The sequence below is a fragment of the Pollachius pollachius genome (genome assembly GCF_949987615.1).
Source record: "Pollachius pollachius genome assembly, chromosome: 19".
Taxonomy (NCBI): Eukaryota; Metazoa; Chordata; class Actinopteri; order Gadiformes; family Gadidae; genus Pollachius; species Pollachius pollachius.
This window is the reverse complement of record NC_136952.1, coordinates 20,621,730-20,765,908: the sequence shown is the minus strand read 5'-3', so window position 1 is coordinate 20,765,908 and position 144,179 is coordinate 20,621,730. Positions and strand designations below refer to the sequence as shown.

Here is a 144,179-nt window from a genome sequence, read left to right as displayed (position 1 = left end):
CTATTGTAAAATGACACATTTTTACACGGAAAAGTGACTTTCGTGCCTGGATAAGTGAAAGGTAAATGTACTTATCCCAGGAACAAGGCCTTATTTTATCTCATTTTATGATTTAACCTAAACAGCCTATGACCCAATTTTTGTTTATTTATTATTAACAGTATCTGTTTTCAATTTCAAAGTTTCAGTTTATCCTAATTATAGTATACTTTACAGTATACTATAATTATATACCGCCCCCCCCGGCCCCTCCCTTTCTCTTGAATTATTCTTGGCCTGTCAGATTTGAATCAAATGACTGTACGGTAATTGAAATGTGCCTGCGCATATACTGTGGCATATACGTTAAGACAGCAGTGATAGGAATGCCACCAGATACACTGGATGTATGTACCGCAAGGAGTTCGAAGTAAAAGCCTTTCCACGATAAACGCCTCAGGAGCAATTCTTGACATGGTGTCAGAAGCGCAAGACTAGGAGAGTCATGGCTAAATTTAATCCCCCGACAAACTTTTCATTCGACAAGCCTGCCGAGTGGCCTGATTGGAAGCAGCGTTTTAAGCAGCGTTCACGTTTGCCGAGGAAGGAGACGAGGAGGATAACTTTGGTGTCGTGCTAGCGAAGTTTGATGAGTACTTTGTACCGCGAAGGAACGTGATTCATGAGCGGGCATGTTTCCACCAACGTCTGCAAAGACCGGGAGAAAAAGCAGAGACTTTTATCAGGGCTTTGTATGAACTCTCAGACCATTGTGATTTCGGTGCGAGTAGGGAGGAGAATATTCGCGACCGAATCGTTGTTGGAATACTTGACAAAGTATTCCTCGCGAAAACTTCAGCTAATGAAGGACCTGACACTGGCCGTAACCGTACAAACCGTCAGGCAGTCTGAGGAGGTCGCTTCTCAAATTAGCATGCAAGGAGAGGCAACAGGAGCAGTGCACAAAGTTAGTCACAAGTTCAAGAAGTTCAACAAGAACGTGAAATATGGCGGTAAGCAAAGAGGGGGAAATAATGGAAATGGCGAATGTGGAAAATGCGGGAAAGTGCGTCATAGCAGAGATGAAAATTGCCCTGCGCGTGAAACCACATGCGTGTGCAGGAGTGTGCAGGAATAATAAGAAGGCAGTGAGTGAGGTTACTGAGCAGCAACAGTCGTATTTCCTAGGGGCAGTGAGCAAAGCCGCTGATGGGTCATCAGAGCAATGGGCCGTCAATCTGCTAGTAGGCTCTACTCCGGTTGAAAATCAAAATCGACACAGGGGCCGATGTGAATATCATCAGAGAGGAAATCTATCACTCACTCAGACCTAAAACACCACTGGGGCCTGCAGACATCCTATTGGATAGCCCAGGTGGGGAGCTACAGTGCATAGGGCAGTTCCAGAGCACTGTAGCCTACAAAGGAAAGAGACACCCGCTCACAGCTTATGTTATTCGTGGACACACAGTAACCAATCTTCTCAGCAGGCCACTGTCTGTGAAGATGAACCTAGTGAGGAGAGTGGAGGAAACGGTGTGCAGCACAGAGCACCTACAGGCATACGGTGAGCATGGAACACTAAAGACTGAACCTGTAAGAATAAAACTGAAAGACAATGCTCAGCCGTACGCTGTCCACACAGCTAGGCGTGTGCCACTTCCCATGTTAGAAAAAGTCAGAGAGGAACTCCAGAGAATGGAGAGAAATGGCATCATTGAGAAGGTGACACAGCCCACTGATTGGTGTGCACCCATGTTGCCAGTCTTGAAGAAGAGTACAGGTAAAGCTCGCATCTGTGTAGATCTCAAAAGACTGAATGTGGCTGTTAAGAGAGAACAGTACACCCTGCCTGTCACAGATGAGATTATAGAAAAACTAAGTGGTGCCACTGTCTTCTTGTCACTCGATGCAGCTAGTGGTTTTTTCCAGATTCCACTGCATCCAGACAGTTGCAAGCTCACTACCTTTATCACGCCGTTTGGCAGATTTCACTTCAAGAGGCTCCCTTTCAGAATAACGAGCGCTCCGGAAATTTTCCAGAGAAAGATGATGGAGACAATGCAGGGGCTAGAAGGAGTAGAGATATTTATGGACGACGTGCTCGTCTATGGCGCCACAGTGAACGAACATGACCAGCGGTTAGAGAAAGCCATGCAGCGCATTGAGACGGCTGGATTGAAGCTCAACCAAGAAAAGTGCTCAATTAGGCAGAGCCAGCTGCGGTTCCTAGGGCACATCATCGACAAGGATGGAATACGGCCCGATCCGGACAAAGTCGAAGCTATACAGCAGCTACCACCACCAGCAAACGTACAGGAGCTGAAAAGGATTTTGGGAATGGTGAATTATCTGGGAAGATACATCCCCAACCTGTCCACGGTGGGACAGCCGCTGTATGAGCTCCTGAAAAACAAGAACATGTGGACTTGGGGTCACGCACAACAAGCTGCTTTCGACCAAACCAAAGAGCTACTGACGACGGCGCCAGCTCTTGCTTACTATGACGTGGGCAAGCCTACGTCTGTGTCTGCTGACGCCAGCAGCTATGGACTGGGGGGGGTGCTCCTTCAGCTCCATGGGCAGCAATGGAAACCCATCGCATATTGCTCCAGACGCCTCACAGAAGCGGAAACACGCTACGCCCAGATCGAAAAGGAATGTCTGGCTGGCGTGTGGGCGTGTGAGAAGTTCTACAGGTATCTCACCGGGCTGGAGCAGTTTAAACTAGTAACGGACCACAAGCCACTAGTGCTGCTCATCAACAGCCGTAGCCTGGACAACGTACCATTGCGGTGTCAGCGTCTTCTCATGAGGCTAATGAGATTCAACCCCGTGGCAGAGTACGCTCCTGGGAAAACTCTGGTAGCCGCCGACACCCTGTCGTGTAGTCCGCTGTCCAGCACGTGTGCTGAGATGGACACGAGCGATGTGGCATGCTATGTTGCTGGTGTAGTGGGGGGAATCCCGGCTAGCCAAAGCAAAATGGATATGATCAAAATGGCAACTGCATCGGATGCCAATCTGCAGTCAGTCATCAAGTTCATACACGCTGGATGGCCAGAACACATCAGCAAAGTGCCTGTGAGTATAAGAGAATACGTTCAGGTCAAAGCAGAGCTGTCAGAGCACAATGGCCTTGTCCTCAGAGGATGCAGGATCGTCGTGCCACAGACGATGAGAAAAGAGATTCTCCAGAAAATCCACAAAGGCCACCAAGGCCTGGCTAAATGTAGGGAGAGGGCGTGCTCATCAGTGTGGTGGCCCGGGCTCTCTACAGAGATAAGCAGCCTTGTTACATCATGCCAGGTGTGCCATGAACTGAAGAGAACACAACAAAAAGAACCTCTCATCGCTACACCACTTCCAGATCGTCCTTGGAAGAGAATTGCGATGGATCTATGTGAGTACAATCACCAAAACTACCTGATTATCTCGGACTATAACTCCAGATTTATAGAAATACTGCACATGCCCTCCACAACCAGCACACAGGTCATACTGAAGTTGAAGGCCATCTTCGCCAGGTTTGGTGTTCCAGACGAGGTGGTGTCTGATAATGGGCCGCAGTTTTCTAGCTCTAAGTTTCAGGAGTTTGCGAAACAGCTTGACTTCAGACACTGCACGTCCAGCCCCCATCATCCGCAGGGAAATGGGCATGCAGAAAGAGCCGTCCAAACGGCCAAGAAGATCCTCAAACAAGCAGATCCAGTGATGGCCCTGATGATTTACAGGTCCACCCCGTGCTCCTCCACTGCCTACAGCCCTGCAGAGCTGTTAATGGGAAGGAAGATTAGAACAACACTCCCTACATTGGAGAAGAATCTTCAACCTATGTGGCCCAGCAGAGCAGCGGTGAAGGAGAGGGATGAGCAAGAGAAGGCTAGACAGGCCTATTACTACAATCGCTGCCACGGAGCCCGACTCTTACCTGTCCTGCAGCCAGGTGATGCGGTTAGGTCCAAGTTGGACCATGAGAAATCATGGTCACCGCCAGCGGTGATCTCAAGTGAAAGCATTACTCCAAGATCTTACATCATCAAGACGCAGCAGGGAGCTGAGCTTTGGCGAAACCGTCGCCACCTTCAACCTGAACCGGTTCCCCAGTCTTCATCATCAGCAACCAGCGAGAACACAGGGACAGACACCCACTCTGACAGGTTAGAGACTGTCCCCAGCAGTCAGAGTGTGGCTACACCTGCAAGCCCTATGCCCGGTCAGACTGTGACCAGATCTGGACGGGTGTGCAAACTGACCAACAGGCTTGACCTGTAGATTGAACATATGGCCTTTGGGGGGGGTACACACACACAAAAAAAAAAGGGGGAAAAGTGGGATGTAAAAAAAAAAAAAAAAAAGACAAAGTTGTACTGAAATGGCATTAATGTTGGCGATGCTGATTTATGTTCATAACAAGAAAGTTTATTTGTTTGTCTGATTTACATAAAACGTAAAGAGATTTGTGTTCATAAATAACCCACTTTAAAGGGGGAGATGTGTCATGTGCGGTAATTTAAATGTGCCTGCGCATATACTGTGGCATATACGTTAAGACAGCAGTGATAGGAATGCCACCAGATACACTGGATGTATGTACCGCAAGGAGTTCGAAGTAAAAGCCTTTCCACGATAAACGCCTCAGGAGCAATTCTTGACAATGACCAACTCTTACAATAATCAATTTAGGGTATTAGGGACTAACCCCACTGGACCACATAGACCTCCTCCATTAAGGGTTATCCCTGTTGGAACAAACACAATAATTAATACAGACCTCCAATTAATAAAATCCTATTTTAAACTACTACAGGCCATCCACCATGCAGAGATGTTGGAGGAAGCCCTCTTCAAAAGGGCCCCTCCACTAGGGACGGCAAAGAAGGTCGCCTACTGAACAGCTTTCATAAAGCCAGCAGCTCCTAATGACACTGTACTGTCTCAGATCAAGGAAAAAACCATCAGCTGGATGAACAACAACCTCCACCTTCCAGAGGAACACTGAGATCCAAAGGGACCTCAGCATTGGCTTAGGGCCTTTTAACAGTGAGGCTTCAGACAGAGCCCTCAGGGGGGCCCACCAGTGGTACGGCAGACGCCTCACTGCGTCTTCTATCCCCCCACTACGCTCTCTATTGAGCACCTCGCCACCGCCTGCTCCCCCGCTACTCATCGGCTAGCATGGCTTTCCCACCGCTCCCTATACGACCGCAGGTCACCCTGGCTCCTTTTAAGAACCGTAACACACTAACGTTACCGTCCAGGCCTTCCACCATCCCCTCTCTGTGCCCTCCCATCCCTTTCCCTTAATTCGACCCGTTACTTCCCTCCTCCCTCCACAGTCCCACCTGACCTTCAACCACCTCGACCTGACCGCCCTCCCCTACCACAACGCCTCCCAGTAACTAGGCCACGCCCGCCTCCTGTCATCCCAGTACGGCCCACCACCATAGCGGACCCATGTCCTCCCCAGCCCACCTGTGCCTCGGTGGTGGTACTCTTAAGCTACCCGCTAGCAGCCCAGGCACCCCATCGCCCAGCGGTGGTGCTAGGGCCCAGGCACCCCGTGGCCCAGCGGTGGTGCTAGGGCCCAGGCACCCCGTGGCCCAGCGGTGGTGCTAGGGCCCAGGCACCCCGTCGGCCAGCGGTGGTGCTAGGGCCCAGGCACCCCGTGGCCCAGCGGTGGTGCTAGGGCCCAGGCACCCCGTCGCCCAGCGGTGGTGCTAGGGCCCAGGCCCCCCGTCGGCCAGCGGTGGTGCTAGGGCCCAGGCCCCCCGTCGCCCAGCGGTGGTGCTAGGGCCCAGGCCCCCCGTCGCCCAGCGGTGGTGCTAGGGCCCAGGCACCCCGTCGCCCAGCGGTGGTGCTAGGGCCCAGGCACCCCGTGGCCCAGCAGTGGTGCTAGGGCCCAGGCACCCCGTGGCCCAGCAGTGGTGCTAGCGGCCTCGACTACTCCGCCACTGCTCTGGTGGTGGAGACCGATCTGAAAAACAGCAAGCAGAGTAACATTAGTAATGATGAATATAAGCAATCAAAACTATTTACCTTTAGTGCCCAAATTCCCCCTTGCCCTCACTCACCTCCTCTGATCTCTCTCTTAGACGTTCCCACCAAAGACCCTATCCCACCGGGATTGGCACTAGGCTCACCTGACCTATCCACCTTAACATGGGCGTCAGTTTGGTTTGAAATGTGCTGGGGACAGAGACGCATTCGGAAGTGCATTTTCAGAAGTGCTGGGTACAATGAGGTTGCACTGTTTTTTCTCTCTTTAGTGCCGGTAATGAAATGCTCTGAAAGATGGCATACCCATGTAGCTAATTACTAAGGAATAAAATGTATACAAAATCTGTCTGGCACGTTTTATGAAGAAAACGTTTCCAAAAAGCATCGGACATATGACCCAATATATTCTGCTCCATATATCCAATGTTGACAACATGACATGACATGGCTAAGCTACCAACATAAACAATAGGAGCTAGGAAAGCAAATTAACTGCGTGTTTAAGTTCAGAAGGGCCAAACGTGTGGCTACACACAGCACTACAAAAGTCAAGATTGAAAAAGAAAAATATATTTGTTGCACAGCTGAACGCTGTATCACATCATGAGCTGGCTGTTCTCAATTCACAACACGCATTCCATCCAATCTAGCCTACATCAGGCATTCTGACCAAAACTCATGCACTCCTCCCACAATTATTCCAGAATTCAAGCAAAGCAAGAATGACCAAAAGTCACTTTGTGTCACCTTATGTCAAGTTATGTCAAGTTAAAACAGCCGACCACTTGAGTGCAAAAAACAAGAAAAGACCTTGCCACAGCACCAGCAAATCTTAAGCAATAAATATCACGCCTTACCTTTATTTATGTGGCAGTGGTCTGCAGATACATCCCATGGTGTAGCCTACCACATCCATTTAGCTTTTTACCTAGGTATTCAGGCTAAAATGACTTGATTGTCTGATGCCTCATCATCCCAGCCAAAGAGTATTGGTATTATTAGTAATGGCATTGCTAATATTAGTAAGTATTATTAGTGTTTGGCATTGCAATTGGTTGTACTAACTTTAACCCTAGTTTCTGCAGTGTTGGTTTTTGCTGTGTTGTTGTTGATAGTAAGGTTGTTGAGTCTAGTTTCGGTCACAAGGTGTGAACAATAGGCTTGATTGACTGGGCGGAGCTAAGGCTGCCTGAGCTACCATGTGCATTTAAAGGCTAAGTGTTAGTAGCGTCAGGACCCAGTAAACGAAGACCCGGGAAACAAAGACTAAGGGAGTCTCTCTGTGGGAGTCAAGACCCGGGAAACAAAGACTAAGGGAGTCTCTCTGTGGGAGTCAAGACCCGGGAAACAAAGACTAAGGGAGTCTCTCTGTGGGAGTCAAGACCCGGGAAACAAAGACTAAGGGAGTCTCTCTGTGGGAGTCCCTTGAGGAAGACCTTAGAGGCCACGGTATTGTAGCTATGTGTCGTACTTCAATTATCGTTAGAATCTCTACTCATAGACGACGCCACAATAGATCCTCTGCTCGGCGTCGTAACCCATCCAATCTACGTCATTTACCCACCCTCGCCACCACTGACCTTGAAGTGATGGGAGGACTCTGGAATTGCCAGTCAGCGGTCAAAAAGGCAGACTCCATTTCGGCCTACGCGTCCCTCAATACCCTCCATTTCCTGGCCCTGACAGAGACCTGGATCACTCCAGAGAACTCTGCCACTCCTGCTGCCCTCTCCATTGTTTACTCATTCTCACACACCCCTAGACCTTCGGGGCGAGTAGGAGGGACCGGACTCCTCATCTCTCCGATGTGGTCCTATCAGGTCCTTCCACTAGAACACTTGGCCAGATCTGCATTTGAACTCCACACTGTCACTGTTACCCTTCCTATCAAACACTTCATTGTGGTAATCTACCGTCCCCCTGGTCCCCTTCTTGACTTCTATGACAAAATGGATGCCCTTCTCAGCTGCTTTCCTGAAAATGGCACACCACTCGTTATACTTGGCGACTTTAACATCCTGCCAGAGAAGTTGCACTCACCTGAATTAACCAACTTTTTTGCCACCTTTGACTTAACACTATCCCCTTCTCCTCCCACACACAGGGCAGGGAACCAGCTTGACCTGATATTCACAAGGTCCTGTGGCACCTCTGCTCTCTCTGTTACCCCACTCCCCGTGTCTGACCATCACTCTGTTGCTTTTTCTCTCCCCTTAAAGTCCCCTCCCCCCCTCCTTTCTAGTCCCCACATTGTCACCACCCGCCGCAACCTCAAAACTCTCGCTCCCTCTACGTTTGCCTCAACTGTTCTGTCTTCACTACCTTCTATTGAACAATTCTCTCAACTATCCACAGAGGAATCCTCTGACACTCTGCTATCCTCCCTCTCCTCCTCTTTGGACTCCCTCTGTCCCTTCCACTCCAGACCGGCACGATCTTCACCCCCCCCTCCTTGGCTGTCTGAATCTCTGCAGACCCATAGAGCAGAGTTGCGGGCAGCTGAGAGGAAATGGAAGGGATCAGACTGTCTTAATGGTCTATCTCACTATCTCTTTCTTCTCTCTGATTTCACCTAAACTGTGTCAACAGCCAAATCTGCCTTCTACTGGACCAAAATTAACTCCTCCGACTCAAACCCCAGGAAACTGTTTTCCTTGTTCTCTTCCCTCCTCAACCCTCCCTCCCCTCCTCCTCCTTCCTTCACTGCTGATGACTTTGTTACCTACTTTACCCAGAAAGGAAAGGACATTAGCTCATCTTTTATCACTGCCACCATCCTCCCTCCCCCGACCCCCACCTCTGCCTTTACGCAATTCATCCCTCTCACCTCAGACGAGGTAAACAGAATTATAACATCTAACCATGCCACCACCTGCCCCCTTGACACTATCCCTTCCTCCCTCCTCCAGGCTGTGTCAAACGACATCCTGCCATTTCTCACCGCACTTATTAACTCCTCCCTCACTTCTGGCATTGTTCCAACGTCTTTCAAGACTGCCAGAATAAAGCCTCTCCTCAAAAAACCAACCCTTGATACCAATGACATCCAGAATTACAGACCGGTATCTCTTCTGTCATTCCTCTCTAAAACATTGGAACGTGCCGTCGCTAACCAACTGTCCTCCTATCTCTCATCTAACAACCTACTTGACCCTCACCAGTCAGGCTTCAAAAAAGCACACTCCACTGAGACGGCTCTCCTCGCGGTGACTGAGTCGCTCCGTGCAGCCAGAGCCTCGTCCCTCTCATCGGTTCTCATTCTCCTTGACCTGTCTGCAGCATGACACTGTGAACCACCAGATCCTCCTCGCCACTCTAGCCGAACTTGGCATAGCTGAATCTGCCCTTTCCTGGTTCACATCCTACCTGATGAATCGCACTTATTTAGTAACATGGAATGGCTCCTTGTCCAAACCTTGCATGCTTGATAAAGGTGTCCCTCAAGGCTCTGTACTGGGGCCTCTTCTGTTCTCCCTCTACACCAGATCTCTGGGCTCTGTAATTACATCCCACTGCTTTTCCTATCACTGCTATGCTGACGACACTCAGCTATTTCTCTCTTTTCCCACATCCGACAAAGCCCTGATTGCAACACGCATATCTGAATGTCTGGCAGAAGTCAGCACCTGGACAGCTGCCCATCACCTGAGGCTTAACCTCAACAAGACAGAGCTCCTCCTAATACCAGGGAAAGATTGCCCACACATGGACTTACTGGTCACTGTTGAGAACATCACTGTATCTCCTTCTCCAACTGCCAAAAACCTTGTTGTAGGGTTGGACAATCAGTTATGCTGCACCGCAAACATCACTGCGGTGGCCCGATCCTGCAGATTTGCACTTTACAACATCCGCAGGATCCGGCCCTTCCTCACAAGGGAAGCAGCTCAGCTTCTAGTCCAATCACTGGTCATCTCCCGCCTCGACTACTGCAACTCGCTCCTGGCTGGACTCCCTGCCTCTGCGATTAAACCCTTGCAGCGCATCCAGAATGCGGCAGCGCGCCTCGTGTTCAACCTACCAAAGTTCTCACATGTAACCCCCCTCTTCCGAGATCTCCACTGGCTCCCTGTAATAGCTCGCATCAGATTCAAGATGATGGTACTGGCATATAAGGCAGTCGATGGAACTGCCCCTGCCTACCTCCAAGCATTAGTAAAGCCACACACCCCAGCTCGATCCCTCCGCTCAACTACCTCAGCTGGACGTCTGGTACCGCCATCGCTAAGAGCAAGCAAAGGTCGATCAGCGAAGTCACAACTTTTCTCTGTTTTGGGACCTCAGTGGTGGAACGAGCTCCCTACCGATGTCAGGATCGCAGAGTCGCTCACCAGCTTCCGCAAAAGACTCAAAACTCACCTGTTCAGAGTTCACCTCGACTCTGCATAGAAACCAATGCACAGCCACCATTGAATGTTGTACGTCCTGGCACTTGCACATTGCACTTATTCAAGGTACTTAATTGTGTAGCATCTACAGTAGCTGCTATCGTTGCTTTACACAGGGAATTGTTTAGCCTAGCGATTGTAATACTTGCACTTGGTTCTATGAACATCTTTACTGTACCGACAGCGATAAATTGTTTCACTTCTTGTGACAAATGTACTTATTGTAACAAATGCACTTATTGTAAGTCGCTTTGGATAAAAGCGTCTGCTAAATGCCCTAAATGTAAATGTAAATGAATGGCGACACAAAAATTATATGTTGCTATATTGGATATCAGACTGTGCACAATAATTTATAATACAAATGTTCTGTGAGATGTAAATATACTACATATTATGCATAGTTTGTTTTTGTATATAGTACTGTACAGTAGTACAGTACTATATACAAGTGAGTGCTTTGTCCAAAGCTAGTTAGCTAGTAGTGTCAAACATCTAGATTTCTTTCACCTGAATGCACAATATTTCCCATTTGCAGATTTGGTTCTGACCTTTTTGGGTTTGCTGTAGAGGAAAAGTTAGCGAGAAGAGAAGACAGCAGAAGATTGGAAAGGACAATAAAGAAGAGTGAAGTGGAGAGGAGGGCGGAGGATTGAACAGAAAAGAAGAATAGTGGAGAAAATTGTGAATCGTCCAAGAAGGATGGAGCCTGAGTTCTCAACCAAGCAGCTGGAGAGAAAGCTGCTCAGTACCAACTATACTTCTCGCATAATATGTCAGAAAACAGTGACGCTGGTCCTCTTCAGAAACGGACAAATCTAGGCTACCCCTCCCTCCTATATGCTGTAACCAACAGAAAGGATGATGTCTCATACAGACTTGACAATGAGCTGCAACCTCAATGTGACTTTCTGGGGAGGATTCCTTTGTGGCACACAAAATGTTGTGCGAAGTACACAAATCGTAAAACTGTTGACCAGAAGAGGAAAAAAGTTGAAAAGCCAGAAGGCACTTCATTTGAGCTTAATCCTGAGCCAGACAGCAGCAGGCCTACTAGAAAAACACGGATGTCAATGTCACAGTCCATCAAACACAAGGAAGAGTGCTTAATTTGTGGAAGAGCATGCACGACCAGGGGGAATAGATCCCTCAATTTGATTGCAACTCATGACAGACAGAATGCATTATGGGAAAAAGCAAACAAACGTGAAGATGAAGAGATGCTACACAAGATTCGTGGTCCTGATGGAAACAAGTGTACTGGTATGATCAGTGGTTAAATTGGGATTTTATATGTGGGGGGGCTCTGATCCAGAGGGGCCGCCGCTCCCCATACGCAGAGTACGCAGAGCCAAAATTAAGGTTGCAAAAAAAAAATCCATGATAGTCGTTATATTAGTACATTAAAGAAATTAGCATTTTTTATATGTTGCTTAATATGTACACTGTAGATTTTGAGTGTGTTTGATGAGGTCACATTAAGAGCTGATTTTATTTTCACAAAAACAAACAACAAAAACAATATGTCTTTAAGGTACATTGACATGGATGAAAACAAACATTTGAACAAATAATGGGCAATGGTAATCCCTTTGTTACTACATTTTCTATTTACACTGCATCATGTGCATCTAATTCATCACCTCCCATATGGTCTGATATGGAGATACCACATCATTACTTTCCCTTTTCCTACAGGCCAAGTGATCAGCTGACCTTCTGGTTGCCACCCACTTTCTGACAAACCTGGTAGGCTTCCAAGATTTGAGAGGAGGGCCAACCAGCTTAATGAACATCAAAGCCGACACATTCTCCACATTCAATCTGGATCTCAATGGAGTCACAACATTATTCATCTCTGAAAACCCCCTCTCACACTCTGCACTGCTGACAGAAATGGTATTAACGGAATGTCTAAGTGTGAGAAGGGCCTTTTGCATTGTGTCTGGTTTGTTTTTGTACTCACGGTAAGCTTGTTTCACTCCAGTGAAACCAACTTTTACCTGGTCACAGAGTTCCCTAAACTCACTTTCCCCATACATCACAGGTAGAGGGCTCGGCCATGTTTCGGGATTCAAGATGTTAATCTTGGTGAAGAGAGACTCCTCTTCACTCCTCACCATTCTTTCCTTCATGCTCTGGCATAAGGCCTCATAAAACTTGGTTGGGTTGATGACCTTCTGCCCTCTATCACCATGAAGTGCTATGCCATTGAAAGACCCTTGCTGCACTGCCTCACATGCCTTTCTATAGAAGGGGCCATTTTCTGGATCCTCACTCATGGCGGTAAACACATCAGTCTGTCTTTTAATGAGGTTCACTGCTTGAGACAGTCTAATGTCTCTGGCCTGCAGGGCCTCAGACAGGTCTTTGAGTTCCTCCAGTGCATCCATCATTAGTCCCAGGTTCCTCAGAAATGCATCCAAACTCAATTTAACAGCTAGGCCCGAATACATAGATCTCTCACTTGATGTTCTGTTAACATCTTGACCTGCAGCTGTGAGATGACTGTGGAGTGCAGCATACATCATCCAAATGGCTTTCACTGTTCGGAAAGATGAAGCCACCCACCTTACCCCTAAGACTCTACCGATTCTCCTAAGACACACACCAACCTCAGAAGCTGCAGCATCAAGTTCTCTAAGGTTCTTGGGTGACTGATGGTATAGGCAGTACAACTTGTCAAGGAAAGCTGTAGAGTGGTTGGTCTCAGTGCATGTCTTCACAGCATCTGACACGGACAACTCCAACCTGTGGTTCAGACAGTGCCAACCAATGAGACCTGGGAACTTAGTTTTAAGTTGTGTGTACACTCCATTCTTTTTCCCCACCATTACGGCAGCTCCATCAGAGCAGAAACCCACCAGACATTCTTTTAGAAAATCCTCATGAAGACCATGTTTTAAGAGGCATTTGAGTAATTCACCAGTGATTCCATCTGCTGTTGTACTTTCTAATTCAAGCAAATCTAAGAAGAACGTAAGAGGCTCAGAATCATGGACAGATGTTCTGAGGTACACAATGAGACACGATTTCTTACTGAATGAGGTGCTTTCATCCACAATAACTGTGAGCTTTGGCTGAGTCTGTTTAATACTATTCAGTAATTCCTGTCTCATCTCTACAGATATGAAATGCACTATGTCTGCACATGTGACATTGGAATGGAGTACACGGCCAACATTTGCACCATTCATCCTCTGTAGCTCTACTAGGTTAGGATGATCAGAGTAAGGCCTGTTGCCCTTTGCCAGGTAGTACGCTGTTCTAAAGACATTGTGAGTTGATGCTAAAATTTCACCTTGTGTTTTCAAAAAACTTGACTCAAGAGCTTGCTCACCTTGTTTTTTCAGTATATCTTCTGCAATTTTGTGACTTTGGGAGGCACTATGTTCATTTATTTTTTTTCTTAAAGATTTAATTTGCTTCTCTGTACTACTGCCATATGGACCTACTCTGCAGTTTTGCCATTCACTGGAAAATGTGTATCTGAGTTTACCTGTTCTCTCTGCCCCAAGTGATGATGCCGCACTGCATGTTTCACATCCCAATTTTTTATTTTTTGCCACAAGAAATGGGTAGGTTTTTTTAAAATAATCATATTGCTGTCTCTTCCAGCAGTCAGGGAAGTTGTCAGTTGCACCTACATGCTCATCTGTACCTGTCCCTCCCGGTCCATCCACAGCTCCTCTGCCCTGTCCATCCTCAGCTCCTCTGCCCGGTCCATCCTCAGCTCCTCTGCCCTGTCCCGCCTCACCTCCTCTGCCCTCAGTGTCCTCATTTCTGCCCTGTCCATCCTCAGCTCCTCTGCCCTGTCCATCCTCAGCTCCTCTGCCCGGTCCATCCTCAGCTCCTCTGCCCTGTCCAGCCTCATCTCCTCTGCCCTCAGCTCCATCCTCATCCCTGTTCTGTTCAACTCTGCATTTTTAGTTTAGTGGAGGAAGAGACAGCACTTAAGACATGACAGACACACTATCAGGATGAAAAGATCTAGCAACAAATCACAGCTTGGTTACAGTGACTTCTGCACACAGGCCTAGCTTAATTATTTCAAAATTATGTCTTGGATAGCAGCTGCCCACCTTTTGAAGAAATTTGTAAGCTTCCTCCTTTTTGTTCCACTCATGTTTACCTTTTATCTCTGAAATGTTCACTTGTTGACTTTCACCCTAAGTTAAGAAGTAGATAGAATGTCTTTTAAAATGGTTCATATTATATAATGATGTAATCAAACGTTCTTTAAATAAAACACTTTTGAATGAATGAAGCTATCTTTTTCTTAAAGGCTAGCCGATAGGCTACGTCACCATCATGTTTGGTGGCTTTTAAATCTAACCTGCTGTGTAGCCTATATGCAAACATTAAATCACAGGACCTACTGTACTCACAAATAAATAGCCTAGGCAATGCACTGCAATTCATAGATACAAATAAGTTTGAAATTCATCCAGCTAGGAATGAGAAATGTGATTCGGAGATCGCATAGACTACTTGCTAAATCATTTAGAATTAGCAGCATTGTTCTTTTTAACTAGCGCTTGCCATTTGACATACCAGTAGCAGGCTATCCCTGCATGTCAGCCTGCCACACACATAAAGATTTTATAAATCTCAACCGATTTTTTATCTGTGAGAGACCCCACACATGAAGATAAAAAATCTGTGATTTAACAGTTTTGATCGTATTGTGTGTGGTGTCCTGCGATATTCCAAACACAGCACACCACACACATTAGGATTTGTCCCGATTGTCGGCTTCCCCCCCACACAAGACGATTTGACACCACAACGTTCTCCGCCGACAATCGTAAATATTGAACATGTTTAATACTTACGATTATCGGCGCCGACTGATTTCGGAGCCGATTGTCGGCCGAATTTCACTCTTAACACATCACACACTACAAGAGAATCTTATAAAATAATCTTAAGAGTTTAAGATAATCGGGCGATGTCTGTCCGTGGTCGGAAGGGGGAAAATCGGGGCAAAATCAGCCCGATTATCTTTATGTGTGTGGCAGGCATAAGGTTAATTTTTCCTGCTTAATGAAAATGCAAGCCCATATCTAATGATATTAGCCTATTGGTTTAATTTCGTTTCTCTTACCTCGCCATTCACCTGTCTACTACGATAATTATGTCTGATGATGACCGTTAGAATGATTTGACGTTGTGTTGTCTGATCTGGGGGGAGGAGGAGCTGCTGCGCAAGTTTCGTGCGCGATATGCCTACTTCTCAAACTTGCTCCAGATGTCTAGGCCAGCCTATCCCTACTCCATTATTTAGAATTGTGTTTTAAAACAACATAGATTTGCAATGGAAAAGTTGTAAATGAGTAGGACAACATTGCTCGTGATGGACTAGGCAGACTGCCAAAATCGGCTGGAGCTGATCTGCTGCGCAGAACTCCAGACCCGGCCGCTTATGTGCCGGGGCTCCGCCCCGGACAGCCCCGGCCCAATTTAACCTCTGGGTATGATTGCTGAGGACTTCCGGTACCACAAGGAATGCATGATCAACTACCTGACAAAGCGTCTTCGTTCACAGGATAAGACTAGTACTGTCACCACTCCATATGATGCTGCAATGAACCAACTCATATCTTGGATAGATGAGCCCTTTTTAAAAGAGAATGTCATATTCTTTATGACAGCTTTGAGGGATGAATTCCGTAAATACTTGGAAAGCCATGGAGTTCACAATGTTACCTCATACAAATCACTTGATTGGCTCAGATTGATTGGGTAGGATGTCTGCCAAGCAGTTGCCAAGATCCCAACACCGAAACACATTGGGACAGCTTTGCAAATCCTTAAGGAAACCAGAACCAAGTGAACTGTGTCACTCCTAAATAGATTTGGGAACAGCATTAGCTACAAAGAAGCAGAGAGGTTGGACGATTCACACAGTTTACATTTGATAACCTTGACTTCCAAGAGTACACAAAGGATGGACGAACACTGCATGGCACAACATACGTCATATTCCAGTACAAGAACCCAGATGAAGACCCCACACGAATGGTTACTTTACCTCTACTGAAAACCCGCCAAACAGCACTGGAATCTTCTCAGCCTTTTCACACCAAGGAAAGCCACCTAAGTCTAAAAGATCGTCAAATGAGTCACTCCCTGGTTGGAGTTGAAACAGAGCCTATGCTTCCTGTGTGTCTAGCAGAACCTCTTGACCACCTGAGCATCCTCTGGCATTTGGTGCATAGCTGCCCTACTGTACTATTGGAGGACCTGAAACCAAGTTGCACTGCTCCAACATGGAGTTCATTCCAAGCATTTCCCAACCCAGATACCACCCCTGCAACTGTGATCAGCTACTGTCCTTTCTTCCCCAAGTCACCAACAAACCCATATGTGGTTGAACAGTCTGTTTAGTACTGCATGTATGTGTCGAGAAAACATGGTCAAGAGTATGCCATCATCACATGTGACCAAGCAATCTATGAGGTGGTTCTGTGTCTGCCAAAAAAGAACAAAGAGAAGTAGACCAAACTTATCTTGTGCATGGGTGGCTTCCATATTGCTCAGAATTTCCTTGGAGCCATTGGGCATTTGACGCAGTGCACTGGAATCGAAGACATCATGGTTGAAGCTGCTGTCTGTCTCCGTGGAACAGCAAACAAAATCATCAGTGGGAAAGACTACGATGCAATGCTGCACGCCCACACTATGGTGTATGCAGCCATGTTTTCCCTACACTGGGAAGCATTTGCCAGATGGTTGGTCGATGAAGAGAAGGACCTGGAGTACATGCGTGAGCTTAGCAACAATGTCCAGCTACTCCTAGATGCCCTGTCAGAAGAGGATGTAGAGAAGGCAACTTCTGCATGTGCTGATGAAACTGAACATCTGAAAAAGCTTTCATGTTTGATGGCTGAGTTTGATGAAGCACGTTCCTCACCTACCACAAAGCTATGGCTAATGTACATGGACATGGTGATGATTCTTAGACGGTTCATCCATGCTGAGCGTGCAGGTCTGTGGGAGGAACACCTGGCTGAAGTGGAAAAGATGTTACCATACCTTGTAGCTGCTGGCCACTACAAGTATGTATCCTGCCTGCCCCACTACGTAGAAGCTATGAGAAGCTTAACTACACTGGCTCCAAATATCTATAGGGAATTCAAGGATGGGAAGGTCACTGTACGGCAAACAGAATAACGGTTCAATGGTGTCTGGACAGACATGGCACTTGAAAAAACCTACTACCGTGATGCCCAGATAAAACTCTTCACTGGCATCAGTCAGCAGCCAGCGGCCTTGGAGAAATACTTGAAAGCTCTTCCACTTCTGACAGCTGTGACAGAGCAGACAAAGGCTATGGCACACCTGGATGCGGATGACATCAAACACCATGAGGACAAGGACAGCCAAGGTGCAAAGGAGGCAGAAGGTGCAAAGAAAATAACAGATGTCATCAGCAAACAGATGATCAATCCTTTCACATGTGAAGAACAGGAGCTGATCAACATTTCAACAGGCCACAAAGCCACATCTGCTGACTTGATCTGCGCTCGTGAAAAAGGACTGGAGGCACTAGCTGCAGCAAGAAGAACAGACAGTGAGAAAGTAGCCCAAATTAAACTTTCAACATTCGCAGCAAAGCCAAAGTTAATGTCCATGGCATTCAAAGCCAAAGAGGTCTATGAGGAGGAGAGTGCAGTTGTGCGGAACCTGTGCTTTGTACAGAACTTAGAGGAAGAAAGGAAGGTGGAAGTGTTTCTTGTGGAAGTTGCCCAGCCTCCCTGTGTGAACCAGATCCGTCCCTTGACCAAAGTTGTGCAATGCGTAAAGGAAACAAGGCAGACTACCTGTCTGCAATCAAGACATCCCTTGGCAGCTCAGCCGTACCAGAGCTTTCATGCCGCGCCATTCATCAAGTCACGCCGCAGGATTTTCTAGCAACAATTCGCCTTATTCACCTTGAACGTTCGAAGGGGCCTGAGGGGTACACCTACCACTTCCGGGAGTTTTTGCTACGCGATGCAATGGCGCCTCACTGCTGTGTTCCCCAATGCACATCATCACACAGGACAAAATCAAACAGCGGAGAAACTTTCCACCGTTTACCCAAAGATCTGGGACTACGTCGAGAATGGATTATTAACATCAAAAGAGATCCTGGTCGTCATTTTAAGGTACGTTTTATGATATGTCTGGTACTGTGAGCCTACATAACTAGCTTGTATCACTAGCAGCTAGCCAGGCTAGCCCGTTTTAAGTAGATAGATTAAGGCAGAGAGCATAGTTGTTGAAATGTACATGTATAAAATTATGCATGTAATAATGTTTATATAAGTACATTTTATTTGCTGATGCAGATAAACACATACACAAAAGTGTGCTCGGAGCATTTCCTCCCAGACTGCCGTTAACTGTGTAGTGACAGTATTTCTCTGTTGATGATTTCCATCAATGTTTCCACGGATCTCGTTGATCGACATGGTGTGAATGTGTTGAGGTATGTAAAAGGTGTTATTGGTTAAATGCATTGAGCATGAGCATCCTTGTAAAAGACCTAATGTTTCCATCAATATGTTTATTTTATACTTCCAGTGAAGAGACGCCCCCTCCACACCCAGACCACAGATATGCTGCACTGCCTCCCTCACTTCAAGATCAACTTGAGGAAGCCCGCAAGACCATCGCTGATCAAGAAATTTTAATTGCAGAGCTTCAACAAAAACTGTTTGGGGTTACAAATTTTCAAGGTGATGATAAACAGATATCATTTTATACAGGGTTCCCGGATTATGCTACATTTAAAGCTGTGTTTATGGCCCTGCAACCTACTGCAGAAAATATGGTGGGATGGAGTCAGGCTCAGCGACTTAAACATACGTGTGGGGAGGTAATTCGTCAAGGCCTCTAAATAGCGCCTCTAAATTGTCCACTATGGACCAGTTTTTTCTTTTCCTTTGTAGGTTGAGGCAGGGATTTCCTGTGCAGGACCTTGCAACCCGTTTCCATATATCACAGTCAACAGTTAGCAGGATCTGTGTGACCTGGGTCAACTTTGTGTATTTTATGTTGGGATCACTTCAAATGTGGCCTTCAAGGAAAACTGTGGATGAACTTATGCCAGCTTGTTTTAAATGTACGTTCCCGGCTACTAGAGTTATATTGGATTGCACAGAAATTCATGTACGGAAACCAACTCCAAGGACCTTAACTCAGCGATTTACTCACACTACAAAGGTAACACCACATTTAAGGGCCTAATAGGCATTTCCCCCTCAGGTGAAGTGACTTTTGTCAGTGACTTATATACATGTTAAATATCTGACAAAGAAATTACCAAAAAATGAGGTATCCTTTCTTTGCTTGAAGAAGGAGATATGGTAACGGCCGATAAAGGCGTTCTCATCAAGGACCTTCTCTCTGAAAGACAGGTCTCGCTTGTAATCCCTCCTTTTTTAGGCCCAAGTGGACACTTCACTGGAGAGGAAGTTCAAAAGACTCAAGCGATAGCAAGACTGCAAATTCATGTAGAATGTGCTATTAGGCGGATTACAGAGTACCATATTTTTGATAAAGTAATACCCATGACACTGGTGGGCTCCGTTAACCAACTGTGGGCCGGCTCTTTTAACTAATTTCCAAGGTCCTCCCTCTTAGAATTGTAATGTTAATGTAAATATCTACCAATGTTATGTAAATCTTGTGGCAACCCGGTGCCCCAAGTGTCAATGCCCGGTAGGAACCACACAGGAGTCGAGGTTTACAGCCGCAGTCGGCGTTTATTTTGAGGACGTGCGACACTCTAAGAGCAAATATGGCTGAGCTAGGGTCTCCGCGAGCCTCGTAGTCTCTGGCGTACTCGTGTCGTCCTTGTCTCCGTTCTTCCCGTGTCGGTCCCCCGCTCCCCTTTTTGGGGTCTCTGTCCACGTGTCCTCCCTCTGGCCAGGTGTCCCTCATCCGGCTGATTGGGTGGGGGGTTGTGCTGCTCTCTGTCGCCGGCTGGTGGATGGCGGTGGTATACGCCCTCCACCACGAACCCCCGGACCCTCCCGGTGGGGGTCGGGATGCCACACTCCTTCACCGCTTGATGAAGCCCCCGGTTGGCTGGGTCCCAACCCAGGCAGGCATCCCGGCATGACAGGGCGTCGGCGTTGGTGTGCTCCTTGCCCGGTCGGTGGTCCACCTTGAAGTGGAAGTCCTGGAGGGCCAAGAACCACCTCGTCACCCGGGCATTGGTGTCCTTGGCGCTGGCCATCCATTTCAGGGGGGCGTGGTCGGTGACCAGGGTAAACTCCTGACCTATCAGGTAGTACCGGAGCTTACCCACGGTCCACTTGATGGCCAGGGCCTCTTTCTCCACCGTGGAGTAGTTCCTCTCGTTGGGCAGGAGTTTCCGGCTGATGTAGGTGATTGGGTGCTCCTCTCCGGCCCGGACCTGGGACAGCACTCCCCCCAGCCCTACTTCCGAAGCGTCTGTGTGCACAATGAGGGGGAGAGAAAAGTCAGGGGTTATGAGCACCGGCTCCGAGCATAGGGCTTCGCGGAGGGTCCCGAAGGCCTTCTCGGCCGCCTCGGACCACCGGACTCGGTCGGGCAAGGCCTTCCGGGTCAGGTCATTGAGGGGGCTGGCCAGCGTGGCGAAGCCGGGTATGAATCGCTGGTAATACCCTACCAGCCCCAGGAACGACTTCACCTGTTTTTTCGAGGTGGGGCGGGGCCAGTCCCGGATGGCGGCCACCTTGCTCTCCTGCGGCCGTACGTTTCCCCGCCCTACCCGGTACCCCAGGTAGGCCGTCTCCTCCAGCCCGAGGCGGCACTTGGCCGGGTTGGCGGTTAGACCGGCCCTCCGTAGCTCCCCCAACACGGCCCGCAGCTGCCGGAGGTGGATATCCCAGCTGTCGCTGTGGATAATTATATCATCAATGTAGGCGGCGGCGTAGGCCCGGTGAGGCCGTAGGAGCTGGTCCATCATCCTCTGGAACGTGGCCGGGGCCCCGTGGACGCCGAAGGGGAGGACGGTGTACTGGTATAGGCCACCCGGGGTCGCGAACGCCGTCTTCTCCCGGGCGGTCCGGGTCAGCGGCACCTGCCAGTACCCCTTGGTTAGGTCCAGGGTCGTGAGGTATCTGGCGGGCCCGAGGCGCTCGATTAGCTCGTCCACCCTGGGCATGGGATAGGCGTCGAACTCTGAGGCCTCGTTCAGCCTCCGGAAGTCGTTGCAGAACCTGACCGTCCCGTCAGGTTTGGGCACGAGGATGACTGTGCTGGACCAGGCGCTGCGTGACTCCTCGATGACTCGGAGCTGGAGCATTCGTCCCACCTCCTCCTGGATGGCCTCCCGCCGGGCTTCTGGGATCCTGTAGGGGGGAACTCTCACCGTTACCCCTGGTGCCGTCCGGATATCGTGGTGGGTGACCGTTGTTCTCCCTGGGACCTCCGAGAACACGTCCTGGTGCTGCAACACTATCTCCTCGAGGTCCTGCTTCTGGGCCGGGCTGAGGTCCTCTCCTACCGGAACCACCGGGAATTGGCCTCGGGCCGCCAGCGCCGGGGGTGCCGGGTCTGGCGGATCCACTCCCCCCCTCCACTGCTTCAGGATGTTGATGTGGTACAGCTGGGTGGGCTTGCGTCTCCCGGGCTGTCGTACCCGGTAGTTCACCTCCCCCACTCGTTCGACCACCTCGTATGGCCCCTGCCATTTGGCCAGGAATTTGCATTCCGCCGTGGGGACCAGGACCAGCACCAGGTCTCCGGGGCAGAAGGTCCGCAGCTGGGCCCCCCTGTTGTAGACCCTCGCCTGGGCCTGCTGTGCTCGCTGTAGGTGGTCCCGCACGATGGGCCACACTCTGGCCATGCGGTCCCTCACCTGCTCTACGTGGTCCAGCGTGGTGCGGTGGGGGGACGGCTGGCTCTCCCAGGCCTCCTTGGCCAGGTCCAGGATTCCCCAGGTCTCCTCCCGTACAGCAGCTCGAACGGGGAGAAACCGGTGGAGGCCTGGGGTACCTCCCGTACGGCGAACAGGACATGGGGCAGCAGCTGGTCCCAGTTCTTCCCGTCGGCATCCATGGCCTTTCTCAGCATCTGTTTCAGCGTTTTGTTGAACCGCTCCACGAGGCCGTCCGTCTGTGGGTGGTACACTGAGGTCCGGAGCTGCTTGACCTGGAGTAGGCTAAGCAGTTCCTTAAACACCCGGGACAATCCCGGGTGTTTAAGGGGGACACCCCCTTAAACACCCGGGATAAGTAGATCGATAAGTAGATTGGGGAACACAGAGTTTGCGTGTTGCTGACGGGTGTCACAATCTCTGTGTTCGTCAATCTACCTATCGAGTCTTAAAAACAAAATGGCGTCGACGGGTGATCTACTGATGGTATTGTGTGTATGAAATGTCCTTTTTAATAAACAATCAGTACACTTACAAAGTTCTCAATGCCTCGTTTTATATCTTAAGACCCTTATTATACTACCAAAGAAGTGTTGGGCTACTTTAAGCCTTTTAAGTGGTTTAAAATAGCGATTTAGTTTTACCATAACCAGTGCCCCCATCGTCCCAATTTTATAGCGTTTTGATAGAATCGGCTAAAAACCGCCAACTGAAGAATGCGTCTATATGCGTTTTTTGTGCTCCAATACGAACGTTTCAACTCGTTATCATACAAAACATATCCCAAATCCATTTTACACCGGAATTACCCTTTAAGTAACACAGCCCGAGGGATGTTGCAGTCGGTACTGGCCCATTGCTCCACATTTTGAAAGGTTAATTCAGGCAGACAAGAAAGATTGATGGTCCACACTGGAGTTTCCATTGCTGGTGCTGCTGAATCTTCCATAGATCGTATGCGTCGGAGTCTGACTTCCGGGTTTGTGTACCCCTCAAGGGCATTCAAAATGGCCGCCAGGGGAATAAGGGGACTTTGTATTGGAGTCATGTCCCACCGTCGCCTTTGGTGTGAATGTAGCTTGAAGAACAATAGTTGAACGCTGCATGCAGCACTCACCTAACAATAATAAACTGTAGCAATTTATATCCCAGCCTTCCAAAAAAAAATCTTGTTTTATGGTAAATTATAACGTTGGTTAAATTATTTGGGAAATAACAGCTGATATAGTGGTTAGAAGTTGTACTCTCAAAACAATGCATCTGCAAAGACCATACAGCAAACACATTTTATCTTGACACAGACATCGTGTACAAGCCCATAACTTTTAGGATTGATGAGTATTTGATTGTGCGAAAACATAGTTTTCTGCGAGTGAGTTTAAAAGTTGAATGAATGCGGGTGAAAATGTTTGGTGTGCAGTTCAACAATATGTGCACCCATCTGTTTAAACACATACAAACTAAACACGTAACGCATAATACAATCCATGGCAATGTATATTAACGGGGGACTGCGGCATCACAGGTCGTGAAAAATGCTCTCTTCCTCTGATAGTGGTGAAATCTTCTTCGATAATGTATACAATAGTGGTAACAAACAATGTTTGTTATTGTATTGCCGCACATCATTAAATAGACCCACAGTTGCGACCACAGGACCGCATATCATGTGTTAAGTTCTCTTTGCTGAAATTCACATGACGACTCAGTGTTTCTGAAGTTGTAGAAGCAAACGCTGTTCCATGCGTGAATTAGGCCACATTATTTGGCCATAAACTGAGCCTTTTGAAGTTTGAAATTCATGTGTTCATGCATCTGTCTCAGCGGAGACTGAACGCGCTGTTAAAAAATGAACTTGTCAATATCAAATGCGCTCATGGCAATTAAAGGAGATGGGACTCTTCAACTCTCATTGGTTTATTGCATGTGTAGCGTGGTGCAGACTGAAGCGACCCTCCACTACACATTTAATTTGAAAGTTGTTTATTTTGTTCTGCAAAGAGCAAAAATAGGTATTTTATCACCACAGTTCGCCACACACACCTATTAACTTCAGACTCAAGTGTGTGTTCTCATTCACTGAACAGATTCACTGTTTTAACACAGAAAAATCATGAACATCTGTACCAACATTCAAAACAATAAATCATGTGACTGGTGTATCACTATTCTTAACCAGTTTCATCATGTATCTATTTTAACCTATTTATGTATTTATTTATGAACTACACGAGCAGTCCGGGCTGACCGGCTCATAGTTTTCCTGTTGCTCGCAGTAACTACGCTACCAGTGCTAACTACAGGCTAGCCGTTTTCCGTACGGTACATTGGCTGAGTAACGTCTATAACAACAATACATAACGTCCGAACGGGATCATAAACCAGCACATAACACATTCACCCACTCGTTACACAGTTCTAACTCTCCCTTCTTACCTGCAAAGAGCAAAAATAGGTATTTTATCAACACAGTTCGCCACACACACCTATTAACTTCAGACTCAAGTGTGTGTTCTCATTCACTGAACAGATTCACGCGTGACTTCCTTATTCCTGAACACACCGTGTAGCTAACGCGCCCTCTGCTGGTCGGAGTTAGGTACTGCATACTGCTAGGAAACTACATTTTTCAGACAATAAACCACTCTTTTCTCACCATAAACACACAGACAATTATTACCACACTCTGCACATGAGCTGTGCAAAATGGAAATCATATTAAACATGTAAATAATAATAATAATGTAGGTATATTAACCCACTGATGGCTCTGTATGCCACACATCACACATACGGGATTAAGCTACTTCAGACCAACCAATTTTAGATTTGCGTCTTGTGAAAGAGTCATTCATCCTCCAGTATAATAGCAACAGCGCCAGAGATCCGCCCTCAAAGCTACTTGTGTTTTGTGTTTCACACTTGCGTTTCAGACCGCTAAAATAGGGCCCTCTGAGTGACTGCAGGGTCCACAGTGATTCAGACGTGTGTCATAGCACCGCATCAGGCTTTTTGCTCAAGGGCATCTTAAGAGGTTAGGTTGAGGACCTCAGGGATCAGGTCCCGGACCGTGGGAATCAGCCACTACACTATCCAGCCACTTAAACATACAAATATGAACAAGCTGCTAGTATGGGCTGGGAAATTGGGACATGACAGCATCGACAATGCTGTCATGTCCCAATCCAGACATTGATTGTCTGGATTTTTTTTTTTATGTGTGTATTTGTAGTCTTTAAGGAGGTAGATGTCCAGGTGGATATTTAAGTGTATTTGTATTCTTTAAGGAGGGAGATGTCCAGGCAGATATTTAAGTGTCTTTCATAACTATCTCCTCCTTTCTCCCTCTTGTCTTTCAGAGAACCCTAATCACTGCAGTTTGGTTTCATGCAGATGGCAGCCAGATGGACCTCAGACTATAAATGTCACATTCACACCCTTCTTTTAAATAGCTGTAGAGTACCCTCTTACACCACCTTATGCTTTCAGAGAAGCTATTCTACTTTAAGGATAGTGTGGTACGCGGTGCAACGGGCTGGTGGTTGTCTCAGTGAACTATTAGCATTCAGCTTAATAACGTTAGGCGCGCTACGGATCAGTGATGTAATGCAAAGTCCTAAAACACATACTGACCTCTAGGGGTCGCTGACCACAAACACACACACAAAATCACACACACACACACACACACACACACACACACACACACACACACACACACACACATTCATTTATCGTCTGCAGTTGTTCAGAAAGGTCTTATATCATCGATACAATTACAGCATGCTCTCCCAGAGGTCCTCTCAAGTCGATCTCCATAGCAATGGGGCTAGCAACGAATAACACACAAAAACAGTTTGTTAGAGACTTTGAGCAGATGAGGAGAGAGAGAGATAGAGCGACACAGAGAGAGTTAATCAAATCTAATGATCATTCTGTTCTCTTTTCTTTCTCCCCCTCCTCCCCTCCTCCTCCCCCTCCTTCTCCTCCTCCCCCTCCTCCCCTCCTCCTCCTCCTCCTCCCCCTCCTCTCCTCCTCCCCCTTCTCCCCTCCTTCTCCTCCTCCTCCTCCCCCTCCCCTCCTCCTCCTCCCCCTCCTCTCCTCCTCCCCCTCCTCTACTCCTCCTCCTCCTCCTCCCCTCCCCCTCCCCCTCCTCCTCCCCCCCACTACTCCTCCTCCCCCTCCCCTCCTCCTCCCCCTCCTCTACTCCTCCTCCTCCCCCTCCTCCTCCTCCTCCTCCTCCCCCTCCTCTCCTCCTCCTCCTCCTCCCCTCCTCCCCCTCCTCTCCTCCTCCCCCTCCTCCCCTCCTCCCCCTCCTCTACTCCTCCTCCTCCTCCTCCTCCTCCTCCCCCTCCTCTCCTCCTCCTCCTCCTCCTCCTCCTCCTCCTCCCCCTCCCCTCCTCCTCCTCCCCCTCCTCTACTCCTCATCCTCCTCCTCCTCCTCCTCCTCCTCTCAATGGAGACTTAGGCCTGGGTGGACTTCCTTTGTCTCCAGAGCCAAACGGCCCGGCCCAGGTGTGACCCGTGGCCTTGGGTCTGACCCGTGGCCTTGGGTCTGACCCGTGGCCTTGGGTCTGACCCGTGGCCTTGGGTCTGACCCGTGGCCTTGGTTTGACCCGTGGCCTAGGTTTGACCCGTGGCCTTGGGTGTGACCCGTGGCCTAGGTTTGACCCGTGGCCTAGGTTGGACTCGTGGCCTTGGGTCTGACCCGTGGCCTTGGGTGTGACCCGTGGCCTTGGGTCTGACCCGTGGCCTTGGTTTGACCCGTGGCCTAGGTTTGACCCGTGGCCTTGGGTGTGACCCGTGGCCTAGGTTTGACCCGTGGCCTAGGTTTGACCCGTGGCCTTGGGTGTGACCCGTGGCCTAGGTTTGACCCGTGGCCTAGGTTTGACTCGTGGCCTTGGGTCTGACCCGTGGCCTTGGGTGTGACCCGTGGCCTTGGGTGTGACCCGTGGCCTTGGGTGTGACCCGTGGCCTTGGGTGTGACCCGTGGCCTTGGGTCTGACCCATGGCCTAGGTTTGACCCTTGGTTCTCAGACCCCTGACCCGGCCTTTGGCCAGGGGCAACAGTTTACTCCATGCTGTTGAATATTAAAAACAGAAGACAGGCCAAGCTGAGAAATGGAGATGTTAGGTATAAGTGGATGTAATGACTTCCTCTGAAGGGTTCCCTAAAAGTCAAAGTCACAGTCAGTTTTAATGTCAATTTCTTCACATGTAGACATACAAATCAATCGAGAAGACGTTTCTCACTATCCCAAGGTGAACAGATAAAGTGCACATGCACAACAGATGAGACAACACTAAAAGTAAACGTTGAAGTGCACTAGAGATGAGAATATTACTAATATTAAAAAGATAGACAATAAAATAATGAAATCTAAGAGTAGCAGCATACGTTTCTTTATAAGTTAATTTGTGTGGTGGTGCAAAAAAAGCAGTCAATAATGGCAGCAAAAGTTCTGTAAGATATATTTGTAATGGTAATGGTAATAGTGCAAATGGTAATAGTATTAGTGCTAAAAGAAAAAAAAGAACAGTTGGTAAAATAGCAGCAATTTCAGTCTGTTTTGGGCAGGGGGAATTCAGCTTTCTGACAGCTGGTGGATGTTGCTGAGGGGAGAGAGGGGAAACTAAACTAGATAGAGCAGTAACGTCTCGCAAAATGCTTCCACTCTCGAATGCTTTTTCTGCCAATTAAATGGAAATGGGATCCATGAAAGAAAATAGTGACTGATCCTCTTGTTTTTAGTTTGCTAAATAATTAGCGGTAAATCTCAATTGACAGTTCCGGCAGATGCAGGCTCCAACTCAGAGTCCAACTCAAACCAGAGTGGTCGACCATCGCTAACTAATGTTTCCACTTGGTTGACATAAGGATAGGCTGAGTCCAACTCAAACCAGAGTGGTCACCCATCATTAGCTAATGTTGCCACTTGGTTAACATAAGGATAGGCTAAAAACTATCTGGGCACGGCTATCATCATGATTTCGTGCTTTTGAGCTTGTTTGTCATTTAACAGTTTGTTTGAGGTCAAAGTAAAGCCCTACAGCACTCTCTTCATATGGTGGTTGTGTAACTCTATACAAGCACTATGAATCTTTCAGTGTGGACCAAACCTCAATGTCTCCATCGAAGCCATTTAGGGGGCTGCTCTACTCATTTAGAGGGGTTTCCCTCCTCATTAGAGGGGCTCCCTCCCTCATCTAGAGGGGCTCTCTTCCTCATTAGAGGGGTTCCCCTCCTCATTAGAGGGGTTCCCCCCCTCATCTAGAGGGGCTCCCTTCCTCATTAGAGGGGCTCCCTTCCTCATCTAGAGGGGCTCCCCTCCTCATTAGAGGGGCTCCCCTCCTCATTAGAGGGGCTCCCCTCCTCATCTTGAGGGGTTCCCCCCTCATCTAGAGGGGCTCCCCTCCTCATTAGAGGGGCTCCCTTCCTTATTAGAGGGGCTCCCCTCCTCATTTAGAGGGGCTCCCCTCCTCATTAGAGGGGCTCCCTTCCTTATTAGAGGGGCTCCCCTCCTCATTTAGAGGGGCTCCCTTCCTCATTAGAGGGGCTCCCCTCCTCATTAGAGGGGCTCCCCTCCTCATCTAGAGGGGCTCCCCTCCTCATCTAGAGGGGTTCCCCTCCTCATTAGAGGGGTTCCCCTCCTCACCTAGAGTGGCTCCCCTCCTCATCTAGAGGGGTTCCCCTCCTCATCTAGAGGGATTCCCCTCCTCATTAGAGGGGTTCCCCTCCTCACCTAGAGTGGCTCCCCTCCTCATCTAGAGGGGTTCCCCACCTCATCTAGAGGGGTTCCCCTCCTCACCTAGAGTGGCTCCCCTCCTCATCCAGAGGGGCTCCCTTCCTCATAAGAGGGGTTCCCCTCCTCATTAGAGTGGCTCCCCTCCTCATCTAGAGGGGCTCCCTTCCTCATAAGAGGGGTTCCCCTCCTCATTAGAGGGGCTCCCCTCCTCATCCAGAGGGGCTCCCTTCCTCATAAGAGGGGTTCCCCTCCTCATCCAGAGGGGCTCCCCTCCTCATCCAGAGGGGCTCCCTTCCTCATAAGAGGGGTTCCCCTCCTCATTAGAGGGGCTCCCCTCCTCATCTAGAGGGGCTCTCCCCAAAGTGATGCGTTTGGTCACCCCCACCTTTTTAAAATTGCTCTTGGCTTAATTAATCAGAAATGTGAATATCAAATAACTGACTTACTATACAGAGGAATGTATAACTTGCATGATATTTTAAGCATGACATGTTTAAACCTGACATCTACAAATATGGGTCAAATACGATAGATGTTTAACCAGAGATTATATAATCGCGCGCAATAGAATTCATGTTTTGGAGATTGAGGTTGTTTTTCTTATCTTCTGCGTTTGTGGCATAAATTATAAAGTTGGTATCCATCTATCTTATCTATAGACATGTGGCAATACAACATTAACCCCAGGATGTGATCTCCTGTTCACAGCTCTTGTTTCAGAAGAACCCCATCGGATGGCTTCATTAAGCAGTGAGCTTCTCCAAAACTATACGCATATATATCATGGGATTGATGCGTGATAGCTCAACAGTTGTGTGTGTTGTCTGTGTGTGTATGTGTATATGTGTGTTTGTGTGTGTGTAGAAGACTGATGTCCGGTAAGTGAGGGAGAAGTTACATTGGAGAAGTGATTTATTACAATTAGAAGACGGGTCACCTTCATCAGGAACCGTGGGGATATCACCGCGGGGGCCACGTGTCCGTGGTGACAGATTGATTGACAGGCCGAGGACCAGACGCAAATGATGCTGGGATATTGATCGCAGTTCACAGGAATAGTGTGACAAGATTCAATATGTGGAATTGACACCGGCCCCTCTTCTACAAACAGTGTTGTGCCTGAACGCGTTCACTGAACGAAAGTTCATGAACTCGTTCATATTTTGGGCGAACGTGAACTGAACGTACTGTATTACTGCCTGATGAACGTTACTGTGAACTCGTTCATTCTGGTGTCAGTGAACGGCACGCTCACTCGGTTTAACTTCGTTCAATGGGGGGGTTATTTCTCTATCAACACGGCGGATGCGCGCGCAGATCGCCGTGTTGTTTGACCGGTTGCCATGGTAATCTCCGTGCGGTTCATTTGCAGTTGCGGTGTTGCCAGCTTACTGTTACATTAAACTGTAATCAGAGAAGGTGGTTATATGCTACAGACCCTATAGTATCTGTCATATAAAGGCTGGGACGAATTTCATATTATAAATATGTTCACTTTATTTTGAAAGTATAGACCAGCGCGATTCCCATTGAAACGAATGGCGCGGTGATTATTCTTCAAAACGAGAGCTGTTAAATTGTGGAAAATGAATTAAACTGTAATCAGACAAAGCGGTTATATGCTATAGACCCTATAGTATCTGTGGTATAAAGGCTGAGACGAAGTTCGAATTATAAATATGTACAATCCATAACGTTAGCTCTCTGGCTCATAGCTCAGCGGACTAGAATACCTCATAGAATCGTTGCTTGTTGGCCGGAAACGGAAAAGGGGGCTGTTCACGTTTGGTTGTAGTCTTTTCGCTCGGTTCTCCGTCTCATCAGTAGGGCTAGAACCGAGCAAAAAGACTACAATCAAACGTGAACACCCCCCCTTTCCGTTTCCGCCAACGAGCAATGAGTCTTCCAACAGAAATCAATGGGATTTACAAAATGCGCTAAATGTGGAATAAAACACGATAGAAACTGTATTTCGCTACGATACTTGATTCAACCACTCTATTTCGTCCTAGACAAACCACAAAGGGTGCTCAATGTTCAAAATACCAGAAAAAACGAATAGCTCACAGCAACATTTGAAAAAAAGAACTATGAACTAGTTCATTTTTTGGAACTGTGAACTTAGTTCAAATTTTTGAATTATGAACGTTTAACTGAACTAGTTGATTTTAAAATTTGTGAACTGAACTTTGAACTAGTTCACGAAGAAAGTGAACTTTCCCAACACTGTCTACACACACGCACGCACATACACACAGGTTCAATATCTGACAGAGAAACTACCAAAAAATCAGGTATCCTTTCTTTGCTTGAAGAAGGAGATATGGTAATGGCCGATAAAGGCTTTCTCATCAAGGACCTTCTCTCTGAAAGACAGGTCTCGCTTGTAATCCCTCCTTTTTTAGGCCCAAGTGGACACTTCACTGCAGAGGAAGTTCAAAAGACTCAAGCAACACACACACACACACACACACACACACACACACACACACGGTGTGTGTGTGTGTGTGTGTGTGTGTGTGTGTGTGTGTGTGTGTGTGTGTGTGTGTGTGTGTGCGTGCGTGTGTCTCCCTCTCCACCCCTCTCTCTCTCGCTCTCCCTCGTCATTCCTCCTCTACCAATCGCTGTCCCTGTTTACCCTGCCGCCGACGCGTCGTTGGTTTATAAACGGAGATCTGCTGAATCAGATCAGAGGACTTTACTGCTGCTGCCTGCAGACCATCCGTGACCTGACGGACCACGTGACCTCCTCACTCCTGCTTAATAAATATATAGATTCAATAGATTTACAAGAGGGGAACTTTTAAAACCCTTTTATTCAACTTTCCATCTGTCTAGAGCCATGTTTCTTTACTTGCTCCTCGTCGCTCCTGCGCTGCTCGTCGAGGCGCGGATCAGCAGACGTGACGTCATTGGCTGTCCGGAGACCTGCGACCTCCAGAAGTGTCCCGCGACCCCTGCGGACTGTCCCGCCGGAGAGGTGCTGGACCAGTGCGATTGCTGCCCGGTCTGCGCGGCCAGCGACGGCGAGGCGTGCGGCGGCGCGGGGCACCTCGGCGGCGCGCGGTGCGCGGACGGGATGGAGTGCGTGGTGAGCGGCAGCACTGAGGCGTCTGCCACCGTGCGGCGACGCGGCACAAGCGGCGTCTGCGCCTGCACGACCGCCAGCCCGGTGTGCGGCAGCGACGGCGTCTCCTACCGCAACGTGTGCGAGCTGAAGCGCGTGAGCCTTCTGGCCAGGAGGCTGCGGCAGCGAAGTGTCGTCCTCACCCAGAGGGGAGCGTGCGGTAAAGGTGAGCGATGGACTCCTCACATACCTTAGGTTACCTTGACTTAACCATACCGTTATCCAGTGACCAAGAAATTGCCTGCTTATGATAAGTAATATATTAATAATAGAACATAATAGTAATATGTTTTTATATCTGCAGGCCTATAAACATGTCTGGGGTTTAAAAGGACTTTATTGGTTTGGGAAGGCCAAGTAAACGCATCATGTATCGTTACCAGAAGTGTGTGTGTGTGTGTGTGTGTGTGTGTGTGTGTGTGTGTGTGTGTGTGTGTGTGTGTGTGTGTGTGTGTGTGTGATAGGTAGGTAGGTAGGTAGGTAGGTAGGTAGAGAAACACCTAATCTCTGTACCTCTAGGTAGGTAGGTAGGTAAGTAGGTAGGTAGGTAGGTAGGTAGGTAGGTAGGTAGGTAGGTAGGTAGGTAGGTAGGTAGGTAGGTAGGTAGATAGTAACTTTATTAATCCCTCTGGAAGGTTCCCTCAGGAAATGATCAACACCCTGTTACAAATAGAAACACATAATGCTGCTCCCGCCCCCACACAGACTGGTAGAACATCCACAGGAGTTTCCTGCAGATGTTGAATGATGGCAGCCTCCTCAGGAAGTACAGTCTGCTAAGGGCTTTCCGGTACAGATCAGCTGTGTTCAGGTCTGTGTTCAGCTTGTTGTCCAGCCACAGCCCGAGGTACTTATAGGAGAGAACGCTCTCACCCACAGCCCCCTCAATCTGAAGGGGTCTAGGTCTGGACTTCTCATAGTCTATCACCAGCTCTTTGGTTTTCAAGGTGTTCAGGTGCAAGTGGTTTGTGTGGCACCAGATGACAAAGTCCCTCACAAGGCTCCTGTACTCCTCCTCACTACACCCCTTATGCATCCAACGATGGCCGTGTTATCAGCAAGCTTTTGAATGTGATACAGCTTAGAGTTGAAGCAGGAGTCAGAGGCGTAAGGGTGAAGAGTAGAGGGGCCAGCACAGTCCCTTGAGTTGTGCTACTGACCAAAGATTCAGACGTGATGTCCTTCAGCCTGACATACTGTCTGCCAGTTCGTCCTGAAGCAGAACGGGTTGAATGGCGTTAAAGTACTTGAAAAGTACAGAAACATATTCCTGACTGTACCAGCCCCTTACCCAGATGGAGTGGGCCCAGTGCGGGGTAGAGCATCTTCCACACCCACCTTTGTTCAGTAGGCAAACTGGAATGGGTCAGGGCATGTCGCGCTTGAGGCCTGAGCTGGTTGAGGAAGAGCCTCTCCAGTGATCTAGTGTGTGTGTGTGTGTGTATGTGTCTCTGTACCTCTTCAGACCGTCTCTGCTTCTCCTTGTATGAACTGCAGCAGTCCATCTAAAATGCAGCCGATACACACCCACACACTGAATTCTGACTAATTACAGTAGAAAACTGCTCATTACAATCATGAAAATTATATTTCATTCACAGCAGCACATACAGATGCACTCACAAACTCATTCGCAAACAGTCAAACAAGCAAGCATACACACACACACATACACACACACACACACACACACACACACACACAAGCAAACACACACAATCCCTCACACACTATAAGAATAATGTCCATCCCTTATTCCAGTAACGGTCCAACTGTTCTGTGAGGAATTAGTTGGTGAGTCAGAGAGCTCCTTTCAAACATTCTTACAGCATGACTCTCTTTGCACAGAGAGGATTTACCCATAATGCTCTCTGGTGTATTTATAAAGAGATACTAAAGACCTCCTGGTTCATGTTATTGTCCGAGGACAGTTTATTATTATTAAGAGTCACTTTAGTATTATGTGATGTTGTAGTTGCTAATGTTTTCCACTTTAAATCCCCAATGTCCCCAGCCTAAAGACTTCCCTTAGCAATATGTGATGACCTAATGACTTAATGACCTGCATCTGAGTCCACAGGTCAACTTGGATAGAAGTGTCTGCTGTACTTTAACGCATCAATATTATGTTGCTGTTAGGTTAACCTATTTACTTAAATACAATTTTTTACTGAAATTGCTTAACGTAGTACGTTAAGCCTTTTGAAAACCTTCTTTATAGCTTCAGGTCGGTGCAGCCTCCTGGCACAGATTCCTCTTTTGCCCGCTCTGTGTTTTGACTGACAGCTGGAGGCGGCTGAATCTGCAGACAGACACGGGCTCTATTCAGCACCTTTGTGTTTTCTTGAGGACTTTAAAATAATAGCGTCCGGCAAAACTAATCCTGGGCCCAAACCCTTCAGCTCGGTCAACACTAACGTAGAGCGCCACAGGTCAGCGTTTGGGGCAGGGTGCGTTAGTGCATATGGGGAAGGCCACACAATGCACTTGCATTCACCCACGTACACACAATACACTCCAACACACTCTTACATGCACCTCTCTCTAACCACACAACCACACCTCTACACAAACTCACACACACACAAACCAGAAAGAGCATTTTCACCGAATGTAATCGGCCTTACCGTGAACCCATGGAGCATAATCACTAGCATCAGAAGAGCAGCTCGTCATCACAGGTGGAGACATGGCCTGATAAACGATGAGTAAAGCTCTGGGATCGCAAAAATGGCGTCTGTGGCGTCTGATGCTAGCTGGAACACGCAGGCTACAATGATAAGATCCTGCCAGCGAGTGCCTCCTTCATGACGTCACTGTAGAATTATGCAGGATGCTCACCTGACTTGGTGTTGCTGAGGGATGAGACCTTGTCGTTATCGTAATTCATTTTTCAACGTGAAAGTTATTGCTGGAGCACTTGGATGGCTGCCATTTGGTCCCCTAGTGAATCCATTCATTTTTATTTCGAAGTTTGCGTTGGTTCAGACCTCTGGCTTACTGCTGTGGTATACCCATTGATTCTAACATTTAAAATGATCAGCAAATATGTAGTAAATTATTGAAGCATACCACTATATAAGCATAGATACATACAGTAGAGACATAATACATAGAAATATAGATACATGGATACAAAGCGGACCAGTGGGGGTGGGGTTTCCACGCCACCAAGTTGAACAGAAAAACACACAATACACAGAGCAGTACAAAGTCAGGGGGGTTTATTTACCCAGTAAATAACAATCACCAGGGTGGGAAAAGGGTCATTCACCTCCTTTAGGATGCTGTCTGTAATCCTTAATCAGTCCGATACTTTCCACCTGTCTCTCTCTCATCGGTCGTACAGCATTTCCAGGAGCTCACACTGATCCTGTCTGTACTTCCCTAGACCTCCAAGATCACACAGGCCCCGTCTGCATTTTGCTAGCCCTTTTAGGCCCAAGCACCCCTGCTTAATAAAGTGATGAACTCCATTTAATGCCTGGGGTAGGAGCCAGCAGGTTGCCAGATATACCACTCCTCTCACTCCTCCCTGCCGTCTGCCACAATAGATGGAAATAACGCCTTTATCATTAAGGAAGTTCAGACTTTGGACCGCTGCCTCTGCAGGAAGTGGAACTAGCTCCGACTGGTTGTTGCTCAGGCATGGGCCTATTGTGTAATCCACCAACTCCTGGTTGGTTCTTGGGAGTTCTTCAGCTGGAGATGGCTCCTCTTGCGCCAACTGACAGAATTCTTAACCAGGTTCCTGTTCTCTTCCTCCCGTCCAGCCCACAATGGGGGTGTCGTCTGCATAAGGGGAACCAGTCTCTTATGGGGCCCTATGTACTGTTGTCCCCCTTGTGAGCTTGTCTGTAATCCAGGTGACTAGGTGTGCATCCACCAAGTCACCAACCCCGTCCGCAGGAGGGGGCAGGTGGGCTTCAGGCCCCCTGTAGAAGGATGGCCTCCTCCTTTCTCACCTGCTGCTGATAGGCCAACAACAGGGGACAGAGGGCATGGCTGAACCCGGGGGGAGAAGACAAGCTGCTGCTCGCTGCTCTGAGGTCATACAGCCACCTCCCACCGTTCTTGGGCACTGGAACTCTAGACGCCTTACAGACTTCTGGAAGGTTCCTGACGTGATGGATGGGGCTTCCCCAATTGAGCTCAGCGGCCTGTGAACCTCCACGTTCACACTAAAGTGCACAATAACATAGAGAAGGAACTAGAAAAAGATCCAATGGAGGCTCTTCTCAACAAAACCAAAGCAGACAAGCTCCTGAGAAGGCCGCCCTCATGTTGGCAGCGTGCCTTGGTGGAGCACCAGATCAATCACTCCCTGTTACACTCCAGACACCAGGGTCCTTGTTCCACGTTTTGTGTGAGATGAAACAGAGTTCCTGAAGATTGATCAGAAGAAGTGCTACATGCGTCCGTCTACGGGTCTCATTGACTTTGCATGGGGCGTCTCTCGAAATGCATTGTGGGTCCGTCCGTTCTGTCTGTTGAGTCAAAAAGTTTAGAAATGTTCAACTTTTCAGGCAGCGACGGATCCATCAGACAATCAGACTGTGGTATGCAAATATACGCAAGGACACTGTCCAATAAAATCGCCTTTGTAATACAACCCGGAAAAACACATGGATACGTCAAAAAGCCCCCATCCGTCGACGGACGCATGTAGTGTGAACAAGGCATCATATCTGACTGGTTTGATAGAAAAGTTCAACCTCTCCATGAGTCTCTTGCATAATTTATCTGATCTACATCTGTATATATTTATATATTCTATGATATATGTTATATTTAAAGTACAGAGACAGATGGGGGCAACGGATGTATCTGGTTGTCACTAAAACATGGGAGGAATTTGACAGCCAAAGTTGACTATTTAGTTACTTTGCAGATGCTTATATCCAAAGCAACTTTGAAGGATTATAAACATGTCATTGAGAAGCAGGTAAGGATTTAGGTATGGAAGTAAATCTGTCTCATCAGAAATTAAAAAATCAAATGCCATTGAATTTTAAGCACAGAATATTTATACATCAAAGTAACGTATCTGAATTTTTTTCTTCTGAATTTAACAAAATATTAAACGATAAAAAAATCAATATGCTTCATAATTCAGATGCAAAATTCAATGTATAAATTTCAACTTAAATATTTTCAACAACCAAATTCAACATGCCAAATTCAGCTGCAAAATTCAATGTATGAAATTCAGCGTTAACATCGGGGGACCCAATGAAGAGCCTAGATGCTAGATCGCGGTCAAGCTAAGAGAGCGAGCGGGTGTTACTGCAACAACTGGCGTTGTTGCACATTTTCTGCAACATGCAAGAGTTTGAAGCGTAGACAGGCATGAAGTCGTTCACGTGCGGGAACATGGACAAGCTTAAAACGTAACGTTTGTATCGTCATAGATCTCTCGGATTGGGGGTATTCATTTTGTGACACCGGGCACACGTTAAGTGGTTGGAGAAAAACGGTTGTGTTATGCCTCGTTATGCCTCTATGGTGGCATAACAAGAGCGCAACGAGCGCGCAGAGCCAACACTATTCCGCACCGAGTTACATGATACAGATATGAGGATGACAAATGAAAAGCAGGTTGCTGTCGGGCGCTTCTTCCCGAGGCACGCCGTGCTTCCACTGGAACTACAAGCTGCTGCCGCTTCAGTTACCCAATACTGTCGGCTCTGCTCTCGTTCCACAGTGGGCAGCGGGCTTCAGATCGCCCCAGCACCACACCAAACGTAGGCAAAGGGACCTCAGATCGCCCCAAATTGGTGCCCTAATAAATTGGGCTCCTTAACCCACTACAATTACCCTTAGGCTGCATGCAAATCCAGCCAAGTCACTGCAATCACACACTTAACATACAGGCATTAGTTTGTTTATTTCATACTGCAGTAAAAAAACAAAAACGGTGTGCATTATAACAAAAACACCTTGTTATTAAATTCATTTTATTTTATTAGCATTTTACAGACCCATTCAATGGATAGGGCGTTTAGTACGGTCCACCCATTGCCTCTTTCCCCATAAATAGCTACAGTCAGTGTTTAATTACTTTGATTTATCTTTGATAATTTCCTATTATAGGCTACTGTGTAAAATGCTGTTTAGAATTAACGTTTGTATCAAGAAAGAAAGAACCGTCATCACAGCCATTGCCGTTGGACATGGCTAAATCCTTCTTTGCGCATGCCTTCCTGCATCAGAGTCGGGTAACTAACGAGTGACACTCTTATTCCCGCTCGCTCTTCTTGCTTGAACGCAATCTAGAATCTAGGATCAAGTGCTCTACCCTGGGTCCCCGAATGTTAACACAGAATTTCATTCATTGAATTTTGCAGCTGAATTTGGCATGTTGAATTTCGGAAGGTTGAAAATATTTAAGTAGAATTTTTTTCATTGAAAATAACGGTGAAAATGATTTGTTGAAAGTTGAAAACGTTAAATTCAGAGGCAAAAAATCCAGGTACGTTATTTCAATGCATAAATATTCAGTGCTTAAATTCAATGGCTTTTTATTTTCAAAATCCGATGAGACAGATTTACTTCCATATTTTCCCTCCCACTTCCTCAATTACACACACACAAACACACACACCAACACACACTAGCACCCACGCACACACACAAACAGATTGTCTATTAAACTCCCTAACATAACTCATCTGTTTCATCCATCTACTTGAACGCACTCCTAAACACTCGTACAGATGTTAGTGAACTACTGGGCGTCGAGTCACGGACCCCCCCCACTGCAGTCCACATTGGGCCGGGGGCCCCACCGTTCCTCAGAGTCATTGTCTATTAAAAGGGAAGCTAGCTTGTGCCATTAGCAATAAGTTCAGTCAACTTTACAAACTCTCTTCAACACATTTATATATATCTTAAAGACATAGAGCGATAGTGTGTACACATAAACTGTACAAAATGTGGACATCATACCTGCGGCTCTAGGCTCAGCAGGCCTGTGGGTGTGGGGTTTCCACGCCACCATGTTGAACAGATTAAATGACACAACACACCAAGCAGTTCCAAGAGTGATTTAATTACCGAGTAAGAGCAATCACCAGGGTGGGAAAAAGGTCCTCCACCTCAGTCAGAGCCATGCCTAAACAACCACATGGTATTTCCACCTGTCTCCCTCTGTCTGTGGCAGTACTCCCCGAGGATCAACCTCTCCAACCACCCCATGTCTGTCGTTAGCCTTTCTAAGCCCCAGCACTCCAGCTCAACGATCCCCAGGCTTGCGTCGTTAATGTGAGGAAGTCCATGTATGGCCTGGGGGTGGAGCCAGCAGGTTGCCAGACCCACCACTCCCCTCACTCCTCCCTGGCGTCTGCCACACATATGTATACGTGTGTGTGTGTGAGTGTGTACATACGACCCCCCAACAGTGTGTTGTGTGTTCAGCAGTCCAGCAGAGTCCAGACAGCCTGCGCTTCAAGTTCAACTTCATCGCGGACGTGGTGGAGATGATCGCCCCAGCCGTGGTCCACATCGAGCTGTACCGCAAGTGAGCTGCACACACCGACTGAGAGGTGTTAGTTGGTGTTAGTACTGTTGATTTTAGGAGGGTTGTTTTATTATTCAAATGTTATTGAGATGGACAGTTGTAACTAACTGACCAATCATAACAGACTGAAGAATGCTGTAACTGACCAATCAGAATCAAGTATTCAACAAAACTTTGTAAAATAAAACTCGTAACATCTGTTCCAACCTTAAATAAAATGACCAAAACAACAAAATCAATGAATCCATATCATATCTTCCACCCGTCTACTCAATGATGCCTGCTGTCCCGTCTCCGTCAGGATGGTGTTCTCCAAGCGTGAGGTGGCGGTGGCCAGCGGGTCGGGCTTCATTGTGTCAGAGGATGGCCTGATAGTGACCAACGCCCACGTGGTGGCCAACAAGCACAGGGTTAAGGTAGGGAACCAAACCCTCGTTTCTGCAGCCAAACAAGGAATATACGTTGTGCATCCTACCTTCTCAGGCGCCTGGAAGGAGGAGCTCAGCTGGGGCTGAGCCGGGCTGTGGAGGGAGCTGACCACCTCCGTCTCATTGATTACGAGAGCCAAGAGAGGGCCAGGGGCTTAGTGATGTCCGCTTCTGTTGCATTTCCCGGATTTTCCTTTGTAAAAAATTTCTCATCAAAAAAATATTATTCCTCATGTCGTTGTCTTATTGTTATTGCTCCTGAGATTGTTGAGTGAAACAAACATATCAGAAGAAGTAAGAGAAAGGAAATGGTGTTTCAGAGCTAAGCGGTTATCTTGACCACAAAGTTACCAGTAGCTTCAGAGGTCATTTGTGGTACTCTGACTACAAGGATGGCTTTTCTCTACGGAACATTAAGACATCGGTGTTGCATTGGAATATAAATAAGAGCGAAGCAAAGGGTAGTTCAAAATCTCTTTCTATGGTGTTCTAGTTCTTGTAGGTGCGTTACCAAAACCATCCTCCCTCCACCAGGTAGAGCTGAAGAGCGGCGCCACCTACGACGCCACAATCAAAGATGTGGATGAGAAGGCGGACATCGCTCTGATCCAGATTGACACGCCGGTGAGCGCACGTTCATGATTGGTGATTAAGGGCAGCTGCACCAATGTTGACACATGTGACATGAAAAATATCCCGATATATTTCAAAAAGATCATATCGGATGAAAGTATAATATTTCTGTAGTGTCACCAAGGTTAAGTGGAAGCATGGAGGGTCACTACGAGATCTTGGACACTGAGAGGGGAAGACTGGTCCACCACGTCTCTAGATCACCACTGGGACCTGAACTCAGAACCGAAACGTCTAAATGTCCTCTTCTTCGTCTGTCTCGCTGCCTCCCGGTTCACCCCTCCCTCAGAACGTTATCGCCTTTCTTATTTTCTCTGTCGCCTTTCCTGTGATCTTTCACCACACAGACATCTACTTTTTGTTTTGACACAGATTCTATTGCTTTTGGTAAGAAAGACGGTTTGGACATTTTGAAGCCTGTCTCTCGCCTCAGTTGGACGAGCCCCTAAGGCAGGGGTGCTCACACTTTTTCAGCATGCAAGCTACTTATAAAATGACCAAGTCAAAATGATCTACCTACTACAAAAATGCTAAACATATTTATTCATGAATATATTGAGAATTCTCTATATGTACAATGTATGTTGATGTCCCTTGCATAACAGCATGAGCCCATATTGCACAACACAACACAATTAACCATGTACATTTTTTGTCATTACCTTATTCTGATGACTTGCACTGAATGGAATCAGCCAGGGATGCATAGTCCGGACAGTAGCTGCTGACAGCCAGCCTCAAGCACACTTCCAAATGATCATCAGTTATGGTGGAACGGTACTTTGACTTAATGATCTTCATGTGGGAAAAGGCTGACTCACATAAATAAGTGGAGCCAAATAAAGCAGTCAATGAGGTAGCACATTTCCTCATATTGGGGTACTTTTCCTCTGTGAGTAAGTTCCAGAACTCTCCATGAGCTCTGGACTTCAGCTGAATGTCTGCTTGTAATGTCAAAATCTCATCTTCCACTCCAGAAGAGTTCAGGTGAAACAGTGTTGACATTTTTGATGCGAGTGAATCAACCTCAGCATATGAGGATAGCACATGAATGTAGCGACTGGCTCGAGCAAAGAAAAGTCTTGAAAGCGTTTGTCAAACTCTGACAGACATTTGTCAATCTGCTCTGTGTAGCGTGCACTGTCAAGTTGCACACAGGCTTTCCCTTGCATCTCCAGCTCTGACGCCAGGTTCTGGACGTTTGCAAAATCATGGCGCCACAGCTTTGAGGAGAGATTTTGCATCTTTCGTTTGAATGCATTAACTGAGCTGATCATATTAATCACTGTTTTGTCTTTTCCCTGCAGATCTAGATTAAGGTCATTCCATAGCTTTGTCAGATCAGTTAAAAATGCCAAGTCTAACAGCCACTGACCGTCATTTAGTTGCTTGTATTCTGCATGTCCAGCTACACGGAAAAACTCCTTAATCTCCGGACAGAGCTCTCGAAATCTTTGCAGGAATTTCCCTCGACTAAGCCATCTCACGTCAGTGTGTAGCAACAACTCAGAGTGGTCGCAGTCAGCCTGCTCCAGATGTGCACGGAATAGCCGTCTTTGAAGACAGCTGGCGCGAATAGAACAGGCGATCTTCATTGCCACATCCATGATCTCTTTCATGTTGAGCATTTTAGCGCATAACGCTTGTTGGTGTATTATGCAGTGGTAATTCAGGAAGTCCGGGAAAGCATCGTCCTCCCTGCACTTGGCAATAACTCCATTCACGCGGCCAACCATTGCGGGTGCTCCATCCGTGGTGATGGACACCAATTTGTGCACTGGGAGCTGGGTTTTCATGATAAAGTTATTGAAAGACTGAAATATATCCTCTCCTCGCGTGTGTTCTTTCATGGGCAGTAGTGTCAACAGCTCTTCTTTTGCAGTCATGTAAGTAAACACAATCCGAATAAAAATGCACAACTGGGCTGTGTCACTCACGTCAGTAGATTCGTCCAACTGCAGTGAGAAGCATTCGCAATCTGCGATGTCCTTCCAAAGTTGCTGCGTCAAATCCTCGGCCATGGCTTCACTGCGCCGTGTAACTGTACTTCTTGACAGCTGGAGAGCTTTGATCGAAGATAATATTTCTGCCTTGTTTTTAAAGTCTCGGAACAATGAGTCAGCTGCTTCAACGAATGCCTCTTTTACCATCTCTCCGTCTTGGAAGGACTTCTTGTTCTTAACGATTAAGTGGCTCACCCGGAACGATGCTTCGGTGGCGGCTTTGGCTTTTGAAGTTAGCTGTGAGAAAAGTGACTGCTGTCCGGACAACTGGCATTTTAGTTCCTTCCCCTTTCTCTTTCTCAGCTCGCTTTTCGGCGGGAAGTTGGTGTCATAGTTTTTATGAGCAGTCCGAAAATGCCGCTCCACATTTCCCTTCTTCGGTATTGCAATGGTAGACTGGCAGATGAGGCAAACGCACTTCGAAAATGACATAGTGAAAAAAAACTACGTTTTTGGCTTCTTACTCGGTCCAGCTCCCCCACTCATTTTTATACCCTTTCTTAAGATTAAGAGAAAAAACGAGGGCTAAAAATTGGAGGCTAACTAGGCAACTCGCAAGCTTTTTTTTAATTTTCCCGCACTTAGTGCCGTTGTTTGCGCATGCGCAAATTTCATGACGATAGGCTGACGTCTATTTCTTTAATGATGATTCATGTTTTCCTTCAATGCCATGCGATCTACCCACGCTACCTTTGCGATCGACCGGTCGATCGCGATCGACGTATTGGGCACCCCTGCCCTAAGGTGACTTGGAGGGTTCCTGTTTTTTTTCGCTCTCACTAATTCGTTTTAGATAATTGTTCAGGGCTCGGAATGATGGTGTCACTTCCAGCCAAGCAGGGATTGCACACCAACACAACAAGACCTTAATTTCTCCATCCTCTGCACTGTGAGGAATTCAAATTAATACCCTTATAATTACCTTACAATGATTTATTTAATATTTATTACCTGCCAAAAGCAGGTGTGTCATCATCATAACGAGTCCTCAAAAGCTTTATAAAAAGATCCAAAACTAATAAGTATGCAATGTTTGATGGCTGGGCTTGAAGTGAGCGGTAAGACGATTAACTAACAGCGATTATCGAGGACCAGCTTGCGGAATCCATGTTGACTCAGTGACACATTTAAAGCAGAACCAGGAATCTGAACGTGTCACATCATTCTGAAAAGGAAAACCTAAACAGACACACATTTCAAGATGATGACAGGGATGTCATTGTGTCATTAGTAATGACAGAATGGAGCCTGAAGGGGATTTTGTGGCACAGACAGAAGGGATAAAGACCTCTGCATCATCTTCAACCAAGACTTATGGTGATGAGGAATGATAGTGAACTGCTGCTGTTGGGACTCCAGGGATTAGAATTCAAATACATTTTTGGTATAACATTTTCTTTTTTTTCAGTTAGATGCCGATTGCTCTGCTAAGACAGTAAGAGAGAAAGAAAGAGACAGAGACAGGGAGACAAAGAGGCAGATAGAGAGAGAGACAGACCAAGAGAGAGAGAGAAGTGATATGGGATGAATCAGGGGTGAGATAAGGAACAGATCAACAAAACATACCATCCCTAGGAACCATGGAAGAAATGAGACAAGAAAGAGAGATTGTCCAGAGAGACAGAGAGCTCAGCAAAGAGAGAGAGAGATAGTCAAGAGAGAGGGAGCGAGAGGGAGAAGATAGAGAGAGAGAGAGAGAGAGAGAGAGAGCATCCTTGGAGCTGAAAAGATGAAGGCCTTGTGTAAGCAGTCTCGTGGTATTGTTGTTGCTTTCGTTGGGATTTTGCTGCCTTTCTTCTTTTTCACAGTTCAATAACACAGCTTCCTCAAGACACTTTACGATCAGGACCCCTATCAATATAACCCCAGGGTCATATGATAGGAGTTCCCTGTAATACCCCTGTAACACCCAAGTAATACCACCTCCTCTCCACTGATTACCCCTCTGTCTCACCTCCTGTACTACTCTATCTTCTCCAATTGTCTTATTGTTTGGGTGTAGTTAGTTCTTCTTTCAAGAACGACGAACAGTACCCATGTTCAGTAACCATGCATCAGGTGCCTTTGGTTTCCGTTTCTATGCTGAGGGCGGATCAGATTCTATTGCAGAAGGAAGGTCGTTTTAGAACTGTCTTCCATTTCACTGGTGTGGTGCCACATGGTGCAGCCAGGTCAGGGCAGAGCAGACACATCTCTCTGTTGAGAAGCTGCTAGAGAATACAGAGGGCTGTGTCTGTGCTGTGTCTGTGCTGTGTCTGGCCTGTGTCTGTGCTGTGTCTGGCCTGTGTCTGTGCTGTGTCTGTGCTGTGTCTGGCCTGTGTCTGTGCTGTGTCTGTGCTGTGTCTGGCCTGTGTCTGTGCTGTGTCTGTGCTGTGTCTGGCCTGTGTCTGTGCTGTGTCTGTGCTGTGTCTGGCCTGTGTCTGTGCTGTGTCTGTGCTGTGTCTGGCCTGTGTCTGTGCTGTGTCTGTGCTGTGTCTGGCCTGTGTCTGTGCTGTGTCTGTGCTGTGTCTGGCCTGTGTCTGTGCTGTGTCTGGCCTGTGTCTGTGCTGTGTCTGGCCTGTGTCTGTGCTGTGTCTGTGCTGTGCCTGGCCTGTGTCTGGCCTGTGTCTGTGCTGTGCTGTCTGGCCTGTGTCTGTGCTGTGTCTGGTCTGTGTCTGGCCTGTGTCTGGCCTGTGTCTGGCCTGTGTCTGTGCTGTGTCTGGCCTGTGTCTGTGCTGTGTCTGGCCTGTGTCTGGCCTGTGTCTGTGCTGTGTCTGTGCTGTGTCTGGCCTGTGTCTGTGCTGTGCTGTCTGGCCTGTGTCTGTGCTGTGTCTGGTCTGTGTCTGGCCTGTGTCTGGCCTGTGTCTGTGCTGTGTCTGGCCTGTGTCTGTGCTGTGTCTGGCCTGTGTCTGGCCTGTGTCTGTGCTGTGTCTGTGCTGTGTCTGGCCTGTGTCTGTGCTGTGTCTGGCCTGTGTCTGTGCTGTGTCTGGCCTGTGTCTGTGCTGTGTCTGTGCTGTGCCTGGCCTGTGTCTGGCCTGTGTCTGTGCTGTGCTGTCTGGCCTGTGTCTGTGCTGTGTCTGGTCTGTGTCTGGCCTGTGTCTGGCCTGTGTCTGGCCTGTGTCTGGCCTGCGTCTGTTCTGTGTCTGGCCTGTGTCTGTGCTGTGTTTGGCCTGTGTCTGGCCTGTGTCTGGCCTGCGTCTGTGCTGTGTCTGGCCTGTGTCTGTGCTGTGTTTGGCCTGTGTCTGTGCTGTGTTTGGCCTGTGTCTGGCCTGTGTCTGTGCTGTGCTGTCTGGCCTGTGTCTGTGCTGTGTCTGGTCTGTGTCTGGCCTGTGTCTGGCCTGTGTCTGGCCTGTGTCTGGTCTGTGTCTGTGCTGTGTCTGGTCTGTGTCTGGCCTGTGTCTGGCCTGTGTCTGGCCTGTGTCTGGCCTGCGTCTGTGCTGTGTCTGGCCTGTGTCTGTGCTGTGTTTGGCCTGTGTCTGGCCTGTGTCTGGGTGTTGCTCCGGTAGAGGGGTGTTGGATTTGGTTTCCTTCTGGGTTATATACAGTATATGATGAAGATTTAAATATTATAGCGGGTCAAATTAAATTGAATAAATGAATAGTACAAAAAAAAAAGTGAGATACAAATAAGATGGCATAACATAAAATCCTACTCAAATGATATTCCTTGCACAATCTCACTCCCAAACACACATGGCAAGGATCAACCCTCTCTTCCTCTCGCTCGCTCTCTCTCTCTCTCTCTTGCTCTCGCTTTCTCTCTCTCTCTCTCTCTTTCTCTCTCTCTCTCTCTCACTCTTTTTTTCGTAACAGAAAATGAGAGAACACATCTGTATGTCATCACAAGAATACACTGACACAAACACACACACACAGTAGGTTCTGATATATACAGAAAGCATGACTAGCTCCAAGCTATGACATATTTTACTAGCTCGCAGATTAAACTGTGGGCTAAGACAAGGGTTAATTATGAGAAATAATATTTGCCTAGACAAGTCATTTTTCCAAATAAGCCAATAATACTGATTGTGATGTGTCGTGTGTGTGTGTCGTGTGTTCTGTGTTTGTGTGTTGTTGTGTGTGTGTTTGTATGTGTCTGTGTGTGTGTTGTGTGTGTCCCAGTGTGTGTGTGTGTGTGTTTGTGTATGTGTCTATGTGTATGTGTGTGTGTGTGTGCTGTGTGTGTGTGTCTGTGTTTTAAGTAAATGTTTACACAACATTATGTGTAAACTACACACAAACAGAAAGCCAACTCATCCAGAAACAACACGGTGCCTGAAAGCCCTTAATCCGGTATTGTGTGTGGCGCTGTGGGTGAAACCCTTCTGGAGGTCCCCACTCATACTCTGAAGGTTTCACACGCTCCCTTTGCAGAGAAGGCTAACAGCGTGTGACAAGCTGTCAGCGCTTCAGACGTCCAATGAGAACTCATTTAGGAGTCATGTTCGGAGAATGTACCGACACTGGAATTCAGATCAGATCCACGTCCTGTGAGGCAGCTGACTGAGCAGGAAGTTCTGATTTAAAACGATAAGGATTAGATGCATCTTTGCATATGTGTCCATTGCCAAGCTTCTCAAGATATATTTTACAGGCATCTAATTGGTGTGTGTCCCTGTGTGTCTCCCTGTGTGTGTGTGTGTGACCCTCTGTTTGTCTCCCTGTGTGTGTGTGTGTGTCTTCCTGTGTGTGTGTGTGACCCTCTGTTTGTCTCCCTGTGTGTGTGTGTGTGTGTCTTCCTGTGTGTGTGTGTGTGTTTCCCTCCGTGTGTGTCCCTGTGTGTGTGTGTGTCCCTGTGTGTGTCTCCCTGTGTCCCTGTGTGTGTGTGTCCCTGTGTGTGTCTCCCTGTGTGTGTGTCCCTGTGTGTGTGTGTGTCCCTGTGTGTGTCCCTGTTTGTGTGTCCCTGTGTGTGTCTCCCTGTGTGTGTGTTCCTGTGTGTGTGTGTCCCTGTGTGTGTCTCCCTGTGTGTGTGTGTCCCTGTGTGTGTCTCCCTGTGTGTGTGTCTCCCTGTGTGTGTGTGTCCCTGTGTGCGTGTGTCCCTGTGTGTGTGTGTCTCCCTGTGTGTGTCCCTGTGTGTGTCTCCCTGTGTGTGTGTGTGTGTGTGTCCCTGTGTGTGTGTGTGTGTGTATGTGTGTGTGTGTGTGTCCCTGTGTGTGTGTCCCTGTGTTCCTCTCCAGATCAAGCTTCCTGTGCTGCTTCTGGGCCGCTCTGTAGATCTGCGTCCCGGGGAGTTTGTGGTGGCCATCGGCAGTCCCTTCTCCCTGCAGAACACCGTTACCACCGGCATCGTCAGCACCACCCAGCGGGGGGGCAAGGAGCTGGGCCTGCGCGACTCAGACATGGACTACATCCAGACGGATGCCATCATCAACGTGAGGGCACACACTGGCAATGCAGCTTAACGCCCCAACCACCCTCTCTGACCGTCCGTCGTCTGAACGGTCACCAGAGGGTCGCTAGGGGTCCCCTTTAGGGTTAGGGTTAGGGTTAGGTTAGCTAACCCTAACACTAACCCTAACCCAACCATCCTCTCTGACCATCCGTCGTCTGACCGGTCGCTAGGGGTCCCCTTTAAGCCCGCAAGGATGTGCTTTCCTGCGTAACATTTAAACGTTTGCTGACCGTATGAACTCTGACCCCTACTGTTGTTTTCTCTCCTCACAGTACGGAAATTCTGGAGGACCGCTGGTGAATCTGGTGAGAGCAACATGAACCTGTTGTTTAAAGGGTTTGAAGGATCAGGAATGAAAATACTCATCCCGACCTAATCAGTAATGACATGCATTAAGAAGATATCCTAGAAGTGTTGGATGTGAGAATTAAAGTCCTTAAATGACAAAGCACAAGAGAGGCATTTTCAACACAAAATGGACATTTCCCGAGCCACAGTTCGACCAATGTTAACATTGGTTTCATGAAGTAACTTTAATGTCCTTTGGGGTGAAATCTTCGTTGGCGAAGCCAGCATCATGGACGATGTTGTTGATCTCCTTGCAGCTCTAAATCACAACACTCTGCGTTGCCATGGTTGCAGTTATGCCAGTAAAAGGGAGACCTTGTGTTAAACCCTCTGCATGGCGGTCCCCATTACGCAACTACAGCCACCGGCATTAGGTCAGGATAGAGGCACATCGGGTTGTGATTAAGCCTGGGCTGTTTCTTCAGCCATCAGTACAGTATTCAGTGAAGATCCAAAATGGCTGACTCTGTGTTCTGTTTTACAGCAGGGCGTCGGGCTGCATTAGAACCATTTGGATACCAGGGAGATTACTCATGTGTTTTTTTCTCATATTTGTGTGTGTGCGTGTGTGTGTGTGTGTGTGCATGTATGTGTGTGTGAGTGAGTATGCGGGTCTGCATGTTCATTAATGTGTGTGGGTCTGTGTGTGTGCGTGTGTGTGCGGGTGTGTGTGCCCTGCAGGATGGTGAGGTGATAGGCATTAACACTCTAAAGGTAACTGCAGGAATCTCCTTTGCCATCCCCTCCGACAAGATAAGACAGTTCTTGGCAGAGTCCCATGGCAGACAGGCCAAAGGTACTCCATGTTTTCATGCCCAGGGGCTGGGTCTAGTCCCGACTGGTCTCATTTAGACTTGTGAACATATTATTGCACTTCATCTTAAATCATACCTAATTATTTTTGGACCACAATTGACAAAACATTTTTTTTTCTTCTGCTCCAGGCCAAACGTCCCAACGAAAGAAGTACATTGGTGTCCGTATGATGACCCTCACGCCCATGTGAGTTTGGACACAACTGTAATGCAACTCAAACCACGCATCCCACTTCACCTAACTATTTTATTCTTCACCGTGTTGGTATTTGTTTAAATCCACGTAATTCGTCATAAACCTGCATGCTCGTCAACAAATCAAAGCGTACATCATCTTTACAAATGTCATTTGACAATTCCATTTGACACAGTGTACTTAGGAGTCAGATATGGCATTTAATCCAGTACAGGTGACTGTCTGTCTGACGGACTGTCTGTCCCTCCTGCAGGCTGGCTAAGGAGCTGAAGGACAGGCAGTCGGACTTCCCTGACGTCACGTCCGGCGCATACGTCATTGAGGTCATAAGCCGCACCCCTGCTGAGACGTGAGTGGCTAACTACCCGCTGGGCTTCTGTGATTGGTTGTTTATTTCTTGGTCATTTTTTTAACAGAAGGGCAATAAGGTACCATGGAAATCCAGAGTTCTCGCAAGAGCACAATTTGAATTTGCTCAGCGAGACACTCTGGGAATGAGTAATATACTTATTCCCCGATTCCCCTGTATCCGATCATTAACCAATCACATCGGTGTATCTGATGAAGGCGGGCCAGAAGCAAGCTAAACAGATGAATACAGCGGAATCTGCTACAGAATCAGTCCGGAATCAGTCAGTAAACATTGCAAGATGGCTACGGATGAACACAAGTTGTTTGAAACGGCTTTGGCCGCTACAATGAAAGAGTAAGACTTGGCTTTTCCTCTAATAGAGGAACAGAGGACGGCGCTCAAAGCATTCCTTTGCAAGAAGGAAGTTTTTGCTGTTTTACCGACCGGATACGGCAAGATTCGAATCTATCGGTTAGCTCTGCTGGTAGCTTAGCGTATGTGGCTCTGGATACATCACCCCTTTTATTCTTCTGATTGGTTGAGTGTTATCCAATTGCATGCAAAGATATTTTCTAATGCCTGCTTGGTGCCTCCCCTCGAGTTGGGCCATGTTCCTTGCTCGTTGCCAGACCCTACAGCTTTCTAGATGTGGGTCTGGATTTCAGGGCTAGCAATAAGGTAAAACAATGACAATTTAGTTTTGATCTAATGTTGTTCTACCTCAAACTTCTAGGAACATCTCCATTATAATGTTGTAAATTGGGGGTGTGCAGTAACAAAAAACGGTCCATAGATATTTGAAATCCACAAGCTCATAGTCTTGATTGTCCTACACAATGTCCTGTTAATGACCTTCTTTAACATGCACAACTGCGTCTCTGCCACATTAGATCTCTGTGGTGCTATGAAACAGCCTCTAAGTTAGAATGCATTATGTCGCTGGAAACTTTGTGACCACAAATGAAGAATCATTTATGCTGACGCTAGGAAAAGGGCAGAAAAGTGTTCTCTGGTTCAACTCTGACCACCAGAGATTTTTATGTAGAAACGCGGTCTGCCTTTGGTCGTATCTCAATTGTTTGAGGTAACGGAAAGTTCCTTTCCTATTTTTTACTAAAAACATTCCTCAAAAACTGGACTCAACCCCAGACTGAATCCTGGCAGTGAATCTCGGTGAACAAGCTATCCTTGCAGCACTACATGCTTAGCCCCCTATGATATCCCTATCAACTGCTGTTTTATTGTTGTGTAATTGTGTTTATACTGATTTTGTTATCTTACTCTGCTATCTTACTATGTATCATCAAATAAAGTAACTCAAATAACCAGCTTCTGATCATTTGTCTCCTCCAGTGCGGGCCTCCAGGAGAGCGACGTCATCATCAGCATCAACGACGGCCGCATCACCTCGGCCAACGACGTCAGCGCAGCCATCAGGAGAGACGGTAAGCTAAGGACCGTGGTGCGGCGCGGGAATGAGGACGTCATCCTCAACATTGTTCCTGAGGAGATCGACCCTTGACCTCCGACCTCGGACCTGGGATGGCAGTCCTCTGCCTAAACGAACAAGTCCATATCGTTCAGAGCTGGCTCTCAGTGTTCCTCACAGGAACCTCTTTCTTCAAGACTCAAACATCATCAAAACGCAATCAAAACACTTTGTTTAAAAATCGGGATGATAGGCATAAAAACACATGCTAACAGACCCTCCTCACCTGGGGGTGGTCTCCTCACACTAATGACAGGTCTGCTCCATGATGCACCAGGTGTCCATGGTCGTGGAGTAGACCTCTTCTCTATGTAGTCTACTGCCTTGGCCCTGGGATGTAGTGCAGAGTCCATCTGAGACGTTTAATGGGTATTGTTTTTCCTATTGGCCACATGAGGAGACCCTTGATTACAAAGGACAAGGACCAGATGCTGTGTTGTCGGCTGTGTGTGAAGGTTCGACCGAGTGTTTCTAAATGATAGACCATTAGGAGGATGGATGGACCATCTCCTGTGCCACCATTGTCCCGTACTTTGAGAGGGAACAAAAAACAACGCTCATCGACCACCAGATGTATTTTGGTTCCTCGTCCCAATGCTTTTTTTTGGTCTCTTTTTTAAACCCTATATTACCAGTTGCGCTGGTTTCCTTCATGTCTATTGTAATGAAGTGATGTTTGCAATAAGTAGTTTAGTTTACTTTAGTTTTGCCGACAATTTTCTGAAATGGAATAAACATATTTTTTAAAAGTGTTGTAATATGTTTCATTGATCATGCAAAGCAAGTGATTTCCTTTGGTTTGTCTGACAAGCAGCCAAGAAAAAACAAGGGCATTTTCTTTTCATTGTACAGTGATGTGATACTTAAAAAGGAGGTCCTAGCTGTTCTGGGGATGTGATCCTAAGTGTTCTGGGGATGTGATCCTAGGTGTTCTGTGTTCTGGGGATGTGATCCTAGGTGTTAAGGTGTTCTTGGGGATGTGATCCTAGGTGTTCTGTGTTCTTGGGATGTGATTCTAGGTGTTCTTGGGATGTGATTCTAGGTGTTCTGGGGATGTGATCCTAGGTGTTCTGTGTTCTGGGGATGTGTTCCTAGGTGTTAAGGTGTTCTGGAGATGTGATCCTTGTTGTTAAGGTGTTCTTGGGGATGTGATCCTAGGTGTTCTTGGGGATGTGATCCTAGGTGTTCTGTGTTCTGGGGATGTGATCCTAGGTGGTAAGGTGTTCTTGGGGATGTGATGCTAGGTGTTAAGGTGTTGTTGGGGATGTGGTCCTAGGTGTTATGAGCAAATCTCTATAGGCTATAGATCCATTTCAAAACATGTTCCTAGTAGGCTGTAGGACAAAGCATAATACATCCTGGAATGAGTGAAGCTTGCCTGCTGACATGTTAAAATGACTGTCACAACTGCCATGAGCAAAGAGCAGAACCTTTTGTTTATGGTGTAGGCTACAGTAGCCTATTCAATATTGAATGAAGTAGGTTACCGTACACTCTTTGTCACTGTACAGAGTAGACAATATGATTTGCTTGTACAGCACCTTAAAAAACTCACTGTAGCCTATATTCATAGGCACACCGTGCCTCGCTTTCAATATAACACACACTCGCATTCTGTAATCACCGTCAGTAAATAATAATATGAAAACAATATAAAATCTTTCAACAAGAGAAAATAATTGGTTTACTGTAAATGGATAAAGGTCAACAGATGCGCAATGTCCAGCTGTCAGAAATTTGTTGTGATCACTTGTATTCCTCATAGCTCTCAGGCTGTGAGGAAATCAGCAGCCCGCGATCACAGCTACTTTGACGTGAACGCGCACAGAGCGCAAAGCTCAGGGCTTTAGGTTTTGTTGAGCCGGATAATGAACACAGAGCCTGGATATGTTGAGCCTCCGTCGTAGTAAAGCCCTCAGGTCTACTCTTCATGTAATAACTTCATGTCAACTGCACTGAAGTCATCATAACTTCATAAGTTCTCATTTTCAAATGATTATGAATACTATTATTGTTATTTGAAGCCGTGTCAGTCTTCACTGTGGGTGATGGGGTCCTCTGTGTCTGCTAGTGTCTATAATACAGTAATATTTTTGCCAACATTATCAAAGGGAAGAACTTTTATTTTGAAGAGCACAGGGCAACGAAGCACACTAGCCAATCAGAGGACCCGCCCAACGACGGAAAAACAGAGGCTCCGCTCGGAAGGTATCCAGTACGGCTTGCAGTTCCCTGCTAAGCTCCGCATCGCACACTGTGGTAAGAACTATACATTTCTGTCTCCTCATGATGCACATGTCTTCCTCCGGAAAAATATCAGGGGTGGCCATCAAGAAGAGGTTGAATAAGTGAGTTATGTCATATGTGTCTGGGTTCCCACCCCACAGAGAGCAGTGTGCCATATGGTAAATATAGTGCATATTTCCAGATGTTAAATTGCTGCATTTACTGAAACGTTTGAGTTGCTTTCGAGGGTAGACTTTACTTCAATGATGGCTGAAATTCCTCCTCTCCTGAGTTGTGAGCATGGACGTTCAGATAATTTCATCATTAGACAGCACATGCAAATATAACATACTTTGGGTGGTAATTTTGACATTATATACTCTAACATGATTTGTTAATTTGTGCAGTGTGTAGTGACTACATTATGGGTTCGTGTTCCCCTCTTACTGATCGAGTGGGAGGGAACTGGCTATGAGTCACGGGGGTCTAGGGGGACGGTTTATGCGGTTGCACGAGTTCTAGCCATGCGCTGTGAGTGATTGTTCTGCTCTGTCTTTTTTGGATTAAAACGGTTATTATTACGCTGCCTACGTCCTCCTTTTCCTCCGGCACTACATTGGTGACCCCGACGTTCGTTTTGTTATTTATTTGTTTACAAAAACCGCACAAGCGAACACTGCTATTCTGCAACATGTCCGCCCGAGGAAAACGTTCACAGCGGCAGACATCACCGTCTCCTGTCAGGGTGACGCAGGTCGTGCACACCCCCACTCTTAAGCTGCCAGAGTTCTGGGACTCAACGCCTGCTGCATGGTTCGCTATAGTGGAGGCACATTTCTACAAAAGCGACGTTACCGACGACGACGAGCGGTACAACCATGCTGTGGCTATGTTGGGCAGCTCCACCGCAGCGCGTGTGGTGGGGTTTCTGTCTGCCCCCCCGGCGACAAACAAATATGAGCGCCTCAAGGCCCTGCTCCTGGAGACATTTGAGCTGTCCACTGCAGAGAGGGTGCGCCGCTTGTTTGACATGTCGGACTTGGGAGACGAGAGGCCCTCTGCACGTATGGAGAGGATGCTAAACCTGCTCGGTACAGAAGATCCCATGATCCTCTTCATGGAGATGTTTATGCGCACACTGCCAGCTCAGGTCAGGATGGCGCTTGCTAACACCACCATCGTTGGACCCCGCGCCCTGGCCAGGGAGGCAGACCGGTTCGTCTTGGCCATGCCTCAACGGTCCCCGGACCTGCTGGCTCCCGCGGCTGCCCCGCCGCCGGACCGTTGCAGGAGAGCGAAGGACGACGCCAGACCCTCGGGCCAGCAGGGTAACGCTGCGGGCCATTGTTTCTACCACGCCACTTTTGGCGCCAAGGCCAAACGATGCCACTCGCCCTGCTCCTTTGGACCGACGGGAAACGGGAGGGCCGGCGTTCGGTAGTAGCCTTGAGCGCTGGTGTCACCAACAGGCTGCTCTTCATAAAAGACACCATTTCCGGTCGCAGATTCCTTTGTGACACAGGTGCCCAATGGAGCATCATTCCGTCAGGGGGATCAGAGGTGGCGAAGGGGGAGCACGGTCCGCAGTTGGTGGGTGCGGACGGCACGCCTATCCGTTCCTATGGCACTAGAGCGGTGGATGTTTGCTTCGGTGGACAACGCTTTACCTGGGATTTTGTCGTCGCAGCTGTCACATTTCCCCTCCTGGGCGCTGATTTTCTGTGCGCCCACAACCTGTTGGTGGACGTGGGGAACAGGCGCCTGGTCAACTCACAGACTTTCGCTTCCTTCGCCTGTACGCAGGGGGAGGCGATCTACAGCGGGTTGTTCAACACGCTTGCCGACAGCGACCAGTACCTTCGGCTGCTCGCCGAATTCCCTGACCTCACTAAGCCCACCTTCTCCGCTCCCACGGTGAAGCATGGTGTGGAGCACCACATCGAGACCAATGGGCCTCCCCTCCACGCCAGGGCCAGGCGCCTCAACCCAGAGAAGCTGTCCGTCGCCAGGGCGGAGTTCGCGCTTCTGATTGGCTGCTGAGAACTAGGTACCCCACGTGGGACCATGCGAGTTGAGCGGTGCATTCAAAACAAATAAGATAATCAAAGCAAACAGTCTCTCTTCTTTTACGGTACTAAATTAACAGTGTTTCTTACACCTGGTTACACCCTCCCCTCCTGAACTTATGCACGTCCCTGTGCATAGTATACAGTTAAAGGCAAATTATTCGAGGGGTCAGGGCAGGGGGTTGGACAGGTTCTTCTCTTATGACTTCTTCCCAAGCTGTGGACAGTCCTTGAAAGAATGATTTCACTGCTGTGATCAAAGGATTTCCTAGCTCTGTATAATCAAGCCGTCGTGGTGGTTGACGATTTCTTTCAGATCTCCTGACAGAATCATTTGTATCTGTGTTCTCCTCTGTATCCATTGGGATTGTTCCATCCTTTCCTTCCTCAAGTTCTGCTCCTTTAAAACCATCCTCCTCAACTGGAAGTTGTTCTCCTTGGACATCTGGATTATCATCCTCAAGCAAGTCATTTTGAATCAAGGCTGGTTCATTGGCTTGCTCGGTTGGTGTGACTCTATCGGCGGATAAGTACTCAGTATCACTCTGATGAGAGTTAAACTTGATGGACATCAAAGGACCATCTGAAGTACTATTGGACATATCAGGTAAATTGTCAAAATCGGGTTGGGTGTCAAGATCGGTTGGATTGTCAAATTCAGGTGGATTGTCATCATTTTGAGCATTGACAGGACTCTCGACAGGACGAACGCCTGGAGGTTCAGTATGCCGAGTGTCTTGGACATCGGTCATGGACAGATCCGGGTACACAGGAATCTCACTGACCATGGGGACAGGGGAACTTAACCAAACAGGAATGAGTGCATCATCCTCTTCATCTGAGGAATTCTCTTCCTCTACAGCAGGGTTTGCACGAGTTCCTGGCCTGCGTGGTACCGGCTTTTGCACAGGCTCACTATTTTCCTCCGCAGGTATGTACCCGCACGGCAGCAACAGGTCCCTGTGTAGCGTCCTCAGGGGACCATCCGCGTTTTCAGGTTTAACAGTGTATACAGGGAGAGTGCCTGCTCTTCTCACCACCACATGGACAGTGGGTTCCCATTTGTCTGAGATCTTGTGTTTTCCCCGGATGCGGACATTCCTGACCAATACTTGATCTCCAGGTTCCAGGTCTGAGACGGTAACATGTTTATCAAACCTTGTTTTGTTCTTGAGAGCGATCTTTGCAGCCTTCTCCATGGCTATCTTGTAGCTCTCCTTGAGACGTGCCTTGAGGTTTTGCACATAATCAGAGTGAGATGAATGTTGACCCTCTGGTACTGGCAACTTGAAGGCAAGATCAACTGGCAGGCGAGGTTGGCGCCCGAACATCAGTTCGTACGGGGTGAAGCCAGTCACCTCGTTCCTGGTGCAATTGTAGGCATGGACCAGGGGTCTCACATGATCACGCCAACTGGACTTGTCTTGATTTTGGAGAGTGCCCAACATATCAAGCAGGGTACGATTAAATCGTTCCACGGGGTTGCCCCTAGGATGGTATGGGGTTGTCCTCACCTTGTGGATTCCAGCCACCTGACAGAGTTCCTTGATCGTGCGGGACTCGAAGTCTGGACCCTGGTCACTATGTAACTTCTCCGGGATACCATAGTGTACCATAAAGTTTTCCCACAGACACTTTGCTACTGTGCGGGCCTTTTGATTCGGTGTTGGGATGGCGACCGCAAATTTAGTGAAGTGATCTGTGATCACCAGTATATCCTTGGTTCCACTTTTGTCAGCCTCCAGCGACAGGTAGTCCATACAGAGGAGCTCAAGAGGTCGAGTGGTCCTAATGTTGACCAAGGGGGCTGCTCTTTCAGGTCGTGCCTTCCTCCGCACGCACCTGCCACATGTCCTCACTTTCCTTTCCACACTCATGACCATCTTTGGCCAATAGAATCTGGTCCTTACAAGGTCCAGTGTCCGGTCGACTCCCATGTGACCCATATGGTCGTGCAGACTGGTGAGGACTGTGTCGCGGAGCTCAGCTGGAAGAACAAGCTGGTAAGTTGTCTGTGGCCCCACTTGGCGTCGCCTGAACAGGATGTCGTTATGGAGCTCGAGACGATTGAGTTCTCGGAGGAGGAGTGGGAGATCAGGAAGTTGGGTGCGCAAGGTGGGAGGTGGTGTGTCCCCATGTTCGATCTGGGTGATTACATGCTTTATACATTGGTCAGCTCTCTGTTTAGCTGCTATCTCAGCTTCAGTGAGATGGGGGACGGTTGGAAGACCTCCAAACTGTTCTTCTTGTCCATAGCTGTCGGGAACAGCACTAGGGTACATGGCAAGAACCTCCACTAAAGCAACACGATCTGTATCTCCCTCTCTCTCATCATCAGGACTGACACTGTAGGTGAACTGTCTCTCACAGATTGCTTTCACAACAGACTGATCGACTGCATTGATGTTGTTTGGATCAGAGAGGTGATCTTGTGTGAACTGCTGTATACGTTCTCTCTCTTTTTGTGATTTCAGATCGTCTGCTAGTATCCCATGTGGTCTGCGTGATAATCCATCCGCATCTCCGTTCTGCCTTCCTGGACGATAGAGGAGTTTGAAGGAGAATGTGGATAGTGCTGCTAGCCACCTATAGCTGGTCGCGTCAAGTTTGGCCGTTGTCAGGATGTAAGTTAGCGGATTACTATCCGTTACAACGGTGAACTGGTTGCCGTACAGATAGTCGCTGAACTTTTCGGTGACCGACCACTTGAGCGCCAGGAACTCTAGCTTGTGCGCTGGATAGCGGCTTTCGCTTCTTGACAGCCCCCTACTGGCGTAGCCTATGACTCTGAGTTGGCTCTCTTGCTCCTGATATAGCACAGCACCGAGCCCGGTGGTACTGGCGTCAGTGTGCAGTATATAGGGTTTCCGGGGGTCAGCGAAGGCTAGTACAGGGGCTGTAGTGAGGCTCTGGATGACTGCCTCAAAGGCTTGCTGGCAAGCTGGCGTCCAGCGCCCCCCGAAGGGCTCTTTTGGGTCATGGTATTGGTTTGTTTTCTGTCTTATGTCTGTTAGTTTCGCTTTTGATTTCTTGTGGAGAGGTGGGTAGCCAGAGGTTAAGCTGTGGAGGGGCTTTACGATGCTGGAATAACCCTTAACGAACCTCCTGTAGTACCCAGCGAAACCGAGGAAGGATTTCAGCTCCCGTAGGGTCTGGGGGACAGGCCATGTCTTCAGGGCTGAAATCTTCTCAGGATCTGTCTGAACGCCACTTCTGGAGACTATGTGACCCAGATAACGTACTGATGTCTGGAAGAAGACACATTTTTCTGGGGATAACTTCAACCCAAACTCTTTGAGACGAGTTAGCACTCTCATGAGTCTTTCTTCGTGCTCCTCGAGGGTTCTGGAGAAAACTATGACGTCATCAAGGAAGACTACCGCATCTTTCAAATGCATATCCCCCATGCACCGTTCCATTAACCTTTGGAACGTGCTGGGGGCATTCGTCACTCCTTGAGGCATTCTGTTGAATTCCCAGAATCCGAGCGGACACACAAAGGCCGTCTTCGGTTTGTCTGCCTCTTCAACCTCGATCTGGTAGTACCCCGACTTAAGGTCGAGAACTGAGAACCATTGAGAACCATTGAGGGCCGAGAATGTGTCCTCCAGCTTTGGAAGGTTGTACGCGTCCTTTATAGTCTGGAGGTTTAGACGCCTATAATCGATGCACAACCGGACTTGGCCGTTCTTTTTCCGGACTGCCACTATGGGCGATGCAAATGGTGACTCTGACTCCCTTATAACTCCCGCATCAAGAAGCTCTTTAATGTGCCTCCGGACAGCTTCGATGTCCTGTGGGTGGATTGGTCGGGCACGTAGTTTGAAGGGACTTTCATCTGAGAGTTTTATGAGGTGTCGCACCTGGTCCGTCCGGCCAAAATCCTGGTCATGATGTGCAAACACATCAGCCATGTTGTTGAGCTGCTGAGTGATGCGTCGCTTCCATTCGAGTGGGACTGGGGAATCAGCGAAATTGAAATTCAAGGTGGGTTCTTGAGATGACTGGGTCTCTGGAGGTCTCTGGAGAGATTCTGATTGCTTGGCTATGCTGTGCTCCTTTAATATGATGGTCTGATAAGCACTAACCTCTGCAATAGTGCACTTAGCAGGAATGACGATGTCATGGTCAGACTCGTTGCTTATGACGACTGGTAGCTTATGGGGCCGTAGCTGGGGGAAATCAACGAGACCAGATTTTACCAGCAGGCCACCTGGCAAGGGGGATGATGATGGATACTCAATGACGACGGATTTCTCATCCTGAAGACCAGTGACAAGGGCAACTCCCTCCACCACTACAGTTTCACCGGCTGGAATGACTTGAGGCGTCTTGCCTTGCATCTTTACTACCCCCTGGTGGTTGTTGCTTGCCTGCTTCCGTCTTAACTCAATGACCTTGAAAACTACTTTGTAGCCGTGTGGGAGGGGCTGGCGATTGGTTAAGTCAGTCTCTGAGTAAACGTCAAACAGTACATCTAGAGTGTTAGTACCTATGAGCATGAGGGACTGTGAAGTGTCAGGAACAACTAAGGCAAGTGTATTTACATCTATTGGGACTCCTACAAAGTCTTTTGGAAAGGTTATGGTCATTTCTATATAGCCAAAGTAAGGCACTAGCTGGCCATTTGCACCTTCCACTTCTAAGAGGTCATGAATCGGCTTAATCTTCTGCTCTGAAAGGTGCTGCTTGTAAAATGACTCAGGTACAGTGGTAACTTGTGAGCCTGAATCAAGAAGGCAGTTGACCTCTTCACCTCTCACAGTCACTTGGGCTGTGCTCTTGATGCCAACCAGCCGTTTGGGGAGTCTAAACGGTTGGTCCTGCGTTGGGTGATGTAAGCTGGAACATGTTTGAGCTTTAATGTTCTCTGTATGTGTAATGTCTTTGTTGATCTCAGTAGGGGTTTTGTCTTCCTTGTTTACGTCTGAGGGACGTTGTTGACTCTCCTCAGCTCCTGTTTGTCCCACAACAGGAACTGTTAGTTGTTTAAAGGTAAGTTTGAATCATTTTGAGCTTCCCACTGGCGCTGTTTTTTTTCCAACTGCCTCTTCTTTTCTGCCACTAGGTCGGGGTTTGCGGGGTCGGTGCAGCAGGGGGCAATGTGCCCATCTTCGCCGCAGTTAAAACAGTACCAGGGCTTGGGTTTGTATGTCTGTTTCTTTTTGATTTGTCTTTGCATGTCTGTATCATTTGGCTTTGACATCCTGCTCTGTTGCTTCCCTGCAGATCCCTTGCTGCTAGCTCCTTTGGTGTTTTTCTGTGACATGTATGTAGTTAGTTGGCTTTGCAGACTTGCCACTTGCTTTCTCAGATCCTCAATAGCACTGATACTGCTCTCATCTTTCTCCTCTGGTTCACAAATATATGCGCCATGGAACTGCACCTGAGCTCTTTGCTTTGTGATGCCAATATGTTTTTTCATACGACAGGATTTTGCTTGCTGTCGATGTTCTTCGGAGCGAATCATTAGCAAGAGGTCTGAGAATGAGGGTGGGCTGCTCTTCTTTTGCTCCAGTTGCAGGGCGCTGAGCAAGGTGTTATCCCAACACCCCCTGCAGAACTGCTTAGTAAGATGTTTGTTTACTTCTTCATGTGTAACTCCCCCCCTTTTTGTTGCTCTGTTCAAGGCTAACTGGAGCCGATGAAGGTAAGTGGATGATTTCTCACCTGGGTCTTGGAGGGTGTTCAGGAATTGAGCAAAGAGCTCCTCTCCATCTTCCACAGTACCGAAGGCTGAGTCTAGGAGCTGTAGGTAGGCTGCAGGCGGTGACTCAGGCCGTAAGCTTTTAACTACATCAGCTGCTGGTGGGAGCAAGCTTTCATGGATTTTTCTGGATATTTGCAGAGGAGACATGCTAGGATCATTCTGGAGCAACTCAATGTGTATGCGCCATGTGTCATAATCAGTTTCATGATTAGGTCTGGGAGTCTTGCCGGAGAAGGAGCGGAGTCTCACTTGGGATTGGATGTGTGGGACAACGTCTTGCCTCCGCACAATATGCTCGACCACGACCCTCTGGATGTCCGGTGGGTTCAAGTCACTTACTGATAGGGACGGTGCTCTCTTTCCATTGGTGAGGGGAACATGGTCAGTGGCACCGTTGCTGCTTGGTGTGGCATCTGGAAATGAGGTGTAAGACTGTTGCTCTTGATGAGTGGGTGGGGATACGACAGTGGTCTCAACATGTGTGGGGGAGGATTCTTCAGTTGTGGGCTGCATAGTTTCAACATCTTCCCCGATCTGAGACATCATTTCCTTCAACACCACGCAATAGTCTTTGCCACTCATCTTAGCTAGTTGTTTGAGCTCAGCTAAGTAGGTCTTGGTAACATTACTTCCAACCTTGGTAGCGTACACGCTACTGAGTGTTTTTAATTCATAGACAACAGTGGGGTCATCTCGTGCTATGCACATGTACGGTAAGCGAGGTTCTAAACCTTCTAAGGCTGAACCGCTAACATATTCAACGATCAGGTTTTGAAAGAACTCGGACTGTGAATCATCAACCAAAAGGATTCTCTCAATTTTACCATACTGTTTTAGAAAGTCAATCACTTGTTCATCTTGTTCAGCTACCTGAGTAATTCCACTGACAGTAACTGCATTTGGAATTTTGACACCAGACTTTTGTATGAAATCCATACTGGTCATTACTTCAATATTGATGCTCAAATCAAATGGCTCCTGGCTGGCTTGCCACTTCTGTAACCAATTTTAGGAGTGTAAAAGTGAATTACAGTATAATATAAGTTGGACTAACAATAAGACCAGGACCAGAATCAGAAGAGACCAAATTCGAGAGGAGCCACTATACTGAGCAACAACAATGAGGCAGACACAAGAGTAACAATTGAGTAACCACTCTTATATTTTACAGTGAACAAAGTAATTTGTCTGGTTCGTACAAAATGCAAAATATTATACCAAACAGTAAGAAAAATAAAAAAAATAGTGTGCACACTTAAAACAAAAATGTCTGTTGGGGCCCTTAAAATAAAAGGAGTTGTTGAAAGTTCACCTGATTCCAAGGTTCCTTGTAGTGTAATGTGAGTGTATTATTTGTGTGAATGAGCGTGTACGTGAATATCTCCTCAGTGCTAATCTTCAATCAGGGTAGTTGGCTCGCCATCTTTCACAGCAGGAAGTTGTCCTGAACCTCAGACTCTCAGTCCTCTAAAAAAACTGACCGTTGCTGTGTGTATCAAGGTGGAGCATGCCGATGCCGAACCTCGTAGCAGCTCTCCGGAGGACAGGCAAGCAGTTAGCCGACGTAACTCTCCTTCGTTCAGCCACTTGGCTCCAGACCTCCACTGGGTAAGTGCTCCGACTCTTTTTTCCTTTTTCACAGGTTTCACTCTGGGTTTTTTTCTCTAGTTTTCCTCTTCTCCTTAACACACAGCTGCCCTCGCTTCCCGGGCCGAGATCCGAAAAGACCGGAAGAGCAACGCGACTGCACTTCCTCTCCGAGCCGACAGGCTGAGCGTGGCCTGCGTAGCTTCTGATTGGCTGCTGAGAACTAGGTACCCCACGTGGGACCATGCGAGTTGAGCGGTGCATTCAAAACAAATAAGATAATCAAAGCAAACAGTCTCTCTTCTTTTACGGTACTAAATTAACAGTGTTTCTTACACCTGGTTACACAGGCGTTTCAAAATTTAAGAAGGGTGCTCAATGTTGTTCAAAATGAAAAGGTAAGACAAGATGCGGCCATTCTATCCCTGGACGCTGAAAAAGCCTTCGACAGAGTTGAATGGCAGATTTGGTTTTGGAGAAAAAAATATTAAATGGATGAAATTGTTCTACAACAATCCCACTGCTGAAGTTCTGAAGAACACAATTATATCAAAACCCTTTACCCTAACCAGGGGTACACGACAGGGGTGCCCATTGTCACCACTCTTATTTGTCCTGTTGATTGAACCCCTAGCAATGACAATCAAATCCCACCCCTTAATAACAGGAGTTACGATTGGAAATTATGAACAACGTCTTCGCCTCTTTGCTGATGATATTGTTATTTTAATGAGACAGTTAGCGCAATCCTTACCATCACTTACAAAACTGTTGGAGACTTTTGGAAGTATCTCTGGTTATAAGGTGAATAACTAACTAATAATTTTTAGGAAAACTGAGAGGGACAATCCCCAATTAGTGAATATATTTCATAATTCGCCCCATGGCTTTACCTATCTAGGAATAAAAATAACGCCAAATATCAACGAAATAGTTCCTACGAACTATAACCCAATTTTAAAATCGGTATCAGAATCCCTTAAAAGATGCTCAGAGCTTCCCATTTCTATGATTGGCCGTGTCAACATTATTAAGATGAATATCTGACCAACATTTTTATATTTATTCCAATCTATCCCTTTGCAGCCCCCATCAAATATATTCCCAAAATTGAAAGAAATGACAACACACTTTATTAGAAAAACAAACGCCCAAGGCTTAGACTCACCCTACTTTACTTGCCATTCGAAAGAGGAGGACTCCAAGTTCCAAACTTTGTCTGGTATTATTGGGCTAACTAACCCTAAACCTAACCCAGATGAGTGCAGCAATGCTCTGGTTCTCAGACAATCCCACAATGCCCTGGGTCACAATAGGAAACACCACTACATCTCCTCTCCCACTAAAGCTCTATCTTTACTCTAAAACATTGAAAAACCTGCTTAAAGACACTCATAACCCATTTGTAAGGAATACAATAAGAGTCTGGTATAAATGTCAATCTTACTTTAAAATAGTAGCAGATATATCAGGCTTTACACCGATTTGGGGAAACTGCAGATTTTCTCCAGGCAAAAGTGACCTTGGCTTTAAATTGTGGGCAGAGAGAGGGATTGGTAAAGTTATGGATAATGAAAATGATCTGCTTCATAGCTTTGATTTGAAAACAATTTATAATATCCCTTCAAAACATGAAAATGAAATGAAAATTTTCTTCAAAGTGTGGGGACGTTTATGGGATTCCTTGAGCGCCACCAAGCCAGGGGTTTGCTTCATGCTTAGATTGCCATTTCTGATGCCAGTGCAATATTTCCGGGCATAACTTCTGTATAGAAAATGCATGGTTGTAATTACTTATATATCTTTTTTTATTATTATTATAATTATTGGCTTGTACTTTGTTTTTGATTTGTTTTGTATGTGAATAATTGTATCTGTCTGTTAGTTGTAAAATGTGAAAACTCAATAAATATATTTCTCAAAAAAACATACAAAAATGTCTCACTTCTGATTGGCTAACAGCACTGTCCATCACTGTAATAAACCCAATTAAACTTCCAGAGAGAGAGAGAGAGAGAGAGAGAGAGAGAGAGAGAGAGAGATCTCTTGGCCAAGAAAGAAGAGTTGAGGAAGAAATGATTGAACAATCACTCACCGTGACCGCGGCCTGGGCACTCCCGCGACTCCAAGCCGCCACGACTCCCGTCGTGCCCCGGCAGCAGCACCCTGCGGCCCGAGCACCGTGACCACGGGCACCACGGGCACCGCGACCGTGGCCACGGCAATCCCGCGTCTCCCGCCGTGCCCCGTGAACGAATGAATGAATGGCTCGGGAACCGTGGACACCGCGGACCAAGAACCGCGAGCACCGTGAGGGCGGCCACGGCACTCCCGCACCTCCCGCCGTGCCCCGTCAATGAATGAACGGCCCGGGAACCGCGGGCACCGTGACAGCGGCCCGGGAACCGCGGGCACCGCGAAAACAGATCGCGCAGACCTAATTAGGCCTATATTTATTCTATTCTATTTTGTATTTGAAATGCAACGGTCTTTTCGTGGAGACTACGCTCAGAGCAGCTGGAACTGAAAACAGCAAGAGGAAGGAGGAAAACGGGCTATGAAACATTTTTTTTTAATTATTACTTTTTAAATGGTTTATCAGCGATAGAGATCATGACGACAGCTGATGTAACGGGAGTCCGGGCGCGCTGTATGACCACTGTTCCACTGCGCATAGACAGTAAAAAGTAGCTGAGACGGTGGAGGGGTTAGAAACAAATGAATGAAAATAGGCTATTTATTTCAGGTAGCCTATTTTTGCACCAAGAAGATTTGAAACCCATGAAAGTTTAAAATCCCCCCCCCCCCCAAAAAAAAGAAAAAAAATCCCGTTCCCAGCGCCCCCCTGGGTTGTGCGAACGCCCCCCAGGGCTCCGTTGAGAAACCATGCACTAAGCCCTCAGCCGTTGGTGAAGTCAGCTGTTAGTAAGAGGTTGCTCAGAGAACCACACAGTGAGCTCCTTCTGAAAGCACACCCGGGCCCAATTCGGTAAGTCAAATCTCCTAACCTTTATCCTTTCCTTGACCTTTGTGGAAAACATCATCGGGTCAATTTTTCGAAGATGGACAACAACAAGCGCTCTTTTGATCAATGCGTTCCTGTCGTATTGATTTCCACCAGGTTATCGCCAACAGTGGGTAACACTTTCCAATAAGGTACGCAAAAACGTGGGTAGTTACTGAGGAACGAATGAGTAACGAATGATGAACGACCAGGGCCCTAACTGGGGCCCTAACTGGGGCCCTAAGTGACAGTTACTCAGTAACTACTGAGGAGTAACTGGTAAACAGACCAGGGGATACTCTATTAATTAAGCATTCTGTGATATAGCAAACTTACCAAATGATTTTGAAATCAACAAAAAAAAAATTGTTATTAAAATAACAGGGCAGGGATGATGGTCATATTTTAATAAAAATATTCACAATACATACACACACTACATACATTAATATTCACGTTTAAGGCTTATTATGTGGCATTAGTAATGTTGAAGACTTGAAAGCCATTGTCCACCGCTGCAGGGCACGCTTTAAACCTGCCGCCCTCGGTTTCAAGCGCTGTCGAGGGCTGGCTTGGGTCCCACACTGGATCGACTGGTAGAGCTGGATCGGACTGATGATAAGTTGTTACTCATTCACGAACCATTCGTTCACCAGTAGTGAAGCTTTTTGATTCATTCGTTCACCAGTAGTTAAGCTATTTGAACCATTCGTTCACCAGTAGTTAAGGTTTTTGATTCATTCGCTCACCAGTAGTTAAGCTATTTGAACCATTCGTTTACCAGTAGTGAAGCACTTTAATTTATTTTTTCCCATCAAACCACTGTTGATTACAGTGTAAGTTGTAATCAAGTTGTTACTCATTCACGAACCATTCGTTCACCAGTAGTGAAGCTTTTTGATTCATTCGTTCACCAGTAGTTAAGGTTTTTGATTCATTCGCTCACCAGTAGTTAAGCTTTTTGAATCATTTGTTTACCAGAAGTGAAACTTTTTGTGTACCTTCATGTAAAGTAACGCATCATACTGAGTTGTTACTCTTTCGCGAACCATTCGTTCACTAGTAGTTAAGCTTTTTCATTCATTCGTTCACCAGTAGTTAAGCTATTTGAACCATTCGTTCACCAGTAGTTAAGGTTTTTGATTCATTCGCTCACCAGTAGTTAAGCTATTTGAACCATTCGTTTACCAGTAGTGAAGCACTTTAATTTATTTTTTCCCATCAAACCACTGTTGATGAAAGGCATATTCAAATGAAAAAACTTTCAAACAATGTATTTCTCACAATCAGGCACTGAACACTGAAAAAATCTGACATACAAAACAGCTGTCTACAACTACAAAACTCAATTTAAATGTTTGAGTTTTGACTGCTTCAATCTCTTCAATTTGAATAAGTGGCGAATGTCATTCAGCAATTTGCCTAGGGGAGCATCTTTGTGCAGAGTGATAGATATAACAGAGTGGCGACACATCCATTGGACTCCGTTGTAGCGTTTTCTGCCGCATACTTCCGGGGTATGGAGCCTCGCATAGTTCCAAAGCATCCATTTACGGCGTAGGAGATCATTCATTTCCATTGCTGGCCGTCGAGTTATAATAATAATAATAATCTTAATTTGTATAGCACCCTTCATACAAAAAATGCAGCTCAGAGTGCTTTACATGCACAAAATAAAGATAATACAAAACAAAACACATTCATCACAGGTAAGAGACCCGCAAAAGCATAGAGCAAAAGATAAAATAAAAACATAAAAATTATGAATTATTGAAAACAAGTTCAATGCATAAAAAATAGATAATAGAGATAATAACCATAAAACAAATGGATGGTGGAATCAATTAAAAGCAGCAACATAGAGACGCGTCTTAAGCTGCTTCTTAAAACTATCAACTGACGTTGCTGTTCTTATTTGTAGGGGCAGTTTGTTCCAGGCCATTGGTGCATAAAAAAAAAAATGCTGCTTCAAAATGCTGAGGAATTTCTGAGGTAAGTGCATTAAATAGCTACCTCTTTTGAATTGTCAACTCTCTATATTATATCAGAGGGCCTTTATGATGCATATACTGATCTTTATTTGTATGTGCACAGTGTAATTATATATATTTTTATGTTGGTATACGACTGATTTTAAGGCATTGCCTGCTATTTAGTCAACTCGATTTTGCCCGCTGTGAAGGTATCACTGCACCAGAAGTTAAGTAGTGAATCTCTGACAACTTTTATTTAGTAAGTTATTGATTGAGTTATTGATAGGATTACTATGATCAATAAGGTTGATTAACGTCGGGTTTAATCTGCTGAACCTGATGGTGTTAGCTACGGTGTTGGAGTACTGTGTGTCTGATGCTATAGCTAGTAGAAATAAGGTTGCTTTTGTTTAATTATACCCTTGAAAAGGCTGTTGAATTACATATATGAATACAAATTATTCCACATAAAAAATATAAGCCATAATGACGAGCTTTCAAATGTTATTACACAGACAGTAATGTCATTCTTCTTTTTCATAATGTAAGCTTCTGTCCACCCCTTCCCCAACTTGGCAGCAATTTGTCCATGTGTGGGGAAACTCATTAACCTACAGCCTATTCAAGGTCTTGTCTGATTATCTTCACTCTCCTGCAGGTGGTGGCTGCTGGTGCTGGTGGCGGCGGCTGATGGTGGATGATGGTGGATGCGGCTGATGGTGGATGCAGCTGATGGTGGATGATGGTGGATGCTGATGACGGTGGCTGCTGGTGGCTTGAGCTGGCTGGTACCGGCAAACACTGCTGGTGCAGGTCGCTGCTGCTTGAGGCGATGGCTGCTTGAGCTGGCTGGTGGTGGCGAAGGATGGTGGTGTCGCCTTCTGCTGCTAGTGGTGGCGGCTTGTGCTGGCGACGGCTGTTGGTGGTGGCGGCGGCGGCGGCGACGCTGCGATTGTTGTCCTTCCTTTCTACCTGATGCACTTTACTATCCTTAACCTCAGCCTGATGTATGTGGAGTATTTTCTTTGTTTATTAATAACTTATAATATTCCTGCCTGTTCCTTCACTTTCTTCTTGTTTTTCGTGTTAGATATACACGCACACCTGTTTACACATTTGTTGTTCTTGTTCCACACATGACTAACATTGTTCTATTTATTGATACCCCCTGGCTCTACTTTGCTGTTCTTGTTCACACTGACTGTATGTTTGATCCAGTGTTCTTAGTCATACTTGTTCCCGCTCGTTTTGGATCCACAAACCTCAGCCTGATATATGTGGAGAGGATTGTTTTTCTAAACACTCAGCATCTCAAACACTTAACTCCTGGCTCCAGCTTTACATGCTGCATCCTCCTTTGCAGCATGCAGATGTTAGGCAGTGGAATCTGCATTTGCTGGAGGGTTTTATAAGCAGTTGTCCATTTTATTTGTATTGCTTTTTTAATTGTCTCCTGTCCTCACCTTATTCCTCTCTTGTTAACACTTATATATACACAATATCCATCCCTGTTCCTTCACTTTGTTCTTATTTTTCAAATTGGATACACACACACCTTCTTGTTGTCTCACTCATTGTTAAATAAAAATAATACTATTTCATTCATCCAAGCGTAATGATTTGTTATTCTTTGATATATTTGATACTTAGTCTTAAAAGTATCACGGTTGTGTGGTCAGCTCCTGCCTCATCAGAAGAAGTTGCCTGGAAACTAAATGCTAAATGGACTGATGCTACTCCGCTTTCTCAATCGCCCTCTGACCGGGGTAAGTGAATCGGAATTACAAGCAAAATCAAGGAAATCCAATAGTCCAACTGCACAAAAATGAACATCTTGAATCGTCTTTGATTTCAGAACAGATGTAGTAAGGTAAAAGTTAAGGTTAAGCCACTAAAGTCAGTAGCCTAGTGCTACCCATGCTAACACAAACGTGAAGCTTTCCCTCAAACTTAAAATCGTATCTAAGTAGCTTTCAGTTGTCACCCTTCAACTCCAAATGTAAAACTGACATTTAAAAACATGCAACAATAGTCAGAAAGGTACTTGGGTATGTGTTTTTATATATATATTTACAATTCAATATTACAATCGCTGCTGTCAGTCCCATTGAAGAACACGGCAGCGCGGCGTGTTTGGAACTATTCACCCCTTGCAAGCACGTGACCACGTGACGACGCCATGACGGACGGCAAAATCACCAGCAGAAGAGTGTAGTAGACGAGCAGGAAGTTTAAATAACACCATTAAATATATATATAGATAGATATTTAAATAACACTGTTAAATACATTATTAATAATAATATTATTTATGGATTCTATCGTTGTTGTGCCGTTATCGTTGGAGGTAGGGCATCTGGTAGATGCCAAACAGACTTAACTTCAGACTGCATCAAGTCGCTTCAATTTGAGTGAGCTTCAATATGACAACAGCCTAGTCATAAAATATAGGGAAGCTGCCTGAGAAGGCTACTGTACCACCAAGAGGGCGCTGAGAACCATGGCCCCTGCCTATAACTATCCTATCTATGAATGTATCTATCTATCTCTCAGTATCTGTGGACTTATAGCCTACTTATCTATCTGTAATAACCACTTGTGTAAGATACAGATGACACTGTTTGAGACTGATCAGTGAATTCTGACATTAGGCTACGTTTGTGAATGGGTAACGTTAGACTGCACAGCCCCATCACGCTAGTTGGCACTTGCCCATAACACAGGCCACTCATGTTACAAATGACAATTTGACTGGGTCTCCATCTGGACATGGATGATGGTATGGCATTACACAGATTAAGTACAAGTAATTGGGAAATACATGAATCTTACCTTATAAAAAATGTTCGCTGCAAATCCTCGAGTACTTGGAGGGCTGCCAGTCCTTTCTGCTTATAGCAGCAACCCATCGCTGCCTTCTCTCCCCATCGAATGGTATCCGGTAAAACGAAACATTGGCTTTACCCTGCCTATTGGCACAGCCAACTGCACAGCAAGAAATAACCATGGTACACGAACGAACGAGCGAACACGTACCAGAGAATGTCTATTTTGCTTGCCGTCCGCCGACTACAGCATAGCTTTTCCGATACTTCCGCCGTCCGTCATGGAGTTCATAATTCGCGCGAGTTTTGCGTGACGTCACTAGCAAGGGGTGAATACAGGCTGACATGAACCACGTGACCACCCTGCTGTACAGGCTTACATGAACCACGTGACCACCCTGCTGTACGGTTTACATGAACCACGTGACCACCCTGCTGTACAGGCTGACATGAACCACGTGACCACCCTGCCGGACAGGCTTACATGAACCACGTGACCACCCTGCCGGCGAGGGTGTCGCAACTCTTCTCTCTCTATGGCTCTGCTCCGACCTAACAGAGTTTTAACAAGGCGATTTCCTCCGATCTTAAGGTCCCAACCTTCAAAATTCCCGGAAACTCAGACTGTTTTGAAGGCACCATAGAGTGGCGAAGTCACGCCTCTTCCGGTAGAGCCCATGGGACCTATGAGATCGAAAAATATGAATGGGTTTCAATGGAGAGAAAATAATTATCTTCTGGTCCCAGTCTTTATATGCCCCGAATTACACATATGTTGTTTGTGGATTTAAATTCTAATTTTTCATGTCAAGAGTTTGACCGTTTATTGTGAAATTGTTCAGTTAAAGGCTGTACAGAAAACACACTGAGAAAGACTACACGTCTCACAATCCCTGCGACTGGCGTGGACAAGACCGACAATCTCCCCATCGGCATAACTGAAACTCTCCATATGCCCCGACCTATAGGCCTAATGGTTTTCACCTCTTTCGATGCTTTTATCCTCCCCTTGGAAAAAAGCGGTGAAGCCTACTGGCGCTGACGAGATGCGGGGACGCCATCTTGGAATGGTGATCCGCTCCACTCAGTGCAATCCGTTTGCAGGAGCAATGAACTGTCAGCGCATTTAATTAATTATACCTCACTGATTACCACTGATTTTCACGCGTTTTTTTGTCATACGTGTAGCTATGATAAAGGACAAATGGTTTGGTGTGTTTTATTATTCATAGTTGGCTTAACAGTAATAGAATATTCTAATATGCTATAAGTGACCAGACGTCCGAGATCAAGAAGGGGGAAAAAACGGTCAGCAATTTTTAAGTTGAAGAAACAATACATGATTAGACTATATATACATTTATTTACCTACATAAACAATGTATGAATACATTAGATATCTATATATCTTACCTTATAGACTGTATCTCTGACTGTTGCTGCAGCAGCAGTTTATTCTTTCTTGACACTTTGTATTGATATTTTGTATTTACTTTTATTAACAACATTCTTTCCTTAAATTATTATGTTAACAGTGATTATTTTATATGTATTTTTTTATGTATGTCACTTTGGAATAAAGCATGTTTAAATGCTTAAACAACATATATAAACACCTGAAAGTTTTTATATCAGCTAAAACCACCAATCTGTTTCACTGGGTTCAGATAAAACCAAATTATGTCTTACCCAACAATATTAGTATTTGAATATTGTTACTTGAATGACTCCATTTATATCATGGTTACAATTACACTGTTAAGAAAGTATTGTCTTATACTTAAATTAAACTAAAATGAGAATGTGTCATGATACAAATCTGCTGATGGATGTTTATTTGTGGATGGATGGATGGAATGGACTGGAGTTTGCAGGTGGGAATTGATACAGGAAAATGATCAGACCAGAACGAGTGAAATTCAAAATACAATAAAAAGCAGCCAGGGTAATGCAGACTGACCATTAACAGTGTTTCAAAAATAAGAGAATAAAATACAAAAGAATTATCACTGAAAATAAATCTATTGCATTAGGCCTGATTATCATGAATTAGGAGGGAAATTCAAAATACAATAAAAAGCAGTCAGGGTAATGCAGACGGGCCAATGTAGTGTATGCAAGGCAATGTGAATGTAAAAAATATCAATAACTGTGTGGGATTAAAACCCTGAAAGAGGGCTGTTTTGCATATCTTCTTTCTCGTGCTACCTTTCTGAAGTTCAAGAGAGGAGTTTGGCCATGTGGTGGAGCCTTATCTTATGAAACACAGACACAACCAATGATAACAAGTCCGAATGGTGGTTGTCGATGCCAAACTGTGTTCCCCAAGCAGAAATACATCCTCTGTTCCAATCTCCCCTCTGACTTTATGCTGCTCCCTGGCTCCCCACCCCCACTTTAACCTGTATTGTATAATATTAGATCCAAAAGGGTGGAAGCATGAAACAAATTAATAATACAATTTCATGGACCGTTTTCAGAGTTCCTAGGAAAAGGATCTAAGGGAAAGACAGTAGCAGATTCTCTATATTCGATCAGTTATTCATCTCACCTGTTGTGCCTACACTACTGCTGCCTAACAACTTTTAGTCATTTTTCTGGTTAGTCTGTTTCCTAGAGAGAAACAGACTAACCAGAAAAATGACTAAAAGTTAACCGTACAATTCAGTGATAGAGATTTGCGTAAAAACTAGGGCTATTCCTTTTCATTTCTTCGACACAAACAGCACACATTCAGACAGGTAACAATTTATTTTATTATGCTAGACAGATGAAAAACGGAGCCATGATAGCAGCAATTGAAACTATTGAAATATGTACACTATCACATCACACAGAGGATACATGTTACCTTTACAATGTAAACACAGGTTACATACAGGGACATGTTTAATGCTAGAAAAGAATACCAAACCAACAACGCCCCACGTTATTAGCCCATAGTCCCCTGCTCTTTACAGCAGTCTGCCTGTACAGTAGGTAGGGATGGTTGGTTACCAACCATGTTGATCACAACATGTTGAGTCCCCTTTCATGTTTTCTATTTAAATGTTAATTAGATGGATCCTGTCCATGATCTAGTGTATGTTCGAAATAGACCAACCATTATTCATGATGTCTGATGATGCAATAACTTGTCAAAATAAAAGGTTAACCAAAATCACGAGGACATAAAGTACAACTCAGGCATATATATTTTTTGTTTGTTTTCAGATTTTTTGAGAAAAAGGTATGTGCACATATAACGGGCCCTATTAGCATCAGTTACTCTTCACTCGACTGACCGGCCTCAATCAGCAGCTCCATTAGTTGAGTCCTAAAAAGATATTCATAGTTTTTGGACTCTGGCATATCATTTACAAAACAAATTGAAATCGAAGAAACATGAGCGCTGGTATGATAACCTTTTTTTTGAAAGAGCGAGAACATCATAGATACGATAGCTGTTGGTGATCTCACAGCTACCTCATCGTGAATGTGTGAATCACAGAACACTTGTCTCCCACTTTGTGTTTTCTTTGCATGTCGATTTGTGTGTATATATTGTATAGGAACACGTCACACAACACTCGGAGATGGTAAAGTGCGCTCTGGAGGTGGTTGCTAAGGAAACGCTTCATCTTTCATGAGCATGCGAGGGCTATCCTGATTGTCCATGCGCCGCCGGGGCCCCAGCATGCCTGTTAACACACAACCCACAGTCCTTCTTAACGCACAACCCACAGCCCTTCTTAACGCACAACCCACAGCCCTTCTTAACACACAACCCACAGCCCTTCTTAACGCACAACCCACAGCCCTTCTTAACGCACAACCCACAGCCCTTCTTAACGCACAACCCACAGCCCTTCTTAACGCACAACCCACAGCCCTTCTTAACACACAACCCACAGCCCTTCTTAACACACAACCCACAGCCCTTCTTAACGCACAACCCACAGCCCTTCTTAACGCACAACCCACAGCCCTTCTTAACGCACAACCCACAGCCCTTCTTAACACACAACCCACAGCCCTTCTTAACACACAACCCACAGCCCTTCTTAACGCACAACCCACAGCCCTTCTTAACACATAATACATATTCCTCAACATCCGTGTGCATTCAATAAATTATGAACCAACAGGAAGGGGTTAGGGTTAGGGTTAGGGTTACACACCTAACCCTAACCCTAACCAACAGGAAGGGGTTAGGGTAAGGGTTAGGGTTACACACCTAACCCTAACCCTAACCCTAACCAACAGGAAGGGGTTAGGGTTAGGGTTAGGGTTACACACCTAACCCTAACCCTAACCCTAACCAACAGGAAGGGGTTAGGGTTAGGGTTAGGGTTACACACCTAACCCTAACCCTAACCCTAACCAACAGGAAGGGGTTAGGGTTAGGGTTAGGGTTACACACCTAACCCTAACCCTAACCCTAACCAACAGGAAGGGGTTAGGGTTAGGGTTAGGGTTACACACCTAACCCTAACCCTAACCCTAACCAACAGGAAGGGGTTAGGGTTAGGGTTAGGGTTACACACCTAACCCTAACCCTAACCCTAACCAACAGGAAGGGGTTAGGGTTACACACCTAACCCTAACCCTAACCCTAACCAACAGGAAGGGTTAGCAGGGCAGTACAAGTACTTTCTTATGAACATTAACCTACCACTTTTATGCTTGAAGGATTTAGATCTTCTTGGAGAGTTTGGATTCTGAGACATATCAAAAAACAAAAGTTTGGTTAAATTTGACATTTTTAGACATGTAAAAAAATACCAAATTTATGGGGGGCGGGGGGGACTTGAGAATAATATCTCCATCCAAATCTTTCACTTTTCCATTTAAACTTAATCAACAGAATATCTAAAATTGTGAGGTAGCTTTTTACCCAGATGACTTAGACATCTTTTTGGGTAAGAATGCTGAGTAAATTATACTGCTTTCCCCACAAAAAACCCTCTACTAATATAATAGAAATGATACAACAGAGAAAACAACAGTCCTCTAAAGCAAGGTTGGTTTAGTCAGCACAACAATGGGTCTTCCCTTTCTCAATCCACTTTTCTAATTTAAATGTTCAGATGCCATTAAAAACCGCATGCTATGCATTTGAGCAGATGGAAAGTTTGACAAAACATTATCACCCATGAGACTATTGGAGAAAGAGAAATTAAAATCAATATAATGTGATATCATGCATGCTAAGCACCATAGACATAAAAAAAAGCTACTGAACCATTCATCTTTTTCATCAATATCAAACTTACCTTATCCGATTTCCTTTTCTTTGCTGCAAGACCCAAACAAAAACATGGTTTTAGATTCCAATGATGACTATTTTGTAATCAAACCACTGTTTTCATTTGTTTTCCTCCTAGAAGTTCATATTTATCAGTATTGACTAATTCAAGCAATCAATCAATCAATCTCATACAAAAACTCATGAACAAAGGGGGGCGGGGGACAGTAAATATTTGATTTCTCTACTAAAATCGTCCAGAGAACGCCCTACTTCACCTTTCTTTTCGGCCCCATAAGACCAGTCATTGTCGTTGACGTCGTCGTTGTCCTCTTGGTCGCTTTCAGACTTGTTATTGGTGGTGTTCCCGGTGACTATCCTACAAAGAAGGATTACTCTTTACTACTCTGCCCATTTAGTCATTCAGCATTTGCTTTTCATTAAGGAAGCTGTAGGGATTACTGGTTATATTTTTCTACTAGTTAAGGTAAGCATCTTATACCTCTGGCCTATTGGTGCCTAATATGGATCCCTCTGATGTGTCCCTCCTTCTCAAGGTGTCTACCTTTCCTTAGTGGGATGCTGAGGCATTCTCCTTGGATTTACGGGCTTATAAGAAGTGCCTGGAAAGCCCTTTGGAGACTGAGTGAAGAGCTATACAAATCCAGTTGTCTTAGCACTGAGAATGTGTGGGAGAAACACTTATTCTGCAGTCTAGCTTTACTGATACCCTTACATTTAATAACAATTATTGAGCAGGTATGGGTTACGGGCATTGAGCTCCAGGGTGCGTTCAGGGGGGTCGAGGACATGGGGTATTGAACCCAGAACCACCTCAGCAGGGGCTTCTACCCAGAGCGTCTCAGTGACTTTAGATAGAGGTCAGAGCAGTGCACTGCATTTGTCATAGGCAGACTGTGGTTTGGCTGTTGCTGTGGCAACAAAACCGTAAGGAAGTGGTAAAGTAGTAAAGCCCGCCTCTTGCTTGATATCATTGGCTGCCTGGGCCGGGTCATTGGCGAGCGGTGATACTCTGTGCCTTGCGCTGAAAGTTGAATATCCTATTCTATCCCTCGAATATACCTCCAGCTGGGGTGGGGGGGACGACCCGGGGTTACCTGCGGTTGGCGATGCGGCTGCTGTTACGACCCATGCCCAGGCACTTCTCCAGGTGCGGGGCGAAGCGCGAGGCGGCGATGCTACGACTGCAGTTGGGACAAACGCACTCCTTGTTCTTCCATTGGTTGTACACCTGTCCAAACACATCCACTCCAGGCTGGTCCACGATTTCTGCACATTTATAACACAAACAACGGTTATTTCCTGTTTGGGATGAATAAAGTATATTTCAGCTCATCAACTTCAAATGCACTTTCTCCACTATTTGCTATTTGGTGATTGCCTCTCATCCAAAGTGTATCATGAAGTAAGATACAGGTAATAACTGTACTGTGGACATTGGGGATCGAACACTCTAGCCACTACACTATGAAATATATATACAATATGAAATATTAGAGGTTGTTGTATTGAGCCAATAAATAGTGCATCAAAAAAGCTAAGCCAAATGAAAAGTTGTTCTATATTTTTGCTTGAAAGGCTTCACTGCTCTCTGAGCTTGCCACAATTCAGAGAGCGCAATACATTTGATTACATTTGATTAGAACCAATAACATGCATAGACCGGTCTTTAATGTGCAATTAAAAGAGCTTCTACAAGCCCTACCCCTCAACAATACAGGACTATACAACCTAAATAACGAAGTGTACCTTTTAAAGGTTGCATAAGCGATTCTAGGCCGAAACTAAATGATGACATTTATCGGATCTTTCCTCACGATCCGCTAGCTGCCCGCCCCATAAGCAGGCCGTCAAGAAAACGCGTCTCTGTAGGCAGCCTGAGTTCGAGACCGCGCTGCGTTCATCATTGTTTTTACTGGATGCACGAAACACGGAAGGGAGGGGAGAGCTGGCTGTTTGTGATCTTGCTTCAAACAACAACAGAAGTGACCCAACATCGCTAATTAACAAGCGATGTTTGTTAATCTAGCATTCTTTAAAATCTATTTATTAAAAAGCACACCAGATACAATTGTTCAAAAATCGACCAGGGCCAAAATCCCCCTGACCCCCTACTTTACACAAGGAGTCCAGGTACCCCCCACCCTCTACTTTAGGGAAGTACTCCAGATACCTCAAACAATGAATGGTAATCATCCCTCTCTCAGTACGTCTAGTGATGCTAGTTTGTTGAGATGGCAATTGTAAAAAAAAAAGAATACTTTGCAGAGCCCTTTCTTTTGTTCGCAATTGCTCTGCCAGTCAGGAACCAGAGGTTTTACAGAGAAGTCCGGAGAGACAGCTTGAGCATGCCTGATCGTCTGATCAATGTTTCTTTTCCTTTTCCGTCCACCATTTTTGTTAATCTATTTATTAAAAAGCACACCAGATGAATACATTTAGTTGTGCAAAAGCCGACCAGGGCCCAAATCCCCCTCCTTTAGGTAAGGACTCCCGACCCCGTCCTTTAGGTAAGGACTCCCGACCCCCTCCTTTAGGTAAGGACTCCTGACCCCCTCCTTTAGGTAAGGACTCCTGACCCCCTCCTTTAGGTAAGGACTCCCGACCCCCTCCTTTAGGTAAGGACTCCCGACCCCCTCCTTTATGTAAGGACTCCCGACCCCCTCCTTTAGGTAAGGACTCCTGACCCCCTCCTTTAGGTAAGGACTCCCGACCCCCTCCTTTAGGTAAGGACTCCTGACCCCCTCCTTTAGGTAAGGACTCCCGACCCCCTCCTTTAGGTAAGGACTCCCGACCCCCTCCTTTAGGTAAGGACTCCTGACCCCCTCCTTTAGGTAAGGACTCCCGACCCCCTCCTTTAGGTAAGGACTCCTGACCCCCTCCTTTAGGTAAGGACTCCCGACCCCCCTACTTTAGGTAAGGACTCCCGACCCCCTCCTTTAGGTAAGGACTCCCGACCCCCTCCTTTAGGTAAGGATCCCAGGCGTAAGCCCCAAATGTTGGCATAATCTACTTGCATCGTTGGTGTGGTTTGGGGATGGATTGTGTTGGCCCGGTCAGGTACAAAATGCCGGGCCCGATTTGTTGTTCCAGTCCAGCAGAGATGTACAGCATGACTAGAACCAGGACCCAGTTCGCATTGCGGTTTTGAAGATATAACACATTGTTGTTGTGCTTACCAAAGTCCCTCATACTTTCTTGGTCCGTGTCATCCAGGAAGAAATAGCCCTGTTTAACGGCCCGGTGGACCTCAAAGCAGAGGCCCAGGCACGCATCCTCCACCAGATCGGACAGGATGTCTTGTGCTAGGCCCTGCCACCCAACAAAAGAACACATTGGTGACAACATTCAGAAGCTATGGGCCACCATTGCGTTGTATAGCTTGGCCCATAGTGTTGATGAGACATTAAGCGTGCTTACGTACGTGTAACCTGGCACACAATCTACCACCACACTCTTTACCTCCAGCTTGCTGTTGTCCAGGCTGGACATTGAAACCTCTTCCATTTTCATTTGCCAGAATTACAAGATGTGCCGACACTGCTGTGTTCATGCTGTAGTAAAGCAGGATGGGCCAGGAGGGGCTGTGATGAGAGACACAGACACAATAAGGCCTGGGCCAGGAGGGGCTACAGACACAATAAGGCCTGGGCCAGGAGGGGCTGTGATGGAGGACAGACACACGGTACGGACAAAACAGTAGAGATAAACGAGTGTGTCGGGCGTCTGTCTTCTGTCCGTGATGTACTTACAAGTGCTCGGTCAACAGCCAGGGACGAGGGTCGATTCCCGACCCAGCCGCTTATAACCTAGCAGTAGGGGAACAAGTCATTGAAGCGGCCCCGCCGGGGGACCAGACGCAGTGATCGGACCACCACCGGGGGACCAGACCCAGTGATCGGACCCCCACCGGGGGACCAGACCCAGGGTGTAGCTTAGCCCGGCTAAACACAACAAAGAGCTCGGCTGGGAGGACGATGGATGGACTAAAATAGCAATGTGTCGATTTGAAAACGTCTATTCACTCTTAGGGTGAATGCAGCGGATCACATCCCGAGTGTTTAAACACCGCGTCTCCCTAAGACCGACTACTGCACTGCGGCGGTACATTACCGGGTCTACCATCCGTCACAAAGACAAATATTATTTCACAAATACCGATTTATGAGTGATGCAGTGTGAAGGAATACATAATCGCAGGCTGTTAATTGTGTTTATTTACCTCATTCGGCCGGCATCCATCTTTACACCAGACCAGGCAGGAGCAATCGATCGCTGAACGAGTCTCACCGGATAATGCTGCACTGCTGCTGAACCACCAGGGTCCTCCACCCTACACCACCTCTACCAGGGTCCTCCACCCTACACCACCTCATATCTACCAGGGTCCTCCACCCTACACCACCTCTACCAGGGTCCTCCATCCTACACCACCTCTACCAGGGTCCTCCACCCTACACCACCTCATATCATATCTCACACCTAAATTGTTTGAATGCATGTTTGTTCCCAGCAAGACAAGAAACAGAAAACACAAAATGTAAATCAATCTTTAATATCATACAATCCTTTGACATTTAGGGTGATCGCAAATTGGCTGGCATACGGTCAATTTATGTATGTATGTTCACCTGATCAATTCTATGGTTGGATGTAGGATTTTTTATTTACAATCCAAACTAAAAAGTCTTCACTTAATTGAACTGCATGCATATTTACATTAGCTGATTACTTATTTTCACATCCTGAAAATCATCAGCATTATCTTTCCAAATAATAACCATTTGGAGCAAGGCCCCAGAGTGGTGGAGATGACACTGCTGGGACCTCACCCCCATCACGTGACGTGGTGGGATTGGGTGGGCGAACATGTGAGGGTCTTTTGGTTCTCCTGGCCCCGGCACCGTCGAGCATTGGTCTCTGTGGTTCAATAGTCTCAGTCTTTATCGGAGTCTGAACCTGACCCGTTGCTGAACTCGACTGGGAGGCACGCTGACTTTGCAAACTTCTCATGCGTCCAGAGCGCCTCTTTATCTTCCTCCTCCTCTTCCTTCTCCTCCTCCTCATCATCATTGCCCTAGAATAAATAAATTAATAACAGCAGCAGACTACCATTGTAAAACCCAAAACAGAGCGTTTCTTTAAAAATAAAACCTCTTCCCATTTGTACCTCAGGAGGGATGTCTGTCCAGATAGTCTTCATCCTGTCCAGATAGTCTTCATCCTCAGAGTCCTACATTTGTTGAACAAACATCACACACACATCAGACATCACTTCAGACATCACACACACACACACGTCAGACATCACACACACACACACACACAGCAGACATCAGTTCAGACATCACACACACATATCAGACATAACACGCACACCTGACTTTAGCAGAAACAGTATTATTACGTTAACGTGGGTTTGTACATTTTAGAAATCCGACGGCACATGTTCTGGTAGGTCTTGGAAATTAGCTGAATGGGTAGAACTAGTTCACCTTCATCATCATCATCATCATCATCATCATCATCATCATCTCCTGGGACTTATGCTACACTATCCACCATTGCAACGGCTTTGACAACAACGTAGCACTCCCCAGATACCGCCACCCAATCACTGCACCACACTGTGGCCCATCTGGCCCAAGCTTCAAAAATATATAACAATTCTTTGTTTTTTTATTTGAAATAATGATATTGATAGGATAGGATATTACTGTGTGCATTATTTGATTTGTCTCTGCAATGCTACAAGCTTGAATGTAATGTTAACCAGGATGATATGGATGTACGATGAGGTGGTGTAGAATGGTGTAGGGGTGGTGTAGAATGGTGTAGGGGTGGTGTAGAATGGTGTAGGGGTGGTGATGAATGGTGTAGGGGTGGTGTAGAATGGTGTAGGGGTGGTGTTGCTGGTCATGTTTACTGACGGAGGTCATGTGTCGTCCTTTCTTTACAGGCTTTTCCAGGTCCAAGGTAACGTATTCCATGTTCTGCCAATAAACACACAATTTGAAGATTGTTTTATTAGAATGATATACTAAGTGTCCTATAATAGTATAAATACATTTTAAATGTTCTTGATTCTTGGCAGATACTTAGACATACGTACTCTTGGTTTGTGGTTCAAATAGTCGGCCTGGGTCTCTGGTGATAAATTCTAAAAAGAAGAACAATTGAATTAGCGGAGAGCATAGAGGAGGCTTTACCTGCTGGGGATACGTATCATAAGCTAGAAGGAGGGAGAAGAGGGGATCCAAAGGCACTATGAAGAAAGCACAAGAGAGGATGGAACCAACCAGAGACAGAAAGAGAGTTAAATGAAGGATAAGGGAGTAGGCCAAAGAAAGGAGAGAGAAAAAGACGGAAAACTTTACATTTTCTTATTTGACACATGCTTTTGCAACGTAATGGTACACTTCCCCTGCCAATGAAGCACTTAGTATTTGATTGGGTCAAAGAGGAGAGAGAGAGGATGAGAGAGAAAGGGAAGAGTCTCGTACTCTGAACCAGTCCTGAAGGTCCAAGGTGTATCTGTGGAACCTGGTTTCGGCCTCCTTACAGAAGGGAGCCTTCTGCTCCGTGGAGAGGGTCTTCCACTTCGAGTTGATCCACGAGAACTTATCTCTGTGGTTGCGGAAGTCCCCCATCAGGCAGCGCATCTTCTGACTGCAGAACACCGATGCCCCAGCGCTGTGGAACCACACACACACACACACACACACACACACACACACACACACACACACACACTTCTAGATAAAAAGATAAACGGGTTGGTCCGACAGGTTAAAGGTCGGTTTGGACACACATTGCTACTGCCTCTATGAGGGTGTGAACGTTGCAGATGGTAAATATACACCATCCACACCAAGAACTTCCAGCAGTGTTTCCCCTATAGCAGAATGCAATTGTTTTGCTCTTGTCTTTGCGCTTCATTTGCGCTAAATCCAGGTAAATTCAAAAAAAGCATATGAATGGGAAAAGAGGAGAGAGACAGGAGTGCTTCGTCTTATCTCTTTAGAAACTAATATTATTTTGACCACTGGATGCTTCATATCCAGGTTGATTCACCTGTGATTAAAGCACATAATCCAGAAAAGTATATTATAACAACAAGCACCTACTAGATGTCAATAAGGAAGCAAGGAATTTGGATCTCGGATTCAGGATTATCATTAACAGCAGGGAATACAGTGTCTTCACCCGAGCATTGCACAGTAATATCACAGCAAACGCAATCATGTGATAGGAACACACAAGGTCACGATGATACGTGTAGTGATGTAAGTACATTTTGGAAAATGTAGACGGTCAAAGTGTGACTAAACTCCCTGTTTTATCTTGAGGGGGGGGGCAAAAGTAGCTCAGGAGGTAGAGCGGGTTGACTGGTCAGCGGAAGGTTGCCAGTTCGATGCCCGGCTCCTCCTAGCTGAGTGTGGAGGTGTCCCTGAGCGAGACGCCCCCCCCTCACTGCTCCTGACCAGCTGGCTGTGCCCTGACTGGCTGACTCCTCCGTCGGTGTGTGAATGAATGATTGGAAGTCGGTTTGGTAGAAATGTAAATGCGAAGCTCAAATCCAAAAACAACGTACCATCGGAGGAGGAGCCTTATTAATGAGGGATGTTGTACTGCATATGAAGTGTCCGAGTAGCTAAAACTTCACTGGGACGTCAACATCAGAATCAACTGCGGCCCAAAACAAGCTCCACACATCCAGAAACACCTTGCCACCGGCGTGCCTCGGTCATGACTTCAAAGCTTTTACCAACCGCTGCCTGTAACCAAATGCAGTGAAATGTAGTGTTTTGTGGAGACGTTTTTTGTCTGGTAAAATCCATGTAGCCACCTATAGACTATATTCCCCAGCTGTGTGTCCTCGTGTCTCATGGTTTTGACGGTGCAAACTCACCAGGATGGCTTCTTGGGCTCTCCATCAAACAGGAGCGGTTTGATTTTTGAGTACTTCTGGACGAAAAAACAAAGACAGAAGATTGTTACGAAGCAGTTGGTACACATTGTGTCCTTCCGAATGGAGTCATGCTGTCCTATCCTGCTGCAGTTTAAAAAGTTGAATTAAATAATTGGGGCTGACAAGCAATTCAAATATTTGATAATGATTAATTGAATGATTGCTGCAGGTCCCGCTGTGACTGAGTTATTATAATTGATCACACAATTGTCAGTTTGACAACTCCCGCCCATGCAACTATCAATCAATGGTAGCATATACTTTTCATTCGGTATTGATTGGGATACATTCAAAGAGTTTTGCAAACAAGGGAACAAAAATCGTCATTTAAAATATTAAACAGTCTAGGTTTAACAAAGCCTCGTTCTGCCTCACATTGAACAATGTTGACATGTGGTCAGATGGCTGCAGTGGTCTGGCTACGTAATGCTTGGGTTATGACATTTAGAGACATCATTATTTAGAAATTTGCCTCATCTTCCAGTAAAGGGCTGGAGCCGCCTGTTCTAGGTATAGGACCATTATAGGAATAGCCACAGACTGGGGATATTGGACCATTGAGTACGTGAGTACGTTATAACATGTTTATTGCCCAGCACTAGAAATAATGCAATGGAGGTAAAATATTTCAATATATCTTCCAAAACTTTTTTTCTGCAATTCTTTATTGATGCACTTAATCACCTGTTTAATTGCATTCCTAATTTGACTTTATGTGTGTTGTCTGTCTGCACAGTGTAGTGTACAGTTAAATCATCTGTACAGTCTTTTGGTACAAACCTGGTGCTTTATAAATAAACTTCAACTTAACTCAAAAATAACATCAAATACAAATACAAAAACATCAATCATTCAGATTGAAGCTTAAGGTGTTACGGCCTGCAGTGTACTGGGGAATTCTTTAAATGCTTCTTCGATGTTTCTGACCTTAGCGGTTCGGAAAAGCATTTCCAGGTCCTCCTTCAAACTCTCCTTCTGCTCTTTGGTCAAATTCTGAAAAACAAACAAACAACCCATTAGCCCATGGACCACCTGAACAACAAACAAACAACCCATTGGCCCATGGACCACCTGAACAACAAACAAACAACCCATTGGCCCATGGACCACCTGAACAACAAACAAACAACCCATTGGCCCATGGGCCACCTGAACAACAAACAAACAACCCATTGGCCCATGGGCCACCTGAACAACAAACAAACAACCCATTGGCCCATGGGCCACCTGAACAACAAACAAACAACCCATTGGCCCATGGGCACGTGGACCAGAGGGTACTTACAGATAAGAAGGTGCTCAGAGTCGCTCCATAACGTTGTTTCAGCTGAAAGACAGAGGCACTGACATTTAGGATAAGATGTGATGGTAAACAATCAATGCAGGCATACATGAAGGTGAACACATACACCGTCAGCAATGAGCTATTCCTTCACATCTCCACCCTGGGTTATGAATGGCATGTCAATCAAGTTGTATGTTACATAAGCAGGGCTCCCACAGATAATGTGTTAGTTAAGGTGGTGGGGTTTGCCGTCAGACCGGGGGTGGGGGGGCTTGATTGTGCGATAGACTACAGACTCTGCACTACATTCAACGATTTTTTACTAAACACTCAATTTGTGCAATTTAAACTATGCAAATATTTAAAAACAAATAAAGTGCTAAACAACGTTGTCAAAATATACACGTGTATATTTTTTTTACGGCCTAAGCTGTTTGTAGTGTGGGAGAGCCTGATCAACGTGTGCGTGTGCAGACCCCATTTGCGCGCGCGTTGAGGCCGTCGCGCTCCGCCTGCCTCAGGGTCCTCCAGCGCAGGCTGCTGGCTCTGAGGAGGTCCCTGGGGGCAACAGGCCCTGCCACCACCCGCTGCTCTGCCACCAACAGCTGGAACCCGTTGCTATGGACACACACACACACACAATGAAGCCAACCCAGTCAGTTTCTCACTCGTACAGTTGGGAGATGAATAGCGATGCCAATGCATTGTCAATGGGCCTGGTTCTAACAAAGTACTTCTAATATATAGCACTACCATAACGCATGTGATAATAAATTACAAACGCGCAATGCATCAAGTACACTGGGTAGAATGGGATACCGGTGCGGACCACCTCTCAGCAAGAGATCAAACGGAGAACAACACCATGTGATCTGTGTTGGAGGTGTCGGGCCTTACATGGGCGGCTGGCTGGGCAGCTCTACAATGCCCCTCTTTCTGCTCGGCCCCGATGAAGTGGGCGAAGTCTCCTGCATCAAACAAGGGAGATCACACTTACAAACATACCTGACCCAAAATCCCACCGCGGGATTAGAACATCAGTCACACAGCACCAGGTACAGCCGACCTCCTGACCAGGGGGTCACCAGGTACAGCCGACCTCCTGACCCCGGGGTCACCAGGTACAGCCGACCTCATGACCCCGGGGTCACCAGGTACAGCCAGGGAATATATAAAGGTGACATTATCTCCACCAAGGGGTGAAGTCGGTGTGACTCACAGCGTCCAGGTTATCCTGCTCCTCTAGCCTCCTCTTCAGCGCAGAGTACTGCGCCGTGTTGCTCATGGGCTGGTAGTGTTTACCGTACTGCCGCCTGAAGGGAGTACATAGGCACTCAAGAGTTCAGCACGGAACGACTTAACACCGCATGATTCTGATGCTTGGAGAAACAAGGTCATTACATTAACAGCCCTTTCACAATATTCACATGTTCAGGGCCAGGAGGGATTCTCGCTCCCTACCGGAGTGTGATCATGTCCTTGTCGTACTGGTCCCGGGAGAGGTTGTATTTCTTCACATATTTCACCTGCAAATGGAAAACAGATTTAAAAGTGTTGAAGCGACCAGTTGTAGAATCTAAACTCTTTGTGTGCCCCTTAAACCCTTTGCACCTAATCTATTGGTTTTAAGAGCAGCACAGTGCTACTTTGGAAGAAAAGTCATCTTAGAAGCCTGGATTCACAGGTCAATATTATTTTGGCCGATATTTCGATGCATCCCTTGTTATTATGTTTTGTTGGTATGGATCTCATCTATGACCACACACCTTGCCCTGGGCTGGGAGCTTCTTGTAGCAGGCGCTCAGCTGGGCGATCAGCTGCTTCTGCTCCAGATCCGGGTGCTGCTTCCTGTACTCCCCCAGGTGCTCCTTCAGGTACAGAGCGTGGGCAGGGGGGGGTCTCTTTGGGAGCTCTGGGTGGATCTGGGGGACGGTCGCAAGTCAAAATGGAAATCGGAAATCACAATTCCTGGTTTGATTTTTATTCCCACGAAAACACAGATCCAATTCGGCAAGATGCTTCTGTCCACTGATGAGCTCTGTGTGGGACAGCCACAGGTGAGATAACCTGGGACTCAGGGAATAGGTTATGATCAGTGTTTCCAGAGGACTGCATCATTTCAGCTGAAATGAGGTCACTTCTGGCAAGAAATACATTTGAGAAAGATCTGAATATTTTTAAGAAGTAAAAGTTAATTGCTCTTTGAAAGAATGTACTTGCATTACTATGCTATCATGTTAATATTATATCAGTAGCATTAAATGGCCCTTAACTGACAATACCACAGACCTCCTATGCGATCTGGAAAATCCCTCTGTATCTCCACTGCAAATCATTTTCATGATGGTCATATCTGACCTGTTGCTTCTTGGGCCTGAATGGATCATTGATGGCCCCTTCAGCCTCCTCTAGGAGGTCTGTCAACGTTCGTTGCTTGCGCATCTGAAAAACAACAAAAGAAATCACTGACACCATCAGGACAGGTTTCCTGAGGATACGTTACCTTTATCTTCATTACAACCTCATGTCTAGAGTAAGGCCGAAAAACACGTGTGGTTCTCTCACCCATTCAGCCCACTGCTAGAGAGCTGTTAAATAACCCTCGCTGTCAGGGGCCCCCGCGCTCTGAGACGTGCTGTCAGGGGCCCCAGCGCTGAGCTCTGAGACGTGCTGTCAGGGGCCCCAGCGCTGAGCTCTGAGACGTGCTGTCAGGGACCCCAGCGCTGAGCTCTAAGACGTGCTGTCAGGGGCCCCAGCCCTCTGAGACGTGCTGTCAGGGGCCCCAGCGCTCTGAGACGTGCTGTCAGGGGCCCCAGCGCTCTGAGACGTGCTGTCAGGGGCCCCCGCGCTCTGAGACGTGCTGTCAGGGGCCCCCGCACTCTGAGCTCTGAGACGTGCTGTCAGGGGCCCCCGCGCTCTGAGCTCTGAGACGTGCTGTCAGGGGCCCCAGCCCTCTGAGACGTGCTGTCAGGGGCCCCAGCCCTCTGAGACGTGCTGTCAGGGGCCCCAGCGCTGAACTCTGAGCCGTGCTGTCAGGGGCCCCCGCGCTCTGAGACGTGCTGTCAGGGACCCCAGCGCTGAGCTCTGAGACGTGCTGTCAGGGGCCCCAGCGCTCTGAGACGTGCTGTCAGGGGCCCCCGCGCTCTGAGACGTGCTGTCAGGGGCCCCCGCGCTCTGAGCTCTGAGACGTGCTGTCAGGGGCCCCAGCGCTCTGAGCTCTGAGACGTGCTGTCAGAGGCCCCAGCGCTGAGCTCTGAGACGTGCTGTCAGGGGCCCCTGCGCTCTGAGACATGCTGTCAGGGGCCCCAGCCACCGTCCCCTTGACCGACTAAGTATTTCTGACCTTCTGGAACATCTGCTTCCACTTGGCTTGACATTCTTCAGGCGAGTGTTGGGAGAAAGTGATCTTCTTCCAGTCCAGAACCTTCTGCATCCGGGAATACCCCCAGTCCTTCTTACCGGCCGGGATGCTGGTCTTGATGCGACCCAGCAGACGTCTGAGGTCAACCTCTGTCCAACCTGCAAACGAGACGTAAGAAGAGTCATCATCAACACATAAAAGGATGGGCCGAGCAGCAGGCTCAACAAGCTGCTGAGCAGGGCCAGCCTGGAGCAGGGCTAGAGCTGCTGAGGAGGGCCAGCCTGGAGCAGGGCTAGAGCTGCTGAGGAGGGCCAGCCTGGAGCAGGGCTAGAGCTGCTGAGGAGGGCCAGCCTGGAGCAGGGCTAGAGCTGCTGAGGAGGGCCAGCCTGGAGCAGGGCTAGAGCTGCTGAGGAGGGCCAGCCTGGAGCAGGGCTACAGCTGCTGAGGAGGGCCAGCCTGGAGCAGGGCTAGAGCTGCTGAGGAGGGCCAGCCTGGAGCAGGGCTAGAGCTGCTGAGGAGGGCCAGCCTGGAGCAGGGCTAGAGCTGCTGAGGAGGGCCAGCCTGGAGCAGGGCTAGAGCTGCTGAGGAGGGCCAGCCTGGAGCAGGGCTACAGCTGCTGAGGAGGGCCAGCCTGGAGCAGGGCTAGAGCTGCTGAGGAGGGCCAGCCTGGAGCAGGGCTAGAGCTGCTGAGGAGGGCCAGCCTGGAGCAGGGCTAGAGCTGCTGAGGAGGGCCAGCCTGGAGCAGGGCTAGAGCCGCTGAGGAGGGCCAGCCTGGAGAAGGGCTTAAGCTGCTGAGGAGGGCCAGCCTGGAGCAGGGCTAGAGCTGCTGAGGAGGGCCAGCCTGGAGCAGGGCTAGAGCTGCTGAGCAGGGCCAGCCTGGAGCAGGGCTAGAGCTGCTGAGGAGGGCCAGCCTGGAGCAGGGCTAAAGCTGCTGAGGAGGGCCAGCCTGGAGCAGGGCTAGAGCTGCTGAGCAGGGCCAGCCTGGAGCAGGGCTAGAGCTGGCCAGCCTGGAGCAGGGCTAGAGCTGCTGAGGAGGGCCAGCCTGGAGCAGGGCTAAAGCTGCTGAGGAGGGCCAGCCTGGAGCAGGGCTAGAGCTGCTGAGGAGGGCCAGCCTGGAGCAGGGCTAGAGCTGGCCAGCCTGGAGCAGGGCTAGAGCTGGCCAGCCTGGAGCAGGGCTAGAGCTGGCCAGCCTGGAGCAGGGCTAGAGCTGGCCAGCCTGGAGGCAGCGGTGGAGAGGAGGTTGAGGGACAAATTCAGTCCATCCTGGGAAACCCCTGGACCCCTTTACGTTGGGCTGTGGCAGATCGGCAGCACCTTTAGCCACGGATTAAATTCCCCCAGTTGCAAGACTTGCAGGAGTGCTTCAAGCGTTCCTTTGAGCCAAAAGCCATCAGGCTCAGCGCCTGATGTACAGTATTTATGAGTATGCATATACGTGTGTGTGTTTATGGATGCGTGTATATACACACACACACACACATACACATATATATATATATATATACACACATATATATATATATATATATATATATATATATATATATATATATATATATATATATATATATATATATATATATATATATATATATATATATATATACACACATATATATATATATATATATATATATATATATATATATACTTGGTCAGTGAGCCACTTCTCTTTGCTTACAGTTGCATTTATAAACTTTAATATACTGTGAAGTACTGGTACTTAGACACTTTATAATTGATATTGTTTATACAGTCTGTTTTGTCTTTACTTCAGCTTCTATTTTTGTTTTCATTAGTAGGGTAAGGGTTAGTTTTCCACTTCTGCGTGCTGTTGTAACGAAGGAATTCGCCTTCTGGGGATTAATAAAGTTGTTATCTATCTATCTATACTGGACATGCAAAGACAAAATCTGCTGTAAACGCTAAATACTGTCTATATCAGGCACTCAATGGGTTGAATGTAATCATTAGTATAATGCGATGTCAATATCGGTTCTTCGACTTGTTATCATTTCTACTCACAGACCTGCTTCTCTGGTCTCCATTTCTCTGTTTAGTCTCCTGAGCTGCTCAGATATTTAGTACTTCAATTATTTTGAATCAAACAAACCCAAACCACTGCAGAAGTTAACTGGTGTAACCGAATATTCCAGTTGTAGTTGTTATATCTGACGAAATGTTGTTTCTGTGCTATCTATGGTAACGTGCATGTGCAGCTCGGCTGCTTCTTCCTCGTGACTTACTCGGACTACGATCAGCTCTACTGGGCTGTAGCGCCCCCAGTGGGAGGGACTGGGATCAGCTCTACTGGGCTGTAGCGCCCCCAGTGGGAGGGACTGGGATCAGCTCTACTTGGCTGTAGCGCCCCCCAGTGGGAGGGACTGGGATCAGCTCTACTGGGCTGTAGCGCCCCCAGTGGGAGGGACACACTAGGCCATCTGTTCCGTGCCCAAGTCCGTGCATGTTTCCCCTCGGTAATGTACATTGCCATGGACTGTATTACGCGTTACGTGTTTATTTTGCGTGTGTTTAAACAGATAGGGGCACACATGCGCGCCCGCATTCATTCATTCTTTTTAACACTCACTCGCGGTAAAACTGTTTTCTCAAGATCAAGTAGGCTACTCATAAATCCTAAAAGTTATGGGCTTGTACACGATGTCTGTGTCAAAAAAATATGTGTTTTCTGTACGGTGTTTGCAGATGCATTGATTTAGGCCCCTATGGAGCCAGTATCCTGCCATAATTCAAACCTGAAAAAAAAGGTTTCAAAGGCTTGTAAGTCTGGGTTTGAAAACTCAACACCTTGTAAAAAAGGTTTTGCAACACTGAAAAAAGAGATTATAGCCTGATTTTTTTTTTTAAACATCTGTAAACATGATTTTGTGTTCTATTTTATCTTCTTCATCATTTTCACCAACACATTTTCAAAGTTACATTTTTTTCACAAACACATTTTCAAAATATAAAAAATGTCACCGGCGCATTTGCAGAGTTTCAAATCTGACACTGTTCTAACAGTGTATTTCATTGTTTCCTGGTTTTGAAACCTTGTAAATGGGATTCTGCAAACAGGTGTTCATACATTGAGTATTTTTTCAGAGAATTTTGGGAGAAAAAAGAAAGTATCGTGTACATATCACTGGCAGTGCGTGTGTGTGTGTGTGTATGTGTGTGTGTGTACTTTAAATGTGAATAAGTGCACATGTAAATCTAGATTTTATTTTAATAGAGTATTTATTTTTCAGCATGATGCAGTGTAGTGATTTGGGGTTACGTCTGTACGTCTATGTCACACTTACCATCTCGTAGTTGGAGGCAAGAGAGTATACGCGCTCCAATAGTGTGAGATAAAAAATATAGCACATTCATTTGAATGATTTTAGCTTGTGTGTGCCTGTGCTCGCGATAAATCACACACAAGCTAAAATCATTCAAATTAATGTGCTTTATTTTTATCTCAAATTATTGGATCACGTATACTCTCTTGCGCTCCGCCTCCAACTACGAGATGGTTAGTTACACTTTCCTGCTGTCGGCTCCCAGACCGAGGAGCACAGGGGAGACGTTCCTTTCAGGGCCGATGCTATCGGGGGCAACACCCTTCACTTTGACCGGCAGTGGGTCTGCTTATAGGTCGGAACATGGTTGGAATGAAGCGGCCACCGATTGTTGACAGGCTGGGCACTTTATTCTTACACACAACCGGACTCGTTCATTACTTCACTAAACTGACACGCACGCTATCGCTCGCTCTCCTCGCTCGTCCACCCAACACACACACACACACACACACACACACACACACACACACACACACACACCCACACACACACACTGCCAGTGATATGCGCACGATTTTTCCCCGTGCTCATGAGATACTTTGTCGTGCTCACGAGAAACGTTTAATTTTTATTTATTTTCCCCGGTGTCCCTTTACAGGTTCCGTACCCAGCCATGGTTCCAGAAAATGGAAAGCAAAATCAACCGCACAGGTCGGTTGTTATTCTTGTCATCGGCAGAGCACTGTCAATCACGCACAGCCCGGTCAACGGCACATGTGATTGGAATGTACGTCAGCAGAGAGCAACCAATAGGTTTAGAGCTAAATGGTCCCGCCCCCAGGAACGTTTTTTTTTCCTTTTTTGCAGATCAACGATTTCAGACCTTTGACTGTCAGGAGTTTTGAAACGAATGTGCGACAGAACACTGCCAATAATCACGTGACTCAAAGCTCGCGCCTGTGTGGTCAAATCTCTGAAAAGTCAGTGCTGAAAAGTCAGTTCTGAAAAAATACATTGCAATGGTGTAAATTTCCACCTTTACAAGTTTTTAAAATAAATATTCAACCTTTCAAAACTTATTCCTCAATGTATGAACACCTGTTTGCAGAATCCCATTTACAAGGTTTCAAAACCAGGAAACAATGAAATACGCTGTTAGAACAGTGCCAGATTTGAAACTCTGCAAATGCGCCGGTGACATTTTTTAAACTTTGAAAATGTGTTTGTGAAAAAAATGTAACTTTGAAAATGTGTTTGGTGAAAATGATGAAGAAGATAAAATAGAACACAAAATCATGTTTGCAAATATTTTAATTTTTTTCAGGCTATAATCTCTTTTTTCAGTGTTTCAAAACCTTTTTTACAAGGTGTTGAGTTTTCAAACCCAGACTTTTTTTTTCAGGTTTGAATTATGGCAGGATACTGGCTCCATAGCCCGACCCTATCCAGCTGCAGTATGTAGAATAGTCAACACCAGTAGTACCGCCTGTATCTAAGATAATCAATATCCCGGATTTACTTGAATAACAAATTATCAAACAACCAATGCGGGATATGTTTGTTATTGTGTAGTATTGTTTGGTTACGAGTGCAACCTGTTATTTCTGTATCACTGCACTGATAATGGGACTGTTGATTTTCTTTGAGTCAGTTGTTTACAGGTTGTTTACATGTTTCTTGCTGTCAACACGACCGAGTGGACGATTGAACGCCTGAAGGAGGCTCACATGATGTGCTAGTAACCTCTCTATGTGAGCCGCGCCCTTGACAAGGAGGGACGAACGTTGGGTTCATGAATTACAGGTCCTGAGGATGACAGAGGAAACAAGAGCTGCGACTACAACAATGTCCAAAACCCCCCACATGTACCAGCGCACCAATACATGAAGATCACCGGAGCCTTTAAACTCATTGCGAGTCTGCAACACTTAAACATTTTAAACTATATTCTTATGTCACTTATTTTTTGTACTCTTCACTTTCAATGCATGCATGAAAATGTATAACTTTGTGTCACATATACCTAGAACAGGCATCTCCAAATGGCGGACCGCGGTCCGGGTCCGGACCAAGCAACGGTCCTATCTGGACCCATGACCAATTTAAAATAATGCGACTTTTTATTATTATTATTTTTTTATATTTCACTATACAAAGCATGATTATGTTAATGAAGACATTTCTCACTGAAATACAAATTTAAAGGCAGAATAGTCCGTAGTACAGGATAAAAACAGCAACAAGTAATGATCTTCACCGAGCGGAGATCATGCACTCACCGACCTCCCCCCTCCCTCCGTCAGTCACGACATGTGTATAATAACGTCACTCAAAATATAGCCAATCAAATCGTTTGTTTACCGGAAGAGCGATTTGGAATGAGAAAATGGCTTACTCGAAAATTAGGAAAGTTGACCACGAAAACAGACATTTTAAAGATGAAAGGACTGACCAATACATGTTCATTCTCCCGCAAGGCAGTACTAAACCTTTGTTGTGACTTTTATGTGTTTAAACCGCGGCGCTGATAAAAAGCGGGAATATTACGCGGCATTACGAATCCAAACACAGATCCTTCGAGGAAAAGTATCCCCAGAAGTCAGAAGTAAGAGCATGGAAAATATCCGAGCTGAGAGCTCAGTATGAGAGGTCTACTCGAGTCTTCACACACTCATTTACAGGCCAGCAACGTGCAAATGAATGATCACTTAAGATTGCATGGGTTTTGGGGCAACATAAAAAAACTTTCAGTGACCGACTGTTGTGAAGGAGTGCTTGAACGCCGCTGCCGAGACGTTACTTGAAGGTAAACAAAGGGATGAATTGTGTGAAAAAATAAAGCAAATCCCAATGTCAGCTGCAACGACAAAAAATCCGAAATGTTATCAGATGACGTACTGTCACAGCTTGATGCGGCTTTTCAGAGTGCCCCATCCTTAGCCATTGATGAGTCTTCAGATGTAACGGATAATGCCCAGCTTTTGGTTTATGTGCGATTTTTTCATCAAGACAAGAAAGACATCTGTGAGGACCTGTTGGGTCTAACACCACTTGTGACACACACAAGACGAGAAGATATTTATGAGGCTATTAAGGAGATGCTGTCAATGAGGGGGATTGATCTAACAAAGGTTGTCTCAGACACTACAGATGGGGTACCTGTTTGCTTACTTGAAATGTAGGCCTAGTGTACCTGTTTTGCTTACTTGAAATGAAGGCCTAATTCTCTTTTTGTGTTTATTTGAAATGTAGGCCTGGTGTACCTGTTTTTGCTTACTTGAAATGTAGGCCTAATGCTCTTTTTTGCTCACTTGAAATGTAGGCCTAATGCACTTTGTGTTTATTTGAAGTGTAGGCCTAGGGTTTGTTACGTATTTTAAGCACATAAGCTGCCCCCACATAGCCACAAGGAAGCAGGATCAAACATATAAGCTGCAATTACTATACATAGCCACAAGGGGAGCAGGACCCAACATACAAGCTGCAATAACTGCATTAACAAATAAAGTGAGTTACAAGCGATCCTGACTCGGCGACCTTTTTCCAAAAAGAACACTGCAATAGAGTAAGTGTTTATTTTTTTACTAACACATTGGCTACAATAGTTTTGAGTCCCGGGGAACGTGACAATGTAGTTATCCGAAAGTAGCCGATCTTATTGGCAGAGCATAGGCTATGTTACGTTACCTTGAAGTCCGTGTAATGCTGTATAGGCTGATGCTAATGTTGTTCTCTTTCTTTCTTAGCCAGTATCGGCTTCCTGTGTTGTCCAGGCCATCAGAGCTAATTACCCAGCACAAGATGGGCAGTACCGTGGCTACCAGGAGATAGTAGATGCTCAAGATGAGCAGTGACTATTTTGACTCTACCAAATGGTCCCTACACATTTTATTTTTGTCAATAGTTCATATTTTTTCATGAATAAAACTTCAAATTCATGTTGGTTGTTCTGATTTGTTTACTAACCCAAGTGCTGTTATACTAGAGTAGGCCTACTGTGTAAGATAAACACTTATTTCAACTGGGGAGATAAGGTTGAGGTTGATATCTAATACTTGATATGCTGAGGTACTGTAATTAGCAAATATTTTAATGCTGTACAGTAATATACAGATGATGCGTTTAAAAAAACGAGGGCAGAAGTCTAACCTAGTCAACGTAACACAGGGATATGTTTACACAAAGTTTGCTCGCGCTAGGACCATGGGTCATTCCCCCTCCAAACGGAAACAGGCGGGCGGTGCAGCGAGCGCAATGCACTGTGGGAGTTGGAGGTTTTCTTACTTTTTAGCCAGAGAGACACTTTTTGCCTTTTCTCAGGCTAGGATGAACCGATTTCAATTTTTTTTGCACATTTATAATACATATGATTATTTACTTCATATAACCTTCAAATCTCCACCGGTGAAGTATCCCTTTAAATCAGATCCATATGGTATGTTCCTGAATCCTCGGATGCCAGTCTTCCGAGTTGCAGGTTTGACGTCACTTCCGGTGTCGGAGCATTCATAGCGTTCCGTTCCTGTTCGTCTTTGTGATTGTGGCATGAAATTGGTTAGCCGTTGTTTATTGCTAGCTACATAAGCCTCTTTAGCAAACCAGCCCGAAAACAATCAACACAACTTCACGTTGTATTGCACGCACAGCAAGACCATACAATGTATAAATTGGTGACCAGAATAAAGTAGCAATGTAATCAAGTGTGTGAGAGCATTTAAAATCAACATTAAAAGGACCTACGTGGTACAAATACAAAAAAAAAACATATCTTCACGGGCGCAGCCATTTTGTCGTGAGCGTCATCAATGCGCTCGGTCTACTCTCAGATTTTCGAAAGATGAAGACAAAAAGGTGGCGTGCCTTCGAGAAATGCCGCAAGAAAGCTTGGAGACTTTCGACTCGGAAAATATGAATGGTTTTAATGGAGAGAAAGTAATTATCTTCTGGTCCCAGTCTTTATATGTCCCGGATTACACATATGTTGTTTGTGGATGTAAATTATATTTTTTCATGTCAGGAGTTTAACCGTTTATTGTGCAATTGTTCAGTTAAAGGCTGTAGAGAAAACACAATGAGAAAGACTACACGGCTCGTATGTGACGTCACGCTCCCTGCAACTGGCGCGGACAAGACCGACAATCTCCCCATCGGCATAACTGAAACTCTCCACATGTCCCGACTTATAATGGTTTTCACCTCTTTCGATGCTGTTATCCTCCCCTTGGAAAAAAGCGGTGAAGTGGAGCAGAGAGATCGCCATGTCTGTACCGGAGTGGTGGTGACGTATATCATTCGCGTCGAGAGCAGCGAGGGGCTGTAGTTCACAAAGCGGCCTCACACAAAACCTAACATTATCAAGCTTCTTCATGATTTTTTTTAGATTTCTTTGCATTAAAAATTAGCATTTAAATCCACAAACAACATATGTGTAATCCAGGGCATATAAAGACTGGGACCAGAAGATAATTATTTTCTCTCCATTGAAACCCATTCATATCTTTCGATCTCATAGGTCCCATGGGCTGTAGCGGAAGGGGCGTGACTTCGGTAGGTTTCGGTAGGTTAATATATGAATATAGGATATAGGAAAACATACATTATGATGAACACAATTCTGTATGCAAAATCTGTTTCCTTGGTAAGGTATCCCCTTCCCTTCCTGAGAAGATTGTTCATGTCCCTGTTCTGCATTTCCCCCTTTTATAAAGTGTATGATGAAGTCCTGTGTGTCCTATAGTTAACTATGTTATGGTGACTTGCTATTGAACTACCTTTGGTATATTGTATATGCGTGTTTCACTGCAATGGTTTGGATCTCAGTGCCCTTTAGCCTAGAATAATGGAAGATTATCTGTCTCCTAAATCTATCTACCACTTCATTCCCTTCTAAACCTCTGTGAGAAGGTAACTCTCTATCATCCATACATCCATCCAGAGCATCTAAATACAGGTACGTTGAAACAATGCATTCTTTGTTTGTGTAGGAGGTAGTTTTATTACCACAGGTTGAGAACATAATAAAACAAGCGTTTTTAAAAATAACCCTCTCAATGTTTGTTTGAAATATTACAGATGTAATGTGTGTGCTGAGTTGTATGTGCCAAACATGTACTGAATACATTCGGTGGGAAACTGCGATTTTCAACAACAACAATATTAACAACAACAATAGCATTTCTGTACATTTGGGAGATGGTAACACATCATTAAGGGGTAAATTTGAACCTTTCACATTTTATCTATTGTATCTATTGTAATTCAAATGAAAGAAACAAGCTGCTGTATTAAAGAGAATCGCATTACTACCAAATTATAAAGATCTCCAAATGTTTGTCTGGCAAAGAAATACATAAAGATAAATAAATATAAATGTATTTGTATGGGTTATATTTGACAATGTCTAATTTTATTTAATTAGGTTTTCGGTTTAGGTTTTACCTAAAGAAGTGATTTTAAATTAAGTATAGAAATTAACATAGTTATGATCAGAAATACTAATAGGACGTATAGACCATTTTAGGTTACTGATCTTCTTCTGTCTACAAGGGCATCTGAGACTCGGAGTATACATCATGTCCAGGTTGCTCGTCGAATGTTACCTTAGCATCGTCTCCGTCCAGCTAGAGACAAACATGAGAACCAGGGTCAGTGGGGGATCACTGGTGCGGTGGTGATATGGTCACTCTATGCTAAAGGTATGCATGTGGCATGTTAGGGCAGTATATATCTATACTGTATATCTATAAATATCATTTATTAGTTGTATTTAAAAAATAAGACCTTACTATATATTCAATTAACAAACTGCATATTAAAAGGAGAACCATCATGCTATTTTCTAATACAAGAAAGAATAGCTTCAGACATATAACACAAAAACGCGCTGTGCAACATGACCATAAAAGCCTCCAAACATCAATAGTTGGACTATTTATATCATTTTGGCAAAGCGGACCATTGAAGAACACAGAAGAGTACCAGTCCAATGACAACAGTGGTGAGTGTATGGGGGTCTTATGATAATAAAATGCTAATGTAAAGCTCCTGGTGGGCATCACGGACTTACACATCTCATCTCCAGGGGGGTGAACAGGCGTCCGGTCATGAACATGCGCAGCGGGATGGTGAGGATGAGGATGAACGGGAGCGCCAGCGAGGCGGGGCTGGATTTGACGATCCACAGAATGCCGAGGCACACTACCTGGATGGTTGTGTAAACGTGCATTCTGGCTGTGCTCACCTGTTTACGACACAGACACACACACACACAGACACAGACACACAGTCAAACAGACACACACACACACACACAGACACAGACACACAGTCAAACAGACACACACACACACACACAGACACAGACACACAGTCAAACAGACACACACACACAGACACAAACACACACACACACACACACACCTCTTGCTATCATCTTAAAGGGTAATTCCGGTGTAAAATGGATTTGGGATATGTTTTGTATGATAACGAGTTGAAACGTTCGTTTTGGAGCACAAAAAACGTATATAGACGCTTTCTTCAGTTGGCTGTTTATAGCCGATTCTATCAAAACGCTATAAACTTAGAACGATGGGGGCACTGATTAAGGTAAAAACTTAATCGCCATTTTAAACCACTTAAAAGGCTAAAAGTAGCCCGACACATCTTTGATAGTATAATAAGGGTCTTAACATATAAAACGAGGCATTGAGAACTTTGTAAGTGTACAGATTGTTTATTAAAAAATACATTTTAATCACACAATACCATCAGTAGATCACCCGTCGACGCCATTTTGTTTTCAAGACTCGATAGGTAGATTGACGAACACAGAGATTGTGACATCCGTCAGCAACACGCAAGCTCTGTGTTCGCCAATCTACTTATCGAGTCTTAAAAACAAAATGGCGTCGACGGGTGATCAACTAATGGTATTGTGTGTATAAAATGTCATTTTTAATAAACAATCTGTACACTTGCAAAGTTCTCAATGCCTCGTTTTATATGTTAAGACCCTTATTATACTAGCAAAGAAGTGTCGGGCTACTTTTAGCCTTTTAAGTGGTTTAAAATAGCGATTAAGTTTTTACCATAACAAATGCCCCCATCGTTCCAAGTTTATAGCGTTTTGATAGAATCGGCTAAAAACAGCCAACTGAAGAAAGCGTCTATACACAGTTTTTGTGCTTCAAAACGAACGTTTCAACTCATTATCATAAAAAACATATCCAAAATCCATTTTACACCGGAATTACCCTTTAAATGGGCAAACTACATCTTGCTACTGATTCGTCCCTCCATTCTTTATCAATATAAAACATTTGTAGCTTCTCAATGATATGTGCGGACTCTTGTCTCGCACGCATCTTGTAGCTCTCACCATGGCCTTACTCTCATTAAACATTTACTCAAGGCTGTCTCTACAGGGTCCGAATGAAACCTCTCAAAACATGCAGTATTTGTAATATGATATTATTGTTAGAATAATATAGAAGTGATAAGCAAATTGTGACTTCTATATTATTATAACTATTACATCATATTACATTTTAAACAGTAATAATAGCATCTCATAATGAGATAAAAATGTTTAACATAGAAGCATTTCAAAAAACAAAATCGACATAACCAATAAAAAGCAATGCAGAACTTGGCAATGTCACCACTTAATGATCTTAAGAAAGAGGAGGCAGTGAAAAGGTTTGCGGTGTTAGATCTTCTGCCTGCTCTGTCGGCCTCACCTGGGTGGCGTAGGGCTCGTCAGGGTGATACTTCTGGGGGATGAACAGCAGCAGGATGCGGTCCCACAGCTGGATGCCGTTCAGCGAGGTGATGCCCATGTAGAGGAAGATTCCGAACAGAGCGGACATGGGGATCATCTTCAGGATGGGCTCCATCAGGATGGACAGGCCTGGGGGGGGGGGGGGGTGACAAGGGAATCATCACATAGATTAAGACATGAAGAAATGTTAAATGGCTTAAATCAAGTGAAGGGATTTGAACAAAAGTGTAAATGGAGTAAACAATGTAAACATGCACACTATTTAAGAAAATGTAAATGGTTGGAAATGAAGAAAGTGACAGCTGAATGAAAAGCGCAAAGCCTTGCTAAAAATGCAGAAATGTAAAATGAATTGAACTGAATAATATGAGAGGTCAAATGTATTGGCCTGCACTGCTGGTGTGTGTGTGTGTGTGTGTGTGCGTGTGTGTGTGTGTGTGTGTGTCTTTAAGAGAATATCGAGCAGGTGCGTGATTAAAACTAGCCCAATAGAGCGGGAAAAACCGCCCAATCTGGCAACACTGCTGAAGGTCCTCACGCTCCAGCGTCAACGTAAATCAATGAGACCAACTGAAAACTAAGCCGTTGAAACTAAAACTGTGATTGATTATCGAAATTCCGTTCCGATTTTATTGAAGATACAAGTGTGTATATTTGTTAAATGGTTTGAACGAAGATAAACGGTTGAATATTGATTTAGTTACGTCTTAAACAGTTTGAAGTACCAGAGGACGGCTCTGCCGTCCTCCCATTGACTCCCATGTTAAAAAAAATGATACTATTTTAAAAGTAGAATATCTTAAGAAGTATAAAATATTAAAAAAATCTGAAAAGAAGCGCGCGATTCCAAGCTATTCTGAATATTTAAAAATTTGAATGGAGTCTCTAGGTGAAAAACTGAGGAAGGAGATGGGTCCCAGAGGACCACCAGGACCCCGCTGACCCCCCAGAGGACCACCAGGACCCCGCTGACCCCCCAGAGGACCACCAGGACCCCGCTGACCCCCCAGAGGACCACCAGGACCCCGCTGACCCCCCAGAGGACCACCAGGACCCCGCTGACCCCCCAGAGGACCACCAGGACCACCAGGACCCCCCAGAGGACCACCAGGACCCCGCTGACCCCCCAGAGGACCACCAGGACCCCGCTGACCCCCCAGAGGACCACCAGGACCCCCCAGAGGACCACCAGGACCCCGCTGACCCCCCAGAGGACCACCAGGACCCCGCTGACCCCCCAGAGGACCACCAGGACCCCGCTGACCCCCCAGAGGACCACCAGGACCCCGCTGACCCCCCACAGGACCACCAGGACCACCAGGACCCCCCAGAGGACCACCAGGACCCTGCTGACCCCCCAGAGGACCACCAGGACCCCGCTGACCCCCCAGAGGACCACCAGGACCCCGCTGACCCCCCAGAGGACCACCAGGACCCCGCTGACCCCCCAGAGGACCACCAGGACCCCGCTGACCCCCCAGAGGACCACCAGGACCCCGCTGACCCCCCAGAGGACTACCAGGACCCCGCTGACCCCCCAGAGGACCACCAGGACCCCGCTGACCCCCCAGAGGACCACCAGGACCCCGCTGACCCCCCAGAGGACCACCAGGACCCCGCTGACCCCCCAGAGGACCACCTACCGACCAGCAGCGCCACCAGGACCCCGCTGACGCGCTGCTCCAGGACCCTCTGGATCTGCGGCTTGGGGCCCTTGCTCATGACGGTGAGGGCGTTGGCGTGGGTGACGGAGCGCACGGTGGCAGCGCTGAGCCACGGCATGCCGAAGACGGCGCTCAGCCCGCCCATGGACACCAGCAGCAGCAGGTCGAAGTGGAAGCCTGAGCCCTTCACCATCTTCCTCTCAGGCTTACTCACGATAAGGCTGTCAGCAGGAGGGGAGGGGAGGGGAGAGGAGGGGAGGGGAGGGAGGAGAGGAGGGGAGGAGAGAGGATGGGAGGGGAGGAGAGAAGAGAGGAGAGGAGGGGAGGGGAGGAGGGGAGGAGGGGAGGAGAGAGGAGAGGAGGGGAGAGGAGGGGAGGGAAGAGGAGGAGGGGGAGGGGAGGGGAGGGGGAGAGGAGGGGAGGGGAGAGGAGGGGAGAGGAGAGGAGGGGAGGGGAGGAGAGAGGAGAGGAGGGGAGAGGAGGGGAGGGAAGAGGAGGAGGGGGAGGGGAGGGGGAGGGGAGAGGAGGGGAGAGGAGGAGGGGGAGGGGGAGGGGAGGGGAGGGGAGAGGAGGAGAGGAGGGGAGGGGAGAGGAGGAGGGGAGGGGAGAGGAGGGGAGAGGAGGAGGAGGAGAAGAGGGGAGGGGAGGGGAGAGGAGGAGGGGAGGGGAGAGGAGGGGAGAGGAGGAGGAGGAGAGGAGGGGAGGGGAGGGGAGAGGAGGAGGGGAGGGGAGGGAGAGGAGGAGGGGAGAGGAGGGGAGAGGAGGGGAGGTGAGAGGAGGGGAGGGAAGAGGAGGAGGGGGAGGGGAGAGGAGGGGAGAGGAGGGGAGGAGGAGGAGGAGGGGAGAGGAGGGGGAGGGGAGAGGAGGGGAGAGGAGGGGAGGAGGAGGAGGAGGGGAGAGGAGGGGGAGGGGAGGGGAGAGGAGGGGAGGTGAGGGGAGAGGAGGGGAGAGGAGGAGAGGGGAGGGGAGGAGGGGAGGGGAGGAGGGGAGGGAAGAGGAGGAGGGGGAGGGGAGGGAAGAGGAGGGGAGAGGAGTGGAGGGGAGGGGAGGAGAGGGGAGAGGAGGAGAGGGGAGGGGAGGGGAGGAGGGGAGGGAAGAGGAGGAGGGGGAGGGGAGGGAAGAGGAGGGGAGAGGAGTGGAGGGGAGGGGAGGAGAGGGGAGGGGAGGGGAGGAGGGGAAGGGAGGAGGAGAGGAGGGGAGAGGAGGGAAGGGGAGGGGAGGGGAGGGGAGGGGAGGGGAGGGGAGGAGGGGGAGAAGAGGAGGGGAGGGGAGGGGAGGGGAGGGGGAGGGGAGGGGAGAGGAGGGGAGGGGAGGGGAGGAGGGGAGAGGAGGAGGAGAGAGGAGGGGAGAGGAGGAGGAGGAGGGGAGGGGAGGAGGGGAGGAGGGGAGGGGAGAGGAGGAGGAGGAGGAGGGAGAGGAGGGGAGGGGAGGAGGGGAGGGGAGAGGGGGAGGAGGAGGAGGGAGAGGAGGTGGAGGAAGAGGAGGGGGAGGAGGGGAGGAGGGGAGGAGGGGAGGAGGGGAGGAGGAGGAGGAGGAGGGAGAGGAGGGGAGGGGAGGAGGGGAGGGGAGAGGAGGAGGAGTAGGGGAGGGGAGAGGAGGAGGGGAGGAGGGAGAGGAGGTGGAGGAAGAGGAGGGGGAGGGAGGGTATTGAGGACAGAGAGGAAAGGAGGTGGAGGAAGGAGGGAGGGGGAGGGAAGATATTGAAAGCAGAGATGTATGGTTAGATGACGAGGGGATGCAAGTAGGTAACGCTAAATCAAATGAACACATTCTTTTATCTGCGACAGATAAAGCAGGCGCTTAGCCACAGAAGGGCCAACATGGGCCAGTGCCACTATGATTGACAGCTGGCCCATCCTATCAGAAATGCTTGGCATTAACCTTAAATTCAAGGAACAAAAATGCTCTTTTTGTTCATTTTTTATGTTCTGCACTTCATTTTCTACTATCTAGGAGTGTGTGTCCGAAAATTGTGACTGTTTTGTCTTATACTGCGTTCATATCAATATAAAAAAATACTTGGTTGCATGATCCCGTGGTAGCCTAAGTTATAGAGGCTTCCTAAGATTCATGCCATCCGGAGGCACACATAGCTTTTGGCCGTGTTCCCCCGGGGATGAATATTGATCTATATATTGAAATATTGAAATGTACTGTTACACATTTATGACTTATTGTACGCATACAAAATCTGCAGTTACAGGTGCTAAAGACTTTTGCTTCAATAATACCTTCATACTGCAGCGCCTGCTTGCCTCGGCACATTGCCATAGTGATCGATTTCAGTGACGTAGCTGCTTGTGCGAAGGAGTGTTCATGTGTTGGAGCAGAAGCAGGTGACACAGAAAGACAGGCTGGTTGCAGGGTTCATTGTAGAAGACATGCTTCCCCTGTCGTCTATTGAATCGCCAAATACTAGATAAAATACCCGCGACTCGCAAGCCAACATCCGAGAGGAAAACATTTTCCCATTACCTGAACAAGTGTCATATCGACATGGAATCGAAGCTCAAAATAATTTCCGAGCCCTCCCTGGATCATGCGTCCACCACAGCGGACATTTGGTCAACCAACAACAAAAGTTACTTTGGAATAACGGTGCACTGGATACACGGCATTACTTTAGAACTTGAGAAGGCTGCTCTTGCCTGCAAGAGGGCGAGAGGAAGACACACTTACGATGTTATAGCTTGTGAAATAGATCTGGTTCATTCAGCCTTTGGACCACATAGTAACAGCATGTGTCACCGCCGCTTAAGTGCATTTCTGTTTTAATTGTATGGGATAAAGTGACCTTTTTATATTTTTCATTGACCACTTAATTTTTGTTCTCATGTTTCCCAAAGCCTGTGTTTTGACACTTGTGTGTTGTTACTGATTGACCTCACCATAGCCTACTTTATCCTGTTGTTTGCGGATTTCACAGTGAGGCATTTCTTTGTGCAGACAGGGATATTGTTCTTTCATATGGTTGTATATGCTATTTTGTATAGATTTATAAAATAAGCACTAAGTGATGATAGGGCTATGATGTTTGTCCATGTATCTACAGTAAATTAAGAAACAGGAAAGTAAAGTAATAAGTAGTGAAGTAGTGAAATGCAGTAAGTAGTAAAGTAATCTCATTACAACCAGGCTCATTCCATCTGGCCCCCTAATCATCCTCCTGTATAATTGGCTGACTCATTAATTCCCTCACTCACCACCTCAAGCTGGTGTGTGGTGAGCGTTCTGGCGCAGATTGGCTGCCGTGCATCACCCAAGTGGGTGCTACACACTGGTGGAGGTTAGTGAGGTCCCCCCCTTCACTGTAAAGCGTCTTTGAGTGTCTAGAAAAGCGCTATATCAATTTAATACATTATTATTATTATTATTATTATTATTATTATTATTATTATTATTATTATTAATTTACAGAAGTAACTAGTTTTTAGTAACTAATTACTGTTTTTGAGTAACTACCCCAACACTACCCCAAGTTAATAGAAATTATGCTGAATTAAATATCACAGAGCAGGATTGTGAACGTTTACAATATCTCACGTCAATTTACAATCGACCCTAACCCTTTAAGATATAAAACCATTTAATTGAACATACACACACTAAAACAGATATTTTCGCAGTGTGCCTCTCTGGAATTGAGCGGGTCTGCAGGATCGCCCTCTGCACAACCCAGTCGGTGAAAAAGTCCCGGTCACGCACGACTCCGTAATCAACGCTTTCCAAGCATCGGTGGTGACGGCGACTTTCTCTGCTAAGGACAGGATCTCACGGAGGGAGGCTGCTGCTTCGCTGTACATTTTCTCCAGCCTCACAGTCATAGTTTGGCGACATGGCACTGTGTAATCCGGCTCGAGAAATGCGATCAGATCGCGGAAGACTAACACGTCACGTCTCTGGCAAAAGCTGCCGTGTTTAAAATAGCCTGCATATACATGAGTTATATTCTCAATTTAATTTAAAGAGCAATCCCTGCAAAGTATTTAGGTTAACTATATAAGAGACTCGGATTAGTGTGTGTCTGACAGGGGGGGGGCATGCCATCACGATGGTGGCCCTCCATCGTGATTTCACGATGGAGTATTTTTCACTTATTGTAACAAATGCACTTATTGTAAGTCGCTTTGGATAAAAGCGTCTGCTGAATGCCCTAAATGTAAATGTAAATGTAATGTCAGTCAGCCAGGTCATAATTCCATCTTTACTCTCTATTTTATATTGCTGGGAAAAAAGTTTTCGCAAAATCTCAAATTTTCTTTTTTTTGTGTTGCATTTGAACACATCAATCATATTACTGTGCAGACCTGAACACATCACATTTGACACTGGTTGCTACTTTTTTTTTTAAAGCTAACTAGATGTATATCCTGCCGATTTTAACATGGGTTTAAAAACTGGATTACTATTTTTAACTGATGGGACTTTCTACACCGTCCGGTTGTGTGATTACTACCGCTGCTTTGAATGACTGTTGATGCACGCGGTGCCGGCTCGAGGCCGTCTGCACACCGTCTGCAGCAGCAGCAGCTGACAGAGTTTTTGGTTGGACTAGACGGATACTGAGTTGAAGGAGTTTTTTTTAACCGAAAGACAGTGAAGGTACAACACTTTTATATAGGCCTACAGTCCAGTGTTAAGATATGACCGAAATACAAGCTGTGGTCGCTCACACTAAAGCTCGCTGTAGGCGTGCAGGAACCATGAACCAGCCTGTTGGCGAATGGCTGTAAACAGTGCGCGCCTACGAGTGACGTATTAATAGCGCGACTCAACGAATGGATGACCAAATTCGTTGCCAACGCTTTTAGTAAACGATTTTTATCGATTTTATCAATTCGTTGTTGCAGCCCTAATTACCTCTAAACTCCGTACTAAGCATGGACCTATTAAAGAAAGGACAGCGGACTAAAACATGGCCGCCCATTCATTCCTATGAAAACTGCTCAATGGCGCACGGCAACATCAAGGAGATATTTGCTTCCGCATCACGGGCGCCTAGCCACGCCCTAGTGCATGACGTTCCGGATGCAGTCATACTCTTGTTCTCTAGCATTGTTAGCATTGTAGCATCATAAGCGAGAGGTCTAAGCGAGCACGGTCGCATTGTTTACTGACCATGGAAGTATAAGTTAGTTAACCCCCCAGATGATTCTCTATATGTGATCTTTAAATTACACTCCTCCTGCCATCTGGACAACAATTAGTATTTAACAATTATTATGCCAGGCCGAAACAACATTTGTTTCACTATGACTCCTTTCAGCTGCCCACCCCTCCTTCTCCTGCAAAAAATACATAAATAGAATAAAACGCTTGAGGTGGCGTTTTACAAAGAGAAAACTTGCATTTTATTAGTACATGGTATAAAGATAATTATGAGCCTTTGATTGATATCCAGAATTTTTTTGCGGAGACACATTCCTGCTCCCCACTTGGAGTGAACAGAGATATCTACTTCTGGGCCCCTTGAATGGAGGGACCCGTCCACAGCCCGCTAAACAGCTGCAGCACCAGGCTCGGCCGCTGAGCACTGGTGGATTGTATGCACTGCTCCTGGGGGCCTGGTACTAAGTCGCCGGATCCACCCTCCCTCTGCGTTCCGGGACCTCCCGCTTTACAAACGAAGCACAAGTGATGACTCACGTGGTGATCTGCGACTCGAGGAAGATGAGGATGAAGACGAGGATGGCGGGAACGCAACAGGCGAACATGACCCACACGGGGAAGGCCTTGTGCTCCCCAAAGGGGTTGATGAGCCAGCCGCGCTGGGCCGGGTTGGACACCGTAAGGCCCTTTGGAACCACCAGTTTCTGTCCAACACAAACAAGCTAGTATTCACATACACAGACTCCTGTCATTGATTACGTGTGTATGTGTGTGTGTGTGTGTGTGTGTGTGTGTGTGTGTGTGTGTGTGTGTGTGTGTGTGTGTGTGTGTGTGTTGGTTTAGACCAAGTTTACACGTTCATGTTTATTTTGAAAAACTGAGACATTTCCCTTTGTTTCGCCCTTCTTTTACACGCAAACTATGAATTTGCCTCTGAAAACCTTCTAAAAACTCTGGCCAGAGTGGAGTTTTTGGAAAACTATGGTTTCATGTTTGCATGTAAACTGAGAAAAACTGAGTTTTAGGCAGCCGACGTCACAGTGTGCGCCAGAACATGCACCTGCGCCAAAAGTAAACTATGTTTACATATATTTGGGATTCTGATTGGCTTAACGTGGGCTTGAGCTTCTCGTTACACTGCCACCTACAGCTTTGGAATGTCCTGACGGCATACATACACGGGTTAGTCTAAACAAAAACTTTTGTGTGCACAATGTTATTTTTGAAAACGAAGCGGGTGAAATGGCCGATTATGAAAATAGCCGGCCACGTGTACATGTAGCCTTAGTCACCAATATTCACAGTTTAAAAAAGCAGTATGTGATATTTTGGACAACAAAAGTTGCAGATCAATATATAAAAAATCATGACATGAACCACCTCATGGTTGTCATTATGAAGCCACCGTGTTTACAGCAGGGTCAGGTTCTGAGCAGACATTATTGCCGCTATCAGACCTGGAATTTCATGATTTTAGGTGCAAGGCCACTAGGCCTGCAGCGGGGAACAAAGGCACATGCCAGGGCATCAAGACCTTAAGTTAAAAACATGATTTTAGTTTAACTTAAATAGATGAATCCATTTCTAAAAGCATTAATGCCTTTTTAATAAACAGTGTAACAGTGTTTTGTTAAAGGTTTAAACTACGTGATGTCACAGTCAGGGGGCCGCCAGTGTTGCCAGATTGGGTGGGAGGCGTGGCTTACTGATCCTAAGCAGTTTTCTTTCAGAGTGCAGCAAAAAGCTCTGCTGCACTTGAACTTCAGAAATGCATAAGAATATGTTGTTTGTTTGGACGTTACCGCATTACTTGATCAATAAAAGAGCTAAGCTACTCAAATGCTATTTTATTCAGAAAACAGCTATTTGTTGATCTTTTTCGTACGCTTACATTTGTCACATCGTCTTTGGGATCGCTGTGCTTTACAGATTGGGTAACCCGTCAACGAGAGCTCTTTAACGCTAGCATTTTTATTGGTCACACTTGTTGATAACGACACTGTGTTGACCAATAAAGTACTAACATCCCATTGCCGGGGCGGACTTGACCGGAGAGGGGAGAGAGGCAGGGGGGAAAGAAAAAAACAAAACGGGCAGAGCACGGGGCACCAAGGCCACAGCGGCCGATGGGAATACGATTTTCAGAAGGGCATCACGGCCAGATTAGTGATGGATCCAATGATTCTTTTCCTTGATTCAGTTTGCGTCGGTCAGTTCGCCAAGTAGAGTCGTTCAGAATCGTTTGTTCGTTCGTTTGTTCAGTTGAGTTTCCGGTAGCGGTGAATCGAATCATGGAATGCACGGTTCTCAGCTGAGTCAGTCAGACTCAGCTCCTCCCTCATTCTCATTCTCAAACGATCATTGAAGTCGGTCATCAATCAACACAACATTACAACTTTAACCAAGCGCAGCGGGATGGGGGGGTGTAGTTGATTATTGGATGTTTAACATATCAGCAAGATAATACATTTGATTTAGCAATGATTGTGGGGGTCCCGGTGGAGAACGAGCCAGGCAAGAACAAGACAAATTTACGAGACATTCAAATATTTGATTAATCTGGCATGACACAGAAAGTACAAAGACAGCATGCACTTATCATTTCACTGATATTGAATCGTATTATCGTACACTCGCTCACTAAGGCTCTTCCCTCTTCACCACTCAGTCAGTGAACGAACAGCGAGTCAGCGACTAGTGGGGAGGAGTCGAGTCTGAGAACGAACGAGAGGAACGAGAGAGACGAATGAGTTCGGTTCGTTCGTGTTAAAGATTCGTTCATTCGAACTGATTCGGTCGCGAACGAACCATCACTAGGCCAGATAGCGGGGCAACGACCGTCATGGCCGTCGTGGCTGTCGTGAAATTCCCACCCTCGGCAGAATATAGAGCATAATCAACCAACTGCAGTCCATAGACATCTATAGAAAAAAAATGAATGTACTTGCTGAACTTGCTCCATCCTTTAGATTGTGTATGTAATGTCTGATTGATTCTTGGATGAGACAAAAAAAGCAAAATGAACGAACCAACCTGTGTGTAAACATCTTCAATGCTAATATCTGCTACCACCATGAGGAAGATGGCGATAGGGACGCCAAAGTCTCCTAGCAGCCGCCTGACCTGGTGAACACAACGGGTTTACATTGTTTCTCCTTCCCATACTGTTCCTATTTATCTATTTATTGATACCGTTGATTAGGGTGATACTATTGTTAATGAGATATTTCTGTTTAATTGCATGTTTCTTTACAGAAATTGTAAAAAATAAAGTATTTATTTCTCATGTTTTCAGTTATTAATCACAGAATTACTGAATGACTATAATCACATTTTTTTCTCATACTTCTTGCCAATAATAGGCCTTAATCACAGAGGTGCTACTATCACATACTTGTAGGTTGAAGACAGGTGTAGCTCAGGGGTTCATTATGGTATACAGAGCCCTGTACTATTACATCTACATCAGGTTGCTTACTTTTCCAGGCAGAAATGTTCCGTTCTTGAACTGCCGCAGGAAGAAGGCGATGAAGAAGCAGCCCAGCATCAGGCACATAGAGAGCAGCGCCGTGTTGGGGTAGGCTCGGCTCACCGTCACCTTGGTGACCGTGGTGTTGCCGGTGGCATTGTCGTACAGGCGGCGCTCTGTCACCACGGGGTGCCAGGGCTCCTCCCAGGTGGAGTTCAGGTGGTCGTAGTTCAAGACCAGAGGGTGGGTCTTGAAGGTCTGGGGGGTTTGGGGGTTCAGGTTTACAGGGTTACTACGTTTACTACTACTCGTTTACTATGTTTAGTACGTTTACTACTACTCGTTTACTATCTTTACTACGTTTACTACTACTCGTTTACTGTTTACTACGTTTACTACTACTTGTTTACTATCTTTACTACGTTTACTACTACTTGTTTACTATGTTCACTATGTTTACTACTACTCGTTTACTATCTTTACTACGTTTACTACTACTCGTTTACTATGTTTACTACGTTTACTACTACTCGTTTACTACCTTTACTACGTTTACTACTACTCATTTACTATGTTTACTACGTTTACTACTACTCATTTACTATGTTTACTACGTTTACTACTACTCGTTTACTATCTTTACATCATTTTTCTGTGCTACATGTTTACATATTTTAAACATGTAGCAAAGAAAACTGACGTAAGAATAGCAAACGAGCATGTTAACCTAAACGGTTTGCTAGTCAACCAAAACAGTCAGCAGGACAAGAATCAGCAAATAACCCTAAATGGTTAGCTAGTCAACAAAAACAATCTGCAAGACAAGAATCAGTTTCAGTAAAAGTTCAGATCAGTACAATTTAAAGTACTGTTTTTGTTTATGTTATTGATTTTGATATTCTGCAGGAGCTGTTGAAGTGGATCAAATGAATCCCGTGGTGAAACCATAAGCCGAGGGGGCTGAGGAGGAGGGCTATAGAGAGGAGTTACCCTGCCCAGCTTGGCGAAGGTTTCGTAGATGAAAATGAGGGAGATGAGGATGGAGAAGATCTCTTGGGTGAAACGGGAGATGAAGCGGACCAGGAAGCTGCCCTCCAGGGCTACGATGAGCACCACGATGACGACCAGCCAAACGCCCACCCACACCCGGCCCACTATGTACTCTATGTCCTGGGACTGGCAGAACTGGGAGGATTGGGATGGAGATGGGAACATGTTGAAAAATAAATGAACACAATATATAGATAACAGGTCAGATAAACATAATACACAATGTTAATTACAGTAAAAATAATAACTAAATACTAGTAGGAATATATGCAGTGGAAACGGCAATAATAGAAAGATAGCACAAACATTCTCTATATTTTTAATTGCTTTTTTCCGGCCCAGGTGAGGAGGGTTGAGGCATGCTGGGGGAGGGGGATCATACTAGAGGCCCCCCTCCAGTACTTTATTTACTCACTGCAAAGAAGGCCTCCTCAAAGACCAGCAGTGGGCCGGAGAAGCCAATGACCAGGACGGGCTGGGCTGAGAGCAGGCAGAAGAGCACCCCCTGGAGGCTGGTGGAGACCAGCAGCTCCGACACGCCCATCATGTTGTCCACTTTGTCCGCTGGACAAGGAGCGAGGTCACAGCTTTATCCCCGCCTCCTCCTCACACATAAGCACTCCTACGCAATGTGTGTGCACTCAAACACATGCAATCACACTAACACGCACACACACACTCAAAGAGACACGTACCCAGCAGTCCTCCGAAGGTGATGGCGGGCGACAGGGCGGCAAAGTAGATGAAGATGACGGCGGCGAGCACCTGGCTGTTGAGGGCGTCCGTCAGGTCGCTGCGGTAGTGCTGGTAACGGCCCCGCATGTCCCGCAGCATCCCACCGAAGGGCTGGCCCGTGCGCGCCAGGGGGTCCTCCGCGGCGGCCCCGGTGGAGAGAGAGCCTGCGAGGGGGGGCGGCTGAAGATAAGAGGAGAGAGCCGACCGACCCTTTTCTCATAGGACAACACAGGTGTCACTCAACCCTGTTGAAGGGTGGGCTGCTCTTATGCAGCGGGGGCGCAGGTTGTACAGGAAGCTAGTGAGAAAAAGTCTGCTGCCTTGGCCCTGGTACATGACCGGAGCAGACCTGTGTGCGTGTGTGTTTAGCATGTGTGGTTAGGATGTGTGTGTGTGTGTGTGTGTCCTTGGACACACCCCTGCGGGCGGCGGCGGTTAGGGGATCCGAAGGCTCGGGGGGCGACTGCCTGTCCTCCAGGAGCCTCCTCTGGAAGCCCAGCAGGCCGCTGAGCGCTGCTTCACTCTGGATCTCCGTGGGGGGGATCACCACACTGCAGTCCATGAAGTGGGACACGGCCACCGTCACCTGGGCCGCGCCCTGGGCTCGCAGCGCCGCCTGGTTGAACACCTGGAGGGCGGAGGGGGGAGACCTGGTGAGGGGAGCACCAGCGGACCAGCGCTAAACCAGAGGGGAGCCTGGACCGGGACACCTCGAGGAGCAGTCCCCACCGCAGGAGGAGAAGGAGGAGAAGAATAGAAGGAGAATGAGGAGAAGAAGGAGGAGAAGGAGATTAAGCAGGAGGGGGAGGTGAAGAAGAAGAAGGAGAAGGAGAACAACAACAACAACAAGGATAAGTAATATGGAGTTATAAAATCCCCTAACTTTATCAGCCATGAGGGCTGCCATGGCCCGGCCGGTTTCGTGGTAGTCAAAGTTGTTCTTCCCTGGACCAATCAGGACGAAGACAAAGCGAACGGGCACTGCGGCCTCCAGAGCCGAGTCCAGCACAGTCGCCGCCTTAAGCCGCACAAACGCCACCGTGGGCTTCTCCAGGAAGTCCAGGGATCCTGGCGGGAAAGACGGGACGGAATGACATCCATAGGAATAACACGTAGTTTGTACGTTGTATATAAGCATTGTTGTGGAGGATATCAATAACGTCTGCAAGTGTAAAAGTGCATTTTCTTTTTTTGCTGGATCGATGTATTAAGTTGGCAGTTGTTACTCCACTGGGAAAGTTGTCACTCGGTTGGTTCTAGCAAATTCGCTCAACTATTATAGCGTTACAACGATGCAGAGGATGCAATGAAAAAGGATGCATTTTAATGTTTCCGAGGACTTTGTATAAGCAATTCTCATACCCTTGCGTTTTCTTTTTGTATTTCTGTTTTTTATGATTATTTGGAGCTATTTTATTAATCTTATTGTTGTCTTATTGTACTCTTATGTTGTATGATTCATTGTCCTTTCTGCTGTTAATTCAAAATAACATTTGGAAACAACCATCACCTACCTACTAGCACCATAGAGGCCTCCACGCCTTCAGCCGCGTCGCTCTGATGAGACCAGATAATGGAGGTGAGTTGACTGAGCACACACCCCCACAGGCCTGATTATGGATCCTTGGATCAGTATTTTGTCAACCCTTTCGCAGTCTAAGCCTTTGAGTGATTTTGTTTCCTTGTGCAGCAGGTGTTTGATCATCAGTGGGAGTAGAACTGTGTTGTCTGGTCAAACTGGTTAAATTCGCACCCATGTACTTCAAAAGACCCCTGATTCTAAACCTTGTGAGGGCAAAACGAAAAACGTTGTTGGTATATCATAACAAAGGCCATGGAATATAAAGACTAAAGACTCATGTTGTATATTATCGTCAATATTTAGATACTTTCACATTTCCTAATGTGCTGCCTACCACTTCATTGGAAGAATATTGGTATTATTGTTTTTTAGATATCTTTAATAAAATATTCATGGCATTCAATTACTTTATGGACAGGATCATTTAGGATAGAGAGTGGATAACAAGATGAGCCTCGAGCCTGGGTCCACATAGGCACATGCCGAAGAAAATAGAAAGAAGTAGAAACATTTTCTTATTTCTTCGGTTCAGTGACACACCTTTTCTTTGACAGCGATGTTGTGTATCTCTGTACCCTTAGTAAGGACTTGGCTCTCTGGGTCTGCTGACTGGCTAGAGAAAAAAAAATACATGATTGTCATCAGTTGAGCGTCAGTCAAAATAATGTGTATGGCAAAAAGAGAAAATCAAAGGACAATGAAGAGGTCCCTTAGAGATGTTGTCTTATTATATTCCTGTCATCCCTATTATTATGGCTAGAGTTAACCTAATTGTTATAAACTAGAAAATGCAATTCCTGCTGAAAATGCGACTAGTGCTGTAGTGCATGTGAGGTTAAAAATATGATTTAGATAAACCACATAGTTTTAGACGTGAATAAATCTTAAATGCCTTGAATCAAGTGAAGGGATTTGAGTATAAATGGAGTAAACAATGTACACATGCACCCCTTTTAAAAAAATGTAAATGGTTGGAAACAAATAAAGTGAAGAGTTAAACAAATAGCTACTGTGATGAAGTTTGAATACATTTAAAATGTAATATAGAATAGCTGAGCTGTTCAAAACCCACCCAAAACATATATTGCCTGAAAACCGATAATAATTCATAATAATCATTATTAACTATGACGTTATGTGGTAAACAAGGAACCTCTCATCTATCTAAACCTCACAAGGTATGTGAAGAACACACTGACAACAGCAGAAAACGGGTGTTCAATGAGATGACATTAATACACACAAAATACACATTTAAAGATAGTGTGCAGGAACACAGCCACCGAAAATGGATGTTTGGTACATGAGCTAAAATAAAACAACCCTCAAAATAATCATGCATAAAATGATCTTACATTTCTGTAGAACTTCAACTTGAAATTATCGTACAAGAACTTAAAGAACCTAAACCGGAGAACTATGTTAAGTCAATGCCAGCTCGACCCATACATCATGAATCATAAACTAAAGAACTATGTACAGTCAACGCCAGCTCGACCCATACATCATGAATCATAAACCAGAGAACTATGTACAGTCAACGCCAGCTCGACCCATACATCATGAATCATAAACCAGAGAACTATGTACAGTCAACGCCAGCTCGACTCATACATCATGAATCATAAACCACGCCATGTACATGGCGTGAAAAACATAGTTTAAGCATTGTTGTTAGCATTTAGCTTATACTTGGACAACACGCATATGTAGAAAGCACCTAGCCTCTAGCCAATAAACGGGGTCCCCAAAGACAAACACCCGATATAACAATATTTTTTCCAATCAATTAATAGTTTTAGTACCAGTGTAACAAGAAATGACATAACCGTTTAAGCTTGACATTGTGTTTCTTGGTTCAATATTGATGCTGTTTACGCTCTGCGACGTCCGCAATGGTTAGCTTTCATAGCTACCTTGGGCTAAAGCATCATCTAGAATGTCCTCACACTCGAGCCTCAACGTCAATGAGACCAACTGGAAATATACGGAGCGGGTAGGAAATTAAACTGCTAAACTGTGATTCTGATAAAAGTTGTGTGGTGTGTCAATTTGTTAATTGTTTGAACGAAGTTTAACAGGTAGAAATTGACCAAGTTCCAAATTCTGAAGTAGTTGAAGTGTTGATCATCCAATTTCCATTGTAAAAAATATAATTTAAAGTAGAATATAACTTTTTAAAATATATATAAAAAATCAGAATAGAAGCGCAAGATTCCAAACTAATGTCAATATTTTAAAATGAGATTGGAATCTCTTGTTGCAAAATGTGAGTCGGGTCCCAAGGTTTGTAGAGAATAATAAACAACGAAGAAAGAAAGAAAGAAAGAAAGAAAGAAAGAAAGAAAGAAAGAAAGAAAGAAAGAAAGAAAGAAAGAAAGAAAGAAAGAAAGAATTAAACCTAAGAAGAACTATAGTTGAGCGCTTCATGCAGCACTCACTTAACGAGGGTTACTAAATTTTTGAGCCGACCTGAGGTCCTTGCTACACGGGGTTAGGCCTACCTGGGGTTAGGGCTTGCCTGGGGTTAGGGCTTGCCTGGGGTTAGGGCTTGCCTGGGGTTAGGCCTACCTGGGGTAGGGCCTACCTGGGGTTAGGGCCTACCTGGGGTAGGGCCTACCTGGGGTTAGGCCTACCTGGGGTTAGGCCTACCTGGGGTTAGGGCCTACCTGGGGTTAGGGCTTGCCTGGGGTTAGGCCTACCTGGGGTTAGGCCTACCTGGGGTTAGGCCTACCTGGGGTTAGGGCCTACCTGGGGTAGGGTCTACCTGGGGTTAGGCCTACCGGGGGTTAGGACCTACCTGGGATTAGGCCTACCTGGGGTTAGGGCCTACCTGGGGTTAGGCCTACCTGGGGTTAGGCCTACCTGGGGTCAGGGCCTACCTGGGGTCGGGGCCTACCTGGGGTTAGGCCTACCTGGGGATAGGACCTACCTGGGGTTAGGCCTACCTGGGGTCGGGGCCTACCTGGGGTTAGGCCTACCTGGGGTCAGGGCCTACCTGGGGTCGGGGCCTACCTGGGGTTAGGACCTACCTGGGGTTAGGCCTACCTGGGGTTAGGGCCTACCTGGGGTTAGGTCTACCTGGGGTCAGGGCCTACCTGGGGTTAGGCCTACCTGGGGTTAGGACCTACCTGGGGTTAGGCCTACCTGGGGTCAGGGCCTACCTGGGGTCGGGGCCTACCTGGGGTTAGGACCTACCTGGGGTTAGGCCTACCTGGGGTTGTGGGTCAGAGAGTTGAGAACGCCCTCCCGGTCTCCAGGTCTGATCTCCTTCTTCTTCACCAACTCATCCACCATCTTGTCAGCGATGGTGGCCAGACTCTGCTCCTCACAGTCCAACATCACCACACCTGCACACGGCAAGGACAACTCTTACCTACTGTACTAGCAGATAGCTTCAATGGTAGAGGAGATGTGATTCAATAATCATTCATTCATTTGTTCATTTATTTATTCAGGTGTTCATGGCTGGGTGTTTTTTCTGCTGCATTTGACAGCATTTCAGGTATTTTCATCCACTCATTCATGCATCTATTCAATCAGCCATTCATAGTTTATCCGCTCACCAATCCATCCCTCCATCCATCATCCATCATCCCTCCATCCATCCCTCCATCCATCCCTCCGTCCAGTCACCCATCCCTCCATCCCTCCCTCCATCCATCCAGTCACCCATCCCTCCATCATCCCTCCATCCATCATCCATCCCTCCCTCCATCCATCCAGTCACCCATCCCTCCATCCATCCCTCCATCCATCCCTCCCTCCATCCATCCATCCATCCCTCCATCCATCCATCCCTCCGTCCCTCCATCCATCCATCCCTCCGTCCCTCCATCCCTCCATCCCTCCGTCCCTCCGTCCCTCCATCCCTCCATCCATCCATCCCTCCATCCCTCCATCCCTCCCTCCCTCCCTCCGTCCACCCAGCCCCCGTTCTCCCCCATGTGTCCCGACCGGTGTTCAGGGTGCGTCTCAGCTGCAGCAGGCTCTTGAAGGTGAGGTAGGAGATGTGTGAGGGGGGCGCCCCCCCAGCCTGGGGGCTCTCCTCGTTGCCACCCCAGCGGCCCACCTCCTGCCAGAACGACGGCTGCTGCTCCTGGGCCTTCATTGGCTCAGCCCCTGGTCCACCTTGGACCAGATGGGACGATGTGGGGGGTTACACAGGTCTACAGTCTCCAACAACCCCCTCACCCTTAAGGAAGACTCTAACCCTGGTTGGGAAGGAAGGAACACACAGAGGAAGGATGGGTCCCTACTCCCAGGACACTACGGAGTGCCAGAATAGGGAAAGGCACATTACGGCAGCATGGAGATGAATGCACGCCCCCGGAGCCCAGCTAACACCTGCCCCAGCCCTGGACAGCTCTGATCCTTTAAAACGTATATTTAGGGTCAAGTTGAAGAACGATGTGCCGGCAAGTGTGTTTTTCCACTCTTGTAGGTCAAAGAGATTGTTTGATAGGTTTGTGTTGGACCCCGGGCTGTCCTCTCCAATCACACAGTGGCAGTGTTTTGGCAGCACCCTTATCAGGGCATCGCCCAAGGTCCTTTGTCCTCTGTGTCAACCTGGAGCAGCGGGCGGAACGACGCCAGACCACAGATTTACGCTTGCTGTCATCGCGGCTCATGTTGTGAAGGGGCAGGGCTGCCGTGAAGGTTTCCCAGGCTGAACACCCCCGGCAGGTAGGGGTGGGGACAGCCTCGGGCTCCTCTGGGCCTGCTGGTCTACGTCCCAGGAGAGGGGAGGACAGTGGCTCTGTGCTACTGGCTGCTGGTGTTTGGACCGTCAATAAATGGGGCGGGGGGGTTGGCAGAGCTGGAGCCTGTGTTTGGGACTGTCCTGTTGTGTAGCAATTGCTATCTATCTATCTTCATAACCCCTCTAGGTCCAAGCAGCTTATATTCTACAGCAAAACACCATAGCTCAGCTGCAAAAGGTCATCACTCAAATATGTAATGCTTCCAAACAAAGATATTGTCTGATATCAAAAGTCGACAGTTCCTTTGACGTTGTGTAAACAATGATGGGATGAAAAAACTAAATATGATCCAAATATTTAGTTTTTCAGTGGATCCATCTATCTATCTGTCTATCTGTCTATCTATGTACATTTGAAACGTTAATAAGAATTTTATCAAAACCCATTTCCTTGAGTGCGATCCCTACCTGGATTCGGTGTTTCTTGTTAATGATGATGTTCAAGGCAGCTTGACCGGAAGTAAAAAGGTGAGAATCTTAATTATAATCATTCTACATTTTATTTGACACAATTAATTAATTTAGGATTCAACTTTCTTATGTTTAGAATGGTAGCATATAGATGAGTTCCAAACACCCAGTTCTCAATATAACATTTTATAGAAACCACCAAAATACAACATGTATGTATTAATCAACACATCTAATGTGTGTTGCGCACATGAGCAACAATCATCATTATATTTGGATGCTAATAAAAACACAAGAAATAATGCTCCCAATTTCTATCAATTACAGAACCATAGCTCAGCTGCAAAAGGTCTAAACTCACCCAAAACAGGGAATAGCTCAAAACAAAGTTAATGTCTCATATCAAAAGTCAATGCCCTTAAATTGAACAGTTCCTTTGACATTGTTTAAACAATGATGATCCAAATATTTAGTATTCAGTGATGCAGTTAACCCTGGAAATGTCCCTTGTATCCACATTTCAGTCTTAGCCTATTTATTAATCAACACTGAAAGTTAACCATACTAACTGCATCTGTATCAAACTGAATACCATTGGAGGTGGACAAGGTTTTACCTGACAGCATGTTTATTTACACAAAGTAACTGACTGACAACTCAGAAAACCGAAAACGCACACAGCCCAATACAACACAAAACACATCAATGTGAAAAGGAAGTGAATGATAATCACAGTGACTCGGTAAAGCTGGACGGGGACACTGAAGGCTCGCCCCCGGGCTGAGACTCATGCCATATATGCCAGATTGACGGATGGACTATTGTATTTGATGAAACAATGTTATAAGTCATATGTTTTGGAGAGGACAACTATTCAACTGAGAAGCAACGTACTGAGTGTTGATTAGCTGGATGTATGCAATTACTAATTGTGAAAGCGATAGACAATTGTACTTGTATGAGTACTAATTTGAACAGCATTTAAACATTTGAAATTTGTTTAAAATAATGACATTATAAAATGTGTTGTTAACAACCACCCAGTTGTTTGGAGGTTTGTGCATGCTGTTTGGAAAATATTCACTATTTAATAATTGTGCCAAAGTACTTCAGAATAACTGTTTGCTGGATGTGGGCGTTGAAGTTGTCTCTCATAACAGAACACATTCTTTGGCACACTAGAGGGGCTGTGTGTGTGTGGCTGTCTGTTTGTGTGTCTGTGGATGCATGTGTTTCTATTATGACCCATGCATTCATATTTACTTTCTCTACTGTCAGTCAATAAAGACCTTCATATTTGTGTTTGTAATATTATGAGTATGCATGCGTATAGTACTGTCTGATTCCTGACTTAAGCCTTAAAATAATGTCATTGACAAACTTGAGTACATTAATAGCACATAAACTGCCTATTCATCTGAAATAAATAAGCATTTATCTAATTGGAAATATGCATTATATTGCATATTATTTTATTTGTTGATGTCTTTTTGCAGTATTATGTTATTATGTTACATTATATATGTTGTGTGGTAAATATACTGTTAGCACATTTGGAGTATGGGGAAACGCATTTTCGGTCCTCTATGTAGCTTGTTGCACGGTCGGTCTGACAATAAAACTTTATTGTAGCACTTTGACTTTGACTTTTAGTGACAGCAGTCTCTACCGGTGAATTTCAAATGTGTCTAAAATTTGCTATGTTATATTTGAATGTATTACCAAGCTTTTTTATGTGTTTTTAAAAAGTGAGTGTGGAATCTAAGGTCACTCCCAGGTGTATAAACTAATCAATTTTTTTTTTAGCTTTTTTCCATCCACATATATGTTTTGAGTAGCGTTTGTTTGTATTTATTTCTAAAGAACATGGTGACTTTTTTTTCAGTATTCAGTGTGAGAAAAGAATTGCTCAACCACTTGGTAACTTTTTGCATTGTTAGTGTCAATTTGGTAGCAAACTGTTCTGGATCTTCAACATGTGTAAATAGGACTATATCGTCAGCATACATCAAGATTTCCACACCGTTGCACACAGATGGAAGATCATTGATGCAAGTGCTGAATAGAAGTGGTCCCAAGATGGAACCTTGTGGTACCCTCATGTCAAATAAGACCCATGTCTTATTTGTCAAATCCCATTAGTGACAGAAGTCTCTACCTGTTAGTGACAGCAGTCTCTACCCGTTAGTGACAACAGTCTCTACCTGTTAGTGACAGCAGTCTCTACCCATTAGTGACAACAGTCTCTACCTGTTAGTGACAGCAGTCTCTACCCGTTAGTGACAACAGTCTCTACATGTTAGTGACAGCAGTCTCAACCTGTTAATGACAGCAGTCTCTACCTGTTATTGACATCATTCTCTACCTGTTAGTGACAGCAGTCTCTACCCGTTAGTGACAACAGTCTCAACCTGTTAGTGACAGCAGTCTCTACCTGTTATTGACATAATTCTCTACCTGTTAGTGACAGCAGTCTCTACCCGTTAGTGACAGCAGTCTCTACCCGTTAGTGACAGCAGTCTCTACCTGTTAGTGACAGCAGTCTCTACCTGTTAGTGACAGCAGTCTCTACCTGTTATTGACAACAGTCTCTACCTGTTATTGACAACAGTCTCTACCCGTTAGTGACAGCAGTGTCTACCTGTTAGTGACAGCAGTCTCAACCTGTTAGTGACAGCAGTCTCTACCTGTTAGTGACAGCAGTCTCTACCTGTTATTGACAACAGTCTCTACCCGTTAGTGACAGCAGTCTCTACCTGTTATTGACATCATTCTCTACCTGTTAGTGACAGCAGTGTCTACCTGTTAGTGACAGCAGTGTCTACCTGTTAGTGAAGCTGAACTTACCCGTGGCGGAGCAGCAGCGGGGGAAGGTCTTCGGAGCTCAGGTCTCCAAAGTAGTGTTACTTTATAAGTCCCGCCTCTTATGCAGCGCTGTCACTCTGAGGGGATGGGGGTCAGAGCGCCGATGGGGCTTCCAAACACACACATGCTTGCCCAAATAGACACACGCACATGCTTTCAGGCACAAACCCACACACACAAATAAATGCACACACACACAACACACAAATATCAACACACAAATGCTAGCAAACAAACACACATGCACACACATGCCACACACACTCCCACACTTGCATGCACAAACTCAAACACACATATGGTAACACACACCTACACGGACAGATTCCAATAACTTTATATACCAAAAACACACACATTAATATGTTTTTTCACGTTCTTTTCATCCATACACAGACACACACACACACACACACGACAATGTTCCGGTGTCACCCATAATATTGATAGTAAATACAACTTCTAAAGCGTAGACGCCCGTCACATACTGCCAGCATCTGATCTGCCTCAATGTCTCTGTTTAGAGGATAACAGAGGCTAGCATTACCCCCCCTCACCTTCAGCGGGGCCACAAGATCCCCCTCCTCCTCCTCCTCCTCCTCCTCCTCCTCCTCCTCCTCCTCCACCTCCTCCTCCTCCTCTTCTTCTTCCTCCTCCTCCCACCCGTCCTACTCCTGCTCTTCCTCAACCTCCTCCTCTTCTATCTCCTATTCCTCCTCCTCCTCTTCCTTCACCTCCTTCTCTCACTCTTTCTCTCTCTCTTTCTCACTTTCTATCCCTCTCTCTATTTCTGTCTCACTCTGTATCAATCTCACTCCCTCTTTGTCTCACTTTCTCTCAATCTCAATATCTCTCTGTCTCACTTTCTATCCCTCTCTCTATTTCTGTCTCACTCTCTCTCACTCTGTATCTCAATTCCATTCAATTCAAAAAAGCTTTATTGGCATGAGAAACAAACATTAGCATTGCCAAAGCAGATGAACAATTAGGAGGTCAAAGTATAAAACGTTAAATACAATAAATATATATTTACAGATCAGAAATTTTTAAGAATTACTGAAAATGTTGGGTATTATATAAATTCCAGTATCTCCTTTAGACAGATAAATTAAAAATACACCCTAAATACACAGTATTTACAATATGAAGGACATGTGCAATAGTGCAATCACTGTTGGATGAGTCTGTTTAAGGGGGGCATTATTTGATGTTTTTCTGCTGACTCTTAGGATTGATTTGCAGAATTCTGCATGTTTAGTTTCAATTTGATATTTGTCCCATTTTATAAAATCTTGGTTAGTGAGTGGACCCCAGACCTTACAGCTGTTGAGCGCAATGGGTTCTGTCAGCGCGTCAGAAATTCTGATCCAGAGCTTAGTTTGGATGTCTAGTTTGATGTTTCTTTTTAAGGCGTAAAAGGCCCTCCTTGCCTTGCCTGTTGTTGAACTTTCCTGTGGTGCTCATGTTTATGCCAAGGTAGGCGTCGATTGTGCTTTGCTCTTCTAGAGTAACAGTGTCTATAGGCCATAAGGTGAACTAGGAAAAAGTGGCTTGAAAGTGATTTTCGTTCCCACGTCTGGGCACTACTTTTTTCTTTTGCATTTTTGCATAGACAATACCGTTGTGGACATTGGGTTAAAAATTCTCCTCAAAATATTCTGCAGGCTTTTTTGTAAGAGCCATAAATATATTATGTGAATTCCAAAAAAACGGAAATTGTATGCAACAGGTTTGGCTTGTACATTTGTTTACATTCATTTTTTAAAGAAAATCTCTCTCAAAAATTGACACTGATACATATACCTAACATCTGAGACATGTATTTTTGCATTAATATACTTCAATTTGAATTTAGACCATGAAATAGACAAAAAAAGAGAAAAAAACGCTTCAACTTAAGTGAATAGCAACCTATACAATTGAATATACACCTGGTAGATTTTGCTAAGCAATGATGTTTTATACATTAAAAAGTCCAGTAGTTTCTGTGTTATAAGAGGAAATAAAAAAAATAATAAAATAAAGAACACTTTGGCCAAAAAAGGCTGATATCTATCAAAATAGGGAATAATGCCGAAAGATTTACAATACAACAAAAGATGCATTACAGTTCAGAATATGTACACAAAATGGTATAAAACAATATTTACCTGAAAAAAACAATGTGTTGATGTCACAGCAGGTCTTGAGTATTTTTATTATTATTATTATTATTATTATTTCTTAACTTTGCATATTGTTAAAGCCATATCTCAAGAATGCTTTGATAAATTCTCCTCAAATTTGGCACAAACTCACACTTTATTAGAGGATGAACTGATTATATTTTGAAGGTCAAGCGCACTGTAACCTCAGGTTTTGATTTTATTTTTATTTTTTAAAAAAAGAATACTCAGGCATTTTTCTCAAATTTGGCAAAAACTCCAATTTTGATTAGAGAATTAACTGATTAAGTTTTGAAGGGGAAGGTCACTGTGACTTTGCGTATTCTGAAAGAGGGAGATATTGTCCATCTCTTAATTATCTTAGTTATCGCTATTATCAGAGCCATCTTCCCATGTGGTTATATCCTCTGTTTCCATGGAAATATTGGCACAATTTTGGCACCGACACAAATCAGTACAGGACAGTCTTGCAGACATACAGGAACATCTTCCCGTCTCACATTTGCTCTGCTTGCAGCTGCAGTGGACTACCTTTAACACACTCTCAGGGGCAGGATTTGTAGTCATCCATGTAACTTTTAACTCCCCATCCTCAATGTGCCATCCATTGCCAATTGCCCATTGGGTGAAGGGGCTGACATTATACTTTTGAGAGAATGTCTCATTATTGCAGCCTGGTAGTTTGCCCTTTTGCAGTGTTGGTGCAGGGCGTCACTTGTAGGCATAGGGAGTTCCGGCAAAGCTCATGATGCCATGCAGAATGCTTTGTACCTTGCATTGTTAACATTTTCTGCAGATGACTGGCCATACAGGTGGCACAAATATTAGCACAGCACATCAAATGTAGACTGGTTCAATTCAAAACTGCTTCCCAGATGTGTAAATGCAGACAGCTATTCTGCCTTTTCGCAAGCAACAGAAAACGTCTTTCTTTTCCCCTTGCCATGAAAGGCGCTTGTGGAGTCGCCACCTGAGAAGGTATGAATTCCAATAAGTGCCAAACACACTGTTTCCAAGGGCTGTTGACACCTTAGCAAGGTCAATTATTCTTGTCCTGTTGCCAACTCCCGTGAAGAAATACAAGCTACATGGACAATCTCTCTGCAGACTTAAAGCAATAACTGCCGGTTATATCAGCATCAGGGCTCTTAATGATGAATGTTTCATGTTCCTGTGCAGCAGGATGTGCATGTAAGAACACCCTTGTGTCACATTCCTCATGATCACATTCAAGATCCTTAACAGCACTTACAGTTTGTGAACCATCTGTTACCTTCAAGCAGTGACAGAGTTCTCCATGTGCTATGTACACAGTCAAGTCCTTGCCCACAACAGTTAGATCAGCATCTTTCCATACATCACAGAGGAATCCAGCCAGTGCCGCTTTGTTTGTTCCATCAGATAGAAACTTTTTCCATTGGGTTGGTGTCTTCTGGTCCCTTCCATAAACATGCACCTGTTGTGTGCCACCAACAGCTCTAGGTGACCGTTCTACATTTGTAATGCTCATTTCAGGAAACTGGTCTATCACAAAGTCTACCCTTTAACACTTGTACTGCAGAGCAAGATTGACTAAGTACTGTAGTATGGTCTCAGCGAGCTCTCCAAAGGTGGATGGTCTGGACTGAAGGGCTTGTATGACCGCCGTGCCATCCAACAGAATATCTCCATTTGCCCGGGATTTTATCAACTAGGCAGTCCCCACCTTTAGCCTCTAATAAATCCATGAGAGCTGATTGTTTTGGCAAGTGAACCATCCGTACTGCCTAGAGGATAGGAAACCGTTCCCAGGGAGTAGGATATAATTTCCCTAAGGTCAATTTTTCTACTCTGGCCTATTATGAGCAGTCTGGAGAACAGCTCCTTGTCAGTCTGTAAAATCGCATCCTTGCCCGCTGCAGATTTCTTCTTCGTCCTTGCCTGGTCACTAGAGGTGTTCAGTTTTAGTGCCTTGATGGGAGTAAAAATAATCTTGACAAAAGTCGCTGGTCCATGAACTCTTTGACAGCTTTTTCCCCTTGTCTGGAGCTGCGAGCAAACCCTTCTTGATTTCTTCAACTGCTACTGCCCCAGAGCTAAGACGCACAATGCCATCGTGGTGTGTGTCAAAAGAGTTCAGCATGGAATCTAGGGTGGAACTTATTCTAGTCACAGCCTTTTCATCAGCATGAATCCGTGTGCTGTCAAGGTCTTTTCGTTTCCGTTTTTCAGGAGATTTACCTGCGATTGACTCACATTGTCTTGTTATAGCAGCCCTTTCATGTATTACATTTACATTTACATTTAGGGCATTTAGCAGACGCTTTTATCCAAAGCGACTTACAATAAGTGCATTTGTTACAATAAGTACATTTGTCATAAGAAGTGAAACAATATATCGCTGTCGCTACAGTAAAGATGTTCATAGAACCAAGTGCAAGTATTACAATCGCTAGGCTAACCCATTCCCCGTGTAAAGCAATGATGGCAGCTACTGTAGATGCTACACAATTAAGTACCTTGAATAAGTGCAATGTACAAGTGCCAGGACGTACAACATTCAATGGTGGCTGTGTATTGGTTTCTATGCAGAGTCGAGGTGAACTCTGAACAGGTGAGTTTTGAGTCTTTTGCGGAAACTGGTGAGCGACTCTGCGGTCCTGACATCGGTAGGGATGATGTTCAAAATGTTGTGAAAATATACAGTGATAAACTGCAGTCTCGATTCTGAGTTATCCCTGTCCAACCACCTTTTGTCTTGTTATCCCTGTCCAACCACCTCATGTCTTTGAATCTCGGTTGCATGTTTGCTCAATAGCCTGGTCACAGGCAATCGAAGCAAATCCATGGACACTTTGGCGTTGGACAGTCCACTGGCCTTTAACGCTGAGGTCGTTGTGGCAAGAAGGATGTGTTACAGGCAAATTGACCATTTCCAGCCGATATGAAGGTAGATACCTAGCAACATTCACACGATGGTAAGCAGAGAACCATGCCATCATCAAGCGCACTGTTGACAGGTGAAGTTCCCCGTTGCTCTCACAAACAGAAGGAGTATTTGCACCATGTCGATGTATGAACTCCAGAAGGCAAACGTTGGGTTTTCTGCACTTCTCCTTTCCACAAAGTCTGCATAGTTTGAACACACTTTGTCAAATTTCTCGTTTGCACCCAAAACATCCATTGTTCTCTCTGGGAATGCACGTTTGATCTCATTATTGACATCCAAACACTCATCTCTCTCCACTGGTGGCAAAGAGTCTAAGAAGGTGCTAACTCTGGTGCGTTGCAGACTCTCATACATAAGTTTGTGTGCCCTCATGCTGCGGTTGTAGTGATGACCACTGATCACACCATTGATGGATCCTGGGGCAACCATTTCAAACTCTATGAGTATGTCTTGCAGTCCTGCATCTCCAAACCTTTTTCCTAGATTATCGAGGTAGGACACGCATGTGTGAAACTCACCTTGTCTTATCACTAGATGCTTTGTCAAGTCTTCATCTTTCCACTCCCTTCTGCAGTGTTTTTCTGTTTGTTCTTGACGCCGGTTCAGCGACAGAACTTTGCAGCATAATGCCATTTGTATGGTGAGTGGTTCCACGGTCTCCTCCCAAAAGTCAATATTGTCCCACACCAGTAGTGTGGGAGTCTTCTTCGAGAATCCAACCAGGATTTTGTCTCTGCTCTCTAGTAGTTGTAGTTGAGCAAGGCTAGTGTCTAGACTGCCAACTGTGTCCCATGAAGCACAATGTCCTACTCCATTCAGCAGTGACACAACTTGTAAGGAACCTGTTAAATGGCGAATACTTAGAACAAGACATAATGATTTGGGTGTCTGGCTCCGACCTTTTGATGCAACATACATAATGTCTTGACAAACAGATATGACTTTTAGTTCTATTTCATCCCTACTGACCGCCAGAGGCGGTGCTTAAAGCACTGGATATCTCCACCTCGCGCATGCGCATTTCAAGTACCTAATACCAACATAGTCACCTGTGATCCCAACGTGACACCAGGAAGGCTTTATCTTCCGGTGTCGTCAGAGGAACTGTTCCTTTACATCTTCTCGCTGCGCAGGTACCGCATTGCACCTTTGTTTAGAGAATGGAAAGAAATTTGCTTACAGCTGGCTACGTGCAGCCTCGTGACCATGGTCGGAGCTGCGGGTAACCCGGCTGTGGCTAGCTCATAATTGTGAGAAAGAAGATGATTTGTGTGCCGGTGTTTATTGGTGGGGGCTCGCTCCCGCTCCCAGCACTCGTTGGCCTCATTGGTCTGTTATTGTTTGTTTTTTGGTGTGTTAGCCGTTAGCTTTGCTCTGTTCTGACCATCAATTTATTTTCCATATAACTTACCGGTGAAGGTGGTGCTCTCACTCCCAGTAACGTTTTAATTTGGCTTTCCTTTTTTAGCAGCAGCGCTTACGCTCAATCTAATTAATATCGGTTGATTTAATTTTCTGGTGAAGGCAGTGTTCTTGCTCCCACTACCAGAAACGTCGCATTTGGCCCTTTTTTGTTGACAATTAGTAGCAGCGATCACACTCAGGCTAATTATTTTTCTGTTTTTCAATTTACTGGTGAGGTAAGTGCTCTCATTTCCGCTTCCAGTTACGCTGCCTGTGGCTGCCTCCGTAATGGCCCACCTATGTGTCGTGTGGCTCCTCTCAAGCCTGAGACGACAGCTGCCTCCTTCAAATGCTTGAGCCCGTGGCAAGGAGGGCCTCACTGAAAGCGCCTGTATGAACTGCAGCCTCCTGCCTTGGGCGCTTAGAGTGGCTAGGCTGGAAGAGATGGAGAATCAGGCAACAGCCAACGACCCCTGTGCCTTAATGGGCCTCCCTCCCAATCAGCCCGGTTGATCTGGGCGGCATCGGCATGATGAAGCTGCGGCTATGGGTGCCCCCCCCAAAAAGAAGGCAAGGGGCGGGCTGGCCTCCAAGGTGGACGGATTGGCGGTCGACATGGAGCAAATGCGGTCGCTCCTCCTGGCCCTTCAGCCTGGGACTGGTCAGGGGCTTGCTCGGCTACAGCCTGGCCCTCCTTCGCCTCAGTTTGATGATGCCCTCTCTCTGGCAGCTTCGGCTAACCTCTTTAACAAGGTTATAACAGAGGGCGATGCCTCCCACATATTGGACGGACCTCCTGCTCCTCTGCACAAAGCTCTCTGCAGGGGGCAGCAGACACCTCCATGGCGGCTGTCATGCGGATGGCTCTGGCTTGCCTACAGCTCGATGCTGCGCACACTGAGTCAGCCCAGGCCAGTGCCTTCTTCAGGCGCAAGCCTGCCCCGGCCACATTCTCCGTCCCTCCTTCAGAGGAGTACTTAAAGGAGCTTCATGCTTGCTGGAGGGACACCAGGGCCTTTTCCCACTCAACGTCGGATGCCCGGACCTTGGCTGCCATGCAGAATGCGGCACAGGTTGGGCTGGGCCGCATGCCACTAGGGGTGGGAAAAAAAATCGATTCTCCGATGCATCGCGATTCTCTCTAAAACGATTCGCTCTCAATGCAGATAAGTTAATAATCAGAATTTTAAAAATTACATTTGTTCGCCTGCTGAAGAGCGCTACAGAAAACTCCTTTCTGCATGCCGTTTCTCGTCTATACGCGCCACAAACGTATAGACTGCGCATGCGCGCCAAACACGTGCGCGACTGCGAATTGTTTATAAACTTTAAGTAGAGACAAAATGGCTGAGAGCAGCAAAACTTTACGACCTGCACCGGCTTCTTTAAAAGCTCCCGTATGGCAGCATTTTGGGTTCTATGAGGTAGATGGGGAGTTGGACAAGACCTGCACCGTGTGTAAGGAGTGTAGAAGTCCAATTAAATACTTCGGCAATACAACAAATCTGCAAAATCACATTTTGCGATTCCACTCGGAGTTGGGAGAAAAGCGACCCGGTCCTGATGGCAGCCAGAGGACAATTGAGCAGGCAGTGGCACAGCTGCCACCGAACTCCGAAAGGGCCAAACAGATTACAAAATCCATTGCACAATTTTTTATCCAGTGGCAGTGGCCGGCCCAGAACTACGCACACATCAATGTGCTGGAGCTCAGAGCGGTACAGCTAGCACTCAATCACTTTCTGCCTCAATTGAGAGGCAAGCATGTGCTAGTTCGATCAGAACAGGTCTGCATTGCCCAGATCAACCACCAAGGGGGAACCCGGTCTTCACGGCTACTCCAGGTATCTTGGAGCCTGTTGACCTGGGCATATCCCCGCCTGGCCAGCGGGCGGGTGGTCTTCATACCAGGGGAACAGAATCAGGTCGCAGATTTCCTATCGCGGCAGAAGCCCCCACCGGGTGAGTGGCGGCTTCATCCGGAGGTGGTGGAGACGATATGGGGTCTCTTTGGCAGGGCGGAAGTGGACCTCTTTGCTTCAGAGGAATCCGCACATTGCCCCCTCTGGTTCTCCTGGACGAAGGGGACTGGCCTCCTTGGACAGGATGCCTTAGCTCACGACTGGCCACAGAGTCCTCTGTATGCCTTTCCACCACTGCCCCTGATTCTTCCCACTTTCCAGAAGGTGTTTCTGCGGGGCCACAGGCTACTTCTGGTGGCCCCCTACTGGCCAGGGAGACTCTGGTTTCCACTGCTGCGCAGGCTCTGCTGCAGCTCTTCGTGGCGCCTACCCTGCAGGAAGGACCTCCTTTCGCAGCTGGGGGGTCAGATTTGGTACCCAGATCCCCGTCGCCTCCAGCTCTGGGCTTGGCCGCTGCAGGGCCTGACCCACTGCTGAGGGTTTGCACTGCAACCATCAGGAATACCATTCTGAGTGCCAGGGCACCATCTACCAGAGCACAGTATGCCAAGCTCTCTTCTCTGACTGGTGTAGGGGTAAGGCAGTAGACCCAGTACGTTGCTCCGTGGCCACCGTTCTGGAGTTTCTGCAGTCCCTCCTGGATGGTGGTTGCTCTCATTCCACCTTGAGGGTCTATGTGGCTGCTATTTCTTCCCAGCATGAGATGTTGACGGAGCCACAGTGGGGTGCCACAGGTTGGTGTCCCTCTTCCTTAGGGCGGCCCTGAAGCTGCGTCCCCCTAGGACTCTGAGGGCTCCAGCTTGGGACCTGCTCCTGGTGCTGGAGGCCATGTCATCACCACCTATTTGATCCTCTGACCCAGATAGGGTTGAAGTGGCTGTCCATGAAGGTGGTTTTTCTGCTCGCCATTACCACTGCAAAGCGGGTCGGGGGGTTGCATGCCCTATCCCTGACAGATACATGCCTACGGTGGAACCCTGATGGCGCAGGTGTGGTTTTATGGCCCAATGTGGCGTTCCTGCCCAAGGTGCTTTCACGCACCCATTTTAACCAGCCTATCCAGCTTGCACGTTTTAACTCCCCATCTGAAGGGAATGAGTCCGAGATGCTGTGCCCGGTACGGGCGCTTAGGGCTTACATTGCTGCTACTGCCGGTATACGGCAGTCTGAGCAACTGTTTGTGTGTCACAGTGGCCCTAACAGAGGTTGTGCCTTGTCCTAACAGAGGCTGTCCCACTGGGTCGTCGACGCCATCAAACATGCCTATGGGATCAGTGGCCGCCCCCCACAATCTGGGTTGAGGTGCCACTCCACCTGTCCACGCGAAGTGTGTCGACATCATGGGCTGCACTAAGAGGTGTACCCCTGAAGTCGATCTGAACCGCGGCATCATGGACGTCGCCTGGCACATTCAAAAGGTTTTACCGCCACTCCCCACCACACTGATGGGTGTGGTCCTACTTCCAAGCTCTGCTGCCTCCAATGATTGAGGTGGGTGGGTGGGTCATCCAGTGCTTTAAGCACTGGATGACTGGTCAGTAGGGATGAAATAGAGCGAGAGTTACGAATGTATCTACGGTGCTATGAGTTTAGTCACTCATAATCCTTGCGTTCTCGCGAGAAGATTCTAGGAACAGATCCTCTGACGACACTGGAAGATGTAGCCTTCCCGGTGTCACGTTGGGGTCACAGGTGACTATGTTGGTATTAGGTACTCGAAATGCGCATGCGCGAGGTGGAGATATCCAGTGCTTTAAGCACCGCCTCTGGCGGTCATCCAAGATTCATAGAACCGTTGTTACATTCGTAACTTTCGGTTCAATTCTTCTGGAATATCAACATAACTAGCTAATGTTGGTTCCTCTATTACACTTACAATCCAAGCAATTATATTGTACAGTTCAAGTGGCACAACAGATTTTGCTTCGGACACATTTAAATCATCTGATGTGGGTGGCCAGGGGCAGGTCATACCAGGAGAATCACATAGTAGCCGCTTCAATATCAGCGCTGCACTATAAAGTGTCCTTGTGTCCTCAGTAGTTCGCGGACCAGCCGTTGTTCTTTACATTTACATTTACATTTAGGGCATTTAGCAGACGCTTTTATCCAAAGCGACTTACAATAAGTGCATTTGTTACAATAAGTACATTTGTCATAAGAAGTGAAACAATATATCGCTGTCGGTACAGTAATGACGTTCATAGAACCAAGTGCAAGTATCAGTGGCGGACTGGGACAATAATTCAGGCCGGGAATTTGATGCCATTCCAGGCCACCCTTCTCATGCAGACCACCATACCTCTAGTTGTGTATTCTAACACTATTTGATAGTTAAAAGAGATTTAGGAGTGACCGATGAGTTATCTATTTGAATAAATGATTTTCATTGAAAACCCTGTTTTCAAATGTTATAGCAATGGATGAATACTCAAAAACTATTGAGGACAGCAGCCATAGGATACACAAATGTACAAGGCAAGACACACAAAACAATGGGCCTATATTTGTAAAAAGAGAGACAAATACTAGCTTGGATGTTCAATAATTAACTTTACTTTCAAGCATCAAACATATAAAACATTTATCAAAACTGGAATATATTAATTTCTTTAAATTTAACAAGCAACAATGTAAGAACAACAAAGAAGAACTTAGAATACAATATTCACTCATTAGTGTCAATAAAGTAGATCACTAAGAGTAACCAGTCAGCGATTATCCCTAGTAAACCAGTAGGCGGCGCAGTAGCTCACTGCTCTCTGCCATCTTGTCAATAATGTCATCTTTGTCAAGTGCCATTAGAATCTCCTTCTCTGTTGCCATCAGCATGAATGCTTCTAAGTTCTCTTGATTGAGAGAGGTTCTCAGGCGATTCTTCACAAGTTTCAGAGTAGAGAAGGTCCTCTCACAGGCCACCTGTGAGACTGATAGTGTGAGGATGAACTTGTAGCCCAAACCAATGATATGATATGCATCTGTGAGCAGATTGTAGTGTGACAGGAGTAAATAGCAGCATACCAGGCAGTTTTTACAGGTTGAACAACTTGTGCTCACAAACTCCACACTTTCATCAAGATCCTCTTCAGAGTCATCACTGGTGGTGGCAGCCCTGGTGTTGTACTCCTCTTGTAGTGATTGTTTGAGTCTTTCCCAGTGTTGTACAAGGCTGGTCAGTTCAGCCTGCAATGCTTCAACAGTGGCACGGTCATCAAATTTCAACAAGCATTTGCTCAGCTCCTTCATGGCTGTGTTTGGAAGGCCCTTTTCTCTGATTTCAGGAAAGCGTTTAGGATCCATGCAGGAGACATCTGCACAGAGCACTGCATTTGCTGCATAACGATGGTGGATACTTTCCACAACAGTGTCCAGTATCACATTGTGGATTTTGATTTCATAATTTTTGTCAGCATTAGCAATGAGGTCATCTTCTGCCAATTCACCTGGCCTTCTCTTCTTTTTTTTTGTTCTCTTCTCTGGCAGAGCAGTTTGAGCTTCAGCATCACAGTTCTGCTGTTCTTCCAGAATGCCATTGGCCCACTCAACAAAGTTGTCTGCTGCCTTCTTCACACTCTGAAAGTCTCTTGCATACTTTCTCAGATTATCCTCTGTTCCAGTCACTAGGTGTTGTGCTGTCACAAAATCTATCCCACTTGTTTGCAAATATTTCGAGAGAGGGGATGTGTTCTCAAAGATCCTGAGATAAATCTCAGCTGTGAGAATCGTCTCATAACTTAGCAGAGCATCTTTGTACCCTTGGGCCTTGCTTCGGATACAAGGTTTTATGGTCATGTCCTTTTCAATTTTCTCCATAGTGATGATGACATCTGTGTAGAGTGCCTGGTTGGGCTTTGCAAAGCCTCCGAAGACTTTCTTCAATGCTTCATCTTTAGCCCAACAGCGTGTTTCACCAATGACACCTAGCCGCCTGCGTCTCTTGTCCTCAGTGGTTTCCTCCCATAGGTGCATGCGCTTATAGGAGTCTCGAATTAACACTGCAATGTCGTTCAGGAGACAGAAAAGGGATTCGCTTGCAACAACAACCCGAGTGGTGTCACTCAGCACAAGATTTAGGATGTGTGAGTAACAGCAAATGTGGACTTGGTTGGGAGATACTTCTGTAATCAATGCAGAGAAGCCTCTGTATTTTCCCTGCATATTAGCTGCTCCATCTGTTGTATTGCCAATGCAATGTTTGATGTCTATGTCCATCTTTGCCAGTGTCTCTTTTACAAGGTCCACAAAGTACTGTCCAGTTGATGACTCACAGTCAATGACAGCAATGAGTCTCTCATGGACAACAGTAGTGACATATCGCAGAACTACTGCACATTGGTCTTTGGATGTCAAATCCTGTGTTGTGTCCAGTTGTACAGAGAACATCCCTGCCCTTTTCACTTCAACAGCAATTGTCTGCTGAATCAATGACCTGATGACTTCAATAACTTTATTTACTGTCGTTTTGGACATCATTGTTACCAATGACCCTCTTCCTTTACTTCCCATCTGTTTTTTGCTCTTCTCAATACAATTCTTAACGTGCTCTTGTAGGCAGACATCATATTTGCTCAGCAACAAAATTAGTTCAAGAAAGTTGCCATGGTTGCTGGCGATGTTTTCCAATAAATACGCAGCTTCTTGGCTGTGTCCTCTGTAGCTAAGCCCGCATTTACCGATAACTTTTACTACATTTATGACACGTTCCATGACCTGCCTTCTCTTTCTGATCTGCTCTCTTTGAATAGATATTTGTTTGTCACTCAAAAGGCTACAAATGTCTGCCCTGCTGGCTCTGAGAAAAAAGGCTTCTGCACTCTCTCTGTGAGTCTTGCTTCTCTCATGCTCCTGTACCCTCTGATGGGCATGTTTCCAATCATGCATCCCTCCTTTGGCAAATGTACCTTCACTGGCAGAGGGTTTTGCAAATGCTAGACATACTGAACAGAACAAGGAGTGAGTTCCTTCATTGTATGTCAGCCATTTTCTGTTGGTGCCATCTTTGGAATTGAATACATTATGGATGATTCTTTGAGTGGTTTGTTTTGGGTGGTTCTTAAAAAATAAGTCATAGTCCTTGGGCTGAGGGCGGGCAAAATAATCAAATGAATGTTCTGTTTTCCCCCTTTCATTTTCTCCTGTGCTGGACTCTGAACCTGTCTCTCTCTCTCTCCCTCTTCCTCAACTTCAACGTCTGGTTGCTCTGCAGAATGAGATTGACAAGTGTAGCCTGATTCTAAACTTGTATTAGATATTAATCAGTCATCAATTGTATTCTTCCTCATTACACTCTTACTGATAGTTTCATTAATAAATCACCTATTAATCTAAAAGCATACTCTGTGTGCTCTTAAGTGGTATCTGGGAGGTCCTGCTCTGTTTCTGACTGTGTACCAACACTCTCCAGTTCTGCAGGAGCACTTGGGGTACCAGTGCTGCTGCTGGTTCCTTCTCCACCTTTGCAAGGAAAAACCCAAGAGCAGGCCATGTTTTAAGTTTATTGCACTGCTGTTTACATTCAAACAATGTGTATTGCACACACAAACCAGAAAGACAGGTGTCTGTGAACACAGCCTATAAAGTTTATAGTCATACCATATAGAGCCTGTATATATTATTATGATAGTCAAACTATCATTTATGGTGCAGAATTACAATAAAGAAAACTGCCACAAAGCTGCAGCCTAATAGATTAAGAGTAAAAAAAAAGCTAGCTGTATTTAATAATGCTTTATTATTTCAGCATGTATAAACTATCCTGTAGTGGCTCAAACATTATGCAACATAGTTTTCATTCATGTCTAGGTATTCTGGATTGATTGTCGGGCCGTGTGCCTGTGTCAGTGTGTGTATGTGTTTGTGTGTGGAGGGGGCTGTGTTGTAAACTCTGAAACCACCATAAGAAATAGTAGGATCTCTTCTTTCTTCTAGAAAAAAAGTTTGTTTCTACCCTTTTCCGTTCCTTAGTAATTGGCATTAGCGCGTCTTTCACTTGCACGCCATTTAATTCCTATTATCGCATGTCTTCTTTGTGTAATAAAAACTGATAGCTCATCCTCAAAAAGCACTATAGCTGTCCCAAAAGATTATTTTTCTAACGACTAATCTAGCGATTATTTTTTCGATTAGTCGACTAATCGAACGACTTTCTTTTTTTTTTTTTAACGTGACAAAAGTTCTCTTTTCACCAGAGTATACAATCCGAACCCGACAAAGTCTATTCATATTTCATAATATTGTAATGACCACGGAAGAGGCAGTGAATGAAGTGATTAGACAGCTTAGATACCTAATAAACCGTTGGAACACGCAAGACCGGTCACCATATCAACGCTGGTAAACAAACCCTCGGAGCTCGGCTTTTGGCCGAGTTTTATACCATATAAAGGAATGAAGACATTTAATGGTCCAAATATTATTAATAAATATTCGAATATATTCGAATATTAATATTAATAAACATACAAACTTTTATCTTTGGTATACTACTGCGACTGCTTGATAAACGAACATTCCAGGTTGGGGAAGGGGGAAAATCAACAGAACTTGCGGTGGTTTGCGGCCATCCTGAACCAGAGCTCCCGGGTGTTTTCTTTTTAAATGCTCGTGCATTGCCGTAGTGCTGCTGTGGTACGCTAATGTAAATTTGCATAGTCTGCAAATAACCACCTTGTTGGGAGCGTTGAGAGTGAAAAAATCCCACACTTTTGAACACCTCAGTCGTGTTTTTTTTGCTGTTGGAGCTTCTGTGCTCCCGCTACTACTGCTTGCCGCCGCCATTGTTATGATTAAACGATTGGCGATGATCGTTTTTGACTGACCTTCCCTTCTGGTGAACATGTCACTTATTTTGCAACATTTTGCTCCGTCTGTGGCGAGGGCTTTACGTTTTCTGTCCCTCTCTCTCTCTGCTCCACCTTTCCTCTTTTTCTGACTCTCCATTTCTCTCGACTACTGGAATGAAGACAGCGGAGCTAATTGGTTGTTGTGTTACGCCGACAGGTCGCCGAGCGGCGTTATTACGTGACTAGATGGATCGATTTGATTGGCCCGGGCGTCAGTCACTCAGTCCGGTGACTGTTAAAGTCAGGCCAGGAGGACCATCAGGCCACCGGGAAACGTCCCAGTGCTCCCGACGGCCAATCCGCCACTGGCAAGTATTACAATCGCTAGGCTAACCCATTCCCCGTGTAAAGCAGCGATAGCAGCTACTGTAGATGCTACACAATTAAGTACCTTGAATAAGAACAATGTACAAGTGCCAGGACGTACAACATTCAATGGTGGCTGTGCATTGGTTTCTATGCAGAATCGAGATGAACTCTGAACAGGTGAGTTTTGAGTCTTTTGCGGAAGTTGGTGAGCGACTCTGCGGTCCTGACATCGGTAGGGAGCTCGTTCCACCACTGAGGTCCCAAAACAGAGAAAAGTTGTGACTTTGCTGATCGACCTTTGCTTGCTCTTAGCGATGGCGGTACCAGACGTCCAGCTGAGGTAGTTGAGCGGAGGGATCGAGCTGGGGTGTGTGGCTTTACTAATGCTTGGAGGTAGGCAGGGGCAGTTCCATCGACTGCCTTGTATGCCAGTACCATCATCTTGAATCTGATGCGAGCTATTACAGGGAGCCAGTGGAGGTCTCGGAAGAGGATGGTTACATGTGAGAACTTTGGTAGGTTGAACACGAGGTGCGCTGCCACATTCTGGATGCGCTGCAAGGGTTTAATAGCAGAGGCAGGGAGTCCAGCCAGGAGCGAGTTGCAGTAGTCGAGGCGGGAGATGACCAGTGATTGGACTAGAAGCTGAGCTGCTTCCCTTTTGAGGAAGGGCCGGATCCTGCGGATGTTGTAAAGTGCAAATCTGCAAGATCGGGCCACCGCAGTGATTTTTGCGGTGCAGCATAACTGATTGTCCAACACTACACCAAGGTTTTTGGCAGTTGGAGAAGGAGATACAGTGATGTTCTCAACAGTGACCAGTAAGTCCATGTGTTGGCAATCTTTCCCTGGTATTAGTAGGAGCTCAGTCTTGTTGAGGTTAAGCCTCAGGTGATGGGCAGTTGTCCAGGTGCTGACTTCTGCCAGACATTCAGATATGCGTGTTGCAATCAGGGCTTTGTCAGATGAGGGAAAGGAGAGAAATAGCTGAGTGTCGTCAGCATAGCAGTGATAGGAAAAGCCGTGGGATGTAATTACAGAGTCCAGAGATCTGGTGTAGAGGGAGAACAGAAGAGGCCCCAGTACCGAGCCTTGAGGGACACCTGTATCAAGCGTGCAAGGTTTGGACAAGGAGCCATTCCATGTTGACGCAGTAACTTTGTCCGATGGCATAGACTCGCCCCTGTGTGCATCTTGAACTCCAGCCAGCCGTTTGGCCCGTTTCTCTGCAAAATACAAGCGCCTTGTGTCAATGAAACACCGGTAGCATGTCGGGTGAGACCCAGCGTCCTCGGGAACATTTTCATATCCAACATCTATACAATGTTTGAATGTCTTGGCTAATCTTTGACTCTCGCCATGATAACAAAGCCACCGTTGTACACAGCTCTGTAAGCATCCCACCTTGGGAGGGTAAAATCATTTACTTCTTCATTTCTTACAGCCGTGAGATGCATATAGCATATTTTATGATCCTTTTATCAGACTTTTTTTTAGATGTTTAAGATGTTTTAGAGCATTTTCCTCGTTGTCGATACTTGTTGTTGACATGTTGTTGTTGGATTTGCGCAGCTACTTGATTGGTTGAATGTGAAGCACTTGACAAAAATGTTACCACTTGGAACGAAAATATTGTTACGCTAAGCAAGAAATAGTTCAGACTTTAAACACTTATTAAAAAAATACTGCAGGATGTCACTCGTTCAAAACCAATATATCTTTTTGAAGAACCAAAAATTATTTAGTGCCCAGACATGGGAAGGGGATGTAACGAAAAACAGGTTCACCTTATGGCCTACTAGGTGGAATGGGTATTTGTTGAGGCTGGGTCTTTTTTCAAATATCATTATTTCTTTTTATTAACGTTCACTGTGAGGCCTAGGGTTGAGAGAAGCTGTGCAGAAGATCTGGGTGCTGCTGTAAGCCTTCTTTGGTTGGGGAAAGCAGCAGCAGTGGCCTGTACTACGAACCTCGATCAGTGGGTTAGCGAGGTAGGTTGCGCTCAAAGCCTGGGTTAGTGGGGACACGAAAGTCAATCTCTTTTAGCGTCGCTGTATCACCATGGTGACTTATGCTCTCAACCAAACCTGGTCGGGAGCAGGTTTTCAGCTAAGTCTATCGGGTTAGATCGGCGTGCGCAGCTTCCTAGCCCCTCCTCTGACAATGCCGTCACTATTACTGGGTGTTCCCGTGGACCTCGGAGCCTATCGTATCGAGCCTATCGGGGTCTCTCCGACAGAGGCTCATTCGGAACCGATCCCTTGGCATTGCCTAAGAATATTCTTTATGAGAGATACAGGTTCTCATTAGAGGGTATTCGCTATTTGATCGTCCTTGTTGGACCTTTTTCTCTACCACAATGCTTACTGTTGCGCATTGTGGTAGAGTGGAGGAGGTAGCGCGTCAGTCTTGAATTTCTGCGTGCGGGGTTCATCTTCCAAGTGACGCCCATTTATGTGAAGCTTAAAAAGTCCCAATTCTCATATTATGGAATACATTTTCACTAAAGCAGTGGTTCTCAAAGTGGGGTCCGCGGTGCGTTGCCAGGGGGTCCGTGAAGAGCTTGTTACAACATAAATATACCGGTATTTATGGAGAAAGTGCTGGGCCTGTCGTCATTACTCCCGTCGGCGTAACGTCAAACCAATGAACACATGGCTTTTACATTACGTCAAACTCCCTCAGGCTTTGACTTCACATCTCGCAGCTGAATAACTAAATTACAGCCAATTAAACAGGCGCATTGTGTTCAGCCCTCCCCCTGCTTTCATTTTGGGCCAATAGTAACTTTGTTAACATTATGTCAATCTGTCAACGCATGCTCGAGTCTGAAAACTTTTAAGTAGCCTACTGAGGAGGATCCACAATGGATAAATATTTAAAAAGGCCTAATACTGATAATCCTAAACAAAGTTAGGAGGTACGATGAAAACTACATTGTCTTTGGATTTATTGAGAACAGTGGTGGGAAGCCGATGTGCGTTGTGTGTCTTCAATTGTTAGCGAACAACTCAATGAAGCCGGCTAAGCTAAAGCGTCATCTCCTAACCAAGCACCCGGAGTACAGTGATAAATCAAAGGAATTCTTTGTGAGGAAAGGTGAATAATATATCCATCAACGATCAAAACTCACTAATTTGGCCACAACGTCTGAGAGGGGACATAAGGCTTCATTTTTAGTGGCTCAGCAGATAGCAAATTGCAAGAAGCCTCATACCATCGCACAAGAGCTGATCCTCCCAGCAGCAGTGGGTATGTGTGAGATAATGCTCGGGACAGAGGCAGCAAATAAATTAAAAAGCATACCCCTCTCCGATGACACCGTGAAGCAGAGGATCGATGACCTGTCGGATGATATCGTATCGCAGCTTCTGGGGAGACTTCGTTGCAGTGAGGTGCAATTTTCCATACAGTTGGACGAATCAACTGATGTGGCTAGCGCAGCACAGCTAATCACTCTTGTCCGCTACCCGTGCGATGGAGCCATTCTGGAGGACTTCTTTCTGCAAAGAGGTCCCTGGCAGGACAACCGGCGAGGAGGTATTCAAGATCCTGAACGTGTTTTTTGAGTTCCATGAGCTGAGTTGGGAAAAATGTGTCGAGAGCATTGCAGTCACGTTTGTTTGGGCAACTTTGTCAGGAGATGGATGCGGGCCATGACACACTGCTTTACCATTCTGAGGTAAGGTGGCTCTCTCGTGGGAAGGTGCTTCAGCGGGTATTCGAGCTATGCAGCGAGATGTCAGAGTTTCTGAGGACTGAAAAGCCCGACCTCGCAGAGTTTTTTTCCGACCCCGAGTATGTTGCCAAATTAGCATATCTTGTGGATGTATTCAACATTCTCAATAGCCTAAACCACTCCATCCAGGCACAGTACGCATCCATCCTTGACGTAAGTGACAAAATAACTGCTTTAATGGGGAAAACTGAGCTATGGAGAAGAAGACTCCAAGATGGAGTGACCAACATGTTCCCGCAACTCACGGATTATCTTCACGCAAACAACCAGTCAGTTGCTGCAGTGAAAGAGGTAGCCACCTCTCACCTCACTGAACTCAGCAAGCACTTTGATTCGTACTTCGCGGACGTGAATACTGATGCTTGGGACTGGGTGTGAGATCCCTTTGCTCCAGGAGTAACATGTAGCGTCCTCACTAGCATAGCAGAGGATGAGTTGGTGGACTTATCTTGTGATCGGACTCTGAAGGCCCGATTCCAGCAGGTGAGCCATGTAGACTTTTGGCCCTCCCTCTCACGTGAGTATCCTGAGCTCACAGCACAGGCCATGCAGGTACTGCTACCATTTCCTACTACTTACTTTTGCAAGTCATCGTTCTCAACTTTGACTGCAATGAAGACAAAGTACAGAGCTTGTCTCCATGTGGAGAGTGATCTTACAGTCTGTTTATCGTCCATCGCGCCAAGACTGGACAAACTATGTAGTGAGAGACAGGCACACCCATCTCATTAGTGACACATTAATCTTCTTAATATGGGGTCCCTATTCATCTCTCTTTCTGTTTTAGAGTATGCATTATTCTCACCTTATATCAGTGCTTTTGTATTGTCTGTTAACACTACTTGATTTGATTAATCAAAGAGTTCATGTTGCACTTGTTACATTGTGTTAAAAAGTTAGATTCTCTCTGTACCTGTTCAGTACAGTACCTGCATCAGTACATTTTCATTATCTTTTAGCACTATACTTATCAAAAAGCCTGTTGCACTATTGTTGCAGTTCATTTTGACTTGCTCAACACCTCCCCCCCCCCCACACACACAGATTTAGCTTTGATTCATGATTTACCCACTAAAACAATTGTCTTTTTGTTCAACAGTATATTGTCTGTTACATCAATGTTTTTTGCACTGATCGTTGTCACTGTCCTTCATTGTTTTTTGCTGTGATGAATAACCAAATGGCCCAACTATTTGTGTGTATGTGGGCGAAATTTTTATACACACAATTATTAAAAAAAAAAATCTATTTACATGTTGTAAAGTTATGCCAAAATGCAATAAAATGCTTATTTAACACTATTGTGGTATTAGCACTTAATGATTGAAGCATACAATAGCTCAAAAGCATCTAACAGAACAAATAGACATGAGAATATATGATTACATTTGTGTTGCGGTTATGAGGGGGTCCTTGAAAGAAATTCTGCCCTATGGGGGGTCTCCGGCCCCATATAGTTTGAGAACCCCTGCACTAAAGGTTATATTTTTGTGCTTATTTCGAACTTGAACACATATTCTCAAGGCCGTGCTGGCACCACATCTATGGGGTAAAAGGCATGATGATAGACCGGCGAGATTTGAACCCCGGTCACTGGCGTTCGGGACTTACACTAATCCACTACGCCATGCCGCTACCTGCGATTGAAAACATATGCCATGCATTTATTACATAGGGTGTATTTAAAGTGAATTCCCTAAATTCTACAATAAGGCAGGTTGGACGTTGCTTATGCATTTTGAAATCCTCATCACTCTATTGGGATAAATGGCGAACAATTCTGCATTTTGCATAGTTATTTTATAGACAATATGCACTTATTTATTTTCACTTATACGCATTTATATAGACTGCTTGATCTATCCAGTTTGTAAAGTTGAGTAAAATGACGCGATAAACGCCCCTTTCACGTGAACGCGCATTGAACCGAAAGCGGAAACCCGGCTCGACTAATCGAATCCTAAGTGAGCTTCGTAGTACCATTTAACTCTGATTGCGAGTTGAACCTCGTTGAACATACCCAAGCTTTCTCAAGAAAGCTTGGGTATGTTCAGCGAGATTCGTAGTTTACCCCATAGGTCATCTGTAGACAGCAAGTATTTGTTATTTGTGTCTACGAGTGCTATGTCTCTCTCTATCCAAAGGGCTTCAATGACATTGAAAATGTACATTCACAACACAAAATAATGGTAAAATAAAATGTCAAAAAATGATGTACAGTATATGACTGTACACCCTTGTATACCCTTATACACACATACATTTCTGAGTGACTTAAGTATCCACTATATGCTCCAATAGAGTGTCACTTGTCCAGTGCTGGTGGTTGCCCCCGTGGAGGCAGTCCCCAGGGGGAGGAGGCAAGACGTCACAGATCTGATGCTGTTTTTCTCCCAACAGGTGTGGCTGTTCATTCATTCATTCATTCATGCCCCCAGCAGGGGTTCTCACAGTTCAACCAACCCAGACTCACAGTGCTCTGAGCCCACTAGAATGTGGATCTCCTCATGACATCAGAGGAAGCCAAGGAGGCTTTAGAGAACACACACACACACACACACACACACACACACACACACACACACACACACACACGTTATTTACAATTTAATTTAAATCAAGAAGCACTCATTAACCTTTCC

The 144,179-nt window shown here is 46.1% G+C and overlaps 4 protein-coding genes across 8 annotated transcripts; 1 reads left to right on the top strand and 3 right to left on the bottom strand.

Annotated features, from left to right (window-relative positions):
* Window positions 1-31,682: 31,682 nt before the first annotated feature.
* Window positions 31,683-52,006, top strand: LOC307090004 (serine protease HTRA1B-like). 2 transcript variants are annotated; one of them, XM_079756525.1, is made up of 10 exons: window positions 31,683-32,266; window positions 39,520-39,619; window positions 39,921-40,035; window positions 40,582-40,671; window positions 47,843-48,037; window positions 48,330-48,362; window positions 49,087-49,201; window positions 49,350-49,407; window positions 49,670-49,765; window positions 51,122-52,006. In XM_079756525.1, exons 1-10 carry the CDS (start codon window positions 31,816-31,818, stop codon window positions 51,288-51,290), a joined length of 1,422 nt encoding a protein of 473 aa, XP_079612651.1. In that variant the 5' UTR covers window positions 31,683-31,815; the 3' UTR covers window positions 51,291-52,006. The 2 variants fall into 2 exon arrangements, with proteins under 2 accessions (XP_079612651.1, XP_079612650.1); XM_079756524.1 differs by having other exon boundaries at window positions 39,517-39,619.
* A 21,408-nt stretch (window positions 52,007-73,414) lies between these two features.
* On the bottom strand, window positions 73,415-80,149 carry atxn7l3b (ataxin 7 like 3b). The gene is made up of 9 exons (XM_079756341.1): window positions 80,119-80,149; window positions 79,649-79,705; window positions 79,359-79,480; window positions 79,076-79,208; window positions 76,994-77,165; window positions 76,154-76,254; window positions 75,904-75,926; window positions 75,303-75,348; window positions 73,415-74,328 (listed from the first exon to the last, which is right to left on the bottom strand). The coding sequence occupies exons 3-9, from the start codon at window positions 79,407-79,409 to the stop codon at window positions 74,252-74,254; spliced, it is 603 nt and encodes a 200-aa protein (XP_079612467.1). The 5' UTR covers window positions 79,410-79,480; window positions 79,649-79,705; window positions 80,119-80,149; the 3' UTR covers window positions 73,415-74,251.
* Window positions 80,150-80,471: 322 nt separating this feature from the next.
* On the bottom strand, window positions 80,472-90,726 carry LOC307090585 (nucleolar transcription factor 1-B-like). 3 transcript variants are annotated; one of them, XM_079757311.1, is made up of 16 exons: window positions 90,540-90,726; window positions 88,497-88,672; window positions 87,512-87,595; window positions 86,920-87,075; window positions 86,615-86,679; window positions 86,373-86,466; window positions 86,051-86,121; window positions 85,630-85,771; window positions 85,154-85,195; window positions 84,796-84,861; window positions 83,809-83,864; window positions 82,400-82,589; window positions 82,009-82,056; window positions 81,827-81,889; window positions 81,067-81,129; window positions 80,472-80,973 (listed from the first exon to the last, which is right to left on the bottom strand). In XM_079757311.1, the coding sequence occupies exons 2-16, from the start codon at window positions 88,584-88,586 to the stop codon at window positions 80,833-80,835; spliced, it is 1,371 nt and encodes a 456-aa protein (XP_079613437.1). In that variant the 5' UTR covers window positions 88,587-88,672; window positions 90,540-90,726; the 3' UTR covers window positions 80,472-80,832. The 3 variants fall into 3 exon arrangements, with proteins under 3 accessions (XP_079613437.1, XP_079613436.1, XP_079613438.1); XM_079757310.1 differs by having other exon boundaries at window positions 90,544-90,726; XM_079757312.1 differs by lacking the exons at window positions 80,472-80,973; window positions 81,067-81,129; window positions 81,827-81,889; window positions 82,009-82,056; window positions 82,400-82,589 and adding an exon at window positions 83,505-83,674 and having other exon boundaries at window positions 90,544-90,726.
* A 7,052-nt stretch (window positions 90,727-97,778) lies between these two features.
* Window positions 97,779-122,289, bottom strand: slc4a1b (solute carrier family 4 member 1b (Diego blood group)). Of its 2 annotated transcripts, none has more exons than XM_079757334.1 (18): window positions 122,210-122,289; window positions 119,360-119,400; window positions 118,147-118,320; window positions 117,404-117,539; window positions 114,730-114,802; window positions 114,122-114,164; window positions 113,491-113,675; window positions 113,025-113,235; window positions 112,568-112,771; window positions 112,288-112,436; window positions 111,813-112,007; window positions 110,832-111,080; window positions 110,387-110,476; window positions 107,891-108,057; window positions 102,224-102,465; window positions 100,540-100,709; window positions 98,868-99,041; window positions 97,779-98,421 (listed from the first exon to the last, which is right to left on the bottom strand). In XM_079757334.1, exons 3-18 carry the CDS (start codon window positions 118,298-118,300, stop codon window positions 98,341-98,343), a joined length of 2,523 nt encoding a protein of 840 aa, XP_079613460.1. In that variant the 5' UTR covers window positions 118,301-118,320; window positions 119,360-119,400; window positions 122,210-122,289; the 3' UTR covers window positions 97,779-98,340. The 2 variants fall into 2 exon arrangements, with proteins under 2 accessions (XP_079613460.1, XP_079613459.1); XM_079757333.1 differs by having other exon boundaries at window positions 118,147-118,403; window positions 122,210-122,266.
* Window positions 122,290-144,179: the final 21,890 nt, after the last annotated feature.

Coding starts and splice junctions, on each gene's coding strand:
- atxn7l3b (XM_079756341.1), bottom strand. CDS start 79,409: ATGAAAATGGAAGAGGTTTCAATGTCCAGCCTGGACAACAGCAAGCTG. Junction 75,349..75,903: donor AGAAAAGGAAATCGGATAAG/GTAAGTTTGATA, acceptor GATATGTCTCAG/AATCCAAACTCTCCAAGAAG. Junction 74,329..75,302: donor ATCCTTCAAGCATAAAAGTG/GTAGGTTAATGT, acceptor GTGTGTTAACAG/GCATGCTGGGGCCCCGGCGG.
- slc4a1b (XM_079757334.1), bottom strand. CDS start 118,300: ATGAAGGCCCAGGAGCAGCAGCCGTCGTTCTGGCAGGAGGTGGGCCGC. Junction 113,236..113,490: donor CAGCCCTCATGGCTGATAAA/GTTAGGGGATTT, acceptor TCCGCCCTCCAG/GTGTTCAACCAGGCGGCGCT. Junction 111,081..111,812: donor CCTTCGCCAAGCTGGGCAGG/GTAACTCCTCTC, acceptor CAAACCCCCCAG/ACCTTCAAGACCCACCCTCT.
- LOC307090585 (XM_079757310.1), bottom strand. Junction 86,467..86,614: donor AAGGACATGATCACACTCCG/GTAGGGAGCGAG, acceptor TACTCCCTTCAG/GCGGCAGTACGGTAAACACT. Junction 81,890..82,008: donor ATTTGAACCACAAACCAAGA/GTACGTATGTCT, acceptor GTTTATTGGCAG/AACATGGAATACGTTACCTT.
- LOC307090004 (XM_079756524.1), top strand. CDS start 31,816: ATGTTTCTTTACTTGCTCCTCGTCGCTCCTGCGCTGCTCGTCGAGGCG. Junction 40,036..40,581: donor CCAACAAGCACAGGGTTAAG/GTAGGGAACCAA, acceptor TCCCTCCACCAG/GTAGAGCTGAAGAGCGGCGC. Junction 48,038..48,329: donor AGACGGATGCCATCATCAAC/GTGAGGGCACAC, acceptor CTCTCCTCACAG/TACGGAAATTCTGGAGGACC.